This window comes from Haliotis rubra, unplaced genomic scaffold (assembly GCF_003918875.1).
Source record: "Haliotis rubra isolate DU_JTF1 unplaced genomic scaffold, ASM391887v1 Scf248, whole genome shotgun sequence".
Classification (NCBI taxonomy): domain Eukaryota; kingdom Metazoa; phylum Mollusca; class Gastropoda; order Lepetellida; family Haliotidae; genus Haliotis; species Haliotis rubra.
The window spans coordinates 810,870-955,048 of record NW_025766536.1 but is presented as its reverse complement, the minus strand read 5'-3'; the positions used below and the strand labels follow the sequence as shown (position 1 = coordinate 955,048).

General features: G+C 40.3%; 4 protein-coding genes across 10 annotated transcripts in view; 3 read left to right on the top strand and 1 right to left on the bottom strand.

Moving 5' to 3' along the window:
- The window catches only part of LOC124279218 (rRNA 2'-O-methyltransferase fibrillarin-like), a 14,501-nt gene extending 13,994 nt beyond the window's left edge, over positions 1-507 (top strand). For both annotated transcript variants that reach the window (XR_006899327.1, XM_046715029.1), the window contains one exon: positions 1-507. This exon is cut by the window's left edge. The gene's annotated coding sequence lies outside the window, so the exon portion shown is untranslated.
- A 25,200-nt stretch (positions 508-25,707) lies between these two features.
- Positions 25,708-99,794, top strand: LOC124279217 (beta-galactosidase-1-like protein 2). Of its 2 annotated transcripts, none has more exons than XM_046715028.1 (18): positions 25,708-26,171; positions 32,199-32,267; positions 38,275-38,370; positions 39,074-39,182; positions 46,659-46,751; positions 46,963-47,044; positions 50,265-50,423; positions 51,406-51,543; positions 53,216-53,308; positions 54,203-54,253; positions 58,474-58,529; positions 59,689-59,841; positions 61,712-61,789; positions 94,162-94,252; positions 95,229-95,317; positions 96,416-96,530; positions 97,373-97,489; positions 98,039-99,794. In XM_046715028.1, the coding sequence occupies exons 1-15, from the start codon at positions 25,795-25,797 to the stop codon at positions 95,288-95,290; spliced, it is 1,707 nt and encodes a 568-aa protein (XP_046570984.1). In that variant the 5' UTR covers positions 25,708-25,794; the 3' UTR covers positions 95,291-95,317; positions 96,416-96,530; positions 97,373-97,489; positions 98,039-99,794. The 2 variants fall into 2 exon arrangements, with proteins under 2 accessions (XP_046570984.1, XP_046570980.1); XM_046715024.1 differs by having other exon boundaries at positions 95,229-95,325.
- A 7,728-nt stretch (positions 99,795-107,522) lies between these two features.
- LOC124279216 lies at positions 107,523-121,401 on the bottom strand. 2 transcript variants are annotated; one of them, XM_046715022.1, is made up of 7 exons: positions 121,209-121,401; positions 119,589-119,705; positions 116,570-116,688; positions 114,089-114,203; positions 112,535-112,720; positions 111,237-111,325; positions 107,523-108,689 (listed from the first exon to the last, which is right to left on the bottom strand). In XM_046715022.1, the coding sequence occupies exons 2-7, from the start codon at positions 119,667-119,669 to the stop codon at positions 108,623-108,625; spliced, it is 657 nt and encodes a 218-aa protein (XP_046570978.1). In that variant the 5' UTR covers positions 119,670-119,705; positions 121,209-121,401; the 3' UTR covers positions 107,523-108,622. The 2 variants fall into 2 exon arrangements, with proteins under 2 accessions (XP_046570978.1, XP_046570979.1); XM_046715023.1 differs by having other exon boundaries at positions 121,294-121,401.
- A 175-nt stretch (positions 121,402-121,576) lies between these two features.
- Positions 121,577-142,897, top strand: LOC124279215 (ATP-dependent RNA helicase cgh-1-like). Of its 4 annotated transcripts, none has more exons than XM_046715019.1 (11): positions 121,577-121,617; positions 123,067-123,255; positions 124,499-124,559; positions 124,915-125,149; positions 125,728-125,871; positions 126,318-126,412; positions 129,418-129,540; positions 130,194-130,322; positions 135,132-135,312; positions 136,124-136,277; positions 136,774-142,897. In XM_046715019.1, exons 2-11 carry the CDS (start codon positions 123,167-123,169, stop codon positions 136,922-136,924), a joined length of 1,362 nt encoding a protein of 453 aa, XP_046570975.1. In that variant the 5' UTR covers positions 121,577-121,617; positions 123,067-123,166; the 3' UTR covers positions 136,925-142,897. The 4 variants fall into 4 exon arrangements, with proteins under 4 accessions (XP_046570975.1, XP_046570977.1, XP_046570976.1 ...); XM_046715021.1 differs by lacking the exon at positions 121,577-121,617 and adding an exon at positions 121,675-121,693; XM_046715020.1 differs by lacking the exon at positions 121,577-121,617 and adding an exon at positions 121,683-121,781.
- The last annotated feature ends 1,282 nt before the right edge of the window (positions 142,898-144,179 follow it).

Genomic DNA, 144,179 nt, shown 5'->3' with positions numbered 1-144,179 from the left:
GTGTAGGGGAGTGTCATTCTTCAAGCCATGTGTAGGGGAGTGTCATTCTTCAAGCCATGTGTCGGGGCATGTCATTCTTCAAGCCATGTGTCGGGGCATGTCATTCTTCAAGCCTTGTGTAGGGGCGTGTCATTCTTCAAGCCATGAGTTTCAAGCCGTGATATTATTGGAATATTGCTAAAAGCGGCGTGAAACCCAACTCACTCAAGTCATGTGCTTGAGTATGCCATTCTTCAAGCCATGTGTAGGGGAGTGTCATTCTTCAAGCCATGTGTAGGGGAGTGTCATTCTTCAAGCCATGTGTCGGGGCATGTCATTCTTCAAGCCATTACTTGTCTGTCATTTCTTGATTTTAATGCATCATCATCATGAACTGTGCTGAGGGGGTTTGACTTAATCATGTGTATTAAAGAGCTACAGGGATTTATCTAGATCTACTTGGGTGTCCATAGTTGGCCCCAAATCAGCAGCAAATATTCGCTCTAATTTCCTAAATGGGTGACACCCATTTCCAGGGGTCGATTTAGGATATGTTAACCTACTTGCACCAGGTGCAACCTAAGATAAAAACCTAGTTGCACCAGCCAAATTACAGTTGCACTGCTTTTGTTGCAATATGTAATGTAAGAAATATGCTATTGAATTTAGATGTTTTATTCAGAGTTTACCCAGTCAAAAAATGAGTTGGACCTGGTGCAAGTTCATCTAATAACTAGGTTGCACTTAGTGATATTGGGTTGCAACAGGGCAAGTATCGAAACACTAAATCGAGCCTTTATTTCCCTATTGTTCAGGGCCATATTGCTGTAATGTGCCTAACAGCAGAATACAACTAAACTAACTCACCCATTTCCTAGTTGGAATATATCATGATTAATGTTACGGCTTTCTCAAATATTACTTCTATTTCCCTGATGACAGGTTCAGTGGAAAGGAAGAGGCCTTTGTGCTTGGATGCAAAGTTGAAATATGTTATTAAAATACAAATATTGTTTAAAATGGTTAAAGCATTCACTCATCATGACTCACATGGGTACAATGTGTGAAGCCCATTTCTGTGTCCCTGCCATGATGTTGCTGGAATATTGCTAAATGTGACGTAAAACATGATTTTTCCTTAAAACTGATAATATACTACCCATCAAAAGTTTAGACTCACTAGTGTAACTGTAGCTACTTACTTCAGTCAACTGTTCTAAACTAGATTTTGCAAAATATTCCATTCTGTTTAAAGGTACTGTATACACATGAACTGATGTATTTTAAAACAAATTTGTAACCTTGAAAAGATTGTCATGAGTACTATAAATGATGAAACTCAGTGAAAATTGACAAATTCTTAACAAAACTTGACCCCAAACGCAGCTGTTCACATGCACAATATTGGCACATGCTGTTCAGCAGTTTGATGCATGATCCTCCTGCAATCCATCTGCATAAGGTTTGCAGTGGGTTCCCCCAAGTTAGTGGTGAAATTCATCTTTGATGTAACCATAGATATGTACATGACATATACTGAGTGCTTTAAGTGAGTCTTAACTCTTGATGGGTAGTATAAGAGTCATCTATATAAATGAGATTTTTTTCCCTTCACCTTGTAATTCTGGGAGGTTGGGTATATTTTGTATCTGTATAGAAACTCTCATCATGGCAATCTCTAAGCTTCACCAGGTCTGTGACTGTTTTCAGTTGTCTCATCTGAATATACCTATGTGACTGTTAAAGTTTAGTTGGGTTTATGTTACATGTAAGAAGGGTGTGAAAGATGGTCATGAAAGCGAAGTGAATTTTGTTGTCACAATTATTTCATTAAGATTATAAACAGCTGTTTATGTATTTGATATTTTTGGTAGAATAATGACAGTTACTGTGTTGCCGAGTAAATAATACTTAGCATCACCTATTAGTCTCATTGCATCATAACACTGAGGGAACGGTGGGTTAGCCTGATGGTTAAAGCGTTCGTTCACCACTGAAGACTGGGGTTCAATTTTCCATGTGGGTACAATGTGTGAAGCCCATTTCTGGTGTCCCCTGCCGTGATATTGCTGGAATATTGCTAAAAGCGGCAAAAACCATACTCAACTCAACACTGAGGTGCTACAATTTGATGTGCAGAGTAATGTCCCTTAGATGTGTCAGGATATTGTTGCCATGGATCAAGATCCGACCCCAGTATGTTTCTTGGTATGTCAATACCACATAGCACCAATACCTTAAGCCAAAGTTCTATGCTACCTTGGTCACCTCCAGTGCCATGTCATAATGAAATACTGTTTTATAGTGGCCTGACCTTTAATGAGACAGGAATGCATGTACAGTGTCGAGATTGAGAGATATGTACGGTTAGGACAACAATTAGATAGGAGTACATTTGTATTTTGGCCTTTATTGGCCTTGTTGCTCATGCTGTTGATCACTTGATTGTCTGGGTCAGACACGATTATTTACAGACTGCTGCCATATAGCTGGAATATTGCTGAGTGCAGTGTAAAACTAAACTCACTCACTCTGTTCTACCATCTTGCTAGATGGCTTGCTGAAGACCTATCATGGTATGGCTGTCCACAGGAAAGCTACCCATTTTCAAGAAGATGTGTGAACTTGTACACTCATTCTGTGCTGTTTTGAATTTAATTTTGAAGTACTTTGGTTAAATACTTTAAAGTCCAATTGTAATTTGTTTTCATAGTACATGTATTATGTAGGATGTCAGCTAAAGGTTTCCATAACATGAATTTGGTATTCTGTTTGTGTTACAGATGAAGAGGTTATAGAAGCGTTGATTGGTTATGCATAAAACATTTTATTTCATCAATGCTGCATTTATTTCTAAAAAGGAATAAAAAAATTTGAATATATTGATTTGTTTTGTTTTTGAAGTGGCTTTAATACTTCATCTGACCCATGCAGATCGGGGTTAGAATTGGTCTTAAGTAACCCATGCTTGTCGTAAGAGGGCGGTGGGGTAGCCTATTGGTTAAAGCGTTGGCTCATCATGCCGAAGACCCGGTTTCGAATCCCCACATGGGTACAATGTGTGAAGCCCATTTCTGGTGTCCCCCACCGTGATGTTGCTGGAATATTGCTAAAAGCAGCGTAAAACCAAACTCAGTCAGTCAGTCAGTCAGTCAGTCGTAAGAGGTGACCCACATGATCGGGTGGTCGGCTTCCTGACTTAGTTGACACATGTCATCGTATTCCATTTTGCGTAGATAATGCTCATGCTGTTGATCACTTGGATTGTCTGGTCCAGACTTGATTATTTACAGTCACCATATAGCTGTAATATTGCTGAGTGTGGCAATACCTCATACTGACCACTAAAGTACTGTCGGAAATGCTAGAAAAATGCTTTTTAGCCTTGATATCTTTAGAAAGGTGATAAATGTACTCTGTTGTCAATATATCAACTCACCTATAGTGTACCTAATTTTTATTTCAATTGATTTAACATTCCCATGCATTTAAAGGGCAGAGTACAGGAGAGAATTTGGTACCAAAACAACAACTTAAGATTTTTTCAGAGTTCAACAGGGGCGGTGGGGTAGCCTAGTGGTTAAAGCGTTGGCTTGTCACGCCGAAGACCCCGGGTTCGATTCCCCACATGGGCACAATGTGTTAAGCCCATTTCTGGTGTCCCCAGACGTGATATTGCTGGAATATTGCTAAACGCGGCGTAAAACCAAACTCAGTCAGTCAGAGTTCAACAACAGAAATCTGAAATAGTCTTTACATTTATGCTAATAATACAGGTGGTGTAAAAATATAAATTAACGTTTTTCCTAAACAAATAAATGTTGAATGTTTGTGTTACTTTACTAAATTATCGTTTCTTTTTTGAAGAAATATTAATATAAATGCTAAGTCTTGATAAATAAGTTTCCCGTCATGCATGCACATCTTTATCACAGCGTCCACAATGGCCAACTATTTGCAGTCGATTGTTGCAAAGGTTTATAAGTTTTTGTGCTTGAAAAAGACAGAGGAAAACCTTTCATTAGTATAGAAATGGTTTATTACAGAACTTGTAGAGCTGTTGGTATGTCTTACCGACAAGTTTACAATATTGTAAACAAATCAGACAAGACAGGGACCGTCTCAAAAGCAAAACCGGGACGTAAAACCATCCTTGACAACTTTGACAAGGGAGTACTTAGACGGGCGGTCTACAAACTTTAGGAGAAGAAGAATATTTAAATCCAAAATAAGCTACACCAGTGACTTCGTTAAATCTTTGGCCACTGTTCACAACTAGATGAAACTGACCGAATTACATCCATATTTTTGCGATGACATATACTGTTCACATGCAAAACATTTATTAAAACGTTGCACATTTCTACAATCAATCGATAAGATAACACAAGTAATAGGATTCTTTCCAATGTACAGTAATTCGAATGTTTTTTTCACAACAAACACATACACAAATGATCCCTTACATAACCAATACGCATACTATACGTACACATATTCAACATTTTGAAGAAAACATCTATTGAGATGACCCCTCGCCCGAGCTTGTGCTCAGGTGTCAATTTCACCTGTCGATACCGTGCATGCTGATGACGTAACACAGACAGTTAATGTTTGTATCAAATAACGACCCACTACCGCTTATTTTTTGGCATTTTCATCAGTAAAAACGCATTTTAGGGCATGTTTCAAAATTTATTCCCTCGGTCTACATTAGGTAGATGTTTCTTAAAGTGATATTTGTTATTTGAAGGTCACATGCAACGTAAAACACAACTTTGCAGATTCTGATACCTTTCGGTATGGACATACCGAAACAAATCGTCAAAAATGCAAATTCAACTTATAAAGTTGAAAAATAACGCTATGAAAAAAATCGCGCGAAATCGGAGTTCAAACGTTTCACTAATTTTCCCCAGACTTTTCTGGGGAAAACGGGTTTCAACAGCTGGGCTGCGCTCATAGCACGTGCGCAAGTAAATAGGTTCGCGCAGCTTGGAAGCGGGTTGTCGGGTGAATACTCGGTGAAGGCTTTGGTGTGAGCTATTTTTCTAATGTTTTGTTGATATCTCACAGGCGCGAGCTTTTTTATATGTTATGACAGTAAATTAACTGTTTATATAATTTCATTTGTCTATTTCACCACACGTTCTTCTTACCGAGACACTTTCTCAGTTCGATACTTAAAAGCAATGTCATTATTTAGCATTGACAGAATTTCTAACTGTGATATAGATATGTCGTTGTCACAGACAAAACTCAATATCTTGTTTTATTGACACCTGTGTGTCTGCCTGCCTGTCTGCTAATGACAATATTCAATACACAGCTGCTATCACTGATGCAATTTGAACTTAACACCAATCAGGCTATACACCATAAACAAAATGCATCGATTTATGGCCCGAGTTCGGTCTCTGTCACATTATGTAATTACACAGACAGGCAGGTGTGATACTTGAAAACATGACATGTTATGATATCTGTTGATTGCAAAATGTTATACACAAAAAAATGAGCATGTATTTACAAAACCCAACATCTCTCTATATATATACACACAATTAGCCGTGAAGGCATCTGCAAATGAACCAGCCGTTACACTTGAGTGCACACCCACCCGCTCTGACTGGGTTCGGTATCCCGGCTGCTTCGTTTCTTGGGAAGTAAACCGAATGACACAATTTTGCACTTTCGATTTGCGATTGTACGCTTATAATTTTGTTTATATATTTTTTCGTAACCAGCAATGTATATTATATGTCAGGAATAAGTGATAATTGTGTTTTAATTATGTTTGATTTTTTTGGTTGCATGTGACCTTTAAACAAATAAATGTTGAATGTTTGTGTTACTTTACTAAATTATCGTTTCTTTATTGAAGAAATATTAATATAAATGCTAAGTCTTGATAAATAAGTTTCCCGTCATGCATGCACATCTTTATCACAGCGTCCACTATGGCCAACTATTTGCAGACGATTGTTGCAAAGGTTTATAAGTTTTTGTGCTTGAAAAAGACAGAGGAAAACCTTTCATTAGTATAGAAATGGTTTATTACAGAACTTGTAGAGCTGTTGGTATGTCTTACCGACAAGTTTACAATATTGTAAACAAATCAAACAAGACAGGGACCGTCTCAAGAGCAAAACCGGGACGTAAAACCATCCTTGACAACTTTGACAAGGGAGTACTTAGACGGGCGGTCTACAAACTTTAGGAGAAGAAGAATATATATATTCTAAAGAAGCTACACCAGTGACTTCGTTAAATCTTTGGCCACTGTTCACAACTAGATTAAACTGACCGAATTACATCCATATTTTTGCAATGACATATACTGTTCACATGCAAAACATTTATTAAAACGTTGCACATTTCTACAATCAATCGATAAGATAACACAAGTAATAGGATTCTTTCCAATGTACAGTAATTCGAATGTTTTTTTCACAACAAACACATACACAAATGATCCCTTACATAACCAATACGTATACTATACGTACACATATTCAACATTTTGAAGAAAACATCAATTGAGATGACCCCTCGCCCGAGCTTGTGCTCAGGTGTCAATTTCACCTGTCGATACCGTGCATGCTGATAACGTAATACAGACAGTTAATGTTTGTATCAAATAACGTCCCACTACCGCTTATTTTTCTAAGTTTTTGGCATTTTCATCAGTAAAAACGCATTTTAGGGCATGTTTCAAAATTTATTCTCTCGGTCTACATTAGGTAGATGTTTCTTAAAGTGATATTTGTTATTTAAGTAACTGTAATACCTCTGAATTTGAAACATAAGTCAAAAAGCATTTATCTAGCATTTCCAACAGTACTTAAGTTATTCAATTTGCAGGTCAACATAACTTTTGATTTTGCTGATAGTGCAAAAACACCGGAAAAGGCAAGCATAATGTTGGACTGAAGGTCAAATTACACATTTATTCAGTGTTAATGGTAGCCTGGCGGGTAAAGCGTTTGACCGTCACGCCAAGGACCAGGGTTCGTTGCCTCGCAGGGGTACAGTGTGTGAAGCCCGTATCTGGTGTCCTCCTGCTGTGATATTGCTGGACTATTGCTAAAAGGGGCATATAACTATGCTTGCTCACTCACTCACTCACTCAGTGTTCATGGTTTTGGAATATATATTTCTACAGAACAACACTGGTTTTGTAGCCTATTGGCTCAAGCGTTTTCTGTCATACCAAGTCAGCGAGTCTGACCACTGGATCCTGTTAGTCGCCTCACAGGGGCGTGTCACGCTTAGAAACAGCCTTAGAAAGACATGTAGGTATATAGACCCTACCCTAGTACGAGGGTAGGGTCTATATACCTATATGTCTTTCTAACGCTGTGTCTAAGCGCGATACGGCCCTGTGAGTCGCCTCTTACAACAAACATGGGTTACTAAGACCAAATCTTCACGGGGCTCATACCAAAGGCCCGGTTTCTATTCCAAATATGCGTATGATGTGTGAAGTCTGTTCCTGGTGTCAACGCCGCCATATAGCTGGAATATTGCTGAGTGCAGCGTAAAACTAAACTCACTCACTCACTCCGGTGTCAGCTGCTAAGAGATTGCTAAACATGTCATAAATCCATGTGAAGTTGAGATGATACTGATAACTGATTCAGCACAATTCAGATTTTGTTATATATTTTGTCGTGCTGTGACTACAACATTCCTTTGTCCCAGCAGAACACGGTAGAATCAATAACACATGTTGCCATGGTAGCATCTGTTGATATATTTCTATGCTTCAATGCTTATCATAAAACTATGTAGCATCAATATCGTTACAGATGTGAATGTCACTGGAATACTGATCCCATTGGTCAAAACACATTTCCAGTAGGAGATAAGGCAATAGCCTATTTAGACTGTTGACACCTTTCAGTAAGGTTTGAAAATGGTATACCAATGTGTGAAGCCGGTTTCTGGTGTCCCCGTCATGATATTGCTGGTATATTGGTAAATGCTGCGTGAGACTAATCCCTGTAGTTTATTTGGGATGTAGTTCTCATGGGAGTACACCTCCAAGCCGTCTAGCCATGCCTCCGATGATGGGGTAGCCTAGTGGTTAAGGCGTTAGTCATCAGGCAGAAGACCCGGGTTCGATTCCCCACCTGGGTACAATGAGTGAAGCCCATTTCTGGTGTCTCCCTCCATCATATTGGTAAAGCTGGCTGGAAACCATGCTCGCTCACTCACTCACCCACTCACTCGTGCTAAGAGATCGTATCTACCATTTTTTACATAGGCTTAACACAGTTGTAGCGTTAGATCAACAAGGCACTGGTCTGTTTGCTTGCCTTTTGTGGCCAATTCCTGAGCATCTATTCTCTCTGGGATCCCAATGGAGATGTTATTGCCCAAGATCATCAAGTAGAACTTGAACTATTAAGGGGTGGTGGGGTAGCCTAGTGGTTAAAGCCCATGTGAAGCCCATTCTGGTGTCCCCCACCGTGATATTATTGGAATATTGCTAAAAGTGGCGTAAAACTATACCCACTCACTCACTCACGATGCCCATTTCATCGTATATTTGTTTGATACAGTAATTATAGCATCCACAAAATAAGGCGTTAGAGTTGATTAGAGTGTCACGATGTTGTAGCCTCATCTTTCTCAACACCACAGGCAAGGGTTGATCCCGCATTTTCAATTGGGACATCGACCCGTGAAGATCAGGGGTAGAATAGGTTTTCAGCAACCCATGCTTGCCACAAAAGACGACTGCTTGTCGTAAGAGGCGACTAACGGGATCGGGTGGTCAGGCTCGCTGACTTGGCTGACACATGTCATCGGTTCCCAATTGCGTAGATCGATGTTCATGCTGTTGATCACTGGATTGTCTGGTCCAGATTCGATTATTTACAGACCGCCGCCATATAGCTGGAATATTGCTGAGTGCGGCGTAAAACTGAACTCACTCACTCACTCAATCAATTGGGACATCATTGTTTTTATTTTTATTTTTGTGTTTCTCATCGAGGCGTTAAACTACAAACCGGGGCGGTGGGGTAGCCTAGTGGTTAAAGCGTTCGCTCGTCACGCCGAAGACCGGGGTTCGAATCCCCACATGGGTACAATGTGTGAAGCCCATTTCTGGTGTCCCCCGCCGTGATGTTGCTGGAATATTGCTAAAAGCGGCGTAAAACCAAACTCAGTCAGTCAGTAAACTACAAACCAACCAACTAACATATTCCGACACGTTCTCTTCAGGGAAAGTCCAGCATAGCATGATTTCCTCAGCATGGTAACCACGTACAGTTGTAGTGTGTAGCCATATGTCCAGGCAACTTGGTCGTCAAGGTACAGCGTATTTACAACAAATAGATCAGACATATTTATGTAGGTATACTAGGACTAAGGTATTAGGTTCAGGACTTTGTTCTTTGGTGACTACAAAGGTTTACAAAATACAACATATAATACATGCATATCCTGATAGTGAAGATGGACATAACGAGGTTATACGCGATTAATGGGATATTCCGGACAGTGTTTCAACCAACCCTCAGTTATAAATCGCTTCTCAAAGTCAAGGAATTTATCGACTGACTTTAAAATTAAGAGAGAAGCTAAGTGGTCTTCTTAGAACTTATTTAGATTTCGGAATGTCATTGTTTACCGAAATCTGTAAGGAACTGATACACAAATGGTATTGTCACTAACCAGCAAATATATCATAAGGTGATTACTTAATTAACGCATTTAGTTCTTTAATAAGGGAGACGCATATCTTCACGGAATATTCCGTTTACCTTTAAACGAAGGAGGGCGGTTGAGTAGACCAAGTCAGGAAATATTCGGGATACGCATATTTTCACGGAATATGCCGTTTAAGTTTAAATGAAGAGGTGGTTCTGATGAAGCTCAATCAGCAATATTACAGCTGCCTGTCCCTGATCTAGCCCTAAAGTCGAGTGACTAATGTTATGAGCCACGATGCAGGCTGACGGAACAGGATGAGTGTGAGTGAGTTGGATTTTACGCCGCTTTTAGCAATTATTGCAGCAATACCACGGCGGGGGACACCAGAATTGGGCTTCATACATTGTGCCCATGCGAGGAATCGAACCCGGGCCTTCGGCGTGACGAGCGAACGCTTTAACAACTAGGCTATCCCATCGCCCCCCTGAACAGGATGACATCCTATCGATCCAGTTTTACATGAAATTATCATTTGTTACATAGGTTGTAGTGATATACTCATGGAAACGAATACGGGAACACATGAAAGTACACATGTTCCTTTATTCATTTCCAGAATCTCATACACTGTGCAATTACCTTGTGAAGAAACCTGGAAAAGAATAAAGGAACACTTGTACTTTCATGTGTTCCCTTATTCGTTTCCAGGAGTATACATACAAACTCCAATGAAGATCGTGTGATCGGCATTCTAGAGTGAGTGAGTGAGTTAGTTTTACACCGCATTTAGCAATATTCCAGCTATATGGCGGCGGTCTGTAAATAATCGAATCTGGACCAGACAATCCAGTCATCAACAACATGAGAATCGATCTACGCAATTGGGATATGATGACCACCCGATCTCGTCAGTCGCCTCTTACGATAAGCATGGGTTACTGAAGATCAATTCTAGCCCGGATCTTCACGGGTCCGGCATTCTAGAAGTTGGTGAGGCAATAATAAAACATGCAATTTTTTGGATAACAACTTGTTTATTGCATAGAGCGACGTTTCGGTGTAGATTCTCACTTTCAAGCCAAATGTGACTACAACCAAGTATTGAGAATTGTGTATGTACATAGTATGTTGTGACAAACATCAGATCCTGCAAGGAAGATCATAGCAGGTGAAATTCAAGTAATGTCACCTCACAGACCACCACCACTTAACATTTTACCCTGTTTACATAGCCCTGTTCTGATTACAGTGTCACTCGGATTTGGTAGGAGGTCAATACCTGATAGGATTACTCAGTCAATATTTGACTTGATATACACGTAGATTTCTCAAAGGGATATACGTATTCAATATGTCAGCGGGGCAAATTTAGTTCCTCTTAAACCATCTAAGCGCCAGATTTGTTTGTTGAGGGATATCTGATATTTCGTTGTGTCAAGGTTTGGGTCGCCGTGGAGCTGTGGTGACCCGATGTTACTGACCAGCTGAGAGGTTTTTAGAAACCAATATCCTTCTAGACATAATCTGCGTTTTGTATTGGAGTATATAGAGAATCTCACAGTGTCTTCTGATATTAAATATATCACCACGGGTTGATAAAGTTTCAAATATCCGAGGCTTGCCTAGGATATATTTACTTTTATCAACGAGTGTTCATATATTTGATATCAGAAGACACGAGGGTGAGATTCTATATATCATCAAAAATCACTCTTCTTTAGTTTTCAATGAAAAATGCACATCTCTCAACACGGTTCTGCCATTAGACTTGCAGTGCAACGATGTGATAGCATTGTGACGTCATCAAGTTCACGACGTCATAGCATTGTCAGGGCATTGTACAAACTCTACTGTCAAAACGATATTTCCAAGGAGATATCGTTTGATCAAAGTTTGAGTTAGGAAATAAAGTTCGCTCTACCCCAATGTGTTTTGTAATAAAGTATAGTTTTGCGTGAACTATTATAATCAAAGCACGAGGACGGTAGTACGAGTGCTTTGATGTTATAATAGTTCAGGGCAAAACTACCGTCCTCGTGCTTTAATTATAATAGTTCACGCAAAACTATACTTTATTACAAAACACATTGGGGTAGAGCGAACTTTACATCTTTTCTAAGATGCTAAATTTAATACTTTCTAAGGATAATTACGATTAATTTAAGACAGAAAACAAACTACGGTGTCGGTGACCTAAATTAAGAATCCTCGCACAGGGCTAACTGGCGCACTGTTCTATTGATGTGTCTGTCCCCCTACGTTACCAGAAAAAAAGAAATGATAACAGTTTGATGACGGTTTACGTTCGGATTAAATATTTTCTCTGAATTATTTTAATTACATCTGTCATTAACGTAAACCATATGGGGCAATATGAACGTCGCATTTCTACTACCAACGTAAGTTTAGACCAGTACATCCAGATGAAGCTGAGTAGTCAAGCGACATTCCACGATTGCATTGTGGGAATGTAAACATTGCGAACGTTACCGTGTCGCTTAAAACTTGTGAGTCGAATTGACACATTTTAACAGTCGTAAAACATAAACGTAATGTTTCCACCAGTGATGTTAGCTGCGTGAAGCAACTGCAAACCAAGAAACGGGATGCAACGGTGTAGTTTACTGTAGGAGGCCGTACGAGGCGATGACAACTGACATGCATCGTGACGTCGCTTACATTGTGACGTAATGTAAAATAGTTCGATTACGAGGGGGCACACTAGAATGGCGCAGTGACGGGATAACGTCATTCAATTGTTACTTCATCAAAAAACTATACCTTTATTGTCTAACTACTTTTGAATCCCCAGTTAACTTCCTGGTCACTATGACCGCGAACTTACACTTTCCTTATCATGTGATGGCTCTATGTCGTGTTGACCTCAAGGAAACAGTTTAATGTGAATCACTCGACAAGGTAAGTGTTAAATATTTTGCTTGGGTGGCAACATTGTGCCGTATGGTATGACCAATAATTCCTCTCTGACGAAACCTCTCCCTGGCCCATCTTTCAAGTAGTACAAGTTTGGCTCGTCGGCTTTGATGTCCACTTTATCTATGTTGTAAGGTTTGACTGACCATATCGGATCGGTGGCTCGTTTCCGAGTGTCCCCTTCGTGTTCCCCCGGCTGGTAGAGGTACCTCACGAGGGCCCTATCGGGTATCTGTTTCTCCTTCCCACGCGATGGTGCAGCCGACTCAGCCACCACTGATTTCAGTTTGATAGCGTCGGCTGATTTCTTGCCGGTGAGACGGGTGGTTTCGTGGTTGATAGCCGACACCACCTGAGGTAGCCGCGCTACCCATTCCGTCGATCGTTTTCCCGGGTTGACCATCTCTCTCGCATACTGATGCCCGAATAAGCGCTCGGCCAAAGTCCTATTGAATCTCTCGACTATGGCTTGGCTGCGGTGGGCTCCGACCGCGCCACGCCTGACCTTGGTATTGTGTTTGGTTAGCAGTTGTGACACGGCACCCATGAACTCCGGCCCGGGGTCGACTTGCAGCTCTGTGGGCCATGTCAGCGGACTGCGTTTGTATATGCGTTCGAATCCACGGGCTACTTGGGCCGCATCCTTCGCGGTCAAGGGTTCGGCTTCCTTGTAGCGGCTGGCAACGTCAACGACGGTTAGGGCATACTTGTACCTCCTGTGGTGGGGTAGGAACAGGAGGTCGGCCTGGTGGACGCTATTGGGTACGGTAATGCCGAACTTTCTTCGGGGCACGTAGCGTGGTGCCGGTAGGTAGATCTGCCACAGGGCTTGTTTTTCAAGCCACGTTTTGGCCTCGTCCGGGGTTACTCGCGCCATTTTAGCCAGCTTAAGTACGGCGCTAGCTCCTTTCCAGTACCCATGCGGGCTGTAGTAAATAGCCTCAAACTTTCTTTGGTTCCGTGACATTGTATATATACACCTATGTTCTGTCGCCGTACTGCCTCTTGAGCTCGTTGTAGTAAAAGTCGTACATCAGGTGTTTGGATAAATCGAGGATGCTCATCCCCACGTAAACAGGCCGGTTGAATTTGATGTGGCTTTTCTTCATGTGTAGGGCCACCAGGTCGTCGGTGAATATCTTGCTACGGTTGAATGCCGGGCTGGCTATCAGTCTCCTGAGCTTGTCTTCCTCTTTCGACCGAACCAGCTTCACGGTCACGCGTTTCCTCAGGTTCTCCATAGTCTTACCGAACACCGAGTTGTTCATGAGCTTGTAGAGGTTTTTCTCAAAGTCACTGGTGGCCAGCTTTTGCAGGTCCGTGTTCATTCTGATGTAGGGCTCCATCCAGGGGCTCTGGTCGAACACGAGCACCCTGTGTAGTTTGGTCAGCCTCATGCCCAACGACAGGTACAGCTGTAGGTTGCGATAGTGCACGATGTACTTGGTCTTATTCATTAAGTTGGGCACGAGTTTTTCAACGTCTGCCACCCGCCCACCTAGCAAGTTATGTTGGTACTCGGACATCAAGTCTGGGTTAACCCTCAAACGTTCGGGGGGCCAGGGGGTAGCTGTTGTGCAATGTGTGCAATGCCTTGCGGTATTCCAAGTCCACTTCGAGGATATAGCCTTTGTTTGAATCCGGCGTGATGCTCATAACATCGATCTCGGGTGATGCCCATTCGAATCTCATGGCCCAGCCGTACAGGTTGTTGGCGTCAAGGTAGAGGATGTGAGTGGTTGGCTTGCTCGAGTCGTAGCCCTTCATGTCCTCATTGTTGGCTTTTGCGTAGTGTTTGGCAGCCATGGAGATCCCACCTCGCAAGCCTTTCTCAATGAACAAGTGCATATCGTAATCGGTGAGCAATTCCAGCTTAACTCCGGTTTTCTTCAGCAAGGCATCCTAAGGAGAGACCTGGGCTGGTGTAGTACCATGCGGGGTCGAGTTGATACTGCTTGAAACACGTCCTCCTAAACGTCTCCAACACTTCGGCTAGCAGGAGTACGTCTGTTCTCAAGTACAGGTCGTGGTAGTCACCCAGAGTCTTGCAGCCCAGTTTATTCCATACGTTAATCGCGTGCGAGTAATCGTCTTGGGTGATTGTCGAGTCGGTCAGGTTGCTGTAAAATCGGTTGATGGGGGGTAGTCGGGTCTCAGCGAACTTGGCCCAGCCATCCATGTACTCGTAGGGGTACACACCCTTCCTCATCAGCAGGGGTCGAGTCTCGGCGTTGGTGTATCGATCAGTGATGGGGAAGGTATCGTTGGCCTTGACCAGACTGTTGAGTGACCACAGGAGGAACTGAACCAAGTCGATGAACCTCAGGCCATTCAAGCTGAAGGAGATGTATCTTTCCATGTTGTTGGGGATGCACGTCAGGTTGCCGTCAACCCTCGCGATGGCCTGCATAATCAAGTGAGAGTCGTACCCTCTCAAGTTGTGGAAGACCATGGGGATGTTGATTGTCTTGGGGTTGATTCTGAGCTTGAGGTTGCACGCGCTGTGAGCGGCGCCTCTATACTTACCAGTGACATGGCAGTGATCTCTCACCGAATAGCCGTTCAGCGGTTTATCACACACGTGACAGTGAGTGCTGCAGCCGTGAGCTCGCCGGTCGGCTTGAGTCATACGCATGGGAGCGACTGTGTACAGTGCATTCCTGATAGTTTTCTCTTCCTCCTGCAAACACTTTAGAAACTTTTCAGCCGCGTCGGGACCCCTGTACACTATGGGAGCTTTCGTTTCCCCATCACATCGGATGATCACGTATCCAAACCCACAGGCCTCGTGCTCCTGCATTTTGTGTGTGTTGGGGGTCGGCCCGATGTCAACGTTTTTGATCAAGGCTTCGAAGTCAGCGTAGATGACATAAGGCACGGGCATCAGATTCTTGTGGTTGGCGAATTTTAGGACATTGTCGCCTTCCTTGGGCATGTCAATTCATATGGCCGTCTGCCCCACACCTTGGCAGTCCTCCCGGTGCGCTTGCAGCAGGTCGGCCCTGGTGAAGCCGGGCAGGCATCGCTCACAGAAGTGTTTTTTCTCTCTGTGCGTCCACTGGTCGTACAGCAGCCTGCTGAGGTTTTTGACTCAGGCGTAGTGGTACTTACAACCTCACCTGATCATGAATATATTGATCGTCTTGCGCCCCTTTATTGGGCTGACCCTGTGCACGATCGTTGTGTTACCTTCGTGCCCAAAGACGTTGACGGCTATATCATTCTGTTTTTCTATTTTAGTGATCTGGGATATGGGGGTGGGTTCGTCTATACCATCCCAGTTGAGCCCATCGTTTTGGGGATAGCAAGAAGGCCTGTTCGAATTAGTGTCAGCTGGAAACAAGGATGACCTGATAGCTAACCTCATGCAATCGTCTCCTCTATTCTTGATGTTGACTATGGCCTGTTTTTTCTTATAGTAGGGGGGTAAGTCTAGGTACGACCCGCCTCTGAACGGTACGTAGTTAGCTATGTCTAGATAGACCTTATCGATTTTATCCACGATTCACCCGGAACCCATGTGCGTGTAGTGTTCTAGGTATTCTCGTATCTGCTGAAAACTGATATCGATTGACTCGTCTGTAGTCTCGGTATGAGTCACGACTTCTTGTTTACCCCGGAAGTAAGGCTGAACGTACTCAATGGCCCCATTCTGCTGTTTATCAAGTGACATTTTCATTGTGATTTGAAACTTTATACCAAATCGTTCAGTTCCTCATTAACTTTATCAGCGATTAGAGGCTTGATGTCGGCGATGTCTATGTTCTTATCCACATGCATGCACCAGCCTCTCAGGTATTTACCTACAGCGCGTTCAGTGCGCACGAACTCTAGATCAACAGCTTTATGCTGACGCAATAGTTTGACTAGCTCGGGCTTCCTCATACGGGAATAACCTACTAACCCCAGCTCTCGAGCATCCTGTTTGAGTTGTTTCACAGTGTGGGTCTTTACGTAGAGGGTAATGTCCGAGTAACTCTCCATTCCTTAAAAATAATGGAGCCGAGGATATTACCCTTCTTAAATTACATTCGAAGTATTGGGAATATTGCTGTTATCAAAATTAAATGTCAAAATGACAAAATGAAGGTTTTATTTTGAAACTGGTACACATCGCTCCATTCCTGAAAAGTAATGGAGCGAATATATATGTTTATATTTACTTCAAAATATTTTCCGGTATGATCCCTTGTTTTACGAGGATGTCCTTGGTGGCCATCGCCATACCCAGGTTCATCATGAGCATTCCCATATCCTGCAGGTTGAAATCTAGCTTGATGGTCGGTTGTTTGAGCACCATTTTGGTCAACCGAGCGTACCCTACAGCTAGACTTGTGACCACGGTGGCGTGGTATGCATCGTTGACGAACGTTTTCCCCTCAGACATTATGTATATGATATAAAAATATATATATATAACATGATATGTGGGTTGACCTCTAATTGTGGTTGTGGTGCCGGGGGTGGAGTGTTGGGTTGTTTATTGTATAACATGAATAATGAGAGAGCCGCGGCAGCAGTTGCGCCTGCAATCCACAGGAGTGGAGCCCTCCACATGTAGTTACTCTTGTGATGCTTGGTTAAACCACCTTTTCTACCGGCGGCGACCCTCTTAGGGTTCTTCTTCCTGGTGACTGTAGGGTTTCCCTCCTGTCGGGGGTTCCCCCCTATTGGGGTCTCCCCCATTGGGGTCGGAGTCACTTCTTGATCCATCTTGTATACAATTACTATTATTTTTCCCCTCTTTAAATTGGCAATGCTTTGCTGTGATGATAGCCGATGTAGGCGAAACATAGTGAGATGAAGGTTAATTTGCACACGAGCACTTCAAAAACAACCATTGGGAAGACGCGTCTTCCCTATAGAACTATAACAATTAATTGCTAAGTGCTAAGAGCTAAGCATTTGCTAAGCTTTGCTAAGCATTTGCTAAGCATTTGCTAAGCATTTGCTAAGCTTTGCTAAGCATTTGCTAAGCATTTGCTAAGCATTTGCTAAGCATTTGCTAAGCATTGCTAAACTAAAACACCCTAAAGGCCACGGGTTGGTCGGCCTTGAGCACGAGCTTAGCATGCTTAGTTTCAGCGAGCTGTTTTTTCACACGTTCTCGTTCTAGTCTGTTCATCACATCGTTCTCTCTCAAACACTCCTCGAACGAATCCCTGTCCTTGCAGTGGAATAAGGCCACCCATCGCGTCTGCTCCCTGAGGTCTTTCAACACGAGTTGAATTTCTGCATCAGCACCCAGACGCTGTGCTTTGCGTGCCGGCCGATAGCATGTCTCTCTTTTTTGTTGTCTCTCGATTAGAGCTGCAGTCATCCAGTATGAACAGCGTCGACTCCCATTTAAATTTTCCGTGATAAGCCTTCAACCAGTCCTGCAGACGTGTTCCCGGGTCGACTTTGTGTACGTCCGGGTCCGTCATCACCCAAGGTCTTTCCGTGTACGTTCTATTCATGTGTAAAGTAGGGCACATGAAAACGATGTTATCAAACACATCCCGGTAGTACCCCTACAGCATATCCAGCACGAAAACGGTCTTCCCACAGCCCGTCTGCCCGCACATTATGGCGCAGTGCGGGTCGCGGGGTAGATCAATAGATGGCTTGCACGAATCTCCCATTGTCTATATTTGTTGCGCGTCCATAATCACTTACAGATATAATTTCAACTTGCCCGCGGTTTGAGCCTTCTTGGTAATCTGGATGGTTATCCCCTCGCTGCCGTTGTCGATGCGGCGGCCGCTGCCATGCAATTTATCGTCATCCGTGGATCGCATGTCCAACCATAGTGCGTACTTGGTGGTTAGGTATTCCCCGATGTGCACGGAGGATAGGTCCAGGTCCTTGGCTATGTGTGGGTGTTGTTTGATAGCCAATAGCTTTTTTATCTCATCCCACTGCTGGTATTCCCTCATACCATGGCTGAACAGCTGGTTGGGCACGCCCTCGATGGTCACTTCCACCTTTTCAATCTCAGGGTTGAAAAACTCGCTGTCCCTTCAGAACGGCTCGTAATCCTGGGGACGACCAGGATGCCTTTCATCGATCGCGCCGGCACGTTCAGGTTGATGTTCCACACAGTGTCACTCTTATCCCGTACTATCGTTCTATGCCGCAGGACCCTATCGTAGAAGATGGCCACCTTCCCCGAGTACTCGGTTCGAACCTGCCTGGCCAGCTCCGGGCTAGTTACCATGTCGAACTCCAGAGAGATGTTGTCGATGGCGTAACTGGCCTCATCACTGTTCGGCATACGCACGACTTTGCTGTAGTCGTTAAACATGAGCTCGTATTCCAACCTATCACCCAGCGCGGCCTGGTAAAACTGCGCGTGTCCCGTGAGCAACTCGAAGTCGAGCAGCACGCAGAACCGGCTCCTGTACGCGTGGGCGATGGCCTTTTCACCCACTGAGATCTTGTCTAGCTGATCTGCTGTGAAGCCGTACCCCACGGGCAACCGAGTCGATTTGCTGATGCCTTGGTACACGTCATTGACGCGTTCTCCCTCGCTTTTCCAGAGGTCCCCGTAGCAGTGAAACACGTCGCTGTCGTCAATGCTCAACACCTCGTTACCGCTGATCTTGATGGTGGTTTTCCTACAACCTACGTTCCGCACTAGCTCGCGTTTGTCGTTGTCGGAGGTCAACATGAGGTTGAACGTCAGTTGAACCGTGCCTGGTACGATGAGGTCATTCTCACCCAGGTTTGGGAATCTAACCAGTAGCGTTTGGTTCTGGTCTATCTTGCTGGGATTGTTGGTGATGGTCACCAACTGGCGCACGGCTCTGACGCCTAGAGGCTCTCTTAATCTTTGGAAAGGATCTAGTTTCCTACCATACATTGTTATATACATAAAATATAAAAGTTTAATATAAAAAATGGCTGAAGGCGGTCATGAGTACATCCCTATGGATGATATGTGGGATGATAGTGCCCAGACGTTCGGGGAGGAGGAAACCTCATTCACGACCAACAACCCCTTAAGAGCTGAACTTGTACAGCCGGCCGTCGACGATTATTACAACGCAGTTGAAAAGTGAGACAACATCAAGCCGTGGGGACGAGACTATACCAAGTTTACCATCGATAAGAAGGACACACTGCGATTGAGGGCTCACCCAGGGGTCGATATCATAAAAAAGCACGCAAAAGGATCGTATGCTTTGTCAACACTCACCAGTCGCCCTGGTGGGAGTCAACTGATCCATGATGAACTAGACTTCACAGATTACGGTGGTGCACGGCCTAAGCTTCCCCCGAAGGTCGTCAAAGATCTGCAAGCAGCCAGGGGTGAACTCAGCGGTGAAGGTGCCCCAACTTGCTAAAGAAACATCAGACAGTCTCGAAAAAATATTGGCCACGTACTGGAACAAGCCTTTCCCGGGTCTCGAATTACCCCTGAGGGAACTGTACGGCCTAGACGAAGCCTTGAAACGTGTACGCGGTGAACTCGTGAACCACATGGGGAAACTGAACGAAATCGATGAGCACATCGCTCGCGAGAAAATAAAACTCACCGAAACAGAAGACGAGTCTCTGAAAACCATCATCGAAAAACGATTGCGCAACTTGCAAGATGAGAGACGGACTCGTTTGGAATCCACTTCCTCGAACCGGGAACAGCTTCGGTCCCAGAGGTTGAGGTGCCGGGATCGAGCCCACCTGTGACCGGGTGTAAAAACCTTGGAGTCAACTTTCTGTGCAGACTCTTTCAGTGTTGTCACAACCCCTAGTGTACAGTACACATCCCTGTGCACTTAAAAGAACCCACGAATCCGTTGGTATATGACCAGATGGTGGCCACATGAATACGTGCAAACACCTAGTTGCGGGTACAGCAACGTGCAGTGAACTTGGACAAAGTACTGTGACTATGTGTCCCAGTCCACCCAGCTGTGAATGGGTACCTCGTTAGGATGAGAAAGCCACAATAACTCGGTGCGCCTAGTGGCTGCAAGAGTTGTATACTCCCCAGGGAGTTGAGATTGATAATACGATGTGCCGTTGAGATTGACATCCAATGATCGAGGGGAAAATACCAGCGCCTTGAGCATGCACTAGTTGCCTGGATATGTGCGCTATATAAATATCCTATAATAATAATAATAAATAATCAGCCGCATGCGGGAAACCATCAATCGAGTCCTCAATGAGGACACCACGTTGGCCAACAGGATCCGAATCCTCTTCCGAGAGCAAGGGATTACTATCGCCAGCATTCTTACTGCATTGGGCTTCATCATATCAACCCTGGTCATGTCGCTGAGTGGGGGTGGTGGCCCCCAACCCCACCCACACCACCAAGTGGCGGTGATGTTAGAGACTGGATAAAAACATCTGAAATCCCTTGGGAGGCCCTGGCTAAACTTCGCTGGTAAGACCGCCGAAACCCTGCCGGCATCCTGGGTAGCATCGTCTCGTGGCTGCTCAGCACGCTGGCTAAAACTGTCACGTGGCTCGGCCAAAACCTGTGGGCAGCCGTCGTCGCCGTGGCGGGTCTGGTGTATGCGTAGCGGCTAAGGAATTTTAACCAAATGAGACCCAAACCGACCGCGATCCCCGACCACCAGCTGTTTTACGGTCGATGTGCTCCTGATTGGACGCCTGCACGTGTGGGGGTTGGGGCTGTGGGGGTGTGTGTTGAACCCTAGGCTCTGGGGGTGGTACGACTATACCTGTCGCACCAGTATGTGTGGGTCGTGGCACGTGGGGGGTGTTGACATCGGGGTTGACGCCCAACTTTTGGCCTGCCGTGGCTATGACGATTTTGTTGTTGTAGCCCACCACTTTGTTGATTGTCAGTCGCATGTCACTCGGAGCCATGTACAGTCCCACGTCGAACACGTAGTCGACTTTAGACTGGGCGTATTCCAACATGTCTTGGTAGCGTTGGATGGCACCCGTTAGATCGACTGGGGCGGCGATGGCATCCTCGACGTTGGACACGAACTGTTTCTGCGCGTCTAAAGCAGTACCCGTACCGATGATACCGGAACGCGTTTGACTCTGAGCGCCCAGCACGGCCCACACGTATGTTCGTGCATTCGGTGCCAGCATGAGTGAACCCTCTCGAGGTGTCCAGCATGAACTTTTTCCAGTCATCCGCGGCTGGCTGCTCGAAAACCTCCAGACTCGGTAATCCTTGCTGTCGTCGAAAGCCATGTAACGGTCATCCCACTTGTTTGTTGTGATGTGATGATACGACTTGTACCCCCATTCTTTCATCTTTTCGCTGGCTTCCACGAGGGGGCATATTGTGAACGATGGGGATGCCCAACCCATGGTTTGGGTTGAGGAAATCCTCTCTTTGAGGATACGCCTGACCTGGTAGTACACGTGAAACATGAACACAGACTGACTCAGCGGACCCCGCCGAGTGTCGCTCAACGTCAAGTCGCACCCCGTTGTAGCGCACCACACGGCGAAGTTGAGTTGATTCTGCCAGAACTGCATAGGGGTGTTGAACCAGGCGTGGACTGCCTTGACGTTAGTCACCTAAAGCTTATACCGGTCGGACACATCTATGAACTGGGCTCCGAAATACAACCCAGCAGCGTCGACCACGATCTTCATATGCGGGAAATCTATGTCCAGTTTAGGGTAAAACACTCCCGGTTTGTACATTTTTAAAGTATTATATAATGGGTATATATACTCTAACATGTACGTAACACTTCCAGGAATAACGAGTGGCGAGGCCGTTCAGCTGATGCACGCGATCAATAACACGTCAGGCCAACTCAAAGTCACACTCTGCGATATCACCTACCTACCGCGATGGACCAACATCAACGCCAGCAACAACAAGCTGTTCGTCAGTGGCACCCGCAACCAGATAACTGACGACTTTTACAGCGTGTGCTCGCTAAGCAACAAGGTCTTCAAACCCTTGGGAGCCGAACTCAAGATAAACGACTCAAACGGCACAGTGGTGTTAACCAACAACGGAATAAACCCCTTGAGGCTCGGCCGACCATTGGCGAGGACACTCGGTATGCCGGCGGACGAGATAAAACCCACAACTACCGTCACAGGCACGAAGTTACCCGACCTAGTACCGTACCGAGAGCTGTGCATTCATCTCGGTCAGCTGAGCACGACGGACAACATTCAAGGTGGCCACCCTTCCACGATACTGAGAGCCGTACCGGTGAGTACAACGACGGCAGAACCGAGTCGTTTTCACCACGGCAGTACAAGAGGTTAACTCGGGGCACCATCCCTGAGTTGGTAATATCGGTTTTAGATATAAAGCATAATCCTGTGAATAAAGGATACCTCAGCATAACACTGCACATAAAATGACTAGCGCACAAGGTCCCGGAATGAAGTTGAAACAATGCGTCAATGTGGGGATCTCCGACCTCGGGGACACACGCGGATTCGACGACCCCAGAGTAGATGGTAAATTGTACGCCTTGCAGCTTAAAAACAGCATTTACAAATGCGTTGAAGTCCCCTCCATCGGTAGTAGATACCTCAGGAGTGGCCCTCAACACTCGGTTCGACCTAGTCTGCATCGGTGATGATAGATGGTCGGTATACCCATCGTTCGGAGGCAAACTGTTCGACTTTGAAGATGTTGAGAGCACGGCCGTTGTTAGAAACAAGCAGTATACCCTGGTCTTCACCGACGATGACAAGTGGGTGTTGTTACCCGCTCAAGTCGACTGGTTTCTCAACATTAGGCTCGGCTCCCCCTACGTGTTCACGGAAAACAAAGACAACTACCTGAACAAAGTCGTGAACAACGGAACCCTGCTCGTGGCTTACGTCCCGACGCAGAGGCGTTGAGTAGTCATCAGCCCACTCTCCAGTATGGCAGCCCACATGCTGTCAAGCAAGCCCGGGATGCAAAACGTGGCATTGCAGGTGGTGTCTGAATTCGAAGGCGTGGTCAACATCCTGGGGAGTCTACCGGCGAACTCCACGCTGGTCATCAAAGTCTACCTAGGTGAACCACAGCGAGAAGTCGAAGTCGTGAAGGGGATCAAACTCCGGTTGGGGAAACAACACCAGTATCAGGTTTGCACTGTTTACGTGCGGGTGGGTGTCGACTCCCACACCAATCTGCAGGGGGTCACCGTGACCGTGGAAGACACGATATCACTCACCAAGATCTTCCTACCCGACAACATACACTTCATGGGGGTGAAGTGCACCCCTGAGAAATTATCAGAAAAACAATTGGAAACTATCTCGTAATAGTATTATAACAATGTCCAGTCATCGGCCCAACCCCACGCTTAACGATCTATCGGACACAGAGGGATTCGATCAGCCCGGCGAGGACGGCAGCTCGTACGTCCTGCTCTTAAGAGGCGGCGTGTACATACGACAGCCTCTGTCAGACAACTTTAGAGAGCCCAAATGGTTGATCAACATGACCCTCACCGCACCTTATATCTCGTTAAACAAAAATAGGTATGTCACCGAAATTAGGAACAACGGTATCTTGCTCGGGGCTTTCATTCCGGGGTCTAATATAAGTGCTCAGCTAACACCGGATCAAACGAGCAACATGTTAGTTTCACAATAGAAGGGTGAGTTAAGGTTTGGCGACCACCACGATTTCCAATTGGGGTTTATGACTGTGAGACCAGGCTCCACACTCATCATAGAAGTCCATTTCGGGGAAAACCCTTATAGTTCAGCACTACAACTTTTACCCGGGGTGACAATACACTGGAGGCCCCTGAACAGTAACCGACGTTACCGTATCATCATACGACCGGACATCTTAACGGGTTATATAGACCCCTTAGTAAGCCCCCGTGGGGTTCGTGTGAGAGCAGAGTTACCTATTAGCCTCTCACCTATTTCCCTGCACATGGATATAAACCTTATAAGCCTCAAGTACACCACACCTATTTGAAACCCAATTAAAAAATATCTTGTAGTATATATTATACGCACAGGATGGGACTGTACCCAGTCATAGAGGAAGTAGCGAAGACACTGGAAACCGTAGACGGGTTTAGGTTAAAACAGTTATGTGACGTAAAACACCAACTAGAACAAGACCGCGACAGACGGGCAGCATTGTACAAGAAGTACCATAGAGCTTTCAATGTCGTGGACGGGGTTGATACCGCCCTTATGGCAACCAGCATGGGACTAGGGGCGGTAGGTGTCGGGTTGTTGACCACCATCGTAGCCGCACCCATAGTGCTAGGCATCGAAATAACAGCTGGGGTGTCAGGGTTGGCTGGATTGGCGTTTAAGTTTGTGTCACGAAAACTGCATCGTAAGGCATTGAAACACGACGAGATAAGGATCCTAGCCGATGCAAAGTTAAACACCATAGACGACCATATTTCCATCGCACTCACTGACAATAAAATCTCAGAGGAAGAGTTTCGTTTGGTCCTCTCTGAACTCGCAAAATATCACGAAATGAAACGAGAGATTCGAACTAAGTCTCGTAAAAGCACTGTCATCAGCGAAGACGAGAAAAAAAAGTACATAGAACAGGGGATACAACAAGCCCAGCAAGCCTTCATTACGAAAACCAAAGAAATCATAGGAGATTCACGTTAAACTGTTTTTCTGAGATCAACATCATGTAGGGCAGCCACGCGCCGCCGTCAGAGAGGAATCACGGCACAATGTTACCCCCCAAGCAAAATATTTAACACTTACTGTTGAGTAATCCCAATAGAATCCTGTAACCAGCTCATTCACATTAAACTGTTTCCTCGAGGTCAATACGACATAGTGTCACATGATCAGGAAAGTGTTGGTTCGCGGTCATAGTGACCAGGAAGTTAACTGGGGATTCAAAAGTAGTATATACAATGGTGGCGAGATCTAAGGGCCTGACAAAAGCTTTATTTATGAAATAAAGCTTTACAGCGACCTTTCTTGAAATTGATCTCGTACCCCCAGTATATCTACTACTACATCAGAGGTTAAAATTTTACTGCTGACGATCAAGTAATTATCTACAGGCCGCAGGAATGATACTGATTACGACTTAATTGACGTCGACAAACACGTCCGCATTGAGCAAACAACCTATCCGTGAAAATATCATTTTACGAGCGTTTTTACCACTATTAGGTAGCTTCAGTCTTTGACAGTGAATGTTTACATGTTAGAGTGATCTGCCCTTGACTGGGAGGAGTAAGTATCTTGGCGATAGTAGAGGCTCAGACTCCAGGTCTCACCGTCGCATAATTCACCTAAAGCGTATCAACGACACTGACCTAAATGAAAAGAGAAATGTACACACCAGCGATATCATTTCGCGGGGTGCATGTAAAGCGTCTCCTAGCACTTGTTATATGCGGCGTGGTCTTAATTTGGATAGTAGGTCGCTCACGAAGCAAGTCGCCATCGGCATCGGAGAAGTCTATTGGGACCGATCTACTAGCAAACGGAAAAGACAGATTCGTTTTCAACATGGATAGCAAGCGTCGAGGCTTGACTGACGGTACCAGTTTGAGTTTTAGCAAAGGACATTTTGTTCTTGATGGAAAAACTATAAAGATTTTAAGCGGAGCGATGCATTATTTCCGTGTTGTCCCGGAATACTGGAAGGACAGAATGGAAAAGATGAAGTCCTGTGGCTTGAACACACTAGAAACGTAGGTATTTTTGTAACTTTCTTTTAAAATGTTTTTCAAGTACTTGACAGGTATGCATACTGTTTATTCTTTTATTTTCATATCCATGTATAATCAAGCATCACTTGCTTGACAACGACATTAGAATCTATGTCGAAACGTCGCCCATCACAGAATAAAAGAAGTTGTATATCCATAAAAAAATGTCATCAGTCTTCATTACCTCAACTTCTAAAATGCCCATCAAAGAAATTATAAAAGAGAACTTATATAAATCTTAAACCCAGGTTATCTTTCAACAGCAACACCCCTCTTTTCAGTCGGAGTGAGCCATGTGGAAACACCTGTGGTAAAACGATAAATAAGTAGCATTATTAGCAGCGTATACCATGCACTTTGGTCACGCCCATGTACACCAGCACAAAGGTAATTTTGTGATGCCTGATTATAGCTGGTGGATTGATATACTTCTGTCACTCTTTACAAAGTTCGGGTGTGCAAGCCCCTTTTGGTTTGCTGCATGCCAAACCCTGTTTGTTTCCCCCAGGATCCAAAAGGGGCAGGGCGACAGAATTTCAAAAGGGGCAGGGCGACATAATTTCAAAAGGGGCAGGGCAACATAATTTCAAAAGGTGCAGGGTGACAGAATTTCAAAAGGGGCAGGGCGACAGAATTTCAAAAGGTGCAGGGTGACAGAATTTCAAAAGGGGCACGGCGACAGAATTTCAAAAGGGGCACGGCGACAGAATTTCAAAAGGGGCAGGGTGACGGAATTTCAAAAGGGGCAGGGCGACAGAATTTCAAAAAGAGCATGCAATGACAGATTTCCAAGTATTAAGTTAAGTTATTCATGCATATGATTCTTAAAAGGCTAAAAGAGCACAGTTATTTCACTTAACGTCAACAGGAAATAAAAAATTGAAACAACCAACAGAAGTGTTAATAGCAATTATTGTATTAAAACTAATGACAGAAGGGCAGGGCGCCAAATATCAAGTGCAGGGCACTGTGCCTTGCTAAAAATGCCTTGGGGGAACTCTACCAGTAAAGCAGTTTTCCAGATGCTGAAAATGCTGTACAGTACACTGGGTGCTAGGCTAGTTGAAAAACAGATTGATGATCAGAAACATTGTAAACAGACCCTGTACAGACCAAATAGACAGACACTGACACACTGACAGAGTAGACATGTAGACCAAGTACACAGACCCTGTACAGACCAGGGGCGGTGGGGTAGCCGAGTGGTTAAGGTGTTGGCTCGTCACGCCGAAAACCCGGGTTCGATTCCCCACATGGGCACAATGTGTTAAGTCCATTTCTGGTGTCCCCCGCCGTGATATTGCTGGAATATTGCTAAAAGCGGCGTAAAACTAAACTCACTCACTCACTGTACAGACCAAGTAGACAGACCATGTAGATAGACCATATACAGACCAAATAGACAGACACTGTACAGACCAAGTAGATAGACGCTGTATGGACAAAGTAGATAGACCCTGTCCAGACCATGTAGACAGACCATGTAGATAGACCATATACAGACCAAATAAACAGACACTGTATAGACCATGTAGACAGACCCTGGACAGACCAAGTAGACAGACCCTGTTCAGACCATGTAGACAGTAGTGGTATTCCGATTAATTGAAATAATCGAAGATTGGTCGAAGTGACCAAACGACCAAGCTATCGATCACATTTTCTCATAATCAAACACAAACGATTTTGGAACTACTGTTTTAGTGTTTGAAACACTTGACGATGGAACATATCTTCAAAGTTGTCAGGGCCTGAAAACTCGTTTAATTCTTAGAAAACTCACTTCACTAACTGAAAAGTCATGAATGAATATTTCTTGAAGACTCTAGAAAGTTTATGTTCATGATATATTACTCATCACTTTAAAGTAGCAAGTTGCATCAGGTTATACGTATCTGCAATAACAACCTTGGTAGGAACATCTGAAAAATGACGCTAACCAACACTAGACAGACCCTGTACAGACCATGTAGATAGACCCTGTATAGACCACGCATTCAGACCTTGTATCGACCCTGTACAGACAGATGACATTGTCACTCTTGCTATAGTATTGACGTAGTACAGTCAAATTCACACCACCGTGACACACTGACAGAATGTACTGCTTGATTGGTCAATCAATACAATCTATTATTTATCATAACAAGCATCAGTAAGTGTAGCACATTTACTGGGTATGTGATGTGGTGCTTTAGTTGGGGATAATGTTAAAATGACGGTGGCATATCTGGTTTCAACCTTGGACGGTGGGGTAGCCTCGTGGTTAAAGCGTTGGCTTGTCACTCCAAAGACCCGGGTTCCATTCCCCACATGGGTACAATGTGTGAATCCCATTTCTGGTGTCCCCCGCCATGATATTGCTGGAATGTTGCTAAAACTGAAAGCAACGTAAAACTAAACACATGCACTCACTATTATATTTGTTGTTAGCACACAGGTCACACTGGCCTGAGACCTCCAAAGTAAGATCTTGTTCCCATTCCCACCTTCAGTCCAATACCCCCTGCCCTCAGTCCATGTCCCCTTACCCTAGTGCTACAACCCCCTCGCCTCTATCCATTACTCTCTGAAAACTACTGCCCCTACCTTCAATGAAGTTCAGTATATCACACCTGCCCTCAGTCTATGTCTCCACACCCTCAACCTACTCTGCTCATGCTGTTGATCACTGGATTGTCTGGTCCAGACTCGATTATTTACAGACTGCTGCCATATAGCTGGAGTATTGCTGAGAGGGGCGTAAAACTTAACTCACTCACTCACTCAACCTACTAAACTCCACCTGAAACCATTTCCAAGCTCTCAGTATGCTTGTCCGCAGCCCACCACCCCTACCATCATTCCGTTACCTGTAGCCTAAAACAACTACACTCAACCTTATCCTCAGTAAAAATTCTTCTACCCTCGATCCATTTTCCCATTCCTGAAATCCACATTCCATGTCCTCAATGCACCACTTCCACCTGAACACCATACCCCTGATATCCTACAACCTTCAGTTCATTACATCTACCCTCTACCTGAAAACCCTACCTCCATCCACCACCCCTGCCCTCAGTTCATTACCCCTACCCTCTACCTGAAAACCCCTAACCTCCATCCACCACCCCTACCCTCAATTCATTAACCCTACCCTCTACCTGAAAACCCCTACCCTCAGTTCATTAACCCTACCCTCTACCTGAAACCCCTATCCTCAATCCACCACCCCTACCCTCCATCCACCACCCCTACCCTCAATTCATTAATCCTACCCTCAATCCACCACCCCTACCTTTCATCCACCACCCCTACCCTCAATCCACCACCCCTACCCTCAATTCATTAACCCTACGCTCAATCCACCGCCTCTACCCTCAATCCACCACCCCTACCTTCAATCCACCACCTCTACCCTCAATCCACCACCCCTATCCACCTCAACCCTCAATCCACCACCCCTACCCTCAATCCACCACCCCTACCCTCAATCCACCACCCCTACCCTCAATCCACCACCCCTATCCTCAATCCACCACCCCTATCCTCAATCCACCACCTCTACCCTCAATCCAGCCCCCCTGAAAGCCACTGAAATTAGTTATGGACAAGCTTAGTTCATGTTAAATGGGTTCGACATTAGTTTTGTAGTAAATTACCATAAAGCTGACTTATGTCTAATATCAAATGTGTGTATGAGATGCATATTAATATGGTATGTTACGTGTCAAATTGGATTGGCAGACAGAAAATCTTGACTCCTTGCTACCGGACCAGACAATTATGCTGTTGATCACTGCTTTGTAAGGACCAGACTGGATTATTTACAGACCACCGCCATGCAGCTGGAATATTGCTGAGTGCGGTGTTAAACAACAAAGTCTGGAAACCTCCCAAACTCTGCAAATGTATGAAATGCATGCAAACTGGAGTATATTTATGTTTCCATGAGAAAATGAACATATGGGGAGTGAGTAAGTTAGTTTTATGCCGCTTTTAGCAATACTCCAGCTATATCACAGCAGGTGACACCAGAAATAGGCTTCTCACATTGTACCCATGTGGGGAATGGAACCCGGGCCTTGGTGTGATGAGCGAACGCTTTAACCACTAGGCTACCCCACCGCTCGAACGTGTGGGGACAGGGGCCCTTCAGAATACACACTCGGGGTCATTTTCAAAACTTTTGAGGCCACGCCGAGATATCATATAAAAAATATATTTAGATGTATAAAATTGTGTATGAAGGTTTTTGATTCAGAATCACCACCAATTAAAATGTTTTTAAATTGTTTCGCATGATATTTTGTGAATGTAAGAAATGCAGCAATAACAATTAACATACAAAGCTTTATTAAGCTTCAACAGCTTGTTGGCTTGACATGTGCCACATTGGCACAAAGCTGATATATCCTAGAAAATCTGTGTGGGTTATACTGCAGTCATGAAGCATTGATTTTTTTTAAATTATTACTTTTCACTACGACTCAGTCTAAGTAAACTTAGCCTCATTATTATTTGTTACCCTACTATACTGTAGAGGAGTGTAACGAATAGTACTGAGACTAAGTTTACTTAGACTGCACTAGGACTGCACGATATCACCAGTATATCACATTCTACCATTACAGTAAATACTGGATTGTGATTGGTTAATCAAAGTCATTCAGAGGTATATAATCACATTATATACCTCTGATTTCCAAACACAGTATGTATTTTTTTTTAAATTTTATAGAGCGGTTATGGTAGAATGGAGATGCACGTACTGTGTTGGAAAATCAGAGGTATATAACGAAATTATAATAGCTCTAAGTATGTTATTTCCTAAATATGCCTTTCAAACGATATGTATTGCAATATTATTCCTCAGAACTGGTATATTGGGCAGTAAAAATGTGTGATGTTTTGTGACTGTCTCTATGGTTTAAGTTAAAATCTAAACATACTTTCATTCACACTGAAGTTTTCCATTGTAATTGATAAAACAGCATACCTTACTTGCAATAAATTTTACGTAAAAAAGAAAATACCCCTCAAAATATAATTGAAATTCGAAATTTCTGTTATAACTAGTGTTGGGAATTGGTTCAAATCTCATATTTGATGATTGGTTCATTACTACCGATCAATCATAGAAAATAATTGGTTAGCGTCATTTATGAAATTTGTTAATGCACATAAAATAAGGAAAAAAACCATGTAGTCCTTTAAAGGATGACTAGTATGTTGGGAACATAAATTTCTTGGAATCTTCAAGATAAATTCAATCATGACTTGGAACGAGCTTGTAGTGCTTACGAAATGTAACAGACAAAACCAACCATGTGAAAAATATTGTTAATGAAAACAAGTGTTCCAGAATTGTCGATTGATCGATTACTTGGTCGTTTAGTCACTGCGACCAATCTTCGATTATTTCAATTAATCGGACCACCACTGGTTATCACAGCCATAACATGTGTTTTTAGGGCTTTAGTATGTAGAAAATAGGCTCTGCAAATACAATGAATGTCTCTCACTGTCAAACAATGAAGCTCCCAATATATTGCAATACATATTGGAATACTAGTCTCAGAATTGCAATACTTGTATATTGCAATGCAATGTATAAGCCTATATACAACCCTACCTTTCACAGTTTTTCCTGCTTCTCTTCAGTGTGTCAAGAGGCGACTAACGGGATCGGGTTGTCAGGCTCGCTGGCTTGGTTTACACATGTCATCGGTTCCCATTTACGCAGATCGATGCTCATGCTGTTGATCACTGGATTGTCTGGTCCAGACTTGATTGTTTACAGACCGCCGCCATATAGCTGGAATATTGCTGAGTGTGGTGTAAAACTAAACTCACTCATGCTGTTGATCACTGGATTGTCTGGTCCAGACTTGATTGTTTACAGACCGCCGCCATATAGCTGGAATATTGTTGAGTGTGGCGTAAAACTAAACTCACTCACTTTATGAATGTTCTTAGGCCGTCTTTCATAACACATTTTATTTCTGGTTTTATGTTTGTTTTTTTCAGATATGTGTCCTGGAACCTGCATGAACCAACTCCTGGAGTATTTGACTTTGAAGGCATGCTCGATGTCCGGTATGTCTACCACTGATTTAACCAATATTTAAACACAAATTGGATTACAGGGTCTGTCGATACTTAAATAATGAAAATAGAAGTCTTCAGAGCATCACATCTTCACCCTCCCATTTTATACTCAAAGGGTTGGTGAGGTAGCCTAATGGTTAAAGTGTCTGCTTGTCACACTGAAGATCTGGGTTCGATTCCCCACATGGTAAAATGTGTGAAGCTCATTTCTGATGTCCCCTGCCATCATACTGCTGGAATATTGTTGAAAGCGGCGTAAAACAATACTCACTCACTCACTCATACTCAAAAACCTTGAATGCTTAAGTTTAGATTAACACCAACCTGTGGTATGTCATAAAAAACATGTTTGAAAAAACTAGTTCAGCAAAGCATCATGCTGCCCAAAGAACAAATATAAAATGCGTGTCAACAACAGCTGTTTTAATTGTATTTATCACCAATCTGCTTTTGGCATGTGGTCCACTTTCGTTAAGTGATCCAACCCGTTAAGGTACCTTCAGTAACCCATGCTTGTCGGAAGAGACGACTAACAGGATCGGGTGGTCAGGCTCGCTGGCTTGGTTTACACATGTCATCGTATCCCAATTGCACAGGTCGATGTTGATGCTGTTGATAACTGGATTGTCTGGTCCAGGCTCGATCATTTACAGACCGCCGCCATATAGCTGGAATATTGTTGAGTGTGGCGTAAAACTAAACTCACTCACTCACTCACAGTTCATTTCCCCACATTGGTACAATGTTTGAAGCCTATTTCTGGTATTTCCTGCTATGAATATTACTGTATGTGGTGTAAAACCTCACTCACTCACTTTAGTATTGATGATTGCAAGTCTGTGTTTGAATATCATTTTGAATATCATTCACTCACTCTATGTCACCCAGTGTAACACAACAACCTACATATATCAATATCTGTGTGACTTAAATTGTTATGTGACTCACTACTGAACTCATCTTGTCCCGTCTTTGACTAACCAAGTTTACCTACTGTGACACTGAATAATAACATGCGTAAGAAGTCAGCTTGTCTAGGAAGCACAATACGGAACATTACTGATATCGGTCAGGCAAGCCAACAATGCTGGGTTGGGTTTGCTAAGGTATTCACAAACACCTGCATTACATGTTAATGCATTAATAATACATCTACAGAAATATCCTATTTCTTTGACCTGGAAAGGGAAACCATGTTCTCTGTGTCAAAGAGAGGTAATGGATCATAGTCAACAACTGATTATCTTGACATGGGTCGGGCACATGAAACACTTACGATGAATACAGAGTTGTGTCTTTTTTATTTTGTTTTACCTTTGTGAACTGATTTATGTATGTAGAGTCTGGTTCATGTGCACTGGAGCACAGCAAATACAGGCCATCTTTCTAACTTAATCTAAGGCTAGGGTAGCCTAGTGGTTATAGTGTTTGTTTGTCAAGCTGAAGACCAGGGTTTGATTCCCCAATCAATATGGTAATACATGATTCCCCTAAGCTTATCGGTTTTACTCTGGGGATGAAACGGTATGCCACGGTGTTGGTAGAACTGCGGTATTTGCCTTCAGTTGGGTATACTGTAATGTAATAAAACAAATCGTTTTTTGTACCGTATTCGGTTTTCGGTTTTCGTACCGTTCTTTTATCGAGTCATAAAATGACAGTTTTGTTTAGTCAAAATAACAAGGATTATGGTTATTTATTTTTTTCGTGTTACTAAACAATGTAAGGTTTGGCGCTTTTCAATTTTCCGTATTATGATCATTTCTCATGTAAGAAATGACCTCATGTAAGAAATGACCTCATGTAAGAAATGACCTCATGTAAGACCTTGTATCACAATACGTGGAGTTCCATGGTAACAGCATACCGTTTCACTCCTATTTTACACAGTGTGTGAGTTATGTGTGATAATATCAAGGCTTTACCGAAGTAACCATGACAACGAAAGATTCCACATTTGTATGGAGACACTGACACTGATACAGCTGATCATTAGAACTACAGAGAATCCATGTGACACGAATATTATACATATCATAAATACTGGATGACAAATGCGAATGTTGGTTGACAAATATACGAACAAGTCAGCGGATCATGTGTTATGCATGACATTCAGTGAAACAGCGATTAAATGTATTCTTTAACGATGTTAAAGTTATTCTTTAACGACTGACTGACTGAGTTTGGTTTTACGCCGCTTTAGCAATATTCCAGCAATATCACGGCGGGGGACACCAGAAATGGGCTTCACTCATTGTACCCATGTGGGAAGCCAACGCTTTAACCACTAAAGTACTGTCGGAAATGCTAGAAAAATGCTTTTTAGCCTTAATATCTTTATAAAGGTGATAAATATACTATGTTGTCAATATATCACCTCGCCTATTGTCTACCTAATTTTTATTTCAATCGATTTAACATTCTGATGCATTTAAAGGGCAGTTTACAGGAGAGAATTTGGTACCAAAACAGCAACTTCAGATTTTTTCCGAGTTCAACAACAGAAATCTGAAATAGTCTTTACATTTATGCTAATAATACAGGTGGTGTAAAAATATGAATTAACGTTTTTCCTAAACAAATAAATGTTGAATGTTTGTGTTACTTTACTTAATTATCGTTTTCTTTATTGAAGAAATATTAATATACGTGTAAATGTTAAGTCTTGATAAATAAGTTTCCCGTCATGCATGCACATCTTTATCACAGCGTCCACTATGGCCAACGATTTGCAGTCGATTGTTGCAAAGGTTTATAGGTTTTTTCTGCTTAAAAAAGACAGAGGTAAACCTTTCATTAGTTTAGAAATGGTTAATTACAGAACGTGTAGAGCTGTTGGCATGTCTTACCAACAAGTTTACAATATTGTAAACAAATCAAACAAGACAGGGACCGTCTCAAATGGAAAACCGGGACGTAAAACCATCCTTGACAACTTTGACAAGGGAGTACTTAGACGGGCGGTCTACAAACTTTATGAGAAGAAAAATATATATATTCTAAAGAAGCTACACCAGTGACTTCGTTAAATCTTTGGCCAATTTTTACAACTAGATTAAACTGACCGAATTACATCCATATTTTTTCATTGAAATAAACTGTTGACATGCAAAACATTTATTAAAACGTTGCACATTTCTACAATCAATCGATAAGATAACACAAGTGATAGGATTCTTTCCAATGTACAGTAATTCGAATGTTTATTTCAAAACAAACACACATACACAAATGATCCCATACATAACTGATAATGCGATTATACTATGCATACACATATTCAACATTTTGCAGAAAACATCTATTGAGATGACCCCTTCCCCGAGCGTGTGCTCAGGTGTCAATTTCACCTGTCGATAGCGTGCATGCTGATGACGTAACACAGGCAGTTAATGTTTGTTTCAAATAACGTCCCACTACCCCTTATTTTTCTAAGTTTTTGGTATTTTCATCAGTAAAAACACATTTTAGAGCATGTCTCAAAATTTATTCCCTCGGTCTACATTAGGTAGATGTTTCTTGAAGTGATATTTGTTATTTAAGTAACTGTAATACCTCTGAATTTTAAATATAAGTCAAAAAGCATTTTTCTAGCATTTCCGACAGTACTTTAGACTATCCCACCGCCCCAATTTTTAACGATGTTAATGTAGAATTATTTAATTAAATTATCAGTTAAGTGACCAATGGCCACATTACTGTCAAATTATATATGTAGAAAACAGAGTTGACTTTGATCTGTCTGGTTTAGATAGATTCTGTTTTACATATTTTGGTTTGTTAAACAAGACCTAAATTCAAATGAAATTACTCCTGTTTAAAAAGTTCATGGATATTTTATTCCAGTGAATACACACAAGGAACTGACTTTGTGAATGGAAACAGTTTGTTTTTTGTAATACACTGTAGTGATCATCTTTGTGTCCTTTGCAGTGTACAATTAATAACTATCAGTGTACATTTTATCCCACCGCATATAATGCGTGGGATATAGTCGCCGCCTCGTCCGTCTGTCCGTCCATCCGTCCGCCCGTCCGTCCGTAATCATTTTGTTTCCGGACCATAACTCAAAGACCGTTCGATATTTTTTAACCAAAATTGGTAGATATGTCAAAAATAACCTAAGGTGGTGCCTTTTGCTATTTACAGATAATTGTCATTTTTATTTTTCTCGGTTTCCATGGAAACGCTTTGGACTTAGTCTTAAAGAAGGGTGGGCTTCGCTTCCGAGCATAACTCAAGAACCGCTCAATATTTTCAACAAAACTTGGTAGATATATCAAACAGATCCTAAAGTGGTGCCTTTTTGCATTTCACAGATTTTTGGCATTTTATTTTTCCCGGTTTCCATGGAAACGATTTGGACTTAGTCCCAAAAGTGAGGGGTGGGCTTGTTTCGAGCATAACTCAAGAACCGTTCAATATTTTTCAACAAAACTTGGTAGATGTATGAAACAGATCCTAAAGTTGTGCCTTTTGCTATTTGCCGATTTTTGGCATTTTTATTTTTCTTGGTTTCCATGGAAACATTTTGAACTTAGTCTCAAAAAGTAAGGATTGCTTTCGTTTCCGGAGCATAACTCAAGAACCATTCAATATTTTTCAACAAAACTTGGTAGATATATCAAACAGATCCTAAAGTTGTGCCTTTTGCTATTTGCAGATTTTTGGCATTTTTATTTTTCCCGGTTTCCATGGAAACGATTCGGACTTAGTCCCAAAAGTGAGGGGTGGGCTTCGTTTCCAGAGCATAACTCAAGAACCGTTCAATATTTTTCAACAAGACTTGGTAGATATATCAAACAGAACCTTAAGTGGTGCCTTTTGCTATTTGCAGATTTTTGGCATTTTTATTTTTCCCGGTTTCCATGGAAACGATTCGGACTTAGTCCCAAAAGTGAGGGGTGGGCTTCGTTTCCAGAGCATAACTCAAGAACCGTTCAATATTTTTCAACAAAACTTGGTAGATGTATGAAACAGAACCTTAAGTGGTGCCTTTTGCTATTTGCCGATTTTTGGCATTTTTATTTTTCTTGGTTTCCATGGAAACATTTTGGACTTAGTCTCAAAAAGTAAGGATTGCTTTCGTTTCCGGAGCACAACTCAAAAACCATATAATATTTTTCAACAAAACTTGATAGATATATCAAACAGATCCTAAAGTTGTGCCTTTTGCTATTTGCAGATTTTTGGCATTTTTATTTTTCCCGGTTTCCATGGAAACGATTCTGACTTAATCCCAAAAGTGAGGGGTGGGCTTCGTTTCCGGAGCACAACTCAAAAACCTCTCTATATCTTTCAGCAAAACTTGGCAGATATGTGAGGCAGATATTGAAGTGATGCCTTTGCTATTTGCAGATATTTGTGATTTATTATTTTCTCGGTTTCCATGGAAATGATTCGAACTTAGTCTCAAAAAGGAAGGGATGGGTTTTGTTTCGAGCACAACGCGAAAACTTCTTAATATCTTTCAGCAAAACTTGGCAGATATGTGAGGCAGATCCCAAAGTGGTGCCTTTGCTATTTGCAGATTTTTGTCATTTATTTTTTTCATGATTTCCATGGAAACGATTTGCACTTAGTCTAAAATCAAGCTGGACTTTAAGTAACTGTCAGATGATTTGTTCTTTCAAAGATGTGGGGCCGGGGATATGTCATCTTCTGATGACTCTTGTTTAATTTGGCCCAGTGCAAGGTGTTGCAATTTTCTGTACAGAGTTGTGTCCCTTGGGCACTCCAGAAACCCTCCCTCCCTCTCTCACTCAGTCCCTCTCCCTGGCTATTCACTCCAACTCAAGGTCTCATCGCTGTATGGCTGGAATAATGCCGATGTGACGTAAAACCCAACTCAATTCAACCCTTACTCACTCACCTTCACTCCAAACCTCACTCCCTCACTGACTCCAACCTTCTTCCTTTCACTCTCACTCACTCACTCTAGCCTTCCTCCTCCCGTCCCTCTCTCACTCACAAACTTGACTTGTTATTACAGAAAGTACATCCAACTGGCCCAAGAGGTCGGGCTCCATGTCATCTTTCGCCCGGGACCCTATATATGCTCTGAGTGGGACTTCGGAGGACTCCCCAGGTAATATCATCGTTGTACTCTGGAGACTGACAGGTAAATGTCATGTTGGTACTTTTTGGGACTGAAAGGTATATGTCATTGGTATTTTTTGGGATGGACAGGTAAATGTCATTGGTACTTTTGGGGCTGGACAGGTAAATGCCATTGTTGGTACTTTTGGGAAATGACAGGTAAATGTCGTTGTTGGTACTTTTGGGGCTAACTGGTAAATGTCATTGTTGGTACTCTTGGGAAATGACAGGTAAATGTCATTGTTGGTACTTTGGGGACTAACAGGTAAATGTCATTGTTGGTACTTTTGGGAAATGACAGGTAAATGTCATTGTTGGTACTTTTGGGGACTAACAGGTAAGTGTCATTGTTGGTACTTTTGGGAAATGACAGGTAAATGTCATTGTTGGTACTTTTGGGGATGGACAGGTAAATGTCATTGGTACTTTTGGGGTAGTCAGGTAAATGTCATTGTTGATACTTTTAGCAAATGACATTGTTGGTACTTTTAGGAAATGACAGGTAAATATTACTGTTTGTACTTTCAGCGATGGACAGGTAACTAATTTTAGTTTGTTATAACCATAGTTTGTTCGACTAAAACATACAGCAAGTATTGAGGACAAAATAAATGGTTCATAATATTGGTCATTTTGTTATAGCGTGTTTATTATAATCATAGTTTACCTGTAATCTGTTGTTGGTTGTGTAGCTGGCTCCTGGCAGACCCCAACATGAAGGTGCGCTCCAACTACCCCCCTTACCAGAAGGCAGCCGACAGATTCTTCAGTAAAGTGCTCCCCCTAGTCAACGATCTACAGGTAGGTTGTACACCGAAGAACCATGTTCTACTCCCCACATGGGTACGATGTGTGAAGACCATTTCTGGTGTCCCCTGCTTTGATATTGCTGGAGTATTGCTAAAAGCATTGTAAAACCCAACTCACTCACTCATTCACTTAAAAGCGACGTAAAACTAAACTCACTCACTCACTACAGGTAGGTTGTGCCTTACAGAGAGGTTAATTAACAGACAGACCTAAGGATACTGATGTCTGTCCTACATGGTGGCGGTGTGTGGTCCTCTGCGTAGAGCTCAGGTCACAATCAGTTGAAGTTAAGCAACGTTGGTCGCGGACAGTCCTTGGATGGGTGACCGTGTTTGGCAGCTTCAGTTTCTGGGACTTCAGTCCTGCCCCACAACGAAGCACATGTGACGCACGTGGTCTCACCTTAGGCAAGTGAGTTTGTTCAAAATTGCCTCTGTCCACCCAGCAGTAAAATTGGGTACCTGGTATGATACGATGGTAGTCTGAATTTGAACCTTGAGCGCCTGACAGGCGACCGGTTGTATTCTCCACATGGAGTGTTCTGTACTCGTTGACCAGGTAATATGTCAGCGCTTTGAGCATGCAATGTGTATGGATAAACGCGCAATATAAATGGACTATTATTGTTATTATTATGGTGGGCCCAGACTTGGATGATGTTCCAAAACTGATGCTGGGCTTTGTTGTTTGTGTGTTTGCTGTGTAAGGCCGCACTCAATAATATTCCAGCTATACAATGGTGGTATGTAAATAATCGGGTCAGGACAAGACAATCCAGTGATCAACAGCATGAGCATTGATCGGTGCAATTGGGATACAATGATGTGTGTAAACCAAGCCAGTGAGCCAGACCACCTAATCCCATTAGTTGCCTCTTACAAGCATGGCCGGAGAGCGGAAGGTCGCGGGTTCGATCCCCGACCGCGTCATACCAAAAGACGTTAAAATATGGTACTTGTTGGTCCCCGCCTGGCGCTCGGCATTAATGGGTACAACAAGGACTGGTCGGCTCGGAGTCAGTATATGTGTCTGAGTGGGGTATTCATGCTTCACTGCGGCATGGTATCTCAGTGGGCTAGCACTATAAAACCAGCTTCAGTCTGGGCTAGTACAAGCAGCCACACATACACATACACACGCATGAGCACTAAGCCTCATCATCCATGTTTTGAACTGTAATTCAGTAAATTTGGACAGACTCGAGAGCTGTATGAGTGATAAGAATTGAATGGGTTGATTGTTTTATTACATATACAGTACAACCAGGAATTATTCAGAATTTAAAGATTGTAAAATTATTTCTTTTCACTCATTACTCACGTATTAAATGTGAATATTAGCAGAACATAACTCCAGATTCAAAGACAGGTGAACAGTTAGTATTTTGTCAAGTCACCATAGGCAGCAATGCAGGCTTCAATGCGGCGGGGCATACTACTGATCAAAGAAGTTAGAAAGTCGTGGTCCATGCTGTCCCAATATCGACCACCTCTTCTTTCATTTCAGCAATATTTGTCAGATTTTTCTTATTGACACTTTCCTTCATAAGTCCCCAAACATTTTCTATTGGATTTAGGTCAGGGCTATAGCTTGGCCAATCTAATAATGTCATATTTTGGGTCCGAAACCAGGCCTGTGAATGCTTTGAACGATGTTTTGGGTTGTTGTCCTGCTGGAAAATCCAAACATTTTCCATAAAACACGTGAGCAGATGGAAGTTAATGTCCCTCGAGAATATCTGTGTACCACTGTTCATATTCCCTTCAACTACACAGAGGGGTGTTGCCCCTAACACAGATATGCCACCCCACACGTTAAATTTCAGACTGTACTTTGGGCGCTGATACAAAGGTTTTTCAGTTTGTTTGGTCCAGAATTTCAGTGTATTAGGAAACAGCCACACAGAACTTTCATCTGAGAAAATCACATTGTCCCAGTTAAAATTTCTATGCTGTAAGCACCAGTTCAACCTTCGCTCCTTTTGTTCAGGTTTCATGATCGGTGATGGAATTCCTCGACTTTTCTGCCAACCCATTGCATTCAACTCAGTTCTAATTGTCTCCTTACAGACAGCCACAGTTCCTCTATCAATCATATTCAGCCTTAAGTTTTCTAAACTCCTTCGTTTGTTTTTAGAAACAAGAATACCAAGCCGCCTCCTGTCACTGACAGTCAATTTTCTGGGCCTACCTGCGCCTCCCTGGTGCTCAATGCCATATCCATTTGCAATATTTTTCAAAACATGATAAACAGTGGACAATGGAATGCCTGTTCTACTTGAAATCAATTTAGCTGATCTGATGTCCTTGTTATAATACTCTAAAATCAACTTCCTCTTCTCTAAATCATCCATGCTGAGGATCACTGAAAATGTCGTCTGCTAGCAAGTAATCAAAGGGGGATAACTTCACAAACTAATGAAAAGGGATTAACAGAGTTGTCTCTCTTGAATGAAACCAAACACTTGATAGCTGGTCAAGGTTGTTTATACTAGAAATCCAATTAAACATATTCCTAAAAATCTCAATAATTTCTGGTCATACTATATGCCTTTGGCTCTCAGGTTGGACCAATCCTGAAAACATGGCTCAGTGTTTCTGTATTTTCTTTTTCAATTTCCCCCTTTGTGTTTGTTTTTCCCAATATCCCCATTGTGTCAGTATTTCCCAGTATTCCATATTCCTGTTTCAGTATTCCCAAGTATTCCATATTCGTGTTTCAGTATTCCATTATTCCACATTCATGTTTCAGTATTCCCAGTATTCCACATTTGTGTTTCAGTATTCCCAGTATTCCATATTCCTGTTTCAGTATTCCCAGTGTTTCATATTCCTGTTTCAGTATTCCATTATTCCATATTCCTGTTTCAGTATTCCCAGTATTCCATATTCCTGTTTCAGTATTCCCAGTATTCCATATTCCTGTTTCAGTATTCCCAGTGTTTCATATTCCTGTTTCAGTATTCCATTATTCCATATTCCTGTTTCAGTATTCCCAGTATTCCATATTCCTGTTTCAGTATTCCCAGTATTCCATATTCCTGTTTCAGTATTCCCAGTATTCCATATTCCTGTTCAGTATTTCCCAGTGTTCCATATTCCTGTTTCAGTATTCCCAGTCTTCCATATTCCTGTTCAGTGTTCCCAGTATTCCATATTCCTGTTTCAGTATTTCCCAGTATTCCATATTCCTGTTAAGTATTCCCAGTATTCCATATTCCTTTTTCAGTATTCCCAGTATTCCATACTCCTCTTCAGTGTTCCCAGTATTCCATATTCCTGTTTCAGTATTTCCCAGTATTCCATATTCCTGTTAAGTATTCCCAGTATTCCATATTCCTGTTCAGTATTCCCAGTATTTCATATTCCTGTTTCAGTATTCCAAGTGTTTCATATTCCTGTTTCAGTATTCCCAGTATTCCATATTCCTGTTTCAGTATTCCCAGTATTCCATATTCCTGTTTCAGTATTCCCAGTTTTCCATATTCCTGTTTCAGTATTCCCAGTATTCCATATTCCTGTTTCAGTATTCCCAGTATTCCATGTTCCTGTTTCAGTATTCCCAGTATTCCATATTCCTGTTTCAGTATTCCCAGTATTCCATATTCCTGTTTCAGTATTCCCAGTATTCCATATTCCTGTTTCAGTATTCCCAGTATTCCATATTCGTGTTTCAGTATCCCCAGAATTCCATATTCCTGTGTCAGTATTCCCAGTATTCCATATTCCTGTTTCAGTATTCCCAGTATTCCATATTCCTGTTTCAGTATTCCCAGTATTCCATATTCCTGTTTAGTATTCCCAGTATTCCATATTCCTGTTTCAGTATTCCGAGTATTCCATATTCCTGTTTCAGTATTCCCAGTATTCCATATTCCTGTTTCAGTATTCCCAGTTTTCCATATTCCTGTTTCAGTATTCCCAGTATTCCATATTCCTGTTTCAGTATTCCCAGTATTCCATATTCCTGTTTCAGTATTTCCTAGCGTTTCATATTCCTGTTTCAGTATTCCCAGTATTCCATATTCCTGTTTAGTATTCCCAGTATTCCATATTCCTGTTTCAGTATTCTCCGTATTCCATATTCCTGTTTCAGTATTTCAAGTTTTCCATATTCCTGTTTCAGTATTTCCCAGCATTCCATATTCCTGTTTCAGTATTCCAAGTATTCCATATTCCTGTTTTAGTATTCCCAGTATTCCATATTCCTGTTTCAGTATTCCCAGTATTCCATATTCCTGTTCAGTATTCCCAGTATTCCATATTCCTGTTTCAGTATTTCCCAGCATTCCATATTCCTGTTTTAGTATTCCCAGTATTCCATATTCCTGTTTCAGTATTCCCAGTATTTCATTTCCTGTTTCAGTATTCCCAGTATTCCATATTCCTGTTTCAGTATTCCCAGTATTCCATATTCCTGTTCAGTATTCCCAGTATTCCATATTCCTGTTTCAGTATTCCCAGTATTTCATTTCCTGTTTCAGTATTCCATATTCCTGTTTCAGTATTCCCAGTATTCCATATTCCTGTTTCAGTATTCCCAGTATTCCATATTCCTGTTTCAGTATTCCCAGTATTCCATATTCCTGTTTCAGTATTCCCAGTATTCCATATTCCTGTTTCAGTATTCCCAGTATTTCATTTCCTGTTTCAGTATTCCCAGTATTCCATATTCCTGTTTCAGTGTTCCCAGTATTCTATATTCCTGTTTCAGTGTTCCAGTATTCTATTCCCATATTCCTGTTTCCATTCCCAGTATTCTATATTCTGTTTCAGTATTCCCAGTATTCCATATTCCTGTTCCCAGTATTCCATATTCCTGTTTCAGTATTCCCAGTATTCCCAGTATTCCATATTCCTGTTTCAGTGTTTCCAGTTATTCCATATTCCTGTTTCAGTATTCCCAGTATTCCATATTCCTGTTTCAGTATTCCCAGTATTCCATATTCCTGTTTCAGTATTCCCAGTATTCTATATTCCTGTTTCAGTGTTTCCAGTATTCCATATTCCTGTTTAGTATTCCCATTATTCCATATTCCTGTTTCAGTATTCCCAGTATTCCATATTCCTGTTTCAGTATTCCCAGTATTCCATATTCCTGTTTCAGTATTCCCAGTTTTCCATATTCCTGTTTCAGTATTCCCAGTATTCCATATTCCTGTTCAGTGTTCCCAGTATTCCATATTCCTGTTTCAGTATTTCCAGTATTCCATATTCCTGTTTCAGTATTCCCAGTATTCCATATTCCTGTTTCAGTATTTCCCAGCATTCCATATTCCTGTTTAGTATTCCCAATATTCCATATTCCTGTTTCAGTATTCCCAGTATTCCATATTCCTGTTTAATATTCCAAGTTTTCCATATTCCTGTTTCAGTATTCCCAGTATTCCATATTCCTGTTCAGTATTCCCAGTATTCCATATTCCTGTTTAATATTCCAAGTTTTCCATATTCCTGTTTCAGTATTCCCACTATTCCATATTCCTGTTCAGTATTCCCACTATTCCATATTCCTGTTCAGTATTCCCAGCATTCCATATTCCTGTTTCAGTATTCCCACTATTCCATATTCCTGTTTCAGTGTTCCCAGTATTCTATATTCCTGTTTCAGTGTTCCCAGTATTCTATATTCCTGTTTCAGTGTTCCCAGTATTCTATATTCCTGTTTCAGTGTTTCCCAGTATTCCATATTCCCATTTCAGTATTTCCAGTATTCCATTTTCCTGTTTCAGTATTCCCATTATTCCATATTCCTGTTTCAGTATTCCATATTCCTGTTTCAGTATTCCCTGTATTCCATATTCCTGTTCAGTATTCCCAGTATTCCATATTCGTGTTTCAGTATTCCCAGTGTTTCATATTCCTGTTTCAGTATCCCCAGAATTCCATATTCCTGTGTCAGTATTCCCAGTATTCCATATTCCTGTTTCAGTATTCCCAGTATTCCATATTCCTGTTTCAGTATTCCCAGTATTCCATATTCCTGTTTCAGTATTTCCCAGTATTCCATATTCCTGTTTCAGTGTTCCCAGTATTCTATATTCCTGTTTCAGTGTTTCCCAGTATTCCATATTCCCATTTCAGTATTTCCAGTATTCCATTTTCCTGTTTCAGTATTCCCATTATTCCATATTCCTGTTTCAGTATTCCATATTCCTGTTTCAGTATTCCCTGTATTCCATATTCCTGTTCAGTATTCCCAGTATTCCATATTCGTGTTTCAGTATTCCCAGTGTTTCATATTCCTGTTTCAGTATCCCCAGAATTCCATATTCCTGTGTCAGTATTCCCAGTATTCCATATTCCTGTTTCAGTATTCCCAGTATTCCATATTCCTGTTTCAGTATTCGCAGTATTTCATTTCCTGTTTCAGTATTCCCAGTATTCCATATTCCTGTTTCGGTATTCCCAGTTTTCCATATTCCTGTTTCAGTATTCCCAGTTTTCCATATTCCTGTTTCGGTATTCCCAGTATTCCATATTCCTGTTTAGTATTCCCATTATTCCATATTCCTGTTTCGGTATTCCCAGTATTCCATATTCCTGTTTCAGTATTCCCAGTATTCCATATTCCTGTTTCAGTATTCCCAGTTTTCCATATTCCTGTTTCAGTATTCCCAGTATTCCATATTCCTGTTTAGTATTCCCAGTATTCCATATTCCTGTTTCAGTATTCCCAGTATTCCATATTCCTGTTTCAGTTATCCCAGTATTCCATATTCCTGTTTCAGTATTCCCAGTATTCCGTATTCATGTTTCAGTATTCCCAGTATTCCATATTCCTGTTACAGTATCCCCAGTGTTTCACATTCCTGTTTCAGTATTCCCAGTATTCCATATTCCTGTTTAGTATTCCCAGTATTCCATATTCCTGTTTCAGTATTCCCAGTATTCCATATTCCTGTTTCAGTATTCCAAGTTTTCCATATTCCTGTTTCAGTATTCCCAGTATTCCATATTCCTGTTCAGTATTCCCAGTTTTCCATATTCCTGTTTCAGTATTTCCCAGCATTCCATATTCCTGTTTCAGTATTCCCAGTATTCCATATTCCTGTTTCAGTATCCCCAGTATTCCATATTCCTGTTCAGTATTCCCAGTATTCCATATTCCTGTTTCAGTATTTCCCAGCATTCCATATTCCTGTTTATTATTCCCAATATTCCATATTCCTGTTTCAGTATTCCCAGTATTCCATATTCCTGTTTCAGTATTCCCAGTATTTCATTTCCTGTTTCAGTATTCCATATTCCTGTTTCAGTATTCCCAGTATTCCATATTCCTGTTTCAGTATTCCCAGTATTCCATATTCCTGTTCAGTATTCCCAGTATTCCATATTCCTGTTTCAGTATTTCCCAGCATTCCATATTCCTGTTTAGTATTCCCAGTTTTCCATATTCCTGTTTCAGTATTCCCAGTATTCCATATTCCTGGTTAAGTTTTCCCAGTATTCCATATTCCTGTTTCAGTATTCCCAGGGTGGGCCTATCATCGCTGTACAGGTGGAGAATGAGTTTGGCTCCTACAGCAGTGAGATCGAACATCTGGACTTCCTCCGAGGGGTGAGTTGTAGATTATGTTAGGGCTGTTTACTGTGTTATTGTATTTGTTAACGGAAAACTTGTCACTTTTCGTGTGCAGAGGAAACAGCGAAAGCAAAAACCGACAATGTTAAGGTGATTTTTGTTTCTTGATTCGCTGTCAAAACATCAACATGAAGTATAATAAGATTTTTGACTTTCACTCACTCACTCACTCACTCTTCGTCTTCAGCTGCTCAGGCATTACGGCATCACTGAACTCCTTGTCACCTCTGACAATCTCTCTGGTATGAAAAGGGGGCCATTCCATGAACGTGAGTAACAGTTTTTTTGTTTACGTGAAAGTGTGCTGAACAGAGGTTTGTGTTCTGTTATAAGTTGTTAGGTGTATAGTATCATCAACCTGAATTCTTACCTGTTGTACCTCATTCACAGTTGTTAATGCAACCTGCTGGATATACGATATATTCTGTCTCAGTCATGTCTGAGACTGGTCTTTCATGAAATACCTCGTCTTGAATAAAAACAAAAAAGTAAAGAAAGTATCTCGTCTTGTCCATGTGATACAAGCGACCTGAAAGAGTATGCAAAAAAATGGAAGACATTCTAAGTTCTCAATTAGATAATTCATTATTATGTTATTTATCATATACTAAATCAGGACAGGCTCATTGACTTGGCTGACACATGTCATCGTATCCCAGTTATGTAGATCGATACTCATGCTATTGATCACTGGATTGTCTGGTCCAGACTTGATTATTTACAGACCGCCGCAATAATGCTGAAATATTGCTGAACATGGCGTTACTTGAAACCACCCAACCAACCTTAGTGAATTCATTGCAGCCTTATTGATCTTCAGTAACCCATGCTTGTCGTAAGAGGCGAATAACAGGATCGGGTGGTCAGGCTCACTGACTTGGTGGACATATGTCATCAGTTCCCAATTGCGCAGATCGATGCCCTTAATGCTAGTTATCTCAAATGGATTTCTCATCCGCAGGTTAAAGAATCTCAATTTACATATTTCTAACATTAGACTGCTGTTTCTATTCTGCTTCATTCTTAGCTTACATATATATCATTAAGGCGTGAGTGAGTTTAGTTTTACGCTGCACTCAGCAATATTCCAGCTATATGGCGGCGTTCTGTAAATAATCGAGTGTGGACCAGACAATCCAGTGATCAAACTGTTCACTATTTCTTCACCAAACTTGGCACATAGATTGGTCTGGTGGTGTACTGGTGCCTTTTGGTAGTTTGGGAATTCTGAATAAAATATTTTTGGCATTTCCATGGCAACAAGTTTGACTTAGCCTGAAATTGTTGGTAATGAACTTTTCCGGAGCAGAACTCAAAAAACGTTCACTATTTCTTCACCAAACTTGGCACATACATAGATCTGGTGGTGTACTGGTGCCTTTTGGTAGTTTTGGAATTCTGAATAAAATATTTTTGGCTTTTCCGTGGCAACAAGTTTGACTTAGACTGAAATTTGATGGTAGTGCTCTTTTCTGGAGCTGAACTCTAAAACCGTTAACTATTTCTTCAATACTCTCCTTCTACTTTTCTATATACACACCTAAATATTTGACAAAATCATAACTCGTAGACATAATCATGAAGAGTATTTTGCCATTGCGGGGGTTATTGATAACTTTGTCTTCTTGTTAATGCACTGTTGTATCCAATGTCTTCAAATTTGGTGACAGGTTACACAGACACCAGTCGATTGGGGCGACATTGACCTTATTTTCAAGGTCACCATGACACTTTGATCACTTTTTAAACTCTTGTTAATGCGATATCTCATAAAACATTGCACCCAATGTCTTAAATTATGTTGACAGCCTACATTGGGTGATTATGCAGACACCAGTCATTTCAGGCATCTTTTATGTGACCAAAAAATAGAAAGTAGTAAATATAGATATTCCATTCATTGCCATATCGGTGGCAAACACTTGTTATCTTATCACTGTTGCTCCTTACTCCCAGTCACTATTTATATAGTTGATGCCTCGTCTGTTCGTCTGTCTGTCTATTATCATTTTGTTTCCGGAGCATAACTCAAAAACTGTTCAATATCTTTCAACAAAACTTGGCAGATATATCAAACAGATCTTGAAGTGGTGCCTTTCGCTATTAGCAGATTTTTGTCATTTTTATTTTTCTTGGTTTCCATGGAAACGATTTGGACTTAGTCTCAAAAGGGAGGGGTGGGCTTTGTTTCCTGAGCACAACTCAAAAACCGTTCAGTATCTTTCTGCAAGATTGACAGATATATGAAACAGTTCTTGATCTGGTGCCTGGTGATCTGGTGTAATTTGTCATCTTCTGATGACTATTGTTTATCAAGTCACTAACTGTCCATTGTCTGAAGCTAGTAGACCTTGAACCCATCCACCTGTACAGCCCAGCAAGATTGTTTTTCTACCTGTCAGACGATCTAGTGTTCATGGGACTAATCACTTTGATAACTGCTCTCATACCTGTCATAGGATATATGACGTGAAGATGAGATAAGGTAATACCTTATTTTCCAATGAGAAATGTTGGCTACATCTTGAATGAATTATGATGAAAAAAACCCATAGACAGCATACAAGATAGAGAGTTTAAGTACATTGCTGGGAATAGGACAAGAAATATCATGCTCTAGAAATAAGTAATAGTATATAATAAAGAATTGTTTAAACAAAAGATAAATAAAAATAAAAATATTGAATCGTTACTTATTGTGAATAGCTCAAATAATGGAGTATGGGGAGTATACAATCATGCTTTGGAAATGTAGAATAGTTTTAAAAAAACCTCCTTAAGCATATTACAACGAATTCATGCAAAATTACTGATACGGCGTAAAGCAATATTCACTCACTCATTCCATAAGCCTAATATTTTTGAATATATTCCGAGAATTTGATGTTTACAATATTGATAGACATGAGGGTAATAATGGCTACCATAAAGATGTTTCGCCATTAGATTTGTGATTTTCATCCACACACTGTCAAAAACTGACCTTAGGCCAGACCAATTTTATTTCTTGTTTTAAGGATTTTTGTCCTCAGAAAACCTAAAGGCAGGAGGGAAAAAAAATAAATATAAACATCACCAGTCAAAGTAATATTTCTTTTGCATACTAAAAGTATTTTATTTTTGGCAAGTTATAAAGTGTATATTGGGCCAAAAACAATTAAAAAATTTTTGGGGTAAGTTTACTTTCTTTGCCAATAAAAACATGAGGATTTTATTTTTGGAGCGGGGAAAATTAATTTTTATATTTTTCCTTATCCTTGGAAAAATACGACCAGCGGATCCATAAAACAAGAAATAAAATTGGTCTGGCCTTATGGCTGTCTTGAAGTTATGGCATGATGACTTTGTATTTATATTTTTGCTGTGTTCCTTCAACATCGACACATCAGTGTTTGACTGTTATACGAAACATACACGTTATTCGTATACATTATATATACTGTTATAACCTAGCAACAGCATTAAAACACATACACTCTCTCACTCCAGATGCTCTGCCGACGGCAAACTTCCAGGACTATGAGAAGAGCAGTAAAGAGTTCAACGAAATCCGAAAACTGAACCCAGAATTTCCCCTGATGGTGATGGAGTACTGGAGCGGCTGGTTCGACCACTGGGGTGCCAAGCACTCAACATTCCCCCTTGAAGGTGGGTTGTGTTACGACACTTTATCTCAGACCGGTCAATGTCCGGGTTAGAATTGGTCTTCAGCAATCCACGCTTGTCGTAAGAGGCGACTGACGGGATCAGGTGGTCAGGGCTGACATATGTCATCGTACCCCAATACTAAAAAACATAAAGAGAACCCTCAAAGTCTTCAGAAGTATTTTAATTATCCCCCGCCGCGCGTTTAGCGCGAAGCGAGGGATATAGTATTAGGCTTCGTCCGTCCATACGTACGTCCGTACGTACTTAATTTTCAAGGTCACAGAGACGCTTTGAAGATTTCAGCATGTTAAATTGCATGTTAAGATAGTCAGCAAGATATCGCAAAAAATATTCACTGGATTTTCTTCATATTTGACACCAAGCTTCATCTAGGGAAGGCCCAGGGCCCAGTCAATTTTGGTGACCTTCACATAATTTTTAGGGTCACGACTACTCTTTGAAGATTTCAGCATGTTAACCTGAATTGTCAGCAAGATATTTTAAGAACTGTTCACTGGATTTTCTTCATAGACTTTTAAGACTTCTCTTGAATAATTTTCAATAAGCAATTTCTTTAGTACTAGTTTTGCATATTTCATACACTATGACATTCATGTCAAGGTCAAAGTCAGTCTTGAAAATATATGTGTGTTTGAACAACTAAAGAGCCAGATATCAAGAGAGGTTGACTGGTCATGTTTTTGTTGACATTTAACTTCATCTTAAACTTTCATTACTTTATAAGTTTGATTTGATAATTTGCGGCGGGGGATTATGTCACCTTAGTGGCAATGCTTGTTTCTGAGTTATATCACTTGCTAGATAACGGTGTTAGAACCTACACCGAAATGTCGCTCTCACAGCAATATAGATGTTGGTCATCCATGTACTGTTTTCCTTCCTTGCTACTCCTACTTGTACATGCCTCTCAGTGAAATTAAATCAGAGATAAATATGTCTCTTGATAAACTTTCCATTTCAGATTTTGCCAAGAGTCTATCTGGAATTTTTCACAATGATTCTTCCATCAACTTCTACATGTTTCATGGCGGCACCAACTTCGGTTTTATGGCTGGCGCCAATTATTTTGAAGACTACAAGCCAGATGTTACCAGCTATGGTATGTGCCAATATTTCCTTACAACTTCTATTTCATGTCTAGTGAGGGTCGGTGGGGTAGCCTAGTGGTTAAAGTGTTTGCTTACCATGCCGAAGACCCTGGTTCAATTCCCACATGGGTACAATGTGTGAAGCCCATTTCTGGTGTTACCTGCCATGATATTGCTGGAATATTGCTAAAAACGGCACAAAACCATGCTCACTCACTCACTCATGTCTAGTGAGTGAGTGAGTTGAGTTTTATGCCAGTTTTGGTGAGAGACAGAGACACAGAGAGAGAGAGCTTTAAGCAATGTTCCAGCAGTATCACAGCGGGGGACACCAGAAATGTACTTTGCACATTGTACCCATGTGGGAATGGAACCCAGGTCTTCAGCATGACGAGCCAACACTTCAACCACTAGGCCACCCCACCGGCCCTGTTTCATGTCTAAGTGTAGTGTTAGTATTTCCATTATTACATCCATTGTTGCAGACACAGAAATATTGTTGATTTTGTTTTTCTGTTCATATTTGTTCACAATAATTCCTGAATTTTTAACGCCAGAGGAACATTAATTGGAAGTTTAAATTTCTGTTTATTTATATAGGTGAGCTACAATAACAGGGAACTGTTTCTGTAGGAATTCCAAAATTAAGAAGTTTGAAGTTGATTTCCCTAAAGGATAAATTAATAGAAGCATTATATATGGGGTGGTTCACTTAGGCATTATGGGGCGGTGGAGTAGCCTAGTGGTTAAGGTGTTCACTCATCACACCAAAGACAAAGGTTTGATTCTCCACATGGGTGCAATGTGTGAAGTTCATTTCTGGTGTCCCCTGCTGTGGTATTGCTGGAATATTGCATCAGGCTACCTTATCATGTTTCACAACAGCAGGAATAACGTTCAAGTTCCATTTGATTTACTTTCAAAACAATGAGCAGTGAAGGTCTAATAATCGAGGTCCACGATCTGGCTTGATTGTGGAGTTGGTAACAGGCATAGGAACACATGTAGTGAGTGAACAGGCTTGTCACAATATGTACTGCACAATATACCTTAGCAATATCACGGCTGGGGACACCAGAAATGGGCTTCACTCATTGTACCCATGTGGGGATTCGAACCCGGGTCTTCGACGGGACGAGTCAACGCTTTAACCACTAGACTACCCCACCGCCCCGAGTTGGTAACAGGCATAGGAAGACATGTAGTGAGTGAACAGGCCTGTCACAATATGTACTGCACAATATACCTTCGCAATATCATCAAATTAATCAAATTACGTGTGACACATTTGGTACAAATAGAATCTCAGGTTTCACCTAGAAATGCTTAATCTCTGAAGATATATAATTTTGATAGAAGCAAACAAATTCTTTTAAAACTGAAAGGAGCCCCAGCGTGATGGGAGATTCAGAACCTGGGAAAATCTAGACTAAATCTGGGGTTTAAACATTGCAGGTAGGGCTATGTAGGAGGGAAAATAATGTAGTTCAGGGACTGTGAGACAGACTAGCATTCATTCATCAACTTATGTTTTTAGGGCTACATCTGACGAGGTCATTATCAAATAATAACCTGAACCTAAGGAAAATCTAGACTTGCTTCATTCAGGGCTTCCACTTTGTCGAAACGGCTGGGGGGATGGGAAACTAATGTGGTTTCACCCTCCACCTGTGTGTCTTTCAGACTATGATGCTCCCCTGGACGAGGCTGGAAATATAACTCCCAAGTACGAAAAGGCGAGAGAGATTATCATGGAGTATGTCTTGAAAAAACAAGGTAGGTATGAGTTGTAAGCGAGGTAAATCTGAAGGAATTCTTGGTTGGAATTGGTCCCTAGCAACCTGTGCCGGTCACACATGACAACTGAATAGAACAGGTGGGGAGGCTCATGGATTGTATGACACATGGATACACATGCTCACAGATAGACGGACATACATATATATACACACATATCTCTCTCTCACACACGCACATGCACGCACAAACACACACACACACTGACACAGAGAGAGACACAGAGGCCTACAGATACACACATACACACACCACACACATCCACACATAGATACACACGCCCTGACAGACACACCACACTGACACAGGCCACACACATGCACACACACAGAGATGGCAAGATACACACATAGATACACACGCCCTGACAGACACACCACACCCATACACAGACAGAAAGATAGATTTCCAATTACTGAAGTTTTAAATTTTCTGAAGCGATCACTGAACAGGCAGCCTCCACCCATCAGATAACACACATATATAATTTAACATCTTCATTACCCTGGGGCGGTGGGGTAGCCTAGTGGTTAAAGCGTTCGCTCGTCACGTCGAAGGCCTGGGTTCGATTCCCCACATGGGTACAATTTGTGAGGCCCATTTCTGGTGTCCCCCGCCGTGATATTGCTGGAACATTGCTAAAAACGGCGTAAAACCATACTCAGTCAGTCAGTCAGTTTTCATAACCCCAGATTTACAGTGTGTTTATAACACCCAGATACATATAACGTGTATATAACCCCCTTGTATAACATTTGTTTCACCCAACATACATGTCCACAAACCAAGGTTTACATAAGATGTTATTAACCATGGTATATATAACATGTTTGTATATACAAGTATAACATACAAAATGTTTATATCCCCTAGGAATCACCAGTCTCCCAGAGCCCCCACCAAACAGCGCCAAGGCAGATTATGGTGAGTGAAGTACCAACAGATCTACCATGCTCTCACTTTGTTACAGTTCATATCTCTAACATCTCGTTCTACCAGTGATATACATGGAGACAATGTGGATTGGATGGTCAGACTCAGCCAGTCAGATTACTGAATAGTTGTAGGACCTTGTCGTCCCCAACAACAGTACCTGAACTGCCTGCTGCAGAATCAGTTATATACAAGCTTCTTTGAGAGGCATTTTAGAAGTTGTATAGATGAAGGAAACCCAAGTTCTATGGATAGTCAACTTCTTTATTGCAATGAGTGCGACGTTTTGGGGTAGGTACTAACACCATTATCAAGCAAGTGATGAGAAGGAAACCCAAGTTCTATGGATAGTCAACTTCTTTATTGCAATGAGTGCGACGTTTTGGGGTAGGTACTAACACCATTATCAAGCAAGTGATGAGAAGGAAACCCAAGTTCTATGGATAGTCAACTTCTTTATTGCAATGAGTCGACGTTTTTGGGGTAGGTACTAACACCATTATCAAGCAAGTGATGAGAAGGAAACCCAAGTTCTATGGATAGTCAACTTCTTTATTGCAATGAGTGCGACGTTTTGGGGTAGGTACTAACACCATTATCAAGCAAGTGATGAGAAGGAAACCCAAGTTCTATGGATAGTCAACTTCTTTATTGCTATGAGTGCGACGTTTTGGGGTAGGTACTAACACCATTATCAAGCAAGTGATGAGAAGGAAACCCAAGTTCTATGGATAGTCAACTTCTTTATTGCAATGAGTGCGACGTTTTGGTGTAGGTACTGACACCGTTATCAAGCAAGTGATGACCGTTATCAAACATCACTTGCTTGATAACGGTGTTAGTACCTACACCGAAACGTCACACCCATTGCAATAAAGAAGTTGACTATCCAAAGAACTTGGTTGTCCTTTATATCCAAGCTACTATCGAACAGCTGGAATAGTGCCTCATTAAACAACCAACATGCAGTACACAGAAAATATAATGTAAATGTATATTTTAGTTTGTGCAGCAACTAGGTTCATTTCCATAATTCGTCCATTCCTTTAATGTCCTCTATTTCCCCCTTTGGGGTTTTATACTCACCGGCACCGGAAACACGTCACAGTACCTATATATACACTGGTTCACCATGTGACCATCCTCTTGCTCAATCTCGCCATTAAAATTTAGGATTTCCAACTTCGTACCCTTAGGGCAGTTAAATTGGTAAAACTTGGTCTTCTTACGTTCTATTAAAGGATTCAATTTCACAAATATTTCAGTATATATATCCTTTATAGGCTCTACTGGGGCGGTGGGGTAGCCTAATGGTTAAAGCGTTGGCTCGTCACGCCGAAGACCCGGGGTTCGATTCCCCACATGGGCACGATGTGTTAAGCCCATTTCTGGTGTCCCCCGCCGTGTTATTGCTGGAATATTGCTAAAAGCGGCGTAAAACTAAACTCAGTCAGTCAGTTATAGGCTCTACTTCGTGTCCGTTTTGTGAGGACAAGTTTTCTTGTTATGTGTTTTTTATAGGATTCAGTTTCACAAACGTTACAGTGAATGTATGTGTTACGGTTGCTACGTTTGGTTAATTTTGCCTCTTGCTGGGTATGTAGTCATGTCCATTGTGTGAGGTCTAGTTTACTTAACCAGCTGGTGGATCGTCCCAGCTGTTGGATTTACTTATTGGCTAGACTATAGATTTGTGACAGCTGTGCCGGCAAACATCTGGCATCTGTAGCTGCAGAAATAACTGTCACAGTTTATTAAAATGAATTCAAAATCAGGGGTGTATCTAGGATTTTGCAACCACCCCTCGTACTTGAAATATGGAGAAGATAGAGAAATAGAAATTTAATTTATTCAGAAAATACACAAAGTTAGGTCATTATTCATAGGCTACTACAGAAGTATGTTCAGGACGGGGTTTTGTTGGTAATCCAAGCCTACATATGTCACAACTCACCGCTGACGTGAAATGTGTTGATTTCTTTACAATGTTTTGGGGTTATTGTTTGCTCAAAGATACTTCTCCAATATTCATTCAACAACCTTTGCAAAAATCGTTACTAAAACATCAATATGACCAACAGTTTGGTTTAACCAGACATACCCATAACCGTGAGAAAATAATAAATATCCTTATGCTTGATGCCCAAGTTACTTTGCCAATACTATACTCCTCACAAAAAATTAAGCAACAAGTATTTTCAGTGTAATATCTTTATCAATCTCGACAGTGATTTTTGCCGTCATGTTACTAAAAGGTAAATATTCAAAGAATGCATAACCTTTATTGACTGTCAAATTGATTTATCTGGTAATATTAACAACATCGGCTGAACACAACCACCCTCAGAAACAACATGCAAAATGCGTACCATGAATGTCCTCCACTCTTCAAACATGCACCCTGATCGGTGTAAACCTACCTGTAATCATTCCTCTGGTACAACAAGCGGGTCCTAACTTCATATTTATGGATGATAATGCCCGTCAATGGATGATAATGCCTGAGAAAGAGTTGTTAACGATGTTGTTTAGATCAACAACATCACATATGGACTGGCCTGCAAGGTCACTTGATGTATATCCCATTGAACATGCTTGGTGCATTATTGGAAGTCGTGTTTACGGTCTCCATGTTCACCCCCAGACTCTGGATGACCTTGAACAGGCGTTACAGAGAGAATGGCAGAACATTCCACAACAGCAACTTTAAAGGCTCATTTGGGCAATGTCAATACATGTAGAAGCTTGCATTTGTGCTCAAGGTGGTCATTCGCGTTACTGAACACTGCTTCACTGTCCACAAATGACTTGAAACTTAACGTTAACATTTTGCTCCATCAATGCAGCACATTTTGCACGACTGTTTCACGGGTACATGCTTTTGATGGTTTGTAAGTCTATAATTACTCAATATCATTTCATTTCATTTTGTTAATCGTGTGTACATATGTTTCACCTTTCTTTTGCATCATACCATGATTTGCAATTTCAATAAATGAAAATGTAATGAGACTAAAAATATGTTGCTGACCTTTTTTGTGAGGAGTATATCTAAGTGAACTAACATATTATAGGACAGTTTTGTGAGGAGTATATCTAAGTGAACTAACATATTACAATAGTTCACGTACAATATTATTGATTACACAATTTTCATATTATTATTATAGTATATTTATATAGTGCACATATCCACGCAACTAGTGCCTGCTCAAGGCGCTGACACTGATAATCATTAGTAATGATATCGATGATATTTCTATTTTCAATCTTTTTAGCCAGCCCTAGTATGCATAACACAGGTACATCTGAACCATGGCCACAATTAGGCTGTTCAGAATGTGTGAATCTAATGGCAGTAAGTATGTATAGAGTTAATGCAAATACAGTGGAAGCCCTCTAAACCGGCATTTGTTGGGACCGACAAAAAATGCCGGTATAGAGGACGTGCTGGTTTAGAGAACTTTTTCCTTTTCAACCTGCGAATGATCTTCCCTATGCCATAAAATACGGCTGTACAACGTGTTGATAGTCATCATATTCGCCGCTCACTTTGATGTTTGATGTTGTTTCGTGTCTTCCAGCGTGCCAGGCAACCATCTGATGCCTTAAACCTGTTGATATTTAATTCTGAAGCAAACGGAATAGCTTTCTCTTTCAAAACAGGGCCAGAAATGGGCATGTTTTTACTGCGGGCAGTCGAAAAACAATCATGCGTCAGTGTGTTAAGTTTGTCAAATTTACTGTTTTCATTTACACGACAATTAATTTATAATACAAGTGACACGTGTCACTCACCAATTTACCTAACCTACTTAGGCCTAATCCTTATCCATACTCCTTTTATCAGGCAACATCAATGAGCTTAATGCCGATGGTAATCCACTAAGTTGTCAATACACGTTCAGCCAATCAACCAATCAACAGGAGAGCCGAGATACCGGATGCCGGTTTAGAGAGCGTTAATTACAGTACAAACAGTCAATTGGGCGGTCTTTGTTGTGCCGAAATACGGAATAGACTGACGCCAGATTAGAGGGCGTGTAAATGATCATAAATTAAGTAGCTTCTGCCGGGACCAAATTCTAGTGGTGATATTGAGAGCATGCCGGATTGGAGGGCTGCCCGGTTTGGAGGGCTTCCACTGTATACACAAAGTCCAGTTCCCTGTGTTCGATGTAGTTTAGTCATTGTTAATGTTGTATTTGCAGGTCACCTGGCCATGGATAGTTATCTCTCCTGGGATGCAATGATAAGCCTGATGGAGGTATGTGTAACTATGGCGACAGGAACATGCTGTCAAGTATGATTACTGGAAGTAGGTGGTAGATAAATTGTCTTTCATATTTTCATGAAACTAACAGTGGGAGCTCAGATTATCTACTCTTTCAGGGGATCCTGTGACATTGAATCTAAAATGCAGAGTTGTCTCCCTTTGTTGTGCCAGGTTCCTAGGTTTGTTAGTAAATACATGTGATCCTTGAGGTTTCCAAGGACTCAATTGCTTGTCCTGTGATGAAGCAAAGTTAGGTCAGATGGTCAACTTGAAATCTGTCTATTTGCTCACTCAATCACTTGGATCAAGTGCATTTATCAATATAAAACAGAGATCCAATACTATGGACAATCTGCCATTAATTCTGATTGGTCTGTCAGAAGTATCTGTCATGAATTTGGAAAATGCTCAATTCTGATTGGTCTGTCAGAAGTATCTGCCATGAATTTGGAAAATGCTCAATTCTGATTGGTCTGTCAGAAGTATCTGCCATGAATTTGGAAAATGCTCAATTCTGATTGGTCTGTCAGAAGTATCTGCCATGAATTTGGAAAATGCTCAATTCTGATTGGTCTGTCAGAAGTATCTGCCATGAATTTGGAAAATGCTCAACTCTGATTGGTCTGTCAGAAGTATCAAATCAGTGTAAATACCTCTGATTGAAACAGCCCATTTGACAACCGTATATCTATGGAAGATAATATTTATAGAAATGTACTTGTTTTGTAAGAAGTGGTAGGGAAGCCTACTTGTTAAAGCCTTCACGAGACATGGGGAAGACACTAGTTCAATTTCCCTCATGAGGGCAACTTGTGAAGCCCATATCTGGTGTCCCCGACTGTGATATTGCTGGAATATTGCTTGAAGCAGCTTAAAGCCATACTTACTGTCTTCTTTCCCAGTCCTTGTCAGAAATATTATGTAGTAAATTACTCAGGATTCATGTCTTTTTCAATAAACCCTTTTTTTTCTCTAAATAAGTAAATGTTTTCTTACCAGCAACAGTCCAGCTTATCCAGTACAGTATAAAATATATTTTTGTGAGTTAAAAGTTTGACACAGAATCCATGAAGCTCATTCGAGTCTCCTCAAGGGGTATTCAATGGTCGGATTGTGGTTAAGATAACTAATGCTTGTGTTTCCCCAACAGACATCACTGGCGTTGAAAACCCCAGACTATATGGAGAACATCAAGCTGATCACTGGTGTGGGGCAGAGCTACGGCTACATTGTCTACAGGAAGACCCTCAACAAGGCGGGCTCACTGCTCAAACTGCCTGGACACGTCTCAGACAGGGCACAGGTGAGAGTGATGTACATTGCTAGTGCTGGATAACCTCACCTCACCTCACCTCCACAACACTACCTTACCTCACCTCACCACTCTAGACCTCAACTCAACTCACCTCACCTCAACAGACCTCACCCATATCACTTGTGCTGTAGGACCTCACCTTCACCTGGGGGCGGTGGGGTAGCCTAGTGGTTAAAGCGTTGGCTCGTCACGCCGAAGACCCGGTTCAATTCCCCACTTGGGTACAATGTGTGAAGCCCATTTCTGGTGTCCCCCGCCATGATATAGATGGAATATGGTTAAAAGCGGCATAAAACTGAACTCACTCATTCACTCACCTTCACCTCACCTCACTGGACCTCACCTCACCTCACCTATCTCACCTCACCACACCAGACCTCAGCTCAACTCAACTCACCAGACCTCACCTCGCCTCACCTTACCTCACCTCACCTGAAGGTGATGGGGAAGCCAGGTGGTTAAAGTAAACTGGTATACTGCTCGCCTCACCTGACCTCACCTGAAGGTGATGGGGAAGCCAGGTGGTTAAAGTAAACTGGTATACTGCTCGCCTCACTTCACCTCACCTCACCTCCTCACCTCACCTCACCTGAAGGTGATGGGGAAGGCAGGTGGTTAAAGTAAACTGGTATACTGCTCGCCTCACCTCACCTCACCCCGCCTCACCTCTAAACTGATCACCAGGTCCCGCTGCAGATAGTTCAAGTAAAATGTCAGAAAATTTATAAAGAGGTTATCCTGTGATTAAGAGACATTAGAAACACAAAACAGAAAAAAAACAATTTAAATACAGTTGATGATTGTTGACTAGTTGTGGTGAATCATGTATGAGCAGGGGTGCAAATAACCCATTGCCAGTCCCATCCGGGATTCGAACCCACACCCTCAGAGTGAGGCACCTAATCCTCAGCGATGGTTGAGCGGGTTAGGTGTCTGACTTTGTGTGCTGGCGATTAGGTGCCTCACTCTGAGCGTGTGGGTTTGAATCCCGGATGGGACTCAACCCACAAAAAGTACTAGAATCTGTCCTTTACTGAGAAAGTGTAGTCCCAAATATAACATATGTTACATGTGTGAGTCATATGTACAAACGTAGTTCTGGTATGTTCTTGTCAGTGTTGTCCAATGTCGATTGGACTGAGACGTGCGCAGTGAAGAGTTATGTCCCCTGTCTACAAATCAAGCTGGCTGCGATCCCCGGCCGCGTCATACAAACAGACGTTAAACATGGTACTCGTTGGTCCCTGCGTGGCGCTCGGCATTAATGGGTACAACAAGGACTGGTCGGCTCGGAGTCAGTATAATGTGTCTGAGTGGGGTATTCCTGCTTCACTGCGGCATGGTATCTCAGTGGGCTAGCACTATAAAACCAGCTTAAGTCTAGGCTAGTACACGCAGCCACACATACACATGGATGCACGTCATGATATGAGCGAAATAAGTAATGTGTTAAACTCCATTTCACCTCACCTTCAGGTGCTATCTTCAGTTTTTTCTTACTTCTTTCTTTGGGCTTCTTGAAAGTTATTATTCATTTATTAGGCAAAGATGATTCATTCTAAAATTCAGTTCAGAGTACAAGCAGCCGCACATACACACGCATGCACGTCGTCATATGAGCGAAATATTCTCAAGCACGACGTAAAACCCAATTTCCCCTCACCTCTTCAAGACAATATCGAAACACCCAAAACCAAATAACTGGACTTTGAAAATGCCTTCTATTCACATTGAAAATGTCCTCTGATCGGTTGAAAATATCTGCTGATGGTATTTATAATGTCCGCTAATGGCCTTGAATGTGTGTGATAACCTTAGTAAGTTCCAAACTAGGTCTTGAAAATGAATCCTGTTTCAGATTTTGCTGGACTCCAAGGAGACAGCCATATTGGACTGGCACAATAAGGACCCTGAGGTCCCCCTGGAGGATGTCAAGGTAGGTAACTCTTACCGTGGCTTTAGAATGTACTTTACATCTAGCAGTATGGGAGTACTAAATGTTGATTGGGTTCCGATTCCTTTTGCTATAAATGTTCTCTAGGATATGTTACGGTTAATAATTTGCCGTGACAAAAGGTTTAAGAATCCCCTTTGAACCTGCAATATAGAACACATACAAGTCTAACATAATATATTGAATATACAATGAGCAAGCTACAATGAATGACAATGCAGATTTCTAGTAAAATGCAGTTAAATCACAAATCTAAAATATTGGGCAGAGCTACAGATAACATTTTAGGTCATTGGGTTATGTACTCGCTTGTGTTCATCTCAATTGTGTATCCTAATTTTCCTTTGAGTAACCAATTAAATTGTACCCTCCTCACTCAAACTCAAATGGGTATTTTGCCATTTTCCATTAATTGTAAAAATATAATAAAGTTTAAAAGTTATTTATTTTGTATCTGTAATATGAGAAACGATAAGAAAGACTGAAAGTTGGCAAGTTCATGTGTTGAAATAGAACCTCTGAATATACCTCAGTTATTTTATCTATGGAAGCTAAGATTCGACATTTTTGTGTGTGTACGCCTGTAAGATAAAAATTATTGAGTATTTACAAAAATTCAAGCGTACTTGTACGCAATACACTTAACAAGAATTGAGTTTTCACATAAATATTTGCGTAATTTACGCAGATACGCAGCTTATCTGTACCTCTGTTGGGTCACAAATATATAATATTGACTCACATTTACAGTGAGAGCACATATACTGATTGAAGGCTGTTTACAATGACAACAGTTGAATATAGACGAGCACGGTCAGTCTTGAAATGTAGGTCAGTTTGACGATGGCAGGCAGATGTGTATAAATCCAGTCATGTAATAAATCCCGTCGTACAACGCAACAACCAGCCTTTTTTATAGCTCTTACACAGTTCTCAAGCATTTTAGCAAAGCTTGGCTCCATCATTATTCTCTCAGAACGTTACAGGATTTTCTCGAACATACGACTGGACGTCAAAACAAAATAAAGCCAGCCAAGGGAGGCAACTCTGAAGTGCTATCAAAAAGGCATACCGTTAAAAATACTATTGCCATTGAACATATATGATGCAAGATGCGAGCAAAATCCCACACCCAAAATGCCAAACACCATGACCCATAACAATCATCACTTAATCAATGTGATATCACAAATTACAAAAAACACACTCTCATAACAGATAATTTACTGTACCAGTCTGACTCAATGACACTTCTGTGCAGAGTGATGCCCCTGACCTGTGCCAGTATCTTCAGCTACTGGCTTTACACATCAGCACCCTTCATGCTTAGAGCCACCATGTCTGGATAGTTGATACAATGTAGTCTCCATCTTGCAGGGCTGGTGGGGTAACAGGGTGTGATTTCGCTATTTACAACATGCACTGGTGCATGGCTGGTGCAGGTTACCTTCAGTAACAAGTTGCACCCGGTGCAGCTAACAATAAATTTTACAACATCTTGGAGCTGTCATCGGGTGTTCTAATTGGGAATTAAGTGACTGCACGTAAAACGTTTCTTTCCGCGTGACTTGGTACAAGAGTAATCATTTGTGTACTTATAAATAAGTTACGTAGCACATTCTTGTGTGTGTTTCTTGTCATGGTAGTAAGTGCAGAACTGGTGTTATGAGCACACATTGGAGTGACATTTAAATTTGTCAAACCATTTACTCCTCATTATGTCACATTACACAGAGCATTAATTGCGTCGTAGTAGTTGTTAGAACATAGGTTTAGTGTACACTGAAATTAGCCTTAAACAAATTACGTTAGCACTGACCTGATTAAGCGCACAACATAAGTGCTTCAGTTGATGTTCACGTAAACAACCTATTCTCATAGCTTATAATGCTTCGGGATGCAATGGAAAGAGGAAATGCTATGGCAACGTATCGTTTTCAAGAGGGTTTGAAACATAAATCAATTTATCGAATTTTATCGACTCGTTGATAGTGTGTTCAACAAAATATATTACACCCATTCACACGATAAATAAGCACACAACTTCTGGTTTATAGTTTCTACATAGTCAGGGACCGTTCATAATTTTTATTTTATTGTGTGTGTGTGTGTGTGTGTGTGTGTGTGTGTGTGTGTGTGTGTGTGTGTGTGTGTGAGATTTTTATGGAGAAGCATGTGAATGAACCCCCTACAATTCATGTACAAAGTAAGTGACATCCCCTTTGCATATGTCATATTCAAGATCAATTAACCCCCCCACACACATAATTTTAAGCATAATATTTTTTATGTGCAGATTTGCTGACCCCCCTAGTACAATGTGTACAAAATAATTTGCTGACCCCCCTAGTACAATGTGTACAAAATAATTTGCTGACCCCCCTAGTACAATGTGTACAAAATAATTTGCTGATCCCCCTAGTACAATGTGTACAAAATTGATGAACCCTACCTTTCCAGAACAAAATAGTTGACCCCCTTAAAATCATCATCACCTCATATCCCCCCCCAAAAAAATTATGAACAGTCCCTTAGGCCATTTTTCAATCCCAAAAATGTACAGTAAACTGGCATATTGCTTGCATAATATATTTCTAAGTATCGTTTGGGACCCCACCCCTCTCTTTACCATTTTTAAAGGCTGTACCTTCTCTACACAAATAACCAGTACCTAAATGTCCGATCACATTTTGAAAACACAAGAATATTATTTGAAATTGTGTTTCAGGTGTTGTCAAATAATGTAACTAAGCATGAGTGAAATACTGAAATATATAAACACATTGAACAATTACTGGAGGTCTGAACTATCTGATGCCAGAAGCAAGGGGGTATCAGGTCCAATTCCTTTAACATGTTTAAGGTGGGAGCCTTTTAGATTTGGAAATAAAATTTGTTTCATTTGTTTTTCCAGCATGTGTGAAGGGTTTGCAAATTACATCAAGGCTCATCACAATTATAATGGGCTCACAGTATCAGTGAACACAGTGTGCATTTGAAATATTGAAACAAGGAATAATTTAGCTTTTGAACGGTTGTCTAAATGGTACAACTGAGATTCTACAATACTTAGGATTATTATCATGTGTCAATTATCATCAGCCAAAAATCAACAAAGTCTGGGTTGTCATTTCAGTTTTTATTGTTCAACATATTATATTCTGCTTGTATGGACATTCATAAATATAGACATACATACAGTAAAAAATTACGGTCTCCTTTGAAAAACCTTGATTAACACTTACATCAGATGCATGTTGATGTTTTCCACACTGACAATCATACTGTCAATATTGCTGTACAGATAATTTAGGTGACATGCATATGGACCAAAATGGAAGTACAACAGTGAACTCTGAATAGTTTGACAGTCCTGTGTAAATGAAAATTGCTGCAGCACTAAGCATAATAGTTAGTACTGGAAGCACTGCATGTTTGTCTCTCTGTGTTGATATACAGTTACTTTCATATTTGGCCTCAATATTCTTGCCATCAAAATCATCATGGGTGATTGTTTCCCCACCAGCAACCTCAAGTCATGTCACATGTAACAGCACAAGTATCCACCAGCATTAAGTGGGTCAGTTGATACAGTCCAGGGAAAGAATCAGTCATACAGCATCTGTTTTTCTCTCTTGCCTTAGAGGTGTTCATCCTGGAAAACATCAGTGGAGTATTACTATCCCAACTGATACAGGGTCATATTATCTTATGACTGCCAGTTATGAGAAATTGTCAACCAAAAGACACTGTGTTCTTTAATCTGATTGGTTGAAAAACGTGATCAAATGGTATTTGATTCCCGGAAACTCTCTGCGTATTAATACATACAAACATCGCTCACACCATTGTATTGTTACGTCGTCAGCTGTGATGACGTCATTAAAATCATATTGTGACGTAAAGTCCGAATGACGTCACAAATGAGCAGTTCCAGATGCTACCATGGGAGACAGCCGAAACGGCCGGCTGATGACATTTCACTGCTGTACCCGTACTCGATGTCAATGAGAGCAGACACAAAAAACATGTGTGGACCTTTTGGATTACTTTTGTGTTTACAAGGTTTCAAATGAAATATTCCTGTGCTTCAAATACTCAATAACACCCGGGAATTCACCACCACGTGATGTTTATCTCCTAAATGTATCATTATCAGATTTAAGTTACTGTTGTGGAGAAATGTTCACATGATGAACACATTCATTGGGATAAGTTAAAGGTAGAAAACATTATACTTAACAAATGTTTCAACTATGGAGAAGCATAATTTAAATATACTGACATTTTTATCCCCCGCAACGCGTTTGGCGGGGGGTATTAAAATGGACTCCGTCCGTCCGTCCGTCCGTCCGTCCGTCTGTCCGTCCGTCCGTCCGTCCGTCCGTGCACATTTGTCTTTTCCGGAGCAGAACTCTAAAACCGTTCAATATTTCTTCACCAAACTTGGCACATACATGGATCTGGTGGTGTTGTGGTGCCTTTTGGTAGTTTTGGAATTCTGAATCAAATATTTTTGGCGTTTCCATGGCACAAGTTCGACTTAGACTGAAATTGGTGGTAGCGCTCTTTTCCGGAGCAGAACTCTAAAACCGTTCAATATGTCTTCACCAAACTTGGCACATAGATAGATCTGGTGGTGTAGTGGTGCCTTTTGGTAGTTTTGGAATTCTGAATCAAATATTTTTGGGGTTTCCATGGCACAAGTTCGACTTAGCCTGAAATTGGTGGTAGTGCTCTTTTCCGGAGCAGAACTGTAAAACCGTTCAATATGTCGTCACCAAACATGGCACATAGATAGATCTGGTGGTGTACTGGTGCCTTTTGGTAGTTTTGGAATTCTGAATCAAATATTTTTGGCGTTTCCATGGCACAAGTTCGACTTAGACTGAAATTGGTGGTAGTGCTCTTTTCCGGAGCAGAACTGTAAAACCGTTCAATATGTCGTCACCAAACATGGCACATAGATTGATCTGGTGGTGTACTGGTGCCTTTGGTAGTTTTGGAATTCTGAATCAAATATTTTTGGCGTTTCCATGGCAACAAGTTTGACTTAGACTGAAATCGGTGGTTGTGCTCTTTTCCGAAGCAGAACTCTAACACCATTCAATATTTCTTCACCAAACTTGGCACATAGATAGATCTGGTGGTGTACTGGTGCCTTTTGGTAGTTTTGGAATTCTGAATAAAATATTTTTGGCATTTCCATGGCAACAAGTTTGACTTACACTGAAATTGGTGATAGTGCTCCTTTCTGGAGCAGAACTTTTAAACCCTTTCAATACTCTCCTTCCACTTTTCTATGTACACACCTAAATATTTGACATAATCATAACTCGTAGACATAATCATGAAGAGTATTTTGCCATTGCGGGGGATATTGATGACTTTGTCTTCTTGTTTTTCCTTCTTTGAGTGGGATTTAGAAGTTAGTGTGATGACTGACTGACTGACTGAGTTTGGTTTTACGCCGCTTTTAGCAATATTCCAGCAACATCACGGCGGGGGACACCAGAAATGGGCTTCACACATTGTACCCATGTGGGGAATCGAACCCGGGTCTTCGGAGTGACGAGCCAACGCTTTAACCACTAGGCTACCCCACCGCCCCGTTAGTGTGATGAACAAAGAGGAGAGTTCTATGGATATACAACTTCTTTAATATAATATGAGCGACAGTTTGGTGTAGCTACTAACACCGTTTTCAAGAAAGTAATTCTCCTCGTTAATATTTTTTCTATAGGGAGAAATGTCTGATACAAAGAAGTGTGTTCAACAAGTACACCAGACATTATTCAGACAAATTCATACCAAAAGTAAACAAACATTAATCTGTATCATGTGTATTCTGGAATCACCTGGGCCTCATCTTTGTGGACAACAGGCACCTGTAGGGAGATGTAATATGATGCATTAAAGGGGAAAAGTCAATTGTGAATACAATTAGCATTCTTGGTAAACTTTAATTCAACAATGAAGGGAGCAAAGGTGTTATAGTCAAACATAAACAACTTTGCAAACATGTATTTAATGATGCCAACTTGCTTTTTAAAAGCAAGAATCAAATTTAGGTTAACCCACAGGTTCACATGAAAATTTACTTGTGAAATGCCAATTACCTTAAAACATTGAAAATAATAAATTGGGGTTCCAATTACTTGCCTACTCTACCTACCTGTCATCAGGAGATATAAGCATATGTGAAAATATCACATACATTATAATTTTAAGTATATGGCTCAATTTAACAAGCAGGTGAAATCAACAGGCCATATCAAGTGATCAATGCTTTGCTAAAATATAATTGAAATGTAGTTGAAAATAGATTCAATAGATTAACCTGAAATTAGAATCCAATAGCTGTGTTTAAGTAGGGTGGAAAATTTTGAATCAATGTTAACAATGAATAAAGGCCAACTATAGTCTGTTTGCGGTGAAAACGTACCGATGAATTTCACTTAAATCAAATAAAATGAAATTAAGATTGCAAATCCTCATAATTTTACCTTGCCATTTGAAAATTTTAATCTCAGAATTTTATTCAAGTTAGGATAAAAGTTGTTTAACAAACGATCATAGTTTCAAATCAGTATTATTGGTTTGTATTACAAGGGGGTATGCACATAAAATGAAACACCGATGTCAAGTCGGGTTGGTCTAAGTTAACGCTCATCACGTACCACACGTGCATTTGTTTCACTGTTCCAACTACTGCGCTTACCCCCTTGTAATACAAATCGGGGCTGTGGGGTAGCCTAATGGTTAAAGCGTTGGCTCGTCACGCCGAAGACCCGGGTTCGAATCCCCACATGGGCACAATGTGTGAAGCCCATTTCTGGTGTCCCCCGCCGTGATGTTGCTGGAATATTGCTAAAAGCGGCGTAAAACCAAACTCAGTCAGTCAGTCAGTCAGTAATACAAATCAATATAAGCGATTTGAAACTATGATCGTTTGTTAAACAACTTTTTTCCTAAGTTGAATAAAAATCTAAGATTTAAATTTTCAATTGTCAAGGTTCCATTTATTATTTATTCCATTTACATTTTTGTTTAAAGTGAAATTCACCAGTACGTTTTCACTGCAAACAGACTATACTACAGGAACTGTTTTATAGCTAATCTTCACTGGGGTGCCGATTTCACAAGATAACATCAGTGGCATTCGGAAAGAGTTCCTTCCGTTCCCCCAATCCTAAATTCTAAACCTAACCCTAAACCTAACCCTAACTTAAATTTTGAACTTTTAGTCATTTTTATGAGTTCTCTAGTAATTGTTGTGTAAAGTTTTGTTAATAATTTTAGTATATTTATAAATATTATTTGGAATGGGGGAACGGGAGGAACTGCTACCATGTTTCGCATGAAAAGTTTTGTTCAGCGTGTGTCCCTCTTGAAGCAACATATTCTTTTCCCAGAATCGATTCAAAATCCCTGCTCGTAATTTTGGTTGGCATGCACTTTAACTAAATTTGGCAAGGAGAATAACAGTAACAAACGTTATCTTGAAACTTTAAAAGTAACAAAATACGTGGTACTCTTACCATGATTAGTTACAGTAATGAAATCGCTGTCAGAAGTGGAAATGGCACACAACACTGAGACAGTGAGTGAGACCAGCTTTGGTTTAAACTCGTCGCTACTTCGAATGACATGCAACCACCATTTCAGCAAGTTTTGACCTCTCGGACACGTCGAACTACCTCTATTGTAGCATCCCGAGGCACAGCAGAACGTGTGAGGCATAGTAATTGCTGCGCATTTGAAATTGACTGTGATTATACCGGAAGTACACTTAGGTCCGTAGTGATTGGCGCCATCTATTGGCGAAGCAGTAAAGGGAGTTAACTGAGGAATGTTCCCCATTGAGGTTGCACACGGTAGGGGTGGGTATTGCAGAGAATTTTCATACTGCAATGTATTGTGATGCGAAAGCATATACTGCGATATGTATTGCAATATATTGCAAGAAGGTTTTTTTAACAAAAAACTACTCATAATCGAGTTAATGCTTAATTTATAAAGCAAAAACACAACAAAATCACTATGCTTGATTAAGCTTTCATAAAAACTTTTAATCATGACAAAATACAAATGTAAATAATATTTGGCACAAATGAAACAAAGAAAAGAACAATTTAACATCAACACAATGGTTACTAGTTTGAACTAGTTTCTCTGCTCTCAAAAAAGCCCTGAGATTTTAGACAACAACTTGACCTGGTCAGGACATATCAGAGATCACTGGTCATCACTAGGGGTCGCCATTTTACAACAAATGCATGACTTCCGGTGTGAAAAACGGAAATCTCTGAAGATTTCTGAGTGTTACGAAGTTTTCCGAATGCATGTCAAAATACCGTTTTTTCGATCAGCGTATCGCAGTACGTATCGTTTTCATGTCTGAACCGGTAAATACCGGTAAACCGGTTATATTGCGCAGCCCTAGCACCCAGTACTGAAAATATAACGAAATCGCAGCCTGGGTAGCTTTCGCTCGTCAAACCGAAGAACTGGTTAGATTCCCCACATGGGTACAATGTGTGAGGTCCATTTATAGTGTTCTCACCTGGATATTGCTGGAATATTGCCAAAGCCATACTCACTCGCCCATCATGCATTTGGTGTGATTGGTTTATGTATACATGTTTACCTCGTAACCTCGAATGTTTCTATACATAGTGTAGAATGAAATTGCATTTTGTCACACAATATATATACACAACCAGATTAAAACCTTGATGCACAGTGGAAGTAGTCTGTGCACTGTTAGCTCATCATGCCGAAGACTCGGGTTCGATTCCCCACATGGGTACAATGTGTGAAGCCCATTTCTGGTGTCCCCAACCGTGATATTGCTGGAAAATGGACAAAAGCAGCGTAAAACCATACTCACTCACTCACTCACTCACTCACTCACTCACTCACTCACTCACTCACTCACTCACTCACTCACTCACTCACTCACTCACTCACTCACTCACTCACTCACTCACTATTTTGAACATTAATATTTCAATTTTTAAACTTATCCTATCTCACGACTTGCACCTCTCTCTCTTCATTCGACCATGAGTGGGAAGCGAATTAAAACTTTGCTCCAAGGCCTACCTTGCCCTCTCCCGTGCTGTGCGTGCCTTCTGTGTCAGTCGTGCTCACTAGTCCATGACAGCACGAGGCATCGCATGATCCTCACCCGTGATCACCTCACATACTCATTCTCTTTCTTGTCGGCTCCACTGGTGGGCGTGGAAAATTTTCATCTGAGAATTGCTCAAAATGGTTAAGCCTGTTAAGGCCAGTAAGCGGAAGTTTTCGTCCGTTGTAATAAAGTATTTTCAGCATGGGACCCTCACACATCGTGTGTTGATTGTGTGGGTGTTTGTGACTGGGACACACGCTGTCCTAAGTGTTCAGGTCTGTCTAATGAGGCGTTTAAATCTTACAAGCGTGCTTGTGCCAGGCGTTTGGCAGATAGGGCTAGGACTATTTCTGCGGGGTCTGGTCCATCTCCGCTAAGAAACAATGCTTAGATCGCCCCACCCTCACTGCTCACCGTTCTCAATCGGCCGTCTCGCCCTGACTAAGATTTTATGGGCCGCCGTCAGATTCCTATTTATCTGAGAGCGTGAGAGGCGGCTTTTAGGGAGGTTCCCTCACCCAGTTTACGTTCTCAGGGGCGTACCAGGGTGGTAATGACCGATATTTCTTCTACGCCAGACCTGCGATCTACATTATCTCGTAGGTCTGTTTCTTCGAGCGATCACAGACCGAGAACTTCTAAGCATTCATCGTCAAAGCGGGGATCGGTAGCGGTTGGAGCGTACCCGTTCTCCTAATTCCGCGGTTTCATCTAACGGAACAATTCACCCACCGAGTTGAATCACCATCTGGTGCGAAGGTTGAATCGTTCTTCCACGGCTGGCAAGAGTCGTTCTAGGGTTCTCGTTCACCCCGAAAGCCGAGCCTGCCGAACCGGCTCACCCGCCGAGCCGGCTCACACAGCCGAGCCGACTCACATAGCCGAACCGGCTCACCTTACCGAACCGGCTCACCTTGCCGAACCGACTCACATCGCCGAGCGGCGAGCCGACTCACATAGCCAGCGAGCCGGCTCACCATAGCCGAACCGGCTCACCCTGCCGAACCGACTCAACCTGCCGAACCGGCTCACACGGCCGAGGCGGCTCACCAGAACATCCTCGAATGAGTTCAGTTGATCGAACTGATTCACGTAGTCGAATGGGTTCCTCTGGCCGTACTGTTTCACGTACTCAAATAGGTTCACCAGGACGAACCGCTTCACATTCCGACTCGCTTCACATTCCCGACTCAATTCACCTCAACAGGTGTTTCCGTTCGACTCACCACAGCGTTTTGATTCACACAGCCGAACCGGCTCACACGGCCGAGCCGGCTCACCAGTACATCTTCGAATGGGTTCACCTGACCGAACTGATTCACGTAATCAAATGGGTTCACCTGACCGAACTGATTCACGTACTCGAAGGGGTTCACCAGGACGAACGGGTTCACATTCCCGACTCAGTTCACCTCAACATAGGTTTCAGTTCGACACACCATCAGCGTTTTGATTCCCGTAGTCGTTCAGTCTCGCCTGGTCGAGGTGGTTGGCCATTTCGATCCGGTTCACCTAGCCGTAAGGTGTGTTTTCGTCAGAGTGATTCTCAAAGTCGGTCTCATTCACTTTAGGTGAATCAGGATATCCGTCTTGTCAGTCTAGACTCAGTAAGCGTAATTTTGCGCACACTGTAACAATATTTACTTCCTCGGATCCCCAATCGTCATGTTCCTGGAGCAAAGCGTTGTCGGGAATGTGCTCCCTTATTAAGGGCGTTTTTAGAGCATGTAGACATACTTGCTCCCGATGGCTGGCAGACAGAGCTCGTTACACTTCAACAGTTGATCACCCGACAAACCCCGTTTTTAGCGGCCGGTATTAACTGCTCGTCGTCCGCAGTTTCCAATGTCGAGCGGTGATAATTTTATGGAGCATCATTAGATGTCTTCGTGGTTCCGCCTCATCAAAGCGCTCTGTGTTGCCAGTTGACTCACACATCCGATCTACGCCGTCAAATCGCCCGAACCGATTAAGCCACGAATCGGTTCGCCATTAATCGAATGGATTCACCAGACCGACCCGTTTAGCCATACCGAATGGATTCACCACACCCAATCGGTTAAGCCATACGAAGGGATTCACCACACCAATCGGTTAAGCCATACCGAATGGATTCACCACACCCAATCGTTTCGCCATACCGAATGGTTTCACCAGACCCGTACCATCAAATTGCCAAACCCGGTTCACCACGCCCGAATCGGTTAAGCCATACCAAATGGATTCACCAGACCGAACCGATTAAGCCATACGACGAATGGATTCACCAGACCGAACCGTTTAATGCGCCCGTATGTGAATCGACATTGACTCAGTTTGCCATAATATTAAGACTGTTTCTTATCGGCGAAACAGTTCACATCATCGATTCAATTCACAGCAGCGAAGCGATTCACCTCGGCGGAACATTTCACCTCGCCTCACTGGTTCATCTGAGCGTTCTAGATCTCTCCATCAGCTGAGATCATTTAACCGGTTCGGATTACCGAACCGATCCAGATCAGTCGCGATTCAGATCACATCGGACTGATTCAGATCGCGATCAACTTTCCGGCTCACCACCCTGAACTGATTTACCAGCCGGCTCGTATCGTTTCACCAGGTCGAAAGCTCCCTATCGTCGAACCAGTTCACCTGGCGTTCAAGATCAATGTACAGAGGTAGTAGCTATGTGCTTCACCATGCCGATTTGATTTACATGTGTTGTTAGTAAGCGCAGTCATCTAGAGATATCCGCATTTCGGCACTTGGCGGCCTGGCGATCCCAGTTCTCAAGAGTCCTCCGTGACGGAGCTCATCTCATTCAGATTTAATCTACCATCCGATCTTCACTTTTGATGAATGATTCGGTTCAGCGATTCTACCCGCCGGTGTAGATATCAGTTCTGCAACCACCGATATGGCATAACTAGATGCGCTTGCGAGCCAAGAATACTCTCTGACGGCTCCGATGAGTCTTGTTACTACAGACTACTCGTAACAAGCGTGTTTGTGTATCCCTTGGTGCAATTGTTGCAGGCGGCTCGTCATCTTCAGCTCCCTTTGTTTTACATGTTAAGCAAGTTTCTGGACAGATAACAAATGGATGAAGTTCTTGCGCATGGTACCGGCACTGTTTTGTCAAATAGCCAGCATAGCTCAGCCGAATTTATGGGTTGCGACTTCGCCCGGTTAACCAAAGACCAGGTTGTCCGTATTTTTGTCACTTTCGTGTGTAGCGTTTGCAAATGGCGGACTACTGTTTGTTTACGAATTTTGATGATTAGAGTGACTATGAAGTGCCCTTGCAGAATTCTCTTGGTCCCACGAATCGGATACCAAGTCCAGCCTATAAATGCAAGTAACAACGAGCGCTGCCATTTCGATAAGAGTGACTGTGTCGGGATTTTGACAGCCAGTCGAGAGAGACTGCTTATTGAGGGTGGCGGACAGAAACACCCGTGAGCGGTTTGCCTAGTCAAGCACCGAGTTCAGAGGTCACTGCATTATGCAAGGATTGTCACCAGGCAGCGATCTACTACCTATATCACTCCACCTGGCGCACAATTATTTTGTTGGCCAAAGAAGCGTTCCTGAGGTCACCGATCCTCACGAATTTCTACAATTTGTTTATAATGTGAGCGTTCCTGTAGATTGACTGACAATCTCCATCGCCCGAACATACTACATTGAGCACTCCGTCAGAACTGGCGTAGTTGCTTTCGACTTATTGAGCGTTCTTATATCAGGAGATATCTTTTTGTCAGAGGCAAGAGTGGTTAGACCTCTCATTTCCCTCGACCTGCGATGGCGTGGGGTAGCCTAGTGGTTAAAGCGTTGACTCGTCGCCCAAGACCCGGTTCGATCCCCACATGGGCACAATGTGTTCAGCCCATTTCTGGTGCCCCGCCCGTGATTTTGCTGGATTATTGCTAAAGGCGATTGTGTAAAACTAAACTCAGTCAGTCAGTCAGTCCCTCGACCTGTGAGGCGCCTACCTTCACATCGGATACATCCAGACTATTGGAAGTATCTTCGATTTACTTTATGGGGCGTCCTTGATACCAATGGAGGATCCTGCTGTATGGGCATATCGCAGCCCGTGGAGTTTTACTCAGATAGCCATTCTGTTAACCAGCTACCTGCATTGTCGGCGTGACAATTGACAACAATATCGGCGACTGTGTTCAAGCCCAGCAGGATCCAGTCGTCCTTCCTTTCCACAGACAGTTCATCATCAAGTTGCTCGCGCCAATTAGGATGGCTGCTAAATTCGGAGCAATCAGGGGTAACACCGACCAGCTGTTTCTTCTTATTGGGACAATATTCAACACGCCAGGTCATGATGTTTGTGCCCTAGGAGAGGTGGGACAAGATTCAGTGCAGCGCACCACTAGTGTTGGTCCAACCCACACCTTTTAAGCCAGTGGCAGAAGTTACTAGGGTGGTTGGCGTCGGCACAAGTGCTGACTGACAGGGGCCAGCTGCAGCTTGCCCTCTTCAGATGGTTCTGTGCCCATACATCGGGGGCGACAACCCCAGGGAGTTGATTCGTCTTCCGCACAACTACATTCAGTCTTTCGTTGGTGGCTCAACAAGTGGAATGTTTGTGTTGGAGTCTCTAGGGTGCCCTTCATACCGACTCAACACCTATTCGTTGGCACATCTTGCAAGCTGGAAGCTCACTTTCTCCATCAAGTGGCCTAGCAGTGGTCATCAGGAGAAAGGGCCCTTCATCACAGCGAATTGGAATTCAGCATTGTCATTATCGCCTGTTAGGCGCGGGACAACCATCAGCTTCAGCGCAGATGATCACCAGTTCGCGATCGTTTCTGCTTTGTGTACAATCTGAATAAAATTCTGAATTTTATTTCTGATTTGTGTCTTCGATTCTTCTGGGACTTGTGAGTTTCGATTCAATTACCCTTTCACTCTCCGCGGGGCCGGTGTCTGTGGGGGTTGTGTCGAAGCAGGGGCTGGCCGATACTGGTCGTCAGACCTTGGAAATCGTGGTAATGCGACTGTTTACACTTTCGCTAAGCTCGTCCTTTCACTTTCATGAAGGTAGTGACTGAACACCACATTGCTTTCGGGAATCCGGTCCCTGGAGCACTTGTGTTTAGTAAGTCAATGGGTTCGAACTGACCATTGCAGGTCCGGCTTTTGAGGCGGCTGGAGGGTCGCCACCTCACTTACTGTCCTCTGCTCCCGCAGTTTATTCGTCAGTAAAGTGAGTCATTCGAAGTGTTACGCCGTGGCGTTACCTTAAAGCATCGCCAAGCGCCGCCGTCTGCGTAAAGAGACTGTTTATACCCTTGTCTACTGCTTCCAAGGCGGAAGTCTCTCGCTTTAACACTCTCATATTATTGGCTCACGAGCTACAATACTACGAGCCTACACTTTTGCGGTTTGCCACCACCTCGACAGTCAACCCTCATGAAACCAGGGCATTGGCTTCTACTATGGCGTTGCATAGCAACTGCTCGTTAACTGCCATAATGGAGGGTTGTTTTGGCGATCTGACACAGTATTTTCGTCTCATTACCTCAGAGATGTGTTGGTGGCCGGATATTCAAGGCCTTCATCAGTTTGGACCATTCGTCCTTGCCCAGCAGTTATCAGCGGCACAACATCGCAGATAATGAACTTCCTTGTGCTCCGATGCTATATGGATCCCACTGTGCAGTTGATCCCAAGTCGCGATCGTTTCTGCTTGTGTACAATCTGAATAAATCTGAAATACTTTTTCTGATTTCGTCTTCGGGATTTAGATTTCTCCTCTCATTTGTTTGAGACTACAGAAAGTAAGCCACCTCACTTACTGTCCTCTGCTCCGCGGAGTAATTAAGTCAGTGAAGTGAGTCCTTCGAAGTGTTACGCCGTGGCGTTCATGCTCCTAAGTGCCTATACACATCTATGTGATCTTATTGTGGTAAGTAATGGAAGTCATAAGATGATGTTGTGGTACTGAGCGTTAAAATTGTGAGTTTTACCGATTCAATTTCTCTTTCACCCTCCTCGGGGCCGGTGTCTGTGGGGTTGTTTGAAGCAGGGGCTGGCCCGATACTAGTCGTTAGACTTTTATTACGGGGTACCTTGGAAATCGTGGCGATGCGACTGATTACACTTTCGTTAAGCTCGTCCTTTCACTTTGTGAAGGTAGTGACTGAACACCACATTGCTTTCGGGAATCCGGTCCCTGGGAGCAATTGTGCTTAGTAAGTCAATGGGTTCGAACTAACCCTGCATGCGTAGTAACTTGGTAGTTATTGGCCTACCTTGTAGTTGCTTCCTCACGGTTGTTTGGGCATAACACTTAGCTGTTATAAGCTTGAATTTCGGGTAATCTATGACCCACCTTCCTACCGTGGGATAAGTGCAAGTCGTGAGATAGGATAAGTTTAAAATTTGAAAATTTTAACTATAAATTGTATATTTATATACTTATCCTATCTCAGCGATAAAGAATCCCTCCTACCTCCCCACTACATAGATTACCACCGTTCGGTTTGTCCTTTATGGCTCCAAGATCGAGAATGAGTATGTGAGGTGATCACGTGGGTGAGGACTGCGCATGCCTCGTGCTGTCATGGACTAGTGAGCACGACTGACACAGAAGACGCACAGCAGCGGAGAGGGGCAAGGTAGGCCTTGGAGCAAAGTTTTAATTCGTTTCCACTCATGGTGAATGAAGAGAGAGAGGTGCAAGTCGTGAGATAGGATAAGTATATAAATATACAATTTATAGTTAAAATTTTCAATTTTAATGCATCGATGTATTGATGTTCGACATCCCTAGCAGGAGGATAATGTCGACACCTTTAATCTTTCAGCGAAGCCTCCTAGAATACATTTTAAAGGTTGTAAAAAATATATGCTCGTTCATGTGATGCGGTGAGTAAAAAATAACCGTCTTCCCAGATTGCAAGATTTGAACCCAGAATCTCATGGTAGGACAGTGGTAGTAACGGAAATGATGCATGATTGAAAACAGCAGACAAAGAGAGTCAATTTTAGCCTTGAAGTCGAAGTTCTAGATGCCAAAAGAAAGGACAGTCTTGTGTATTTCCTCATGGAATTCCAGGGTGTGTGAAGGGTTTAGGTGAACAAAGTACCCACATTACTACGCCCAATTCCCTCTGCAGTGTTCAATACAACAGTGTTAGGGCTGAGCTGGGCTATTTATAGATGGTAGTCATAGGGTTATAGCAACATATAGTCTGTTTCAGTATTTACAGATGTCCACAGGATTTTGATGAATTGCTTCTGATGGCTTTGTCATTATTCTTGATTTTGTGTCTCAGTGATATACTCTTTATATATAGTCATCAATATGGGTGATCACAGCATATATTATGTAATTGATTTATTGAAATTTTTTAATTAAGGTCATTTTAGTGGAAATGTGAAAACTATTGAGGCTTTCTAGGCTTCAACCAATTAAACCTGTGTTATACTAGTTAAACCCAGGTTACACCCATGTTAAACCAGTGTTGTACCAGTTAAACCCAGGTTAAAACCATGTTGCACCTGCGGTAAACCTGTGCTAAACCAGTTAAACCCATGTTACACCAGTGTTAAACCTGTGGTAAACCCATGCTAAACCGGTTAAACCCAAGTTAAACCAGTGTTGTACCAGTTAAACCCAGGTTAAAACCTTGTTACACCTGCAGTAAACCTGTGCTCAATCAGTTAAACCCATGTTAAACCAGTGGTAAACCTGTGGTAAACCCATGCTAAACCGGTTAAACCCATGTTAAACCAGTGTTGTACCAGTTAAACCCATGTTACACCAGTGTTAAACCTGTGGTAAACCCATGCTAAACCGGTTAAACCCATGTTAAACCAGTGTTGTACCAGTTAAACCCATGTTACACCAGTGTTAAAACTGTGGTAAACCCATGCTAAACCGGTTAAACCCATGTTAAACCAGTGTTGTACCAGTTAAACCCATGTTACACCAGTGTTAAACCTGTGGTAAACCCATGCTAAACTGGTTAAACCCATGTTAAACCAGTGTTGTACCAGTTAAACCCATGTTACACCAGTGTTAAACCTGTGGTAAAATTGTGCTAAACCAGTTAAACCCATGTTAAACAGTATTAAACAGGTCAAACACATTTTGAACCAGTGTTAAACCAGTTACAGACGGGTTAAACCAGTGTTACACCAATTAAACCCATGTTTCTCCATTGTTAAGTCTGTGTTAACCAGTTAAACCCATGTTTAACTAGTTAAATCCATGCTAAACCAGTTAACCCAGTGTTGTACCAGTGTCAGACCCAGACCAGTTGAACCAATCAAACCTGTGTTAAACCTGTGCTAAACCAGTTAAACCCGTGTTAAACCAATTAAACCTATGTTAAACCCATGTTACAGCGTTAAACCTGTGTTAAACCAGTTAAGCCCATATTAATCCAGTATTAAACCTGTGTAAACCAGTGTTACACCAGTTAAACCCATGTTACACCCATGTTAAACCAGTGTTAAACCCATGTTAAACCCATGCTCAACCAGTTGAACCTGTGTTAAACCTATATTAAACCAGTGAAACCCATGTTTAACCCGCTAAGCCAATGTTTAACTCGTGTTAAACCCATTTTTAACCAGTAAAATCCATTTTAAACCAGTGTTAAACCAGTTAAGCTAGTGTTACACTAGTTAAACCCTTGTTACACCAGTGTTAAACCTGTGTTAAACCAATAAACCCATGTTAAACCTGTGATGAAACAGTTAAACCCATGTTAAACTAGTGATAAACCAGTTAAACCCATGTTACACCAGTGTTAAACCAGTATTAAGACAGTGTTAAACCAGTTATGCTAGTGTTCAACCAGTATTAAACCAGTTAAACCTATTTTAAACCGGTGAAACCAATGTTACAGCAGTGTTAAACCCATGTTAAACCAGTGGTACATCAGTTAAACCCATGTTAAACCAGTGGTACAACCATTATATAGCAGTTAAACTAGTGTAAAAACAGGGTTTGACCAATTAACCCTGTGTTGAACCAGTTGACCAGTTAAATCATGTTAAACCAATTAAACCAGTGTTATACTAGTGTTAAACAAGAGTTAAACCCATGTTAAACCAGTGTAAAACCAGTGTTAAACCAAATCTTTGAAGGGCATTTAGAAGTGGAATGCATAAGAAAAGCAAGAATTATGGATGTCAACTTCTTTATTGTGAATAACACAAAGTTAAACCCATGTTACAGCAGGCACCTGATGAAGGAGCAAGCATACACGTTGTGTATAATCTTGCTTTTCCCGGTGTTAAACCAGTTAATCCAGTGTTAAAGTGTTAAAGCAGTGTTAAGCACAGATATCATCCCAGCTGATATCTCTATTGACAACAGTACAGAGTCCAACCGAGTGTCAGTCAGTATACACCTGCTAGCATTACCTCTTGTTATACTGGGTAGGCTTCAGTCTAGTGGTTACTTCGTTTCCTTTACCAAAGAAAAACCTTAGGGGGTTAAGTCGGTTGACTTCAGAACCACGGATGCCATCCTGCCCATTTTTTCCCATGGCGGGAGAATATCATAGTGGGAGTCTGTTCAGCTGACAGGGCTTGTAGATGACTTGGCTCACAAAAAACGTTATTTATTATGACCTGGTGGTCACGAGTTCAAATCCCACTTTTGGTGATTTTTTTTTTAACTTGATTTTATAGTTTTCTTAATTTAAAAATGATTTTAAGTCCAAATGTCCTGAAAAAAATCTTGAATTGAAATTTTCCTAAAACATAGTACCTTTTCAATAAAGTGAAAAGAATTATTTTGATTTACAATTTTGTTAGAATAATAAATAATTTACAATTTTATATTTTATGAGCAGATCAAATAACATATATTTTTATCAATCATAATTTTAATATTCTGTTCAAAGTAGCACTTAAATGTTAAAATATGGACATGATGTCCAAAATGTGACAAAAGCAAGTTTTTTTGACAACTCCACTCAAGCTCAAATGGTCTTTACTCAAAACAACTAGGTAAATTAAAGCAGTGCCTCAAAAATTTTTTTCTCAACTTTGAGGTTTGAACTTGTTTCTCTAAGGCAAGATGTCTTCTATTGTTCAAGTCAAGAATCCTTGATGTTAACAGTAACCATGACAATACCGTAAAACAGGTGACAGGACAGCGCCTGTGGTCTCACTGCTGTGTCTCCATGGAAACAGCAGCAATGGGGTAGAATGAGATTCTAGCCAAAGGGCCGGGATATGTTCATCGAAGTAACCACACAGCCAAGCCTGTACCTGGTGGACAGGGGAAATATAAGCTATATACGCCTACAGATTGGAGCTATTTATATCTTGGAGATCAATGAACCAATCACACCGCTGGCACGACTAGAGGGTACTGTAATAAGGGTTGGACACTTTCCGTTCGCTGTTACCAACTCGAGAGAGGGACCAATGGAATATCTTACTACTTGTACTTAGGCCAGACCAATTTTATTTCTTGCTTTACGGATTTTTGTCCTCAGAAAACTTAAAGGCAGGAGGGAATTTTTTTTTAAATCACCAATCAAAGCAAAAACCCATGTTAACTCTTTTGGTTTGTTTATATCAACTGAAAATAAGTTGAAAAGTTTAGGTTTCACACTGATTTCAAGAGTATTTCACATTAACATTAGGATTTTATTTTTGAGCGGGGAAAATTAATTTATTTATTTTTCTTATTCTTGAAAAAATACGACCGGGGGATCCGTAAAACAAGAAGTAAAATTGGTCTGGCCTTATCAAGCTCTCTCCCTATAAGAAGCAAGTCTAGATTTCCTCAGGTTCTCGCTGGGACTCCTTATTGATTTAAATGGAAATATTGTTCTCTATCAAGATTATTTCCATTCAGAGATTAGTCTGTCTCACTGTCCCTGAACCACATTATTTTCCCTTCCACCCAGCCCTCCCTGCAGTGCTTAAGCAGTGTATGAAATAAGGCCCATCCAACCCACCAGGACGGGCTAGATTTCTGACAGACGGTCTAATTTACAACTAGCCAGCTAGATTAACAACTAGTCTCTGAAATGAACATATTTTACAGAAAAGAAAGTTCATAGTAAAAAAAATAAAATATAATGAAAAGGCCCTGAGACTTTCTTCATCCTGAAGCTGTGGAAATCTAGACTTGCCACATTTTCTGGACTTGCATGGGCTTTCTTGGATATATTTGATTACGGGTCTGTATGACAGACCACTAGCCAGCCCAATGGTCTGGTAAAAAATTTAGATAGCATGTTCCATACACCAGAGAAAATTCACCATATCTTAGAATCGGATTTCTCTTAAAATGACTGTTGTGAATAGACTGTTAGACAGTAAATACATGTCTCAGGTTCTTTAAATTACCGGGTATTTGTTGTGACTGAAAACAGAGTTATTTACATTTTGATGTTACCAGCCCTGATGTCTGGCTGGGTTTTTGGCTTATTTCATACACTGGCTAAAGCCCTAAATGAAATGCCATTCTGTTAAGTAAGACTATCGCTTAGTCCCTGAATGTATATAATTTTGACAGTAACAAATAAGCCCATTTAAATTGAAAAGGAGCCCCAGTGAGTTGGGAGATTTAGAACCTGAGAAAATCTAGACAATGCTTCATTTACAGCTTTAGCATTGCAGGGAGGGCTAGGCAATAGGGAAATAATGTAGTTCAGGGACTGTGAGACACACTAGTCTCTGAATGGAAATAATCTTCATCTGGTGTAAGGCTGACACAGTGTCAGTGGGTTTCCATGACATCATTCAGCTGGGTCTGCCCTACTGCATGTGCGTGGCCTGTGTGTAGCTAGCCGTGACCACCCCCCATGGCTGAGCAGTCTAAAAATAGCTCTAAAAACAGCTCTAACATTGTAGCAGATCACCACTACCATCAAACTGAGCAGTGTTTAGTTAATCCTGGTGCTGTATTGTATTGTCAGGAGAAAGTCTGACCTAAATCTGACTGTGACGTCAGGTGACCTAAATATTCTGAGCCGCCATTTTGAGTGTTAGCCAGCTCATGTGATAGTTTGTCTTAAGTGTGATATCTACAGTTCAACTATCTGATTTCAAACATATCCATCCTACAGCATACAATTTACAGTCCACCTGTAGCTAAATACCCTACAACTGAACCAATATGTCACTAAATGTATATAAGCCTTAATTTGAGGACTCTCAGTGGGGGCAGGCTATGGCTTTTGGTTACTTCGTATTGTTCGGTTTGCTCACCCAAGTTGATGAAAGTCGGCATCACCTGGCTTGTGTCACATCACAGGTTGGTTAATATGCCGGCAAGGACCATGGCCGCCACCCTGCCCAACCACTTTGAAGAAATATGTAGGAACAACTTCATTAAAGACATGCAATGAGCTACTCATCTTGGAATCCATTCACTTGGAGATTTATGGGTTCAAATCCACCAAATCATAAAAACAGAAAATGTTATAACAGTGTTTTTGTTTTGTTTTGGGGTTTTTGGGGGGGGAGTAATGCCGTTATTTATAACATTGCCTCTTGTTTGGTATAAAAATTCTAAGTAATAAGAGAAAATCCAAGAAAATCAAAATCCAAGAAAAAATAAAGAACTGAAATTCTTTGCTCTGGTATCCTAGCAACAGAAGGTCACTGTGTGTTGACTATGCTTGTGTTATTCTGAAGTCCAGCTTTCACAAAGTGATGTTAGGTTTAAGTCTACATCAATGTTTATAGGTCGACTTATATAGGAAAACTCCTCCTTCTGTATGCCTACATGTGCTTTCACAAAATTGCTTCACCGTACCTCACTGGACTACTCAGCATCAACCATAGCGTTAACAATTATACATATCATCATCATCATCATCATCATCATCATCATGCGCAGATCGATGCTCATGCTGTTGATCACTGATCACTGTCCAGACTCGATTATTTACAGACCGCCGCCATATAGCTGGAATATTGCTGAGTATGGTGTAAAACTAAACTCACACTCTCTCTCTCACTCACTCACTCACTCACTCACTCACTCACTCACTCACTCACTCACTCACACTACTCACTCACTCACTCACTCATCATCATCAATCTCATCAACCGTATTATGAAATACAACCATTAGGCAATATTAGCACTATCATCATGATACAAACATACATTATTACAAAATATCACATTATACACAATATCACATGCATACATCAATATTCATAGTCCCACAAGGTGAGATACACTATCTCCATAAGCATGTGGAGTCCTGACGCCATCTTGCAGCAGTCTCTTCTGGCGGTCTAGCCGTTCTTCAAGCTGGCGATACTTCTTCTTCTTAGGTCTCACACCAACACCACCCTGCAACTGCATCAATGTTATTTCTGTGTAGTTCTGTTCTGACCCAGTAGGGTGGCTATTGTTAATTGAGTAATGAGGGATAAGTAAGTGGAGGGATACATGTATCTCGGAGGGTTTGTTATATTTTATCTGTAAAGTTAAAAGCTGACACCTATAAACTAACCAATAAGGACCTACAAATACTTAAAACTGAAATTTAGAAATAAAATATGAAACTAATAATGCTTAAGACATGACTTGGCCCTATAAAAACAATAGCATCACACAGTCATGTTAAATGTTAAAAGCAGGGATAGCAATTTTCCGCTGATCCTTCGATTTTATTTCAAATTGATCAATTCAAACCCCCCATTCGGTGACACAATATTAGGTTTTCAGCTGAAAATAGATTTTCCTGTTGCCATCCCCGTAAAAGTTAAAATGCAAGAAACCACAGCATTCCGAATGACAGTGTGTATCACATTGTGTAACACATGTGTTGACAAAGGTTTTTCATGACACGGTTTATGAAACAGTCAGTGTTTGGAGTGAAAAGGCCTTGTGCCAATAAATGCAAAATGATATTTGTTGTGCCGAAGTCATGACGAGGGACAGTGGGGTAGTCTAGTGGTTAAAGCTTTTGTTCGTCACACCGAAGACCTGGGTTCGATTCCCCACATGTGTGAAGCCTATTTCTGGTGTCCCCCGCCGTGATATTGCTGGAATATTGCTAAAAGCAGCTTAAAACTAAACTCACTCATGAAAGAAATATACAGATGGTAATTAGAATAATTATCAGATCTTACAACACAGTACATACATTCACTTCCCAAGACCCTCATGCTTCTTAAGATCCTTGAAATTATTATAGTCCTATGTTTGTTCTTTTCGTGACTTGTTTACAGTTGCTGGAAGCATACAATAATTTCATTCTCTATTAGGCCAGACCAATTTTTTTTCTTGATTTACGGATCCGCCTGTCATATTTTTTCAAGAATAAGAAAAAATAATAATTAATTTTCCCCGCTCAAAATATAAAATCCTAATGTTTTTATTGGCTCAAAATGTAAATTTAAAAAAAAATAATTTTTTATTGTGTTTTGCCCCATATACACTTCGTAAATTGCCAAAAGTAAATACTTTTAGTATTTAAAAGTAATGATACTTTGACTGGTGATTTTTATTTTTTTATTTTTTTTCGTCCTGCCTTAAGGTTTTTTGAGGAAAAAAATCTGTAAAACAAGAAATAAAATTGGTCTGGCCTTATTATTTATTTTACATATTTATGTTTTCTATATATTTTAATGTTTCTTCAAAGATGGAGCATTTTGATAAATCGTGAAACCTTCGAACTATTTTTAATTTATTTGACACTTTTGGGTTGGAGTCAGATTTGCTTAACCAAAATATTAAGAATGTTGCTTGATGAATTTACTATGAAGGATTCCATGTTCTGTATTTAGTGATGTGGGCACTACACATTTCTACACATTTTCCAACAAATCAGATATGATCAAACTCAAATGCCCTTTTTTAAGTTTTTATGACCATCTTCTCTAAACTAGCATGTGAACTAGATATTGTTGTTTAAAGTTACATTGTTCTGTTGTCTCACAACAACAATGGTAACATTAAGATTATTACATACTTAGAGGCCACTGAAGATCCGGGTTAGAATTGGTCTTCAACAACCCATGCTTGTCGTAAGGCCTAAGAAAAGAATGTTCTGGTTCCGATTACCCGACTGACCCTTGAATTCTGGTCCTGCCCCTATTTTTTTTAAGCGGACTGAATAAAATAAGCTTTCAGATACCATTGTTTTTTCACGGCACACACAGATATCGGTCATTCTGATAGAAAAATTTGTCATGATGGCCGCAAGCTTGATTGAATAAACAATTACACATTGATACATGTGTCATTAGTTTGTAGTTTACTTCTGAATATAATATGTATAAAAAAAATATAAAAATTCTTACCTACCTACCCTAAATTTTAAAGAGGTGTAATCGTAACCACAACATTTTTTTATTTGCCCTAAGAGAGAATTAATGATATCGAGTGGCCAGACTCACTGACTCAGTTGATTCATGATTGCGTAGATCAATGTTCATGACATCAATCATTGGATTGTCTGGTCCACACTCAATGATTTAAATATTATTGATTTGCATATAATTGGAGTATTGCTGAGTGCAGCGTTTGACAAATAAACAAACAAAAAAATGCTCAATGATGAAAAACTATTTATCTGAAATTTATAAGTGATAACTTGAGTGAATTAACTCCCAATTTTCTCAGTGGTAATATTTTAGGCAATTGATTGTAACATCAGTGAGAAATTGACATTTTACTTTCTGTACAACTCAAAAACATCCAATTTGTCGTGCCACTTGATCTAAATGTGTTTGGAAAATATCATCTTTTTGTTTCTTGTATGGAGACAAAATTGGTAAAAGTAAAAATATTTACATGCAAAAAATGTTTTGCAAAATAGAGACTTGAACACAGTATTCCTAGTTTTGCCCACTGTTGTTTAAAATTTGACACATTTTCAAACGATTTAGACCCAAAAATGGTGTCAGGATAGCGTCAGTGGTTGTACCACGGGGCTTGGAACCCGTCTCCTCTTCATCTGTAAGTCAGCTGCATCCTCGGACTGAACCCATGACAAGTAACTATGCAAGTATATCGAAGTAACCACACGACTGAGCCTGACCCACTGTTCAGCGGGGAAATATATGCTAAATAGCCTGACTAGCTGTGGTGCAATACAGTGGAGTGAGGCTCTAGAGTGGGGAGGAGATGTGTCGTGCATATAGAATCAATAAGCTTATGGGTCACTACAGATACATGAGGCTCTGTCTGGGAGGGTCTGAATGAGGGGTACTGGGGTTTTTTTTGTTTCTTTTGTAGAGTTCTCTGCAAAGGGATGCATAGTTTATAATACTGTAACATAGATGATGATACATCTTGTGTGAAGGTGATGACAAGACTTTATGGATGTTCAACTTCTTCATTTTAACAATGGCGACGTTTCGGTATAGATTCTTATACCGTTTTCAACGAAAACAACCGAAACGTTGCCATTTTTAAAATAAAGAAGTTGAACATCCATAAAGTCTTGTCATCTCTATACCACCAACTTCTAGAATGCCACTCAAACAAATCATTGTGTGAGGGTCTTTAGGAGTGGTAGCGTCTGAAAATATGGTTGCGTGAGGGTCTATAGGAGGGGTAATATAGATGATGATACATTTTATGTGAGGGTCTATAGGAGGGGTAATACAGATTATGATATATTTTTTGTGAGGGTCTCTAGGAGTGGTAACATCCAGAGATACAGTTGTGTGAGGGTCTTGTATGAGGGGTAACATGGGTTACTGAAGACCAATCCTATCCTGGATCTATGGCTAAATGGTTATGGATCTTAAATATTTTGGGGATTTTTTATCTGTGGTGAAGATAGAACAAACCATTTCATAAAAATATCCCTCAGAACATTTATGATCCCTTACTTATTTGTTCAGTATATCAGTTAATTATTAATTCAACGTAGGAGTCTGACTTGATCACATAAAGTAATGAATGACTGCCAGAATTGTTGCATTTGGCTGTTGCCACATACCAAACTTTCGATTTAGGTAAGTTTTACCCAGCAATATCCAGTGGGGGCTTTCAAATGGGCTTTCGGCGGCAGTGGGGTAGCCTAGTGGTTAAAGTGTTGCTTGTGACATGGCAGACCCGGGTTCGATTCCCAAAATGGATAAAATGTGTGAAGCCCATTTCTGGTGTCCCCCGCCGTGATATTGCTGGAATATTGCTAAAAGCGGCGTAAATCCATACTAACTAACTCATATGGGCTTTCACACATTGTACCTTTTGGGGGGAATCAAACCTGGCCTTTCTGTGTGATGTGTAGATGCTTCTACCACTAGCCTACCCTTTGAACAGGGACTAATGGTTATGTATCCATATCAAGATGCTGTGTGAATGCTCACTGATCTGTGGGATGCTGGATATAGAGAATCTCACCCTCGTGTCTTTTGATGTCAAATATATCAACACAAGATATATTTGACATCAAAAGACACGAGGGTGAGATTCTATTTATCATCCAATGTCATACTTACTTTGTTGTTTAAAAGAAATTGAAAACAAAACGTCACCTGTAACAAGTTCATTTGGAGACTTGCGTATGAATACATCCAAGTGAACAAGAGTGATAGAAGAGGTAACGAGTTACACCATTACATCATAAAAACAAGCACATAAAAAAGAAGTGCTAACATTTATTGCTATAAATTCTGCAATGCATGCATTTCACCATTTTTGATGGCATTTTAAGTAAACTTTTATGTCATTAGAACAAAACATGAACAAAAATAATTTAATTGTGGAGGCCATCTTTGTTTACAGCTAACACTACAAAAATAAGTTGGTTTCCGGAACACTGAAACTGAGAAGAAACGACATGGAAACCACCATTTCCAGTTGGTTTCCATGTCGTTTCCTATAGTTTCATTGTGGTTTCCATGAAAACTGAAACTGCATTTTGCACCATTTCCGGCTGGTTTCCAGTGCGATTACTTATTTTCTGAATGTTACATGCATTATGCTTTGATATTATATTTATAGAAATACAAATTATCCATTATTCTGAAAATAATGTGGAAAGAAATATTTGGGTTTTAAAAAAAATTAATGTGGGGTCATTCTGGCAGACAAGAAATTGAATGGGGTCATAGGCGGACCTCCATAACTAATATCTCATACTGCTATTGACAATGTGTTTGCAGCTACTATTTAGTGGGGTATTGTTAATAAATTGTTAATTGATGTGTGCAAGGTGAAATATGTCCAGACCAAACCATAATGTACATTGGCGCTTTACTATGTACTATTTAAAACTCTTTTAGCTGCATATTTCTAATTACACATTGCACGTATTAAACAGTGGTTATTTTGAAAGTTCTTTGGAATATCAGTGTACATTTTCAAGAAATTACATTAACTTGATTTTGTTTCAAATAAGGTTTTCCTTAAATTTAACCTGTGTAAGATTAGAATTGAGAACGGTTAGAATTTACTTACACATCTGAATCTTTTGTTGTTCTTTGCGGACAAAGGCCTCTGCTTTCCCACTTCTTTGTCTTCTAGGTGAACGAACCCTCTTGTTTGTCCAAAACCGCCAAACTGCTTCTGAAAGGAGATGTGTATAAGTGGAAAATATTTCCAGTTGGAAGTTACGAAAATAGTGGTTGTGTAATTTTTATGTATTTTTCTGATTCATAGGATTTACATTATTTGGATAATTTTATGTACATCATTTACTGAAGGGTTTGGATTATACATACCTGTTGCAGGTCAAGATCAGTTAGTCATCTTTAGTTTTTCCAACACTGCCCCAATGGAATGCTGGAAATATAGAAATTAAGGGAAAAATCAGGAACTTTCTAAGTGATATTGTACTCTGATAACAATAAGGCATGAAAATAGAAGAATAAATATCAATTTGCAAGGTGTAGATATGCTAATATCAAAAGAAGCAAAATTAACAAGTTCATATAATTTTAGGTTGACAATGTACATCAATGTATCCCCAACATATCCTATTAAACGTTCTATATATCCAACTTTCTTTGCAAACTTCTTTTGTGGATCTAACAAAATCCACATCTCTTCATTCAGAGTTAAATATCTTGACATTCTAAGTGTAAAATTGTTTACATCAGATGATTAACTTAAATTACCTCATACATCAGTAATCTATCCTATACTGACTTGAAAACCTTTTAAAAAACAGTTTCCAAAAATATTGTGTTGACAATTTATCCACTCAGCAGCACTATAGTATCTTGATAAATATCGTCTTAAAAGTTGGCTGAAAAATATTGTCGATTTTTTTGTCATAGGCTATCTTGTAACTCTAATAACTAGACAAAGAATTTTGAAACTTCACTCTAACCATGCACTAAATCTGGTCAGAGAATTCCTATAAATGCAAAATGACTCACCATCCCCCACTGAATTGTTTTCAGTGGTACAAATATCAAAAGCAATTTTCAATAACAAACTTTAAAATAGAACTTCCAATCATTGGATTTCTTGCAATAATATTGAATACTTCTAAATACGTTTGGAAGTTATCTTGAGTCGTGACATTGCTGGATATATTTGTGGTTCATATTGTTCTTGCAAAGACAATATTTCATACATTACGATAATGAACCATTTAGTCATATGTGACCTGATCGAAATCACAATCGAGTTCTTGAGTTGACTAAGTAAAGGAAGCCATATCTCTTGCCAACATTTCGACACGCAATTGCTTATCGAGTTCCATCAAGTCTATAACTTTAATTTCATATTTATTGTCCTTGCTACGTATGAACATTAAACGTTACACATAACATGAGCTATTGCTTAATTCAAGAAGTTTACACTGTACCTGACATGGTCGTTGAATGTTCCCTTTCTCCCTCCGCGATCGACGACTGCTCCTGTTTTCAAGTTTTCACGTACCCGAGCCTCCAAAGCTTCTAGTGTAACTCGCATTGCCATTTTGATTCAGATAACATGGACAATCGAAGGAATAATTCATTGTGCTGGGTTCCTTGTTGTGTTAAAAACGGGAGACACTTTGGCCCACTTTCAAAACAACTTCTCATGAGTTCAAGTGACAAAATGGCGGCAATTGTGTGTAGGGGCATTGTGGGTAATAACAAATACCTAATCCCTTTTCGATTGGCAGGTATGAAAACATTATCTGACCCAATTTGGTTGTGATTTCAAGACATAAAAGACAAAAATGACCACTTCAGTACATAAAAACATTGCTTTTATAAAATGTCATGAGTTCGCGCGTGCCCACGGATTACCGACTCATTACTTCTACAGCAATTCAATTTTGATAATAGGTGCCCGTTAAGACGAGACAACCCCAAGGAAGCCGACACACAGACCTCGACATACAAATGACATGACACTGATTGTTTGTCAAGTACTTAAACTCACTGTCAAAGCTTATACTAACTTTAAATGCTTTTAATGGTAAACATTACTCACAACCTCAATTCATAGTACAATTCCCTGATATTCTAGTTATTGAGAAATCCGTAATGTATGTACCGGATTGACAATTGTTTGAATATAATTATACTAAACTTCCTAAATGCTTATACTCTTTCACATTCTAAAGCAAAAATAATTAAACCGAGTTTTCCCTCAAATTTCACTTTTTGACGTTTAAGCTTTTTCATTACTACAGTGAAAATTGTTACTCATCGTAGAATATCATCCATCTATTTCGATTTTCAAAATTCCCCATGATATGAAATGACGATAAATAATTGGTATTTAATAACAATTAAGATTGTAATAAATGATAAAATTTGATAACTGAGGATTGTTCATCTAAGCTTGTCAGACTTCACAGTTATTGTCGAACACAAGTGAAACACTATATGTGTCATATATATCAAAATTATAACAGTATAGTGATTTGGTGTCCCACAATATCAGTTCTTTCCACACACTCAACATCTTGGTTCAACAAAAAACAGGTAAATATATGGTTGACCAATGTGTCAACAACTATTTGGGGTAACCTTTCTTCTTGTTCATCTAAGCAATCTTACAAATTACGTACTCTTTCAAATGTAAATCTGCAGACATATTCATTTTGAATTTTAAGACCTCATATTTATTCTACGCAATTACTGATAATGTAATATGATATGAAAGTAGTTCATCTTCGAAACTAAGTTTCAGGAGTTGAAACCAACAGTATACACATGACCATAGTTTCTTGTTGGTTTCCATTACCGGGAACTATAAGTTTACAGTATCCATTATGGATTCTATTAGGAAACTAGGTTACCCAGTTTCAATGAATGGATACCAACTGGATGCCAGGATGGTCAACTTCATGCCAAATACTTGCAAATTTGAAGTTACTCAGTTCAAAACAGTGCTCAGGAAACCAACATGAAACTACATTTTCTGGTTTTATGTTGGTTTCCATTCCATGAAACCTTCAATTGCAAATTCCAGGAATGGAAACCAACAAGAAACCTATAACCTTAGTTTCTTGTTGGTTTCCATTTACTGAAATGCAAAAATCAAAGAATCCAAAATGGAATCTAGTTGGAAACTCAGTTACTCAGTTTCAGTGAATGGAAACAACTGGGATTCCCCGTTTACCCAGTATACGGATGGTTTCCAGATTTCAGGAAACCAAGTCATTTTTGTAGTGTAAGGGAGATGAAAGTAGTCCAAAACTATTGACCAATCAGAAATTAGCTCAAAACTTACCCAAACGATATCTCCTCTGCAAACCACAATTGGATGATAACACCATTATGTTACGTTAATACCATATTCTCCCTAATACCTCCTCCCACATAAGGTTGATGTGACAGTTACTGGAATAGTGTTAAAAGCAGGACCCAACTCACTCACTATATACACAGAGGGCTGTGTATTAGTGGTGCTCCGATTAACTGAAATTATCGAAGATTGGTCACAGTGGCCAAACAACCAAGCAATCGATCACATTTTCTCACAATCGAACACAAACGATTTTGGAACGGCTGTAATAGAGTTTGAAATACTTGATGATGGAACATATCTAGGACGTTGTCAGGGCCGGAAAACATGTTTAATTCTTAGAAAACTCACTTCACTTTCTGAAAAGTCATGACTGAATATTTCTTGAAGAATCTGGGAAGTTTATGTTACACTGGAACTGAATCATTTTACACTGGATGTGAAATCTGCAAATGTAATTTGTGCAGTTTCTAAATCAAACAAAAAACAACAACAGAGAACCAAATGTTTTTTCTTTATACTTATCTGCAACTACAACCTGAATAGGAAAATCTAAAAAAAAACGCTAACCAAGTTTTTTCAATGATTGGTCGTTGGTATTGAACCAATCATCAATTGTGAGATTTCAACCAATTCCCAACACTACTGTGTATACAAGGTGCTTGATGAAGGAGGATAGCAAACATTCTACCATGACTGAAGCAAATTCTGGATTGTGATTGGTTAATCAAAGTCATTTAGAGGTATAAGATCATGTTATATACCTCTGATTTTCCAACACTGTATGTATTTTTTTGATAAATCTTAATAACGTGGTAAAATGGAGATAAACATACTGTGTTGGAAAATCTGTATACAGTCAGGCCGCGTTAATCCGAACGCTTCCGTTTTTCACAACGTACAGACTACTGAAACGACTGACTGACTGAGTTTGGTTTTACGCCGATTCGAACCCGGGTCTTCGGCTTGACGAGCCAACGCTTTAACCACTAGGCTACCCCGCCGCCCCCTACTTAAACGAACCATTATGCACACCACTACAGTAGAGTAACTTCCCTTCCATATATCAAGACAAAAACATAAGAACGTATACATATTTTGATGGGGCCAGTTGCGTTTGCACAAGTGAGACCTATTATCTGAATAAAATCACAAACTAACGACATGTTCAACTCAGAAGTGTCACCTCACTTATCAATTACCATTGAAGTTTACCGATGAAGATCAGCGGTAATCAATGGTGCTCACGAGGTAAGGTGATTATCTGAACCTTTTTGATGTACAGCTGGATTAATGAAGCAAACCCAAGTGTAATTAGCTAATCCATTACCGCTAATTAACATTCGGATCCGGAGAGTGAAGCACCGGATTAATGAATCAACAGTTAATGAGTTTACATAGTAAACAAGATTGGTTACAGCCAGCTACCGTTCGGATATCGCGGGAATCGGATTATCCGGGTCCGGACTAGAGCGGCCTGACTGTAATAGCTCTAAATGTTATTTAAAACCGAACGCGTAGCAAAAACATTCAACTTAAGCGATTTGACCAGCTGAACATCGTAGATAATTTTGCAATTGCCATATACACTAACAGCGTATTTGTGTTTCAGGCAAACACTGTACTGGACATTGTTGTGGAAAACCTGGGGCGAGTTAATTACATACTGGCTGGGTCAGAGATCCTTAACACACAGCGCAAAGGTGAGTTTCTACAGTGTAGGGTGAGTTACTACAGTGTAGGGTGAGTTACTACAGTGAAGGGTGAGTCACTTCAGTGTAGGTTGAGTTACTTCAGTGTAGGATGAGTTACTTCAGTGTAGGATCAGTTACTACAGTGTATGGTTAGTCACTTCAGTGTAGGGTTAGTTACTACAGTGTAGGGTGAATCACTTCAGTGTAGGGTGAGTTACTACAGTGTAGGGTGAGATACTACAGTGTAGTGTGACTCACTTTAGTGTATGTTAACTACAGTGTAGGATGAATTACTTCAGTGTAGGGTGAGTCACTTCAGTGTAGGGTGACTCACTTTAGTGTATGTTAACTACAGTGTAGGATGAGTTACTACAGTGTAGGGTGAGTTACTACAGTGTAGGATGAGTTACTTTAGTGTAGGGTGAGTTACTACAGTGTAGGGTGAGTCACTTCAGTGTAGGGTGAGTTACTACAGTGTAGGATGTGTTACTTTAGTGTAGGGTGAGTCACTTCAGTGTAGGGTGAGTTACTACAGTGAAGGGTGAGTCACTTCAGTGTAGGGTGAGTTACTACAGTGTAGGATGTGTTACTTTAGTGTAGGGTGAGTCACTTCAGTGTAGGGTTAGTTACTACAGTGTAGGGTGAGTTACTACAGTGTAGGGTGAGTTACTACAGTGTAGGGTTAGTTACTACAGTGTAGGGTGAGTCACTTTCGGTGTAGGGTGAGTTACTACAGTGTAGGATGAGTTACTGCAGTGTAGGATGAATTACTTCAGTGTAGGGAGAGTCATTACAGTGTAAGGTGAGTCAAGATATGTAAATGTAATGTTAATTTGGAATAATGATATTTTGAACATTATGTTTTTATGATTTTTGTTCTATTTCTGTTATATTCCATATATTTTCCTCAGTTAGAACAAAGAGAATATGCAATAATACTAACCATCCTGTAAAGTGTGTAATATGTTGTAATGTGTGTTTGTAGGACTGAGGGGGGACGTCTACCTGGATGAAAGGAAGCTGGAAAATTGGAAAATCTTCCCCTGAGTAATTTAGCAAGTTTAACAGAGACAGGTTGACAGGTGAGTACAGAACTTGTTTACTATGGCAGGTGTAACAGGGACAGGTTTAGTCAGACCTCAGTAACAGACAGGTTGAGTACAGTCTGACCTTTACCTGGACAGGTGAGTACAGTCTGACCTCAGTAACAGGGACAGGTGAGTACAGTCAAACCTCATTAACCAGGACAGGTGAGTACAGTCAAACCTCATTAACCAGGACAGGTGAGTACAGTCAGACCTCAGTCGGACAGGTGAGTACTACAGTCTGACCTCAGTAACAGGGACAGGTGAGTACATTCAGACCTCATTAACCAGGACAGGTGTGTACAGTCATTTACCAGACAGGTGAGTACAGTTTACCTCAGTAACTGGGACAGGTGTGTACAGTCATACCTCATTAACCAGGACAGGTGTGTACAGTCATACCTCATTAACCTGGACAGGTGTGTACAATCATTTACCAGGACAGGTGTGCACAATCTGACCTCAGTAACAGGAACAGGTGAGTACAGTCTGACCTCATTAACAGGGACAGGTGAGTACAGTCAAACCTTGTTAACCTGGACAGGTGTGTACAATTAATTACCAGGACAGGTGAGTATAGTTTACCTCAGTAACAGGGACAGGTGAGTACATTCAGACCTCATTAACCAGGACAGGTGTGTACAGTCATTTACCAGACAGGTGATTACAGTTTACCTCAGTAACAGAGACAGGTGAGTACATTCAGACCTCATTAACCAGGACAGGTGTGTACAGTCATTTACCAGACAGGTGAGTACAGTTTACCTCAGTAACAGAGACAGGTGAGTACATTCAGACCTTATTAACTTAGAGACAGGACAGGTGAGTACAGTCAGACCTCATGAACCTGGACAGGTGTGTACAACTTTTGTACCTGAGTATATGGGAATATATTAGCTCCTAGCAAGGAGAATGATATGCAGTTATAAACATCAGTTGAGAAATTTCTAAAGGTGCCCCTTTTTCCTATGAATATTAAATATAGATGGTAGCCATGTACAAATGTGATAAGAAACCATTAAATAGAATGCTTCTCTTCACTATGTATTTTCCATGCATCCAGCTTATCAAACCTGTCTGTGTATAGGTTGTCAAGGTCGAGTGAGTGGAAGACGTTCGAGGTGCAGGTCAACACGCCCTGCATGTACAGGGCTGAGCTGAAAATTACTGATGAGCCGAAGGACACCTATATCTTACTGAAGGTATGACACCTACAGACACCTGACACCCTCCTCATGAACATGTGTCAGGGAGGGGGTGCCAGGTCTATATGATACTTAGCTGATGTCAGAGAGGGGGTGCCAGGTCTATATGATACTTACCTGATGAAGGTATGACAGGTGTTAGGGAGGGAGTGCCAGGTCTATATGATACTTACCTGATGAAGGTATGACAGGTGTTAGGGAGGGAGTGCCAGGTTTGTATGGTACTATCCTGATGAAGGTATGACAGGTGTTAGGGAAGGGGTGCCAGGTCTATATGATACTTTCCTGATGAAGGTATGACAGGTGTCACAGGGGAGGGGTGCCAGGCCTATATGGTACTTAACTGATGAAGGTATGACAGGTGTCACGGAAGGGGTGCCAGGTCTATATGATACTTACCTGATGAAGGTATGACAGGTGTTAGGGAGGGGGGTGCCAGGTCTATATGATACTTACCTGATGAAGGTATGACTGGTGTTAGGGAGGGGTGCAAGGTCTATATGATACTTACCTGATGAAGGTATGACAGGTGTTAAGGATGGGAGCATCGAGTCTGTATGACACCTGCCTGTTGAAGATATGACAAGTGTTAAGGATGGGATGACACCTGATGCAGGTATGACAGGTGTTAGAGAAGTGGGTACCTGGTCTATATGACACGCTACAGGGATGACAGGTGTTTGGGAGGGAGCCACCTGACAAATACCTTAATGCCAAATAATAACAATATAATTTGGGCATGTGTTGTGTGTAAAATACTGTACAGTTGATTTAATATATTTTGAACTCGCAAAACTTGGTGTATATTTAGTCGAGAAATATAAAATGTTTGTGTACAGGGCTGGAAGAAGGGCGTGGTGTTCATCAACGGCTTCAACCTCGGACGGTACTGGAACATTGGACCCCAGAAGACTCTGTATGTGCCAGCGCCCTTACTAAAGACTGGAACAAACCAGGTAGAGTTGGAACAGCCTGGTTAAAATTGTTCAGCAGCATTCACATACAGGAAAAGTTAAAACAACAAATTTCATAACTTCTTTGGCTGTCATTTACTGTGAGTGAGTTTAGTTTTACACTGCACTAGCAATATTCCAGCTATATGACGGCTGTCTGTAAATAATTGAGTCTGGACCAGACAATCCAGTGATCAACAGCATGAGTATCGCATTTGGGATGTTTGTCATAAGAGGCGAATGAATTAAGTGGTCAGGTGGCTTGATTGATGGCATTCCATCATATCACAGTCAGTGCTCATGATGTCGATCACTGGATTTCTCGTCGATACTCCCATTATTGCTAGTTTGCCGTAAAACAACAATACACATTTATGGTCCAGAATTGATGTTTACAGTTTGTCTAGACAAATATGGAAAAATTATCTTTGTGGGTATTTTGGCTGTGAAATGAAATATGAGTCACTGATCAAAATGTGAACAATTGCAGTTGATCTTGAAACTGTGTCCACAAGCTTGGGATTATGTCTACATGATGTACTTGCCCTACAGGTCATGATCTTCGAGCTGCACAAGCCAGCACCTGAGATCACCTTCCAGAGTGCACCGGACCTCGGTTGAGGAGATCGCAACATCTTCAACAGTTCTACCATCTAAGGGTTCTCCCATCTAGGTCAATATGTGACAGGACAAGCCACAAGATTTGAGAGCTGGCTACTAGCTTGGACTTGGCCAAGCCACAAGATTTGAGGGCTAGCTACTAGCTTGGACTTGGCCAAGCCACAAGATTTGAGAGCTGGCTACTAGCTTGGACTTGGCCAAGCCACAAAATTTGAGAGCTGGCTACTAGCTTGGACTTGGCCAAGCCACAGGACCCTCTGGGTATTTAAGCTGGGGTAACATTATCCTCAAGGTGTGGGGGTATTCTGGTTGGTAGTAGAAGGGTGAAGGCCCCCAACTATGTCAGCTTCTCTGTGATAATCTTCTTGGGACATTGTGTTATACAAGGGAACAATTTCAGGGCACCTGCTTCATGGATGATGGAATGCTTGGATCTTGTAAAATATATGTAATTAATTGAAATCTGAGCAACAGCAATCATTCATTACTACAGGAGCATTATGGGTAGGATGTTTGTCGTTTACTCTGATACTATACCTAGAGACGTGAGGTAACCGAGTGGTTAAAGCATTAGCCTGTCATGCAGAAGACATGGGTTTGATTCCCTACATGAGTACAATGTGTGAAGCCCATTTCTTGTGTTGCCCTCTGTGATATGACTTGATATTCTATAATTACAGTATTTATTCAAGTCAGTGCCTAGTTTCCATGAACAATTATTACATTTCTAGGAACAAAATTATGCAACCAGTTATAATCTGTGATAGTATATATATTTCATGATAAACTATCACTTGTATGAAACACAACCGGAGTTATAAACTGATGCTTATGTTAAACCCAATCGATAGGTATGAACAATTGCTAATGTCGAAAATATTTAGATAGAAACATTGTGTATAGCAGAAACAAATAGTAGATGTAGACAATTGCTTATATCAAAGACAATTGGTTGATGTAGACAATTGCTTATATCAAAGACAATTAGTAGATGTAGACAATTGCTTATATCAAAGACAATTGGTAGATGTAGACAAATGCTTATATCAAAGACAATTAGTTGATGTAGACAGTTCTTATATCAAAGACAAATGGTTGATGTAGACAATTGCTTATATCAAAGACAATTGGTTGATGAAGACATTTGCTTATATCAAAGACAATTGGTTGATGTAGACAATTGCTTATATCAAAGACAATTGATTGATTTAGACAGTTGCTTATATCAAAGACAATTGGTTGATGTAGACAATTGCTTATATCAAAGACAATTGGTTGATGAAGACAATTGCTTATATCAAAGACAATTGGTTGATGTAGACAATTGCTTATATCAAAGACAATTGGTTGATGTAGACAATTGCTTATATCAAAGACAATTGGTTGATGAAGATAATTGCTTATATCAAAGACAATTGGTTGATGTAGACAATTGCTTATATCAAAGACAATTGATTGATTTAGACAATTGCTTATATCAAAGACAATTGGTTGATGTAGACAATTGCTTATATCAAAGACAATTGGTTGATGTAGACAATTGCTTATATCAAAGACAATTGGTTGATGAAGACAATTGCTTATATCAAAGACAATTGATTGATTTAGACAATTGCTTATATCAAAGACAATTGGTTGATGTAGACAATTGCTATTAGTGAAAACAACTAAGACAGAAATGTGAAACCAAAAACAAAAAAAAGCAGGAGTAGAAACAATGATTTGTGTTAATTCCAAAATATAATCATGAAATATTTGGTGGGTAAAATACCACTGAAAAGCAAGCTTATGCTCAATCAAACCTAGAATTTCAAATTGACCCCTTCGTGTAGAATAGGGTGATTGTGGTATCACACCATTTTTAGGTTGTTTTCGGGTTGTTCAGCATTATGAATAGACAAACTGCTTGTCGTAGAGTCTGTTAGTATGTACTATTAACTACATGTGGCATTTTGTTTTCCTTAGTCAAGGGAGATAACTGAGTATGAAAGTCCAGTCCCTTGCTGACCTGGGCTGGAAACTGGAGTCATGTTGGCTGGCCTAACGTGTCTGTGCATAGTCCAATCAGAATATCACAGTCTTGTTCATAAACTGCCTTGTAGATGAGGTTAATGACAGGATAAACAAAAGGATGTGTACCATAAACAGAGATGCCAACCTCTCCGATTTTGGTGGAGTTACTCCGATTTTCAAATACAAAATCTGCTGTCCGATTTCTCTTTTAAAAACTCCAATTTTTTGAGACAAAAATCTGAATTTATTCACACAAGTGATTTATTTGAGTAAACACTGATAAAAGCATTCAGAAGCTTAGCGTGTGATCCTTTTGGTGTTGATTGTGTATATTACGTGTTATTGACGATGAAATTTCACAAAGTTTTTCTGAATGCTTTTTCTTCGTCCATATGAAAGTAACAAAAAATGGCAGAGCCGACCACAAGCTCACCCCCAACTCGCACCATTGGGGCTCAGGCCTGGCTTTCAGCCAGTTATGACCCCCCGTTCTCCTTAGATTCAGGGTTGGCATCTCTGCATAAACAGAGCATCAACAAATAGTTTCAAAATCTTGTCATATTTTGTATTCTTGCTCAAGTGATTTAAATCACTTTGCAAGTTCAGACTCCTTTTGAAGTAAATCTTGATTATGGATCGGATTATCTTGAATGATGTTGCTATTTTGTTTGAAGTAATTGAAATGATATGATAGCTGTAATCTGATTGGTCATCTTGAGGGACATAACTCGTAATAGCCACTGGTGACGATACGGTCAGGTCAGGAAATTCCATCCAAGTTTGTCAAGGTTGGAAACTGGACTTTTATCATCAGCTTACATCTTTACCTCAGTAAGATGTTACGATTCATTGAAACCTAATGATTAGTTTTATGGAAAATAGTTCAGAAGACAAACAGTAAATTGGTACTAGTGATTTCATCAAGCTAGCTTGGATATTAATTATTAGTTTTAGGAGAATAGCTTAGCTAGTTTGGTTCTAAAAGGTACAAAAGGCTTAATGAGTAGTGAACTGCTTTGATTTGATTTGATTTGATTTAAACATATTTATTCAAGAGAATGGATTGGTTACAAGTTATGCCAACTTAGTGAAATGGCATGTATGGTAGAATGGAGACAGCTTGTATGATCAAGGGAGTGTTTAAGGGTGGTGTTTAACGATCGGTTTTCCCCGTCCTAAAGCCCTCCCAGGCTACCTGACCACCATACTATACAGCTAAGTTCAAGAGGCTGGGTTTGATGTTTATAGGGCTTGATGTTTATTGGATATAAACTATTATACAACAAGAGTATCATTTTGTCGTTTGAACAAAATTCACTTCAAACTTTTTATTTATATGCTTTTTTTATGTTGGGCTTTGCTCTTTGTTTCATCCTACCATACAAACTAGATCCTTTCAGCTCTAAACCTACCTCAGTATTCAGAGATGGGACAATAATTCATTGTACAGAGTTATGTCCCTTTGCAGCACCAGGATTTGTGATTTGGAACAGTGGTTAAAAATGCCACCTTTTGCTATGCCCATCTCACAGGGCTTTCATTTACTATCATGCTCTATGAGATCCCAAGGAAGCAAAGAATTATGAATGCCATATCTGTATATTTATTATTCTGACTTGTATACTAATCAAGAATATGTTCAGTGTTACTTGTAACACACAGTCACCATCCTTGTTTATCAGGGTCATTAATGCTCTCAACCTACTTTCCAGCATAAGTACATTTATTACCTACGAGGGCGAAAATATCAGGCAAAATATCACTTTGTCATGATGACATGGCGTCATGAACAATACAAGAACGTCACGTTTCTTCTGTGACATTGCGTTCTACATGAGGCGACGGCGGGTAGCCAGCCTATGTTTGAAAGTAGATTTGGATTTATTTTCCTCAATTTGATGACTTCGGTAATAAACAGAATATTATATTCGTGCCCATATCATACTATGTTTACGACATTCATGCCTAAATATCGGTATATCCCTCGCTCTCACTCGGAAATTCCATCATTTGGGCACTCATGTCGTAAACATAGTATGACATAGCCAGTCATATAATATCCTCTATTTAAGATGCACGTCACCACCTCTGCCTCTCTCTCTCGCATCGCAAAATTGGCACAGTGTCTGTCAACAAAGTGATCGTAGAGCAAAGATGATCGTAACTCCCATACTTTAACATAGACTTACGACTGTCGTAGAGCAAAGATGATCGTAACTCCCATACTTTAACATAGACTTACGACTGTCGTAGAGCAAAGATGATCGTAACTCCCATACTTTAACATAGACTTACGACAGTCGTAGAGCTAAGATGATCATAACTCCCATACTTTAACAAGAGCAAAGATGATCGTAACTCCCATACTTTAACATAGACTTACGACTGTCGTAGAGCAAAGATGATCGTAACTCCCATACTTTAACATAGACTTACGACTGTTAGAGCAAAGATGAGAACTCCCATACTTTAACATAGACTTACGACAGTCGTAGAGCAAAGATGATCATAACTCCCATACTTTAACATAGACTTACGACTGTCGTAGAGCAAAGATGATCGTAACTCCCATACTTTAACATAGACTTACGACAGTCGTAGAGCAAAGATGATCGTAACTCCCATACTTTAACATAGACTTACGACTGTTGTAGCGCTATGATTGCTTTGTGGAATGGGACCCTGAATATTAACTTAGCCGTATATCTACATTCACAATTTTGGCCAACTTAGTTTAGATAAAGTAAACTGTGTTACTAAAGAACATGCTTATACCAAACTGACGAAAAAATCAGTGTTTTTGTTTCTTCACATGCTGTACATTTTTGTTAAAATATAAGTGTGACCAAGTGGGGGGTTTGTCTGACAACATATCACACAAGAATGTAGCCAGTTCATTTTGTATTCCGTAACTTTCTGTGTGATGTGTGACTAAGCACATGAAGCAGCCTCTCAGTTTAGCTTCTCTCTCTCTCTGCTCTCACACCCACACTGTCTTTGTCTTAAACTCTCACACTCGCTCCCTCTCCCTCCTTATCCAGAGTCAGTGTATGAAAAAAGGCCCGTCCAACCGCCCGAGACGGGCTAGATTTCTGCCGGACGGTCTAATTTTACAGCTAGCCAGCCAGATAGACGGATGAAATTTTTTTTTATTCAGATAACATGTCCATTGGCACTGTCTATTTAGTATTTAAGAAGGACTGGTTAAATCTCTTCTGGGCTGGTAAGTTTTTGAAGCTACCAGCCCAGATGTCTGGCTGGGTTTTTGGCTTATTTCATACACTGCCTGAGTGCTAACCCCAGACGACAAGTATTTATAGCTTTATCCCAAACACTAGCCCATGTGTCTTACAGGAATCTCCCATTACCTTAAGTACTTTGGGAAACATAAACCTAAACACCCTGTCACATTAGTAACAGACTACGGATAAACCAAACCCAAATTAGTGGTCCTTTTGAGTTCAGCACAACAGTTGTTTACAGTAGTAGTAGAAAGTTTTTATATATGAATTTTTCTGAGTACATTGTCCTTAAACAGGGTAGACATTATGCTTATAGCCATTCTGGTTGTGTTTGAGTGGACATGAACAAATTGAGTCGAGTAACGGTGATACTGCTTAAGGGGCTTACTGCTTAATTATTAAGGGGCAGTGGGGTATCCTGATGGATAAAGTGTCTGCTCGTCACGCCGAAGGCCTGGGTTCTATTCCCCACACGGGTACAATGTGTGAAGCCTGTTTCTGGTGTCCCCCGCCGTGATATTGCTAGAATATTGATAAAAGTGGAGTAAAACCAAACTCACTCACTCACTCATAAATGGGTACACTGGAGTGCTGATCATATTACAGTAGAAGAGACACCGGATGTTGAGGAAGCAACACTGGGGAAGAATGTGTTTAAAGGGGATTTCCAGGTAGTCCGCACATCTCGACTCATTTTGGGCCAATACTATTAAATAATGTATGTTAATCCAAGAAACTGTATTTATTGTTGCATTGTGTTGATCTTAATAACTATGTATGAAATGTTGTGATGTAAGATTTTCCCTAATGAAAACGGAAATTATATATTCATGTATACAAGGATGTATGTATGTATATATCATGTATATCATTATATTGTATGTATCATATATACAGTTGTATTAAGGAAGCTCCATATCTCATGTGTGTGAGGAATGCCTGAAAAGTTTGGAGATCACTTGATCTATAGTGATGAAGTTGGTTGCTGACGATTTTTCAACATACTCACCTATAATATCCAGTGAAGCTGTAGCGATGGTGTAGTGAGTGAGTGAGTGAGTTGAGTTCTACGCCGCAACTGCAATATTCCATCTATATGGCGGCGGTCCATAAGTAATCGAGTCTGGATGCTGTAATGATGCTATATTGATGTTGTAGTGCCTTGATCCCACTGATGTTGAAAGCTTCCTCGTGGTGTAAAACAGCCTTCACAGTCGAAAGTATGTCATCATCATTTGCAAAATGGTTTCTAGATGTCTCTTTCTCTTATCAAGGGGAGGGGTGGGGTGTTTAAAGTGTTCACTCCCCACACTAGGGACCCGGGTTTGATTCCCCACATGGGTACAATGTGTGAAGCCCATTTATGGTGTCCCCCACCGTGATATTACTGGAATATTTCTAAAATCGGCATAAAACCTCACTCATTCACTCAGTTTTCTGGAACTTAAATATTTCAAGTATTATAGCTGTGTTGTTTTTGATAAACGTTTGAGCTATACTGAACAAAACATGGTACTGAATTTCCTTTCATCCACCCTTCCATCATATATTGTTTGAGGGGCAGTGGGGTAGCCTGATGGTTAAAGCGTGTGTGAAGCCCATTTCTGGTGTCCCCCGCTGTGATGTTGCTGGAATATTGCTAAAAGCGGCGTAAAACCAAACTCAGTCAGTCAGTCAGTCAGTCAGTCATATATTGTTTGATGCATGTATCTTGTGCTACTAGAGCTGTCTTTATAGATCATAGACATACTGACTGATTATCGATACATATCAAGAAGTCTTTCAGCAGAAAGTCTGTTTCAACAATTTACATCACTGATGATACATTAATACTTTGATTTACAAATTTTACAAAAGCAGCATCCTGAAGATAATTTAGAAGCATCCAATGAATAACCAGGTACCAGTAACTTTGTTTACTTATTAGCCAAGGAAGACTTACAGGCACAATGTCTCACCACAGTTCTCTAAAAAAATAATAATGCATTTCTCTCAATAATACTATCAGCGTTCAAGGAAGCTACCATATAATTTATTCCACCAAAAATTACGTATTTGGATTACAATATTTAACTAAAAAGTTTGAATGCATTAAATGGACTCTCGCGCCCTCAACTGGCTGAACCTTATTTCAAGCGAATCCCTTAGAGTTATGTCCCTTGGAGCGCTCTTTATGAATATCCTGCGCACAACTTCTGATTGAAACCAGTTTAACAACATTGCGTACAACAGTTTTCGATATACAAAGCATTACATTCCATGTATGGCAAGTGATCTCTGTTTGGAAACTGTCCACCTCGAAATTTCAATTATCGATTTCAGGCAAGTCGTAAGGGATAATATGTCTTTTATTGCATCAATAGGAAGCTAAAGTGAGTGCATATGCCCCAATATATATATTATAGGCCAAAATATTGTCTAAAATGTGTGACATTGTGCCTTTAAATCATTGGTATATATAGAAAGGATTGTCCAAATGGCCCCAAACTGTATCTCACTTCAATACTTTACTCAAGATATTCTCCATGACGTTTTTCTTGGCAATTAACGTTCATAATTCTTCCTTCGACAATATTTCCCGATGGTCAATCTTGTTAACTAGCCTTAGGTAAATTACATATTGGTATCATGAATGTAGTACGTATACATGTTCAGGGCTTGAAGACTACACTGGACAACTGGACAAATGCTTTTGTTTATGTTAGTGTATGTTTAAATCTTGTATATATACTGACTAGCTGAAATGGCTAGATGTTTAATAAGGGCAAAAAACATGAACAATGTATTGGTTACATGTATATTTTCACATATATTTTTTTAATAACATGTAAATTATGTATACTTTCATGTATGCTATTAAGTGCATGTGTGTGGTGAAAGTCATGAACTAAACATGACTCTAAGGGAGGTAAGTGAAGTGGGCTGGAATGAGGTCTTGCCACAAATTTTGCTATGCTTTGTACCATTAATTATTTTCTGACGTCATGTTGGATTGTTGATTGAACCTTTTCGTTTAATTGTTACATATTTTGTTAATCATTTGGGGAATATGAGTATTTGCTGTTTATCTATTTACACATGCTGATTTTTTTATTGCTTACCAATAAAATAAAATCTCTCAATAAAACTTGGTTTTATTTATGTGTCAGTGGTTTAGCAAGGTGCAGCTTGTATAGCTTTTATCAGCCCACCTTATTTGGAGGGGAGGTCTGCTATAGCACAGCTGTGTGTAAATAATCGTGTCTGGACCCAACATTCCTGTGGTCGAGGAGCATTGGGGTAGTCTAGTGGTTAAAGCGTTGGCTCGTCACGCCGAAGACCAGGGTTCGAATCCCCACATGGGTACAATGAGTGAAGCCCATTTCTGGTGTCCCCCGCCGTGATATTGCTGGAATATTGCTAAAAGCGACGTAAAACCAAACTCAGTCAGTCCTGTGGTCGATGTCATGAGCGTCAGTATGCAGTTGGGACAGATGAAATATTACTGAAATACCTTGGAGTCAACTTTGTGTGCAGACTCTTTCTGTGTTGTCACAACCCCTAGTGTACAGTACACAACCCTGTGCACTTAAAAGAACCCACAAATCTGTTAGTATATGACCAGATGGTGGCCACATGAATACATGCAAACACCTAGTTGCGGGTACAGCAATGCAGTAAACTTGGACAAAGTACTGTGACTATGTGTCCCAGTCCACCCAGCTTTGAATGGGTACCTCGTTAGGATGAGAAAGCAACAACTCAGTGCGCCTACTTCCCAGGGAGTTGAGATTGATAATACGATGTGCCGTTGAGACTGACATCCAATGATCGGGGGGAAAAATACCAGCGCCTTGAGTATGCACTAGTTGCGTGGATATGTGCGCCATATAAATATCCTATAATAATAAAGAAACTAAACTCACTCACTTACTCGCTCACTCACTCAATCTCCAAAGCCATAGGGGCGGTGGGGTAGCCTCATGGTTAAAGCGTTGCCTCGTCACGCTGAAGACCCGGGTTCGATTCCCTACATGGGCCCAATGTGTGAAGCCCATTTGTGGTGTCCCCCGCCGTGATATTGCTGGAATATTGCTAAAAGCGGCGTAAAACCATACTCACTCACTCCAAAGCCATAATAGTGTTGGTTTCTGCATCAAACAATAACACAAACCAGAAAGTAAATATTATAAAATAATTTATTGACATATTTGCAGAAAAAAGATTTTAAAAAACCTCTGTATCAAACAAAAGTATATCCAATAAATAAATATTTCATCACAGACAATGCTTTATCACACAGGCTTTGGAATAAAGGCAACTTTCTTGGGTCTTCACATGCATATTTATAAAAACAATGAGAAATGTTTTCCGTGCAGAACATTTACAACAAATATCAAGATGAACCATAATATAACAGGATATCATCAACTATAACTAATAAGCAATAATTTACTCATGACTAATTCATTTTCAATAAATATACGATAATATAACAAGATAAACGACAATATAACAAGATATCATCAACTGTAACGAATAAGCAATAATTTACTCATGACTAATTCATTTTCAGTATATATACTCAGTTCCAAAAGAAACTTAAACTAATGCAGCGGTCAATACAGAGACTGATGTTTGTTCATGAACACATGCACAGAAAACGATGGGAGTCCTTCAAGGGAACACGCAAAAGATCTGTATTCATAAGTACAGGTATGTTTTGTGATAACGTCTATAAGACGTTAGATTCTGCCATTAGATAACGTCCCTTGAATGTCATGGGACATGACATGTTAGTGTCGAGTATTGCTTCCCTTAGCAACCACTTTGTTATCCCCCGCAACGTGTTTTGCTAAAGCACAAGCACCTGCAGATCTTGTAGACTGGAACAGTCTCTATTGACCAGTTCTTATATCACTTTCCATCACCGTGTAATGATTAACAAAAATTATCATGAACTGATATCTCCTTTGTTGGTGTTGTCTAAATATCAGTTTTGTCATGACAGCCAATAATTACTAAATAACAGAAGGATCATGAACTGATATCTCCTTTGTTGGTGTTGTCTAAATATCACAGTTTTGTCATGACAGCCGATAATTACAAAATAAGATCGTGAACTGATACATGTACATGTATCTCCGATGTTGGAACTGCCTCAAAATATCACAGCTTTGTTGCATAAGTTTTCTGGTAACAATGATACAAAAATACTTTCTCTTGGAATCACCTTATCACCAAAGAAAACATTGTGGTCGTCTGTATCCATGGCAACCGGTTATTGTTCCTGATCTTCTCCTGAGGGGTCCGATCCACCTGGCTTCTGTTTCTTCAAATAGCCACGACTGAAAAACACATCAGGGTATTACGTGACACAGAAGTGTATGTCCTGGGCACACACATGTACAGAATGGATACAGAAAAACAATATACAGTCGACTTCTCTCAGAGGCATTTTAGAAGTTGTATAGATGAAGGAAAACCAAGTTCTATGGCTAGTCAACTTCTTTATTGCATTGAGTGCGACGTTCCGGTGTAGGTACTAACATCTCCTGCTTGATAACGGTGTTAGTAACTACATCGAAACTTCGCACTCATTGCAATAAAGAGGTTGACTATCCACAGAACTTGGTTTTTCTTAATATACAGTTGAGCACTGTTGTCTCGATATTCATGGGACCAAGAAAAAATATCGAGTTATCCGAACTTCGAGACATCCGACCAGGGCATATCATCACATATCACTATGAAAGAAAAGAAAATGCTTCTCAGTATGTTTTGATTTGTAACTATAATCCGTTATCAGTAGTGTTTGTCGTAACAGTGAGTACTTCCTAATTAATTCCTTCTTAATTGATCCTAATTAAATAACAAACAAGTGACAGTATCAACTCAATAAGCCCTAATTAGTTTACACTACCACATCCCTTTGATTCATGCCTCACACCGTGTGTAAACATATGGCAACAACCTCTGTTCAGAGGGGATACTTGCCCATGAAAGGTAGGTGAATATCGAGTTTCTTTGCAAATATCGAGTTAAAAGAGTAAGTTGTCTTGTTGGGACCATGAAATAATATCGAGATATCCGAAATATCGAGACATCCGTATCGAGTTATATGAGCTTGAATAATGATAAATCATGAAGGATTTTGCCGGGACCGAGATGTTATATCGAGACAACCGAGATATCGAGTTATCAGAGTTCGACACAACAGTGCTCGACTGTATGTCATATCCTTGGATATGCACAGTAATATTCACTGTACCAATATATTGAAATAATATAAAGAGTTCCTGCAAATTAAAGTAATTTTTAAATCATAAGTTTAAAAAAAACTACACCATTTCTATAATTGACAGAGCCCTCATACTTCTTTATGGACTGGTGAATTTGACCCTTAGTACAGGTCCGGGTAAAACCTGCATCAATCTCAAACTTGTTGTGAGTGAGTGAATAGGTTTTATGCCACTTTTAGCAATATTCCAGCAATATCATGGCAGGGAACACCAGAAGATATCACTACTCTGGTTAACCCAAGAATGTTAACAGTTGTGGGGCAAGACTGAAGTCGTAGAAACTCTCATTAGTCAAGCTGTCAAGCACGGTCAGCCATTCAAGGTGAGGTGAGGTGAGGTGAAATTGGGTTTAACGTCGTGCTTGAGAATATTTCGCTCATATGACGACATGCATGCGTGTGTATGTGCGGCTGCTTGTACTAGCCCAGACTGAAGCTGGTTTTATAGTGCTAGCTCACTGAGATACCATGCCGCAGTGAAGTATGAATACCCCACTCAGACACAGTATACTGACTCCGAGCCGACCAGTCCTTGTTGTACCCATTAATGCCGAGCGCCAGGCAGGGACCAACAAGTACCATATGTTAACGTCTTTTGGTATGACGCGGTCGGGGATCAAACCCGCGACCTTCCGCTCTCCGGGCAGACGCTCTAAACACTACACCACGGAGGCGGTCTAGCCATTCAAGGACTGGAGGTGACCAACATTGGTTAACTGATTTGTGACCAGGACTATGCACAAGACCACATACCACACCGAACACCATTCTAGACTTGAGTAGGACTCCTATTTAGTTAATTCAGTTCTGGGAGACAGGACTACCACTCCAACCAAAGATGATGTTTGATAATAATAATAATGCATATTTATAACTCACACATATCCACACTCGTAAGCATGCTCTTGGCGCTACATAAAAATACATACATAATATATACAGAGTTGTGAAAACGACAATGAATTAGTGGTGGTCCGATTAATTGAAATAATCAAAAATTGGTCGCAGTGACTAAACGACCAAGCAATCGATCATTTCTCATTATCGAACACAAACAATTCTGGAACACTTGTTTTCATTAACAATATTTTTCACATGGTTGGTTTTGTCTGTTACATTTCGTAAGCACTACAAGCTCGTTTCAAGTCATGATTGAATTTATCTTAAAGATTCCAATAAATTTATGTTCCTAACATACTAGTCATCCTTTAAAGATGTGAAATTTTGCCAAAAAAACCCAGAAGAACAACATTTTTTTCCCTTATTTTAATGTGCATTAACAAAATTCATAAATGACATTAACCAATTATTTTCGATGATTGATCGGTAGTAATGAACCAATCATCAATTATGAGATTTTAACCAATTCCCAACACTACAATGAATAGGTGCATAATGCATAAACAATTATAATACTGAGCAAAGAGGTAAGTTGACTTAAAAGAATCCAGAGATTCAGAGTGTTTGAGGTCAAAGGGGAGAGAGTTCCACAAGACAGGAAGAGTAGGAGAAAGTTCTGTAGCCAAAGGTTTTAAGTTTGTAGTTAGATGCTGTGAGAAGGTTTTGCTGCTGTGAGCGAAGTGCCCACACTCACAGTAAGGCGTTGGTCTGCTGCAGTTCCATTATCTTGGCCTCCGTCGACTCCATCCAGGCCTTGTACTTCTCCCCCCAGGATTGCTGCAGCTGTAACAGGTGGTGTATAAATTGTATAACACCCCATGTACATCTTCCTCACAGAAACAACTGAACAAGGATGCAGGGGTACAGTGTTTTTATTGTGTTATCAGTCACATGAAGCATTCTCACCTGAAAACATTACTGAGAGTCAATTGGACTTGAAAATACTTAGACCAGATAAATACCAACCTTCACCTTCAGATTCTCCTCCATCTTCACCCAGGTAAATCCCTACCTCTATCCTCACCCAGGTAAATCCCTACCTCTATCCTCACCCAGGTAAATCCCTACCTCTATCCTTACCCAGGTAAATCCCTACCTCTATCCTCACCCAGGTAAATCCCTATCTCTATCCTTACCCAGGTAAATCCCTACCTCCATCTTCACCCAGGTAAATCCCTACCTACATCTTCACCCAGGTCAATCCCTACCTCTATTCTCACCCAGGTAAATCCCTACCTCTATCCTTACCCAGGTAAATCCCTACCTCTATCCTAACCCAGGTAAATCCCTATCTCCATCTTCACCCAGGTAAATCCCTACCTCTATCCTTACCCAGGTAAATCCCTACCTCTATCCTTACCCAGGTAAATCCCTACCTCCATCTTCACCCAGGTAAATCCCTACCTCTATCCTTACCCAGGTAAATCCCTACCTCTATCCTTACCCAGGTAAATCCCTACCTCTATCCTCACCCAGGTAAATCCCTACCTCAATCTTCACCCAGGTAAATCCCTACCTCTATCCTCACCCAGGTAAATCCCTACCTCTATCCTTACCCAGGTAAATCCCTACCTCTATCCTCACCCAGGTAAATCCCTACCTCTATCCTCACCCAGGTAAATCCCTACCTCCATCTTCACCCAGGTAAATCCCTACCTCTATCCTTACCCAGGTAAATCCCTACCTCTATCCTTACCCAGGTAAATCCCTACCTCTATCCTCACCCAGGTAAATCCCTACCTCCATCTTCACCCAGGTAAATCCCTACCTCTATCCTCACCCAGGTAAATCCCTACCTCTATCCTCACCCAAGTAAATCCCTACCTCAATCTTCACCCAGGTAAATCCCTACCTCAATCTTCACCCAGGTAAATACCTACCTCAATCTTCACCCAGGTAAATACCTACCTCAATCTTCACCCAGGTAAATCCCTACCTCAATCTTCACCCAGGTAAATACCTACCTCAATCTTCACCCAGGTAAATACCGACCTGCAACTTGAGTTTCTCTTCCCTGTCACACCAGCCCGCCTCCTTGACACTGAGCTCCGTGGCCAGGGTGTCCACCCTCTCCCTCAGCTCCTGGTTCTCCACCCTCAGGGCAGCGTTTTCCCCTTCAGCCTCACTCAGCTCCACCCTCAGACAGGCCAGCTCCGCCTCATGATCACACTTGGAGTCCTGAAATTAGGGATCAATCTTGTGAGTGTAGAAATGCTGCTTTCAAAGATTCCTCTTGAACCACTTAAAAGTTGGCCCCAAGTCCGCAGCAAATACTCGTTAATGTTCCCACATCGGGACTAAAACTTCCTATGTTCATGTTAATGTACATCTCATTATTGACTAGTGGTGGTCCGATTAATTGAAATAGTCGAAGATTGGTCGCAGTGACTAAACGACCAAGCAATCGATCATGTTTTCTCATAATCGAATACAAACAATTCTGGAACACCTTTTGCATCAACAATATTTTTCACTAGGTTGGTTTTGTCTGTTACATTTCTTAAGCACTACAAGCTCGGTCCAAGTCATGATTAAATTTATCTTAAAGACTCAAAGAGATTTATGTTCCTAACATACTAGTCATCCTTTAAAGATGTGAAATTTGTGGAAAAAACAACCAAAGAACTACAAGTTCTTTCTTTATGTTTTTGTGCAAACAGGAAAATTTCATAAATGACGCTAATCAATTATTTTCGATGATTGATCGGTTGTAATGAACCAATCATCAATTATGAGATTTTAACCAATTCCCAGCACTATTATTGACAGCTCATAATGCACAGCTGTATGAAACAAATAACACAAAAGCTAAAGAGTGAGATTCCGGGTACAAAAAAAACAAAAAAAACTAAAGCACAGCATTCCTAACTCCAGGTTAAGGTCCCCTATGTGTGAGAGCTCATGGAAATTAATAACAAATGATTCTGTGGCATTTGATTGGCCAACCCAGCAGTATTCCCCACCCACAAACAGAATACTGTTTCCTGATTAGCTGTTCAAATGGGTGGGGCATATTTGCATTATTGCCGTTTTTTATGTGTTAAAGATTAAACAAACAGTCTGTGAAGTTAGTATGGAGGACATATTAATTTGTAAGATGTTAATTTAGTTTTGCATCAATGGACATAATAAATAAATATGCATGAGATTCACTTTGCATAAGACAGCTTTGGATATATTCATAGCCTGATCACTGGACTGAAGTTGGGATCATGTCTGAATGTAACGTTTCCCAGTGTTCACCACTTACTGGAACGCCATTGCCCAGTAATTTCAAACATGCCTTCTTTGTTACTAGTTTGTTTGGTGGTTGTTTAACGCCGCACTCAGCAATATTCCAGCCATATGGCACTGGTCTGTAAATAATCAAGTCTGGACCAGACAATTCAGTGATTGACATCATCAGCTCTGATTTATGCAATTATCAACCTAGTCAGTGAGCCTGACCATCCGATCATGTTAGTCGCCTTTTACGACAAGCATGGGTTACTGAAGACCAATTTTAACCTGGATCTTCACGAATATATTAAATCTTTGTCAACAAACCTGTGCGTTTTGTGTCTTCACTATTTCCAGTTCTTTAGCAAACTGCTTCCTCAGCTCATCTATCTCTTTGGCTGGATCAACAGCGCCATCTTTCTTCATCTCAGACTTGCTTTCTCTAATACATTAAAAAACACATGAAATGAGTGTGTTTTACACTGCTTCCCAGCAATATTCCAGCAATATCATGGCAGGGGACACTAAAAATAGGGGACCGTTCATAATTTATGGCTTCGGGGTGATGACGATTTTAAACTGGGGGTGGGGGGTGGTGGGTCAGCAATTTTGTACAAAAATTATTAAACGATTATGCTTAAATATTATGGGAATGGGGAGGGGGGGCATTGATTTTGTACATGATATGCAAGGGGGATTACTTTGTACATAAATTTTAGGAGGGGTCATTAACATTGTACATGCTTCTGCATAAAATCCATCTCTCTCTCTCTCACTCACTCACTCACTCTCACTCACTCTCACACACACACACACACACACACACACACACACAACACACACACACACACACACACACACACACACACACACACACACACACACACACACACACACACATTATGAACGGTCCCTAGGCCTCACACATTGCACCTATGTAGATATCAAACCCAGGTCATTGGCGTGAACCAGGTCAACCACTGGGCCATCCCACCGCCCCCAGGTCCATGAAGTCAGCATCAACAAGCAGGTTGTTCTGGACTTATTCTAAACCAAACTCCCTTTATGAAGTGTCACATTCACCCTTCTAACAGACAGAACTAGAAGCCATCTCCTGTAAATGTCCAGGTTAGTATTAGTCTTCAGCCACCCATGCTTGTTAGAAGAGGTGACAGGGCTCGATTTAGTACTTTGTTACTTGCACTGGTGCAACCCAATATTGCAAAGTGCAATCTAGCTATTAGCTGAACTTGCACCTGGTGCAACTCAATTTTTGAGTGGGTAAACTCTCAATAAAACATCTAAATAATTCAATACCATATTTCTTACATTGCATATTGCAATAAAGGCAGTGCAACAGGAATTTGGCTGGTGCAACTAGGTTTTTATCTTAGGTTGCACCTGGTGCAAGTAGGTTAACATCTCTTAAATCGAGCCCTGGGTGACTAATGGGATCTGGTGACTTGCTGACTTTGTTGCTGTATGTCATCGTATCCCAACTGTGTAGATTAATGCTCATGCTGTTGATCACTGTATTGTCTGATCCAGATGTATTTACAGACCGATGCCATATAGCTCAAATATAGCTGAGTGCGGAGTTTCACAACAATAAACAAACCTTTCTAAAGGATTGCAAGGAAAGGTTGAAAGGTCAAATTTTAGAGATAAATGACAACATGTATTTAACCTTTGGTCCCAGTAAGTACAGTCATCCCTCACCGTAACGTGGGTCTTGGGGTCCATGGATGACCCCCCCCCGCGTTATTAGACACCCGCGTTATAGGAACTATTACATAACGCGGAACAAAGGCCAAGTAAAATCTTATTTACCACGGACACAACAAAATTGGAAATTTTAATATTTATTGAATATTTAGATTAATTCGTCGAAGCAAGAGAGAGAAGTGCAAATCGTGAGATGGGATAAGTTTAAAAATCTACTATTTCGTTATTGTGCCCAGTCAAAGCTATATCGTATCGTTGGAGGTGAAAAAACAAACTTTGTAAATGAAAATAGTTGTGTACAGGAAACTTGCAATCAAACATCACTAGACATGATAATTCAATTGTTGTTCCTGTTATGCTACCTGTTATTCAACTAAGCCGGAAATAGCAATCAGCTGTGCACAGATGTTTTGGTCCAATGTACTGGTAATTCAGTTAAAAAACGATCTGATAACATAACATCAAAGCATTTCTATTCCATTATCAGAATAATTTATATCTTAAGCAGTTATTTTAACAGAAATATTATATATTGCTATCGTATTAGTATAACACATGTTTTCTACGAACATATTTAACATAATAATTAACATAGGCTAAGCACTCAAATGTGTTTTCTGACTTCATACGTTCTTGGATGGCGGTATTTACCCGTGCAATAACGCGGTGTGTTGCATCACAGCAAACATTGTAAGACTCGGCTGATGGCAAGTTGTCTTTTATAAGTTATTACGATGTTTCGCTGTTCGTCTGATTATTATTGAGAAAACCCTGCATGTTTTAAGCATCTGAAAAACCAGGGATATGTACGATAATCACTGTTAATTGCAATCTGCACTGAAATTCACTAGTTAAAAACTTAAGCTCAACAGCGGATTTGTTGATGTGCTATTTTCAATGACGTGAAGATGTGTGATCGCTGGGCAACTTTCTTTATGGGAGCCATGGATTACCCCGCGGTTTAACCGAATCTGCGGTATCGCGAAGAGCGTTATTGTGAGGGATGACTGTATAAAAAAATTAATGAAAATTAGTCATAAAATGGATTAAACATAGTAGCATGCTGGGCACACACTATAATACCTTCTGCCAAAGGGAACTCCAACATGTATGACCTCCCGTTCCCTCTTATGTACAGTGGTGTTCTTGGCCCTCCGAAGGTCATCTAGTCGTTTCCTGAGGCGGGTGACTTCGTCCTCCAGCTGCAGTGTAACGCGCAAACACAGTAGTTATCTCCCTTTGATTGCAAATGCTGCATCTACTGAAAAACAACCTGACCGGACTTCTGGGTTTTGTTATTACTTGTTGCTTAATGCAGCTCACATGTCAATAATTGGGTCTGGACCAGATAATCCATAGACTGATGTCATCAGGATTGATATATGTATTCGGGATACAATGACATGTCTCGTATCAACAAAGTCTGCAATCCTGACCACTCAATCCTGTTAGTCGTCTTTTATGACAAGAATGGGGATCTGCATCCTTGATAATCTCCAGGGTATATGTTACGATCACTCTCCACTATACCCTGGATGCATCCACGGCTTGGGGCGATGATGTTATTACCTCCCTTTGCTGGCTTTTTATCCAATCAGGTGCCTACGCTGGGAAGTTGAGCGTACCAATCACAACTCACTTTCCCTTCTTAAATTATCTAACCGTTTAAACTTGGGAACACAATTGATGCAGAGGCACTCTGAAAGAAGTAGAAGGAGTTCTGTCATATATTTTTTTAAAGTTTCAGATCTGTCAGTTTGTCTGTATTATTTCCCAAAAAATCTGAGTGGCACTGCGTACAAACCTTAAAACTGCGACCGCTATCCTTGTTGACACTGGCAAGCTCGGTTGTAATGGTGGCTTAGCTGATTGGCTACTGTGAGAATGCAGAACCAGCCAAGGGAGGTAATAAAATCATCGCCCCCAAGCCGTGGATGCATCCAGGGTATAGTGGAGAGTGATCGTAACGTATATCCTGGAGATTATCGAGGATGGGGGATCTGAAGACTAATTCTAACCCTGATCTTTACAATAGATGTCTCCTAGATCTATCTGCTTTATATTGCAGTTGAAATGCCAGAGGTACACATAATACTTATGTGAAAACTCAATTCTAATTAAGTCTGTTGCGTACAAGTACACTTGAATGTTTGAAAATACTCAATAAATTTGATGTTACATGCGTACACACAAAAATAGAAAAAATAACTGAGGTATATTGAAGGTTCTATTTCAGCACATGAACTTGGCAACTTGCAGTCTTTCTTGTCGTTTCTCATATTACAGATTAAATTTAATAACAAACACGTAAACCAACATTTAAACGTTATTACAATTACTGGAAAATGGCAAAATACCCAATTGAGTTTGAGTGAGGTAGGTACACTTTATTTGGAAAATTAGGATACCCAAGTGAGATGAACACAAGCGAGTACGTAACTCAATGATCCAAAAGGTTATCTGTAGCTCTGAATGCATAATACAAACTATTGTTATAACAAACTAAAATTAACAGTCACCAATTTTCAGGAACTATAGAAACACATATTGCACATAAGTAGTTGAATATACACAGGGTTGTATAAATGTGGGACCGACCATCAGAGGGAAATAACTTAGCTACATCGATACACACAGAAAGTTTTGCTTCATGATGGAGACTAAATAACACCCACCGTCACCGCAAGGTATTTTTATTTTGAATGAGAGAGTGAGTGCATTCAGCAATATCCCAGCTTTATGGCGGCAGTCTGTAAATAATCGAGTCTGGACCAGACAATCCAGAGATCAACAGCATGAGCATCGATCTGCGCAATTGGGTGAGGTGAGGTGAAATTGGGTTTAACGTCTTTCGCACGTATGACGACGTGCATGCGTGTGTATGTGTATGTGCGGCTGCTTGTACTAGCCCAGACTGAAGCTGGTTTTATAGTGCTAGCCCACTGAGATACCATGCCCCAGTTAAGCATGAATACCCCACTCAGACACAGTATACTGACTCCGAGCCGACCAGTCCTTGTTGTACCCACAGGGACCAACAAATACCATATTTTAACGTCTTTTGGTATGACGCGGTCGGCGATCGAACCCGCGAACTTCCGTTCTCTGGGCGGACACTTTAATCACTACACCACGGAGGCGGTCCTGCGCAATTGGGAACCGATGACATGTCAAGTCAGCGAGTCTGACCACCCAATCCAGTTAGTCGCCTCTTACAACAAGCATGGGTTACTGAAGGCCAATATTGTAACCCAGACCTTCACGGGTCTATTTTTTATTATGTATTACTGTGATGAAAAATCACAACTTGACAAATTCTGCTAAATATAGGGCCATTTTACAGCAAATCACTTGCAGTTAGGGTCTTTTCAAGCCTGAAACACACTTTGGAAATTTGTAAGGTAAAATGTCCAAATTTCAGGGTTTTTCAAGCCTGTGTGAACCCTTATTAACATGCACAAAACACTTGGAGACATTGGTAAATTCAAACAGAAATTCATTAAGGTTTCAACTGGTGTTGAAAGGTGAATACCGAGGTAGTTACATCAGCAAATTGGAGTATGAAAAAACAAGTACTGAAGTCCCATTATTTCTACCCTGGGAGAGACTAACGTCTATTTCAAATGAAACCTCCCAGCACCCATTACTAAATAACAACTACACATTTGAAAGCAGATGTTGTTTTATTTGATGTTAAAAGAATTATTATAAACACTCTTGAAAGATCATGGTGCCCCTGAAGACACTGCATTATTTAATGTATTGTGGGCCTACTGCCTTTTACTGGAAACAACAACTCTGACTCTGTTGTTTGACTTCGAGTATGTAACGAGTAGATTATTTACTATTTGCTGTTTGTGTACACAACCAAGATTAGACTACTCCTGCTCGAGCTCACGACCTTATGATCTGAGAATTCCCGGTTCAAGCTGCACAAACCTATTCACTGCGCATGCGCCATGAGCGCAGAGCAGCACAGCGGCGGCTGTTGAAACCATTTTTGTGGTGAATTGAGTGAATTGTTTGAACTCCGATTTCGCAGGAGATTTTCGCAATGTAAATCTACTTAGAGCCCTTGACAGAGAATCACTATATTTCTCACCTCTTTTACTTTCCCTTTGAGAAATGCTTCACTTGATCGTTGCTCAACTTCAGTTGTACTTGTGCGACGATTTGAGGCCATATTTGGTCATTCCTTCATTCCTCGTAAGGCCAAATTCTGATTCCATGCAAACAGACAAATGCATCTCACTTTTTGTAGTAATTGAATTTCATGGCATAATATTATCAAACTGTTTCTGAACACAAAATCAAATCAAATCATTTTTTCAGTTTCCAAGAAAAAAATCTGTTAAAATGTGACGAACTTAATACCTTTTTCGCTTTTAACCCTTAACAATGTAAAGACAACACAAACTAGAAGTGTTTGCATTTATTTGTGAAAAGAAGGGCCGTATCCTAAAGATTTGTACTATGTTTAATGTTAATAGCATTGATACATTTTGAGAAACCACAGTTATTTTTCTCATTGTTTTCCATCTCATGACCTTGACATTTAACCCTTTTATTGCATGTGCTAAACAGTGGCAGATCCAGAGGAGGGGGTTCAGGGGGTTCAAACTCCCCAACCCCTTTTTTTTTGAAAAGGACTAAAGACCACATTGAAGTTATGTTTTGCAATGGCGGAGCCAAGGTGGGGTTCAGGAACCCCCTGAACACACACACGCACGCACCCCTTGAAAATTTCAGGATCCACTCTATGATGAACTCCCTTGAACAATTTGGAAGATTTCTATTTATCGCTGCAAATAATGCAGTCATCAGAAAATCACTGGCATTACTAGATGAAATGCACCATAATCATATTTCTCTCAGTTATTTACAGGTCGCTCTCATGCCGCTGAATATTGCTGGCAGTGCGGCATTAAACAAACGAACAAATCCACTTATGCGACAAAGTTACAAGTGAGAGGTGGTAGGGTAGTCTTGTAACCCTGTACATCATTGTCCTAAATTAATGATCCCTCAAAATCTGATCCAATGAGACCTCAGCAGAAATGCATCCTAGGGGCTATGTGTGCAACAACTGTCATGATACCACTTGTACTAGAGGTCACAGTAAAAAGATTAGATTGGAACAAAATATGTCTGCGTATTATTTCAGAAGGTATAGGATTCCAATCCCAGGTAACCGCAGGCAGCTTAGTAGTTTAAGGGTTCACAAGTGAAGCTGAACACCTGGGTTAGATTCCCACATCAGTACAATCTGTGAAGCTATTTTAAGGCATCTTCTGTCGTGATATTGCTAGAGAAACTTATTGATAATATGTGTTTATGTATTGACATCTTCAACTCCGATTTCGCACGTTTTTTTTCATCACGTTATTTTTCAACTTTATAAGTTGAATTTGCATTTTTGATGATTTGTTTGGGTAAGTCCATACCGAAAAGTATCAGAATCTGCAAAGTTTTACGTTGCATGTGATCTTTAAATAATGATGGGATAAAACGTTTTCATTGGACCGGCAAAATATTATTAGGCTTACCAGTGCAGATATCAGACTAGAATTTTTTTGTGAGTATATGCACTGGAAAGGATTCCCTGCTTTCTGGCAATAACATACATAGTGTTTTCCTAGTTAGGGCGGAACCATCTAATGGTCGATTATACTTTTGGTGCTTCTCACCACCTTGTTATCGAAATCTGAACGATTCAACTTACATAAAATCTGGGCCTATTTTGCTTGACTCCGAGTAAACACAAGGAAGGTTGAAAAATAAGAGTATGACATTGACCTCTTACATACTTAATACATACTTCACAAGCAGTCAACTTTAAAGACTGACAATGCTAAACATTCAAGCTCCCACTTCCAAGGCGTTTGTATCAGCTGTGATCGCAGCAGCAATGTGTTTACAATGTCAAACTCAAAGGTCAAGGCCAGATATCGATCGTTATTTTTTTCATTATTTGATGTAATTAGTGTGTAAATATATCCAGAACAGTTTTTAATAGTTCCATTTCTTTATTGCATGTTCATGATTTTTCTTTTACAAGTTATTTTGTTTTTGAATTGTTCGTGACAGCGCCCCCTACAGTTATATGACGGCCATATTAGATACCGATATTGGTAAGTGAACCTAGCGAATCCAAGTCATCCTCTATGTTTAGGGATAGGACAAGCGAAGTGACGATCTGGAATAGAAGTAAAGTTATTGACCTTCAGGTTTCCATTTCGATTTTAGCTTCAACTGTTTCCGTAGCTGAGAGCTGCAACATTTTAACGCCTACCTGGTACAGTAAAATTCTAGATTTGTTTACAGCGTGAAATTGAATACCGGTTATTGTGTCATTTCCCATTTGTACATATAAATATTTCGTTCATGTTAAACGGATTTACTCTGGGATGAAACTATATTTGATGCATTAGTATCTTTCAAATGATTTCCATAATTTCGACATTATTATGCATGGAACATAATGTCAGTTGAGACACAGCCGACGCCGTGTATGTCAGATAACAGTATGTTGAGAACTGTTAGGAGCAACGCTGAATAAATGCCATATGATGATGTTATTGCAAGCGTATTATAAATCAAACCCCAAATCTGGTGTTTCAGTGGAATACTGATTGAAGTTTGCTTCATATCACTGATACAAGGAGATCAAACCCCAATATCTGGTGTTTCCAGTTGCAGAATACTGATTGAAGATTTGGAAACAAGCTGATTATCAAATTGTGACAAGGACTGTCCAAACACCAGATATAAATAGTTGAACCTACACTTTGGTCGATGTAAGACAAAAACACATTTTGTGATCCTTGATAAAGGAAATGAGTTAAGAATAGTGATTACTCAAATGATTCTGCTAAGATAGAACAATCAGGTACTATTTCGTTTTCAAATTGATCTTGTACTTAGCAGAATGTCATTATCCTTTGTTGTTTTGTCAGCTGAGGTAAAAATATCTATGTTTGGCTTTTTTTAGAACCACAATCATACTACTCTTTGGAGAATTAGTAGTAGAATTCAACTTAAACTGTTGAATCATGAATTGATATGGTGTTACACCTCTTAGTCCTGTCTGGTTAGTATTTGAACAGAATTTACCAGTGAATGTATGCTTACGTTAGCAGGTGAAGGATCTAGGAATATCCCAAATTTGAGAAAATTGATATATTTTGTCAAGTAATATTTGCAGTATTATGAATGTCTTCAGATATTTTAACTGAACAGCATTTTGGCATTGATTCCTCTGTAATGTAAGAACATTAGCTTGTAAACATTGCAAACCTGAAATAGGAGACTTATTCCAATTAGAGATTTTGACGATCACTTTTTCTGTAAAACATGCTTCAATAACAAATATTTGCGACCCACCTCAATCCTGACTGGTATCATCAATCGCAAACATCTGTTTGAAAATAGCTGTTTTTTATATTTAGTTTTGACATTTATTGAAACAATGCCTCCCAAACTGTCAACGTGTGAAAACAGAGTCTAGAAGTTTGTGTTTTTCTAGAGCCAACAATTTCACCTATGTTGTTTTCCTTAAGGTATTTGCTCTCTCATTTCAGGTGTCTCTATGCTGTTGTGATACTTATCCTGCGCTTATACGAAATTTGGGAGATCATTGGACCTTCCTCTATCCAGTGTTGACGTATTTGTATTGACAAGATGGCTTCCCCACAGGTGGAGCTGCAAAATACAAACAACCATACTAGTCATGCTAATGCTGCCGACATCAAGGCTTCTGCTGCAGCAAAGTAAGTTTTTGGTCCTTGGCAATATGCACATTCCACTGATAACCAATGCTGTGTGTTTTGCTGGCTGTGTCGACAGTATGCAGTAGCTTAACTAACCAACTAACCTATACTGTATCTAATAATTTATGGGACTAGTACAAGTCTCTTCCATTAACTTCCGGCATGGTTTCATTTTCAGTATTCTTTTCTATTATTGAATTCATTGGGCATGAAGTCAACTTTCGCATGGAAGCAGAATGCATTGACTTAGGGTACAAAAAGTTAAATACATGTTTAGTGTTTATGCTGCTAATTAATAATGTTCTTTTGTGCCTTTCACTTCAGGCATTAATTTCACTTAGAGTTGAGTATCGTCTCCACATTGATTGGGGCTTAGGGTGAAGTCTTGTGCTTTAGAGCATGACAAAAAGATTTGCAAAGGTGTTTAGGTAGTGAAGATTTGACTGATCAAATTAGTGAAAAATATCATGGACTTTCTTGTTATGATAAAAACAAACAAGGAATTACACTGTTTTATTTGAATTAACATTGTTGAATTCTGTAATGTGTCTATGAGACTCCAATTTGTACTCTTACAATGAAATTTCTGGTGTCACCCATGCCGTGATATTGCTGGAATATTGCTAAAAGACGTAAAACTAAACTCAGTCAGTCAGTCCAATTTGTACTCTTACAATGAAAGGTTATAGCAACTAACCTCAAGGATGGCAGGAACCTTTATAACTTCAAACACTGACTAAAAGGTAATACTTTGAGACCTGCATCACTTTTGGCTTTAAGTATCGCCTTTAAGTCTGTGCTTTCCAGATTCCTGGTAGCATAGTATGAATGGTTTTGACATGTTGATTGTAGCTGAAAATGTAAGCTATGGTGTCTGTATTTCCATTCTGATCATTCCCCACATGGGCACAATGTGTGAAGCCCATTTCTGGTGTGCCCCACCGTGATATTGCTGGAATATTGCTAAAAGCGGGCGTAAAACTAAACTCAGTCAGTCAGTCCATTCTGATCTTTGTTAGAAACCGAGTATTTTGGCTATTATACGTTCACAGCATAACTGCTTGCATCAGGCACTAGTGTAAAACTAGGGTCGTTTGAAATATATATTTGTCTTGTCACAGGGAAAGTGGTGCTATGGTTTGTACTGATCTAACTGATGAACGTGTAGATTGGAAGACTTACAAATGACATTTAATAATATGTTTGAATCATTTGGTATGTTATCATTCACTCTTTCTTTCAGTGACCAAGGTTGGAAAGCCCAACTTAAAAAGCCACCAAAAGATTGTAGAGTTAGAACCTCAGTGAGTATTCAAGATTGTTACAAAGTGCCTGTCATGTTGATTCCAACTTGTAATTGGCCTTCAAAAACATTTTTCTTGCCAAATTTGGCAATTTAATGGACCTGTGGACAGATTGGGTGAAGTTATCTATTAGGGGCCAACATTCATTCATTTTGATTTATGTTTATGATGTTAATCACGTGTTTCTGCTGGACCAGAGAAGATTGTTTACAGGCCAGCATCACATGGCTTGGACATTACTAGTGGCAACAATAAACATGTTCACCAATATATTGTTAACATTCATATTATAGGCTTGTTCCGTGCTGTTGATGTTGTTGGAGAGATGTTAAAAACATATTTTCTGTCATTTCAGGATGTGACTAATACCAAAGGAAATGAATTTGAAGATTTCTGCCTGAAACGCGAACTTCTTATGGGTATATTCGAGAAAGGTTGGGAAAAACCCTCCCCTATTCAAGAAGCTAGCATTCCTATTGCACTAACAGGGCGTGATGTTTTGGCAAGAGCCAAGAATGGTACTGGGAAAACGGGTGCCTACGCAATTCCAATTATAGAAAGAACGGACTCTTCACGAGATGAAGTACAAGGTAAATAAATTCTCTTGTGTATTTGATATCCAGTACTGTAGGTAAAGCGTTTATATACATGAGTAAACTTATGTTTATACAGTCAATGTACAGGCTGACAGAGTTGACGATGTTTAGACTAGGTTGATGTACAAGGCGTGATGGTTGCTTACACAATAAGGATAATGTTTACACATTGCAGAATTAACAAATTTGATAACCTTGTTCTCAGTTTATGGCCGGTTGTGGTCTCTTGGATGTGAATGGCTTGTTAGTTTTCTGATCTTGTAGTGGGTCTTATTGCTGGTGAGCACATTGGTACTGTTCCAAAGGAGAGCTCAAATGCTGGCATCAAAAGATTTTTACATGCTGTGTATATGTAGCCTTGTACTAGCAACCCAGCATGAACTTCCTAAGATGATCATACACAGATAAGGAAAAAACAATCTTGATGTTTAAAATAGGTGTTTGATGGTAGCATGTGTTTTCCTGTGATATACAGGTATCTTTTCTGCTTGAATTTAAAAGATTTGTATGTTCTTTATAGATCACTTTTTACCTTGGCTTTCTTTCTGATTTGAGAAATTTGTGTATTTCAGCAATGATAATAGTACCCACAAGAGAGCTGGCACTCCAGACTAGTCAGATATGTATAGAACTGTGCAAGCATCTGGGCTGTAAAGTCATGGTCACAACCGGTGGAACAAATCTCAAAGATGACATTATGAGGTTGTATGATCCAGGTGAGTTGAGCAGCGTTGATATCTGATAATGACAGTTACAGCCAAATAATCAGGGTCTCTGATTGTCTAAATGTCCTTTGTGATAACAGTATGATACAAAAGAGACTCTGAACATAACAGATCATCCACTTTAAGGTTTGAAGTACATATGAATCTGTGAACTCCATTTAATGATGATTACTTCAGTTCTGCTACTGAGACAAACTGCTGATGTTACCAACACTGAAAATGGAGTGAGCATTTACAATTATCAATCAAGCCATGACTGATCAACAGAAATGTGTACCACACCACATGTAGAAGTTGTTTTGCAGAAATAACTCATTCATAGAATATGAAACCACCATGGTCTTATGGATAGAGTGTCTGTTTTTTTAAATGTCAAGGTAGAATGTTAACTCAGAGCAAAACTGAATATTTGTCTCAATTTGACCTTTGTTTTTCAGTGCATGTTATTATCGCCACCCCAGGGCGTATCCTTGATCTCATGAACAAGAATTTGGTGAAGATGGGCAAATGTGGCATATTAGTTCTTGATGAGGTATGTGGAATTTATTTGAAATGATCAACCAGTGCAGGCATGTTTGTGATACTTGTTTAATAATTGACGTCAAAGGGACTGTTGCAATAGAGTTAAAAGTTTAGGGTTCCAAGGTTAAAACACTATTACAGAAAACCTCAAGGATACCCCTGAATTTTCCAACTCTGTTCACACTTTGATAGTGTGATTTAAGTTAAAAGAATTGTGATCTGGCCATTATTCTGTTTCTCCATTTAATGATGAGACATGATTTTAAATCCTGCTGATTCAAATGAAGTTCTTTTTGGGATTATCTGAAAATGGAGAGGTGAATTTTATGGTGCAGTTGTAGTTAACTTTGTGGACATATCCCAGTACCTATCTTATGCTCACTGATGTCATTGATGCTGTTTTGGTGTGCGTTAGCAGTTAACCATGGTAATGTTATCTGTTTTTCCTTGATGGCCAAACCCATGCAGATCTGTATTAGAATTGGTCTTCAGCAACATATGCTTGTCGTAAGAGGCAACTAAGGGGATTGGGTCGTGTTCGCTGACTTGACACATGTCATCGTATCCCATTTGCGTAGAACAATGCTCATGCTGTTGATCACTGGATTGTTTGGTCCAGACTAGATTTACAGACGGCCACCATATAGCTGGAATATTTCTGAATGCGGCGTTAAACAACAGTCAATCAGTCATGAAGGCCAAATGTCATTTACTGGTTGTCGTTGCTGTATCAGCTGTAAACTGGTGGCAAATTTAACCTCAGTGCAGTGCTTTCCTTGATTTTCATGGGGCATCTTTTTGTCCCTGATGCTTTTATGAGTGAGTGTGTTTAGTTTTATGCTGCACTCAGCAATATTCCAGCTATATGGCGGCAGTCTGTAAATAATCGAGCCTGGACCAGACAATCCAGTGAACAACAGCATGAGCATCGATCTGCGTAATTGGGAACTGATGACATGTCAACCAAGTCAGCGAGCCTGACCATCCGATCCGTTACAACAAATGGGTTACTGAATGCCTCTTACAGGTCTGATGCTTTTATGGTCATGGGTGTGTTTTAACCCATTCAACATTTACTGAATGCCAATATTCTAGACCCGGAGACCTTCGGACAGGCAGTAACGTCTGATGAGGCATAATTTTATGGTCAGTTATTGTGTGTTTAACCCATTCAACACTGCAGGCGAATAATGCACATTTGTCTTTTCCGAACAGCCACAATGTCACCAAATGAGTCCCTGGTGACACGGAGGCCGATTAATCAGCCAGGCAGTAGACTGAAAGTCCGCTCTTTTCCGAGCAGAACTCTAAAAGACATATATTTTTAGGAACCTACCTGACTTATGATTCATATATTTAATCTATCACATTTCACAATGTCGGAAACACTTGATTAAATTTCAATTGATCATATATTATCGGCAGAATTCAAATTATAAACTATCATTTTATCGCAGAATCAAATTATAAACGATTTTTCTGCAATCTTATTTTTGCTTTGGCAGCTGGTCCACAATAACATTGGGTCCATGTAACAATGTTTCGAGGAAATCATTAATTAAATTGAATAAACTAATTAATAAAATCAACAACATCATTCATAAAAATTGTCAAACATACATAGAAAATTACTATTTCCATCTTTTTGTGCGATCATGTAATGTAAGTCAAGTCACTGACAAGTGACATCTCGCTCGCCGCCTCAGTCTTCAAGCATTTCGGACACTATGTTTAATGCTAAAATATATACATGAAGCATTTTGTCACAGGTCATAACCTAGCACGATCGTCCAATAAGTTCCACAATTTACATTATAGGTAGCAATTTCTTGCTTAATATGTTCAGAATAGCATTATTCTACCCAAAACTTTCGTCTAAATCTAAAAGTTTTCGTTTACGAGGACGGTATCCATTACCGTAATATGATTGGCTGCCTTAGGTCACGTGTCTGATTTTGACTAATCACGACCCTTATAGCAGACTGTGACGAAAAAGCGTCATTAGAAACCAATCTTTATCCAATAAAATCGCTTCTTACAACTGTGAAAATACTCTAGGCTACAGTGAAATTGTTGATGTTCAGAGCTTTCGAACGATACCCGACATCAAACGATTCGCCTCGCATGTTATTCATACGGAGCTTCAAATACGGAGGTATTTTCCGTTGTCATGTTACTGAGTAGAAAGCCACTGATATCGGGAAATAGGCTACCATACATATTATTTAAGAAGTCTTTTTATAATAATTTTCTGATTACGTAAAAATGAAAATATAAAAGAAAAAGGCACGGGCATGTTGTGACATGTCACAGATGTAAAACACTTGCCTTAGTTTTTGCTTCTTTCATGGTTTATCTGGACATTATAAATGTAAGCTTGCATTTTCATTAAAAAATAAATTTATTTAAGTTGTAGTTGTATTATTTGAGTAATATTATAAAATTAAGCTTCATATTTATCAACAGTGGGATTAGATCTTTTAAATGGTGTATGATATGTAGTAGCAATAATGCTTTATAAGCTGATATTTTTCTTGATAAACATAGGCTCCATCTATGACCTCAGAGTCTCTGGGAACTCGGTGTCATGGCAGCAGTAAAAGCCTCTGGTTGACTGGTGTTAAGCATGCTGAAAGCCTATGATCATGGGTTCTGGCATGTTGGTTCTGTATAGTAATGACTATTGGTTGAACATGTTACATTTGGGTTGGGGGCGGTGGGGTAGCCTAGTGGTTAAGGCGTTTGCATGTCAAACTGAAGACCCAGGTTTGATTCCCCACATGGGCACAATGTGTGATACCCATTTCTGGTGTTCTGGAATATTGCTAAAAGCAGTGAAAACTAAACTCACTCACTCAGTAAGGTACAGATTCTAGTATGTTTTTGTTAGGTTGAACCCTTACTCTGAGCCAGGCATTTATTCGCCAGTGCTGAGTATCATTGCTATGAAGTTGTGTGTGAGCCGGCGTTAATGTTGTGATTTCAGTGAAATACACAATGCCATTTTGATTTCAGGCGGACAAGCTATTGTCTCAGGACTTCAAGGGGATGTTGGACAACATTATCAGCCATCTACCACCCGACAGACAAATCCTGCTCTACTCGGCTACTTTCCCTCTGACTGTGGAGCAGTTTATGGTCAGTATGACTTCAGCAACCTCAGAACCTCTCCTTATGATACAATACAACCATATAGTGATTTGTGTTGCCTATGGACACTTAGATACGGGGGAAGAATTGGCCTTCGGCAACCTAAGCTAGTCGTCCCTTACGACTAACAGGATCAGGTGTTCAGACTTGCTGATTTAGTTCCCACAATGTCATTGTGTACCAATTGCATAGATCAATGCTCATGATATCAATTACTGGATTGTCTGGTCCAATTCGATTATTTACAGACCACTTTCATACAGCTGAAATATTGAGTGTGGTGTTGAACAGCGAAGAAACAAGCAAAAGCTGCAAATGTTCTGATTTTCATTCATATTTGTTACATAATTGCAACTGAAATTTAAAAATCTATGAACGATAGCTCAACATGACATGTAAGTCAGTGCAAAATCATGAAGACAGTCAAAATGTTATTTTGAATGCCAATATTGGACATTAAACGAATTCATCTGGAAGTTGCCGTAGCTCAGTATCAACTGAATAGATCTTGATTCAATTAGCATAAAATGCTTTTGTATATTCATATATGCCCAAAAAAAGAATTCTGACAATGGGTAATGGTTGAAAGACATACCTTACGTTGAAAATGTATTCTTACATAACACTTGTCTGTATTGCAGAGGAAACACTTGAAAACCCCCTATGAGATTAACTTGATGGATGAACTCACACTGAAGGGTGTAACACAGTATTATGCATTTGTACAAGAAAAACAGAAGGTTCACTGTCTCAACACATTATTTTCAAAGGTAAGTCCATCATTGTTTCTCAATATTGCCGATGTGACTTTAAATCTTAACTCACTCACTCATTGTTTCTCAAAGTGGAGTTGTGGAGTGACAGATTTGAATCAGATTGCCTGAATGACTACTAGTAGGTTTGACACACAACCGGAAATGTTTAATTTAGATTCTGCCTTTGAATATCTTCATGTACAATGTCAAATCAATCCTGAAAGTAAATATGTTTATTTTGGTTTGAAAAAAACCCTGTTAAAAGGCATTCTTAGGCCAGGGCTCAATACATATGCCAACTTATAATTTAGGGAACTGGGTGACGTTCCTCAAAATGTTCATAGCTCAACGTCATTCTCTACTGAGAATGTGACAAACTATACAGTTACGATAACTGTATTTTTACGAACGCTTTGTGGATTCGGACCCAGGTCTTTCAGCTGAGAAATTAATAATCCATAATGTTGGATTGCTAATGACCACATTCTGCCATGGTACCCTTTATATGAGTGTTCAATTTGGTTAGGTAGTGAGTTGTGATAGTGCCAACATTAACCAGAATGAATGCCTGGCCCTTAGACTATATTTAGACCTATTCAGAAACTGATATTTGGCTTCAACTTGGCTGCAAATTGTGAAAAGTAAGTTTTGTTACTAGTCCTCATAAGAGGTTTTGCAAATAGTTTTCAATATTTGACATGGGTATTCTGACTCCATTTAATGATGATTAACTTCAGTTCTGCTACTGAGAATATGTGCTGATGTTACTAACACTGAAAATGGAGATTGAGGCCAGTTACAGTGTTTTCTGTGACTGTCAAATCTTGGCAAGGTCTTGGTACAGATGTTTTTTGTGTCACTGATATAGTACATGCTTGAAGGTTGAAATGTTGGTTAAATTATTGAGAAAAGATATATAGCTCTCGAAATCATTTCAGTCCAAGTTATTTTAGTCAATAGACAGGTTAATGACCATTCTCAAATACTCATGGTTTTAGTGTTAGGTACTGTTTTACCAGGAATTAGGGCATCAATTTGGATATCTACAACTAGGCCAACTTATTCACAGGGTCCCCACAACTTTATTCTTATTTGACATTTCAGTAATGATATACCGACTGAAATGTATCATGATATATAGTTTGATTTGTAATAGTCAATTTCTCTGTGTATTGATATAAATTATGTATAGTGACTTTGCAGTTATTCAATAAAATGCTAAATTTGAACTAGGCGATCAATTAAACGTTTAACATGATTCCTTTGAAAATGACACCTTCCTTTTCATTCTCCTAATTAAATTCTCAGGTTTAAAGAATGAGCTATTTGGGGTAACCTTACTAAGTACTGTGCATATGTCTCAGGTACCCCAAAGAATACTTTATGTACCTAAAATATGAAGAAAAAATTCCGTTTTGTGATGATCATCTTCAGTTCTGCTACTGACATACAGTGCTGAATTACCAAGGCTGAAAATGGAATTGGAACATTTAAATTCTGTATCGTATTCTAGGGACAAGGGACTTAGTTCCACTACAATTGAGGCATTTTCTACTGACTATTGACTGCTAAATAATAGAATGGTGAACATATGATCAATTTGTCATATGTGCCAGTGTGAAAGTAAGCACCAAAGTAGAGGAGTCCCTGTCATGTCCGGAATGTAATGATGATTTAGGGGTCCTTAGATTCAAATACTATTACAGCAAACCTCAAATACTCCAGTAATCCATCCCACCCCCACCGTACATTTTAAGACATATCAGCCACAGGGTGTATAACCCATGTTTATCGGCAGGTCTTTTCTTAAACCCAATCGAATTGGTTTTTTTGTGGCAGCTAGTCCCTCTTCATTATCAGTAGTCTTACTTACATACTGCTGGTCTACTAAAAGTGGGACCGCCTCCGTGGTGTAGTGGTTAGAGTGTCCACCCGGAGAGTGTACGGTCGCGGTATCGATCCCCGACCGCGTCACACCAAAAGACGTTAAAATATGGTACTTGTTGGTCCCTGTCTGGCGCTCGGCATTAATGGGTACAATAAGGACTGGTCGGCTTGGAGTCAGTATAATGTGTCTGAGTGGGGTATTCATGCTTCACTGCGGCATGGTATCTCAGTGGGCTAGCACTATAAAACCAGCTTCAGTCTGGGCTAGTACAAGCAGCCGCACATACACATACACACGCATGCACGTCATCATATGAGCGAAATATTCTCAAGCATGACGTAAAGCCCAATTTCGCCTACCTCACTAAAATGTGAATTTCGAGATGACAGTCCAGTTGCACTAGGTGATTGTGGTAGAGCTATGATTGCGTTGTTTGACGGAGCCCTGATAACTTCAACCCTTCAACCCTGTTTGCAGTAGAACCTTACTTTGCCTTCTGTTTATGAAGATTCAGACTCCATTTAATGATGAATACCTCAGTTCTGCTACTGATGCAAACTGCTGATAGTACCAACACTGAAAATGGAGCTTGGTTCTCACATTGTTAAAATTAATGTTCACATTTTTGTTGGTTCACACATTGTTAAAATTGGTGTTCACATTTTTGTGACAGTGATAAAACTTGTTATGTTCGTGGATGGCAGTTGTCAAAACATATATGGGACACATTGAAAACTGAAAACATTATTTACCACTACTGTTTACAAGAGGTTATTTTGACAAGGACCTCTCTACACCTGCCCAGTGCCCTATATTTGATCCTATATAGGCACATGACTGTAAAACTTCATATTTTGAATTAATTTGATTTAGAGCTTACCCAAACCAGAACAGTTTTATAGCCCTCTACTTGAAAATTTGTTTCCTCAATTTGCCTGCTAAGGGCACTTATTATGGAATCCAACATTAATCCCAAGGTCAATAGTCTCTAAATTTTCTAAGGTGTGGTGTTCTTAATCTGCTGGTTCAGACACATAGCAATGTTTTATTCTATTGAACATTTAGTATTCTTGCTTTGTTATAAGAAGAAAAGGTAAAAACACAAACTTTTTTCAGAAACTGCCTAAATTGAATCTTGAAACATCTGGAAAAAAAATCTTAAAACATCTTTAGTTCTCTTTTTGTCTCGGTAATGTCTTGTCTTAATTCTTTTTTCATGGATTCCCAATTCTTGTAAATGAATTCTGACTCCATTTAATGATGAATACTTCAGTTCTGCTACTGAGACAAACTGCTGATATTACCAACACTGAAAATGGAGTTTAAGTGAACAGAGTTGAACTTGGCAAAATGTTCCTTATGTAAGTTACAACCACACAGTTGGAATTGTTGCGACAGGAATCGAACGTCTTGCTTGTCATGGTTGGTGATTGTCACTTGTCAAAAGTTATACACCTCTACTGGATCCTGTTGTTCTCTAATCAGGTACAATCTCAGTGGATGTTGAAGTATTCCTGGGTATGTCATTTGTACAACTTCATTGATGTAATATGTGAATGTGTCTTCTCTGAGATTGTTTTTGAATTGAACATAAAATAACATGATGAAATGTGAGGAGGAATGACATGTATGACCAAGACAAATAACTATTGGTCTCTATATATTTCTGTGGATTGAACTAGCTATGTTCATATCAGAAGCCCAGTATGGGAACCACTGTTATAGAGGCACGGATAAATCACATTGCTGTTAATAATCACTTCTTCTATACGAGCGAAAGATATTTTCTGGCTCAGGGAATGTATGGATGATAAAAGTTGATTAATTTTAATTTTAATTGAGTTGGGTAAAATACTTCCGCTCAGGTTTTTCATGAGATTGAAAATACTTGGATTTGGATTTTTAATATTGTAGAAATCTTTTATGGCCTGTTCATAAAGGACACTCTGAAACAGGAAACTTGACATGGCTCTACATGCTGTTTGTTAGCAAGGAGTTTCGGAACAAGAATCTTGGAATTGCCTATGGAAAGGTGTTTTGATCTGCTAGTTGAGAAATTTATGAGAATTATTTCTTCTGTAATGAAAACATAGGGTTAATTTTTCATGTACTGCCTTCATGCAATCTTAAAATTTGAAATATGTGTTTGGTTGCCTGTGTAATTTTGCTTTCTTAACTTGTATTTATCTGGTACTTTTCGTTTGGCTACCTTCTGTTGGATTAAATTAATTCAAACTCCATTTAATGATGAATACTTCAGTTCTGCTACTGAAACAAACTGCTGATACTACCAACACTGAAAATGGAGTTAAAATTCACATTAAGTGGAAACTTGTGAACTCGTTCTTTGTTAGAAAACTATTATCAGTGATCAAGTAACTTGTGCAAAAGTTAGTTATTTTACTGTAACTTACAAGCTGTGGTTTAGCCAACTTTCTAGCTTTGGCTTCAGACTAGATGGTAACAATTAAATATCTAGAAAGATGTTGGAACACTCCTTCAGATCATCATACCAAAAGACGTTAAAATATGGTACATGTTGGTCCCCTTCCTGGCGCTTGGCATTAATGGGTACAACAAGGACTGGTCGGCTCGGAGTCAGTATAATGTGTCTGAGTGGGGTATTCATGCTTCACTGCGGCATGGTATCTCAGTGGGCTAGCACTATAAAACCAGCTTCAGTCTGGGCTAGTACAAGCAGCCGCACATACACATGCATGCACGTCGTCATATGAGTGAAATATTCTCAAGCACGACGTTAAACCCAATTTCACCTCGCCTCAACTCCTTCAGATCCCTAAGGAGATTCAATCTATGATGACAGAAATCCCAAGTACCTGTTTGAAAGAGTGAAAAAAATGAGAGCTTTTCTTTCAGTAGAAACATTTCCAATGTTGGAATGTTTGTTTGATCTGTTTCAACATTTCCTGTTTCAGCTCCAAATCAACCAGTCCATCATCTTCTGTAACTCGACAAACCGTGTGGAGCTGTTGGCCAAGAAGATTACAGAGTTGGGTTACTCCTGCTACTACATCCATGCCAAGATGAACCAGCAACATCGTAACCGTGTGTTCCACGACTTCAGACAGGGGCTCTGTCGCAACCTTGTCTGCTCAGGTACTTGCTGCAGCTTCTTGTAGTACCAGGGTCAATGACTCTTGTAAGCCCATTGTTAATGTATGGCAGTTACATTCATTATCATGTTAAAATCGCTTTGTGCAAGTGGACTCTACTGTTAATTCCCTGATTGGGAGCATTTCAAATGCTTCACCCTTAATTCTCAGATTGGTAAGGGGGCGACTATTTGGATTGGGTGGCCTTCGCCAACTTGATTTATGCATCTCATCATATCCTGTTTGCGTAGGACCCGTGAAGATCTGGGTTAAAATTGATCTTCAGTAATCCATGCTTGTCGTAAGAGGCGACTAACAGGATCGGGTTTTCATGGCTTGATGACTTGGTTGACACATGTCATCATATCCCAATTGCGTAGATCGATGCTCATACTGTTCATCACTGGATTGTCCAGACTCAATTATTGACAGACCACCGCCATATAGCTGGAAATTGCTGAGTGTGGTGTAAAACTAAACTCACTCACTGATTTAGTAGATTGGTGCTCATGGTGTCAACCACTAGATTGTCTGGTCCAGATTGTTTATTTGTAGAACAGTCACATAGCGGAGTCTGACCTTAAACAACAGATGTTACAAAAATAATCCTAGGAATGGGGGTCAGAATGTCCGATGTGTTTGTATTTCACTGTTATACCCATGCTCATGGGTTTTACCAAAGTGGTAATGCTGCATCTCTTCAGGTTTCTCCTCAACTCACCTCCTCAACTCACCTCCTCATATACAGTGAGGTAAATGACATGCCCCTTGAAGTGGTCTTGCTGAAATTTTGCACACGTTTTCTACCATTTCAGATCTGTTTACAAGAGGTATTGACATTCAAGCTGTCAATGTTGTCATCAACTTTGACTTCCCGAAGCACGCAGAAACATACCTCCACAGAATTGGTCGATCAGGAAGATACGGCCACCTTGGCGTGGCCATAAACCTGATTACTTATGATGACAGGTAAATGTGGTAGTAGTCTTCTGGTTGCTAGAGACACGGTAGGGAATATCAAATCAGCTTAATTTTGGTAAATAACACATTTGGGTGATTCCCATTATATTTTTAGTAACTCGAGTCAGTACGGTAAATTATCAGACCTAATATCTGTTGTACAACACATGACCATAATTTCTAAGGGGGAAACTTTCACATATATGGATTATTCTCAGTATTATGATTCTCTAAAAACACTATGGTCTACTTTTGCATTACTTTTACTCTCTATAATATTTCTGTTGAGATAATATACTGTGTTTACTTGTGTGTGAAATAGCTGGGTATGCTACTATCCTAGTCATCACAGTGATGAGTTATGCGTTGACCTCGAGGGGTCCTTGTCATAACTGTAAAGTTGGGAATGAGGTTAAGGGACTAGCGGAACATCCCAAGGAGCCCACAGCCTTGATAATTTTGAACCCTGCCTCCTCATTCACCTGTTTACACATCTATCTTTCAGATTTGCATTACACAAAATCGAGCAAGAACTGGGCACAGAAATCAAACCAATTCCCAAACAGATTGACCCCTCATTGTATGTGGCAGAGTATGGGATGGAGAGAGAGGACGATGATGATCCGAGCACAGGGGCAACAGCTGGGGGCAACTGAATCAGCCACCGTCCAGCCCCGCCCTCTCCCCACCTCCAACCCTCCCTCCCTCCATCCCTCCCTCTGTTGACTACAGCAAATGCCAAACAATGTATATAGACTTGTACCTATCACACGAAGATGCAGCAGAAAATGCAGCAGCAGTACCACACCCAAGCCTGATCTAGCGGCAAACAGTGGGTAAATCAAGCCATTGTCAGCGCTGGAGTGCTCTTTGTTTTTGTTTATTTTATTATTTATTACTGTAATCAAGGCTGATGCCATGTCTGAGTGCAACTTCCAGTTTTGATGTTCAGCTCATGATTACAAATTTGAAAGATGTCACGATTGCGTTTTGGATGACTTGAAGACAAAGCCATTGCTGGAAGTACGAGGACAGTGTTTCTTGTTTGGAGCTGTTGAGTTTTACTTTCTGTGTATGCTGAGTGCTGTCTGCTTGTTAAGACAGGAGTAAGGTTTGAAAATGTGCGTTCAAATGGTGCTCATTTGTTTCTGATGGTTTAGGATTGGGTTGTGTTAGAAAAACTTAGGGAAAAAACTACGAGAAGACTAGGATGGCCTGTGAATTAAATGCTTTCTTGAGAAAAACTTGTGAAACTGGAATCCTGGTACAATCATACACGCAAATTGAAAAGTTTGCTTGTGAAAAGTTGAACTTTGTGGCAAATGCCAGGTTTGATATGGATCTGGATTCCCACAGGCGAAGTGTCTACAATCTGAGCCCTTGCATTTTCCCTGATACCCAGCTCTCCATTGTTTCAATTACATTGACTCAATTTGAAGCAGTACTGTACATAAAATACTTTGCAGCCATGGAAATATCATCAGAACTTTCATCGCCCTTTATCATAATCCTCATTCATTGTCAGGAATTAAATCCCATTTCACATTAACTCATCCGTACCGATTGCCTGGTTCATAGAGAGGAGGGATATGCTAAAAACAGGCCTCTTGCATGTCATTATGCAGAGGGCTTAATAACTTGAGACAAAAGATATTGCACATTGATGTAAATGCATCATGGTGTTGCATATTTCAAACTGCACGTTGAAATGAGGGCTGTCAGTTTGCCCTTAACAACCACTACTTGCCCATATGAAAGCAAAATGCACTGAATATGATATGCGTTGACGACCACATAGTCTTTACTGTACAAGAGCTGTTCTGATGTTAAAAGTAACTCAGTGCGATGAATGAAAAACAATTTCTCAGACATGGATGTGGCCTGTGTTTAGCATTGCCTTGCAGTGAGCCAGCAATATTCACTAGAAGGACATGGGTTTCTGGGGATTTAAAGAACATGCAGGTCACAAGTTACCTAAAAAATATCAGCCTTGACATGCCAGTTATTTGTCATAAGTCCACTGACATAGATTTGACTGTTCTAATGTTCTGTTAAGATTTAACCTTGGGCTGACCATTATTCATTGAAATGCCGAAGTAATTTAAGCCATGTGATGAAGGTTTGAAAACTGACCTGGCGTCCAATGCTATGTGGTGTGAGGATTGATGGCTTCAGATGGTTTTGCAAGAACTGCAGGGGATCTGTTTGAAGTTGATGTGAAATGTGATTTAGTTGTGCTTTTGTATGGTGGAATTGTTGACTAAAGAGCCGTGTTTGATTATGAGCCTGATATGAACAAGTGTTGACAATTCTGCCATTTAGACAGATCACCTGCCTCCCCGGACATTGGTTCTGATGAATTTTCCACTTCTAGAGAGTTTGTAATATATATTTTTGTACAGACAAATTCTCATGTTGAGGGACTTCCATAGCAGACTGACTGACCCAGGAATAACTGGATTTGTGGCGGTGGTGATGCACACAAGTGTTGCCTCAAGTACTGGCAAGCAAATCTGAAATGAGATAGGACTCCTGAGCCAGTACCTAGGGCAGTGTGCACTGTGCATTGCATGCTGAACAAATCTGCTGCCTCCTGCTGAGATATGCCAAGGTACCATTGTGTAAATATTTCATGGAAGTCGGTTCATGACCTACATATCACTTGATCATCGTGTATTGTGTGAAGTGAGCAGGGTGCACAGCTCTGTACGAACCAATCTGTGTGAGAAGGCGACAGTTCAATGGTAATATGCTGTCGGTACACTGGAAATGGATTCTTGTTCATCGTGTTCATTCCAGTATTGACATCGAGCACCATGTTTTCATTGCATATGTTACGACTGAGTGATGGAGACTGTTGACTAGCTGAAGTCCCAGGAAAACATTCAACTTCATTGACACTGTACAGTTGGTGTAGAAATCAATGTGTCATGGCTGTGAGGCCATAAGTCATCGTCGTCCATGCAATACATTGTGAGGATAGAGACCTCTTATCGCTGGTGAGCAGCCAGCAGCTGAGTCAGGTTTACCAAACACTGACCAGACCGTGTGAGAGGAGTAAGCAAGGCCAGGCCAGTACTCGACATAAACAGGACAGATGTAGTGCTGAACAGCTATCTTCTGACAGGGATGTGATCATGAAATGGCTAAGAGACAACAAATCACAAAACTCTTCAAAGAGACAACGACTCTTGTGTCCCAGTGCTGATAAGCTACTCTTTAACAAGGGTGACCAATCATTGTCAACACTGGGGACAAACTACCTCTCATCTGTATGCTACAACATAGATGGTATTCTCGTTCCATGTGACAACTTTACTACACAAGTCCAGTTCAGAATTAAGTCTGAATGGTATGGAAGACATCAAGCTGAAGACCTGTTGCTTTGTCCATGATTGTCGAATGTCTTATGTGTAAGATAGTCATTTTTCAGGTTCGGGCAAGGATGTCTCAAGAGACCTCTGTGAAATGTGTACTGATGAGAGGTTTGTGTCCAGGTCCCACATCTTGGTCCTCTGACAGCTGTGTTGGAGCTGTCCTTGTGGGTGAGCTTGACCACCGCAAGTAGTTTCTCCACATGTACCACGATGGTTGACCCTTTAGCAGGGCAGTTAGTGGACATGCTGACCTTCATGGACAGAACCTGCAAGGACTTTCATGACTGAAGAATGGGGCGTGAACATGTTTAACTTAAGTAAAAAACACCATAATGCAGCTTACAGGTGACGTGAGATATTTGGTCATGTCAGTCCATCCTTGAGAGATGACCATGCTTCATTAAACATCTTGTTACAAAGATGTATAAATTGTGAAGCATTCACTAAGCATTGCCGGTCATCACAGAAACACACTACTTCAGTCCTTTCAAATTCCGTAAAACAATAAAATGAGAATATTTTTACTATTTGGAAGCTTGACTTTAGTGGATTGTCATGACTGACTAATCTCTCCTTGCCTGGAACTGCATTACTTAAATTCAGAATTATATCCAATTTTTATCCCAGGCTGATAGGCATCATATACACTTGATAAGATTACGAAAATCAAAACGTTTGAGCCTATGGCTGAATATGTCAGATACTTGTGTGTAAATATATATACTGTGGTGATCAATAAGGGAACAAAGCAGTAGTAAAAACACTCATGAAATCCTAAAGAGTTGCGAATAACTAGACCTTTCATTTGTCTCACTTCATATGAGGCATTTGTACTGGACTCCACTGTTCCCTTATTTTTCACCATCAATATATGAAAATAATCGGTGGAAACAAAAGAACTTGATAGTTTCATCTACAGTCTGGGATAGATGGGTAACTTTTGTTGATTGTTACAGAAAATACAAACAAGCAAAAAAAAAAACAACCTTTTTTAAGTGTTACCTGAGAATACGGATGTATGAAACAGTCGGATATTTCTCGAATCAACAGTGGCGATTGCCAAAATAACGTTATGTGAACACAGTTGTGACAGATGCTGTTGGGAAATGATAGTGTTGATTTCTAGAAAGATTTTATTGCTTCATCATTCAGTTTGGACATCAATGAAAGCTTTGAAATTAACATGAAAAAAAGGGAAAATAGTTGTCCAAAAATATGGTCCATTGTTTTAGTAGACCCACCCTGTATGTTTGTTGTACAAGTCTGTCACAATAACATGCAGAAATCTTAAATTTTATTACTGCAGGGCCATATGTGTAAATTCAAAGTTATTTATTTGGTTTCAATTTAGAATTAAACTTTGAAAAATTTTCAAGTCACAAGTCTGATCAATTTCATGGTAATTACAAAGTTCAAATGTTGAATGAAATTGATAGATTTGTGATTTCTTTCTGCCTGTAGAGGCATATTGTGTTAGCGTGTCAGCAAGCATCTACAGGCTTCCTAGATCCTTAACAAACCAGAGGTGTTGACTATACAAACCTTTTTCACTGAAACAAGAAAAACTAAACTAGGAATCACTGCCTCTTAGGTGCTTGCTGGCATAGCATGGAGACTAGGTCTCTACCACATTTGGGCTACCTTGAGAAGTTTCATTGACCACAAAATTATCAGCTAGTTGTAATCAGATGCAGTGATATGACCTTGCCTTTGTCTTGCGTCTGGAAAATCTAGGTCCTTAAAAATCAAGAGAAGTTGTCAGCATTGTGCTTGAGCTAGATTATGTTCAGTTTTGTGGTCATAATACTTTTCAAGGTTGTCCTTATAGGCAGCTGTGATACTGCCTTAGTAACCATGGTAACATTCCTTTTGATGTTGCCATGGTGATGCTGAACTGATCACATTGCATAGTTCTCCTGCTCTCTATCAAAGTTACAAAATTGCGAGCAGACGTCAAATCCTTGTTTTTGACAGGAGGAGCATGAAAAGAGACGGTTGGTATTGCCAATATTAACAAATGTGCTGGGTTGTTGTGTTTATGCTCTTGAAAGGATGTCAAGTGTTTTCAAAAAGAAGGAAAATCGTGCCCCATTCCACAAAGTGAATGCTTGGACTGAAATCTGGTGAACTAAAGTTTCAACAGTCTTCGCAGTACAAATGCTTTGTGGGACGGGTCCCTATAGTTTTCGGTATGTCCGTTAGGACGTTCATTGTCAACACTGGCGTAAATATTACGATTTTGGAGACGGTTTGTGTGATGTGGTCAGTTCACATTTATTGCAAGTTGAGGGATGTTAAGGCTTAAGGCCATGTTTAAGGGAAGGGAGTAACAATTGTTGGGAGGGTGGGACTAAAAAGGAAAAATAGCATCAACATGAAATTTGCTGGAAGATCAAGTCTGATGTAAGATTTATTTTTAAATGGTACATTCCCAGTGTTTTCTGAGGGTGTCGAATGAACCAAGATGAATCCCATATCTATCGATCAATGAAACTTATGGTTTAAACTTTCGAGTTTTTCATATTTCCCTTGAATTCCAGCGTGAAGAAAGAATCTAGGAAATAGAATTGTTGCGTAACAATTTCATGAGCTAACACTTCTGTACAAGGATGTAACTTGATATTTTTATGCAACATTCTAACTCTTGCCAAGGTTCTTTTTTCAGATGTTTGACTTGAGATGTTGATGAGCTGTTTTCAACAGTTAACAAACCGTTTTTGAATGACGTTTTATGGGGGCTTTTTTTTTTTTTAAAGGTTCAAGGGTAGATGACAACTTTCTGGTTTAAATTTCATCTCGATGCCACACAGAAAGGTTTTCATGCACATGAAGTCCATTCTGTATGTCTCGGAGGTGAGTCTTGGCAGGTCAGATAATAGTCATTAGATCACTTTTTATACTGGCCCACTCACAGTTGATCTCGATTGCAACAAAACTGAAGATAACTTAATATATTTACAAACATTGATTTATGGTAAGTCTATTAGAAATTTTATTTGTCAAGTCCTGTAGCCTTTCATTTATAAAGTTGCATGCATCTGAACTAAACCATTGCATTGAAACACTGGGGCAATGGGGTAGCCTCGTGATTAAAGCGTTTGTTCATCTGGCCAAAGGTCATTGTTCGATTCCCCACAAGGGTACAATGTGTTAAGCTCATTTCTGTAGTTCCCCCACCGTGATATTTGCTGGAATATTGCTAAAAGCTAAAAACAATACTCACTCACTGGTACTACAGCTTCTCAAGTGCTAGGAAGATTACCTGATGAAACTGAATTAGCGTCACGTGTTGTAGGAATAGTTTGTAACCGAGTGGCATTCAGTCGAAAAAGTGACACCAGATACTTATTAGTGTTGGGAATTGGTTAAAATCTCATAATTGATGATTGGTTCATGACAACCGATCAATCATCGAAAATAATTGGTTAGTGTCATTTATGAAATTTTCCTGTTTGCACAAAAACATGAAGAAAAAATTTGTAGTTCTTTGGTTGTTTTTTCCACAAATTTCACATCTTTAAAGGATGACTAGTATGTTAGGAACATAAATCTCTTGGTGTCTTTAAGATAAATTCAATCATGACTTGGACCGAGCTTGTAGTGCTTAAGAAATGTAACAGACAAAACCAACCTTGTGAAAAAAATTGTTGATGCAAAAGGTGATCCAGAATTGTTTGTATTCGATTATGAGAAAACGTGATCGATTGCTTGGTCGTTTAGTCTCTGCGACCAATCTTCGATTATTTCAATTAATCGGACCACCACTAATACTTATATAGGTTCAGTGTCAATATTGTGAGTGGTAACAGAGTGGCAGAAAACTGTACAGCAAGAGATGAAATGCTTATTATCTGATCTGCCCGATTCCTTGCTTCTCTAAAAGGCCTTCGCACCATGTCTTGAGTCTAATGATCTTTTGTAGTGTTGTCATGGCAGGTAGTGCATAGCATGAGATTGAGAATTTGAAAAGTATAGGTTAAACTGCCAACCACCTGGCGACATATTGCTTTGAAATATACAGTCCATGGGTCCCATATTGCTAAATCATAGGGTCATTTGGGTATTTTTACAGGGGTCATTGCCCTGGGTCCCTTGGCAATCTGAACTATTAAACTGACTGCAGCATACATAGTAGTTAATGATAGCGGCTGCAGTTGTTTCAAGTCTCACATGGTCCTTCAGGATTTCTGTGTAGGAACCGTTGCTTGCTATCATACAGGATGCTTGCTCATATGGATTCCACTTCAAATTTTCAGTAGTTCTGAAGGATATTGACAATTACAGGAGACGTCTATTTTTCTGGTTGACAAGTAGTTTTCCTATGATATATTGGCCCTATAGCAATTTAATGTGAAATTTAATTCAACTTAGTCCAAAATTGTTACTTTTATCTCAAATGTTGCTTTATTTTGAAATCCATATTATTTTCTGCCAGTATTTACTGTCCTGTTTTGAGGCGTTTCATTAGAGTTACTGTTTTATGTTTTAATTACTACAAGAGATTGGTTTAGTGATTATACCTCTTGTGTGTACG

Excerpts from the sequence above, each read along its gene's own strand:
- LOC124279216 (XM_046715022.1), bottom strand. The coding sequence starts at position 119,669 with ATGGCCTCAAATCGTCGCACAAGTACAACTGAAGTTGAGCAACGATCA. Across the intron at positions 116,689-119,588 it reads TCAAAGGGAAAGTAAAAGAG|CTGGAGGACGAAGTCACCCG; the intron begins GTGAGAAATATA and ends GTTACACTGCAG. Across the intron at positions 112,721-114,088 it reads TGAAGACACAAAACGCACAG|GACTCCAAGTGTGATCATGA; the intron begins GTTTGTTGACAA and ends CCCTAATTTCAG.
- LOC124279217 (XM_046715028.1), top strand. The coding sequence starts at position 25,795 with ATGAAAAGAGAAATGTACACACCAGCGATATCATTTCGCGGGGTGCAT. Across the intron at positions 38,371-39,073 it reads GACTTCGGAGGACTCCCCAG|CTGGCTCCTGGCAGACCCCA; the intron begins GTAATATCATCG and ends TTGGTTGTGTAG. Across the intron at positions 59,842-61,711 it reads ACGTCTCAGACAGGGCACAG|ATTTTGCTGGACTCCAAGGA; the intron begins GTGAGAGTGATG and ends ATCCTGTTTCAG.
- LOC124279215 (XM_046715019.1), top strand. The coding sequence starts at position 123,167 with ATGGCTTCCCCACAGGTGGAGCTGCAAAATACAAACAACCATACTAGT. Across the intron at positions 125,872-126,317 it reads TATGAGGTTGTATGATCCAG|TGCATGTTATTATCGCCACC; the intron begins GTGAGTTGAGCA and ends TTTGTTTTTCAG. Across the intron at positions 136,278-136,773 it reads CTGATTACTTATGATGACAG|ATTTGCATTACACAAAATCG; the intron begins GTAAATGTGGTA and ends TCTATCTTTCAG.